Raw genomic sequence first — 144,179 nt, forward strand, 5'->3', positions numbered from 1 at the left:
TAGTTGTGTCATCGGATTTGCGGCCTCATGTTTTGGACACTCGGGTGAAGAGAGGGGCGGAGCTTTCTACCGATCACCACCTGGTGGTGAGTTGGCTGCGATAGTGGGGGAGGATGCCGGACAGACCTGGCAGGCCCAAACGCATTGTGAGGGTTTGCTGGGAACGTCTGGCAGAGTCTCCTGTCAGAGAGTTTCAATTCCCACCTCCGGAAGAACTTTGAACATGTCACGAGGGAGGTGCTGGACATTGAGTCCGAATGGACCATGTTTTGCGCCTGAATTGTCGAGGCGGCTGATTGGAGCTGTGGCCGCAAGGTAGTTGGTGCTTGTCGTGGCGGTAATCCTAGAACCCGTTGGTGGACACCGGCAGTGAGGGATGCCGTCAAGCTGAAGAAGGAGTCCTATCGGGTTCTTTTGGCTCATAGGACTCCTGAGGCAGCGGACAGGTACCGACAGGCCAAGCGGTGTGCGGCTTCAGCGGTCGCAGAGGCAAAAACTCGGACATGGGAGGAGTTCGGTGAGGCCATGGAAAACGACTTCCGGACGGCTTCGAAGCAATTCTGGACCACCATCCGCCGCCTCAGGAAGGGGAAACAGTGCACTATCAACACCGTGTATGGCGAGGATGGTGTTCTGCTGACCTCGACTGCGGATGTTGTGGATCGGTGGAGGGAATACTTCGAAGACCTCCTCAATGCCACCAACATGTCTTCCTATGAGGAAGCAGTGCCTGCGGAGTCTGTGGTGGGCTCTCCTATTTCTGGGGCTGAGGTTGCTGAGGTAGTTAAAAAGCTCCTCGGTGGCAAGGCCCCGGGGGTAGATGAGATCCGCCCGGAGTTCCTTAAGGCTCTGGATGCTGTGGGGCTGTCTTGGTTGACAAGACTCTGCAGCATCGCGTGGACATCGGGGGCGGTACCACTGGATTGGCAGACCGGGGTGGTGGTTCCTCTCTTTAAGAAAGGGAACCGGAGGGTGTGTTCTAACTATCGTGGGATCACACTCCTCAGCCTTCCCGGTAAGGTCTATTCAGGTGTACTGGAGAGGAGGCTACGCCGGATAGTCGAACCTCGGATTCAGGAGGAACAGTGTGGTTTTCGTCCTGGTCGTGGAACTGTGGACCAGTTCTATACTCTTGGCAGGGTCCTTGAGGGTGCATGGGAGTTTGCCCAACCAGTCTACATGTGTTTTGTGGACTTGGAGAAGGCATTCGACCGTGTCCCTCGGGAAGTCCTGTGGGTAGTGCTCAGAGAGTATGGGGTTTCGGACTGTCTGATTGTGGCAGTCCGCTCCCTGTATGATCAGTGCCAGAGCTTGGTCCGCATTGCCGGTAGTAAGTCGGACACGTTTCCAGTGAGGGTTGGACTCCGCCAAGGCTGCCCTTTGTCACCGATTCTGTTCATAACTTTTATGGACAGAATTTCTAGGGGCAGTCAAGGCGTTGAGGGGATCTGGTTTGGTGACTGCAGGATTAGGTCTCTGCTTTTTGCAGATGATGTGGTCCTGATGGCTTCATCTGGCCAGGATCTTCAGCTCTCACTGGATCGGTTCGCAGCCGAGTGTGAAGCGACTGGGATGAGAATCAGCACCTCCAAGTCCGAGTCCATGGTTCTCGCCCGGAAAAGGGTGGAGTGCCATCTCCGGGTTGGGGAGGAGACCTTGCCCCAAGTGGAGGAGTTCAAGTACCTCGGAGTCTTGTTCACGAGTGAGGGAAGAGTGAATCGTGAGATCGACAGGCGGATCGGTGCGGCGTCTTCAGTAATGCGGACGCTGTATCGGTCCGTTGTGGTGAAGAAGGAGCTGAGCCGGAAGGCAAAGCTCTCAATTTACCGGTCGATCTACGTTCCCATCCTCACCTATGGTCATGAGCTTTGGGTTATGACCGAAAGGACAAGATCACGGATACAAGCGGCCGAAATGAGTTTCCTCCGCCGGGTGGCGGGGCTCTCCCTTAGAGATAGGGTGAGAAGCTCTGCCATCCGGGAGGAGCTCAAAGTAAAGTCGCTGCTCCTCCATATCGAGAGGAGCCAGATGAGGTGGTTCGGGCATCTGGTCAGGATGCCACCCGAACGCCTCCCTAGGGAGGTGTTTAGGGCACGTCCGACCGGTAGGAGGCCGCGGGGAAGACCCAGGACACGTTGGGAAGACTATGTCTCCTGGCTGGCCTGGGAACGCCTCGGGGTCCCACAGGAAGAGCTGGACGAAGTGGCTGGGGAGAGGGAAGTCTGGGCTTCCCTGCTTAGGCTGCTGCCCCCGCGACCCGACCTCGGATAAGCGGAAGAAGATGGATGGATGGATGGATTACTTGTTTATACAAGAAAATGTTTTTAATTTATTTATCTTATTTAATAATTTTTTTTAAAAAGTACCTTATCTTCACCATACCTGGTTGTCCAAATTAGGCATAATAATGTGTTAATTCCACGGCTGCATATATCTGTTGATATCGGTATCGGTTGATATCGGTATCGGTAAAGAAAGAGTTGGACAATATCGGGATATCGGATATCGGCAAAAAGCCATTATCGGACATCCCTAATGTGTGTTCCTAATTCTGCAAACCAACAGGAGTGTGTTTTAATCATGGCAGACTTATGACTTTTGAACAAAAATGTGTAACGGTTGGGTCGCATGGTGATGCGCGGATTGCTCTACCAGCAGGAACTCCGGAATAATTTATTCGCATAAATCATGGGAAACAATACAAAACAAAGGTGTATATAGCACTGGAAGCTAACGGGATAGCTACCCAGGAAAAACTAAGGCAGAACTTAGCGCGAGAAACACAAGGAATACGTAACAGTTGCATGAGAGCAAACAAAAGCACCAGGATGAGTGAGGCAAAAAGGCAGGACTAAATAGCTCTCTGATTGGTGCCCGGCAGCAGGTGAGCGTGCCGAACACTAATCAGAGGCAGGTGAAAACAATCAGCACCCATGACAACCAAAACACACAAACTCAAGTGTGCTGAAAACAGAACTGAAACCACAAGTGAATCGCAACCTAAATGAACGTAACCAAACTATGATCCGGGCAACGGATCATAACAGTACCCCCCTCCTAAGGGACGGATTCTAGATGTCCCCAGAAAAAAAAAAAAAAACAGAAAAAGTCCAAAGTCACGGGAGGGCGGAGGGGGGACTTGGAGGGGAGTCGCCGGGCCAAATGTCCTTGAATTTACCGGGGACAAGTCAAGTGGTGGCGGCGAGTGGAATGCCGCTGCAGCAGGTGAAGCGGGCGACCACGGAACGGCCACATCATCCTAAATCCTGGCCGTCGCTGCTCTTGGCGCAAAAAGCGTCCACGAATAGACCACTGCGGGAGCCGCTTGCGGGCGCCTAATGGCTGCCTGAAGGCCCGTCAGGGACGAGGAAGATGGAGGCGGTGCCGTGGGAAGGCCTGTCAGAGACGAGGAAGATGGAAGCGGCGCCGTGGAAAGGCCCGTCAGAGACGATGACGTCGTTGTGAGATAAGTAGGAGGCGTGTCTGGAGGCGCCTCTGGAGCTTGAGCGGCAGACACATGAGCCAGCCGTGGTGCTGCCGCAGGAGCTAGCCGAAGTGATAGCCGAGGTGCTGGCACGGGGACCAGCCGGGGTGCTGGCGCAGGGACCAGCGATGGAGCAGGTGCTGGCACGGGGACCAGCCGGGGAGCAGGTGCTGGCGTGGGGGACTAGCCGTGGAACAGGTGCTGGCGCAGGGACCAGCTGTGGAGCAGGTGCTGCCACGGAGACCAGCCGGGGAGCAGGTGCTAGCCATGGTGCTGAAACTTGCGCTAGCCGTGGTGTTGGAGCAAGCGCTAGCCTTGGTGCTGGAGCAGGCGCTAGCCTTGGTGCTGGAGCAGGGGCTATCCGTGGTGCTGGAGCTGGCGCTAGCCTTGGTGCTGTGTGTTGTGCCACCTCCAGCAGTTCATCCTCTTGTTCCCTCAGGAGGGAGCCGATTATATCCAGGCTGTGGAGACAACTTCATGCATTGTCTTGCTGAAATAAGCAGGGGCGTCCATGATAACGTTGCTTGGATGGCAACGTCTGTTGCTCCAAAACCTGTATGTACCTTTCAGCATTAATGGTGCCTTCACAGATGTATAAGTTACCCATGCCTTGGGAACTAATACACCCCCATACCATCGTAGATGCTGGCTTTTGAACTTTGTGCCTTTAACAATCCGGATGGTTCTTTTCCTCTTTGGTCTGGAGGACACAACGTCCACAGTTTCCAAAAACACTTTGAAATGTGGACTCATCAGACCACAGAACACTTTTCCACTTTGTATCAGTCCATCTTAGATGAGCTCGGGCCCAGCGAAGCCGCGTTTCTGGGTGTTGTTGCACCCGTGACCCGCTTGTACCCGTGATCTTGTCCTTTCGGTCATAACCCAAAGCTCATGACCATAGGTGAGGATGGGAACGTAGATCGACCGGTAAATTGAGAGCTTTGCCTTCCGGCTCAGCTCCTTCTTCACCACAACGGATCGATACAGCGTCCGCATTACTGAAGATGCCGCACCGATCCGCCTGTCGATTTCATGATGTATGTGAAATCTAAATCTAAATGTTAAATCTAAATCTTAAATCCAAATCTTTACCTAATTGTCAGTGCTAAATTTCTGCTGAAATGTAAAGATGAATATTTTTAGAAATGCCAATTTTCCACCTATCCGAGGCCTCTCAGCCGCAAAGCCGCACCCATATCTCTGCTTGTCAGTGCACGACACTCCTCCAATTTTTTTTTTTTTTACTGTAGAACAAGGAAACCAGACGGATGATGAATGATAAATTAATGTTAATAAAGTTACAAAAAATGTGTGAGTCGGCATGGTGTGTTCATAAAGAAATGGTTGAAAACATGACGCTCAAACAGCTGATTGCTTCATTTCAACTTTCTTATCTCTTCACTATTAGTATAATTTTGCATTTTCCGGGAAACCAGTGTCCTCTACAGTGGACTTTTGATTTTGGTCTATTTTTTTTTTGTCAGAGTTATAGGAGCGCTATGCTGTTTTTAAGGACTTTTGCCAAAAAAGCTAATCAAAGATCATCTCTATAACAACACTCTAGCAGTAGTGTCAAACTCGTTTTCATTGAGGGCCCCTTTGCATTTATGGCTACCCTAAGATGACCACTTGTAACAGTAAATCAATATGATATTTAATGTATAATCACGTCATAATATTATGACACAATTGCCTATATATTATATATATAGGCAATATATATATATATATATATATATATATATATATATATATATATATATATATATATATATATATATATATTCAAATTGATGGTTAACTTGCTTTGAAATCATTAGTCAGGGTGACAAGCAGATATTTAAGTATTTATTTGTATTTTTTCCCAAAACATTTTTGCAATATAGGTTAATATTATCTGTTGGAATAATTGTTTGTAAGTTATCACAAAAGAAACGTTGTATTATGAATGCTGTCTTTCGAGGCCTAACAAGAGGAAGAATGCTCGTGAAACGCCACTGTGATTTCAACACAGACAGATGGCAGGATCTGCTCAACTTCCAGAGGAACTCTCTTTGAAGTGTTAAACGAACTCTCTCTGAAGTATTTCACAAACTGTCTTCCAACTATTTGTTAACCGAGGTCAACGCTATTTACGACCCGCTGCCCTCTTGAAGTCCCTGTGGTCAGGAGACGGGAGGGGTTATCCATTGTCCTCCAACACCTGCCCCAGCTGGATCCAGGAAGAGCCCAAGCCCGAGAAATCCTCTTCTTGGTCTTCAAAGCGACCAAAAACAATGACTGTTTTACATACTTCCCATTCCTGCTGTGACATGTGTTGGTGCGTGAACATTGAACATCTGAATAAATGAGGAGACGAAAACCTTCTTCGTCAGAGCGTGGTGCAGGACTGTACAGAGAGTGCAGTGGCCATGTCTCTCCTCAATATTGAGTCCAAATTGAAATCTGTCTCTGTTTGATTCCTTGCCTTTTGTCTTGTTTAATAGATGTCCTCAGTGTTTGAACGTGACATCATATTGGTCCTTTGAGCTGGATTCCAACACGTCTGACGATTCCAGCAAGAATGCGTGAAACCAGAAAGACCATGGCATCCAAATCCTGATTGAGGAACTGCTTGTTCTTCATTTCGGGCTGGAATTGGAAAGACTGACGGAAAATCCGAGGACAACAGGAAGGAAGGTAGAGAGCAGTGAGTACGTTTTAAATTGACGAAGAAAGAAACGACTAAGAAAAAGCGTGTGACGAGGGTTACGACGCATAGACAAACCCTGTAAATCCTAGGCTCTAACAGGTAAAAAGGCCAAATTACTGCAGGACGTCGGTGTCCGCGAAAACTGAAATACCCGAAATAAGCTAAAAACTAACATTCTAAAACTGCCCCCTGGTAGGGTCTCCCAAGACAAACAGGTCCTAGGTGAGGGATCAGACAAAGAGCAGCTCGAAGACTTCTATGGAAATGCAAGAACCGAGACTCAGATTTCCCTCGCCCGGACGCGGGTCACCGGGGCCCCCCTCCGGAGCCAGGCCTGGAGTTGGGGCACGATGGCGAGCGCCTGTAGGCCGGGCCTGTCCCCATGGGGCCCGGCCGGGCACAGCCCGAAGAGGCAACGTGGGTCCCCCCTCCAATGGGCTCACCACCCATAGCAGGGGCCATAGAGGTCGGGTGCAATGTGAGCTGGGCGGTAGCCGAAGGCAGGGCACTTGGCGGTCCGATCCTCGGCTACAGAAGCTAGCTCTTGGGACGTGGAACGTCACCTCGCTGGGGGGGAAGGAGCCTGAGCTAGTGCGCGAGGTAGAGAAGTTCCGGTTGGATATAGTCGGACTCACCTCGACGCACAGCAAGGGCTCTGGAACCAGTTCTCTCGAGAGGGGCTGGACTCTCTTCCACTCTGGCGTTGCCAGCAGTGAGAGGCGACGGGCTGGGGTGGCAATTCTTGTTGCCCCCCGGCTCAGAGCCTGCATGTTGGAGTTCAACCCGGTGGACGAGAGGGTAGCTTCCCTCCGCCTTCGGGTGGGGGGACGGGTCCTGACTGTTGTTTGCGCTTACGCGCCAAACAGCAGCTCAGAGTACCCACCCTTTTTGGATTCACTCGAGGGAGTACTTGAGAATGCTCCCCCGGGTGATTCCCTCGTTCTACTGGGGGTCTTCAACGCTCATATTGGCAACGACAGTGAAACCTGGAGAGGCGTGATTGGTAAGAATGGCCGCCCGGATCTGAACCCAAGTGGTGTTTTGTTATTGGACTTTTGTGCCCGTCACGGATTGTCCATAACGAACACCATGTTCAAGCATAAGGGTGTCCATATGTGCACTTGGCACCAGGACACCCTAGGCCGCAGTTCTATGATCGACTTTGTAGTTGTGTCATCGGATTTGCGGCCTCATGTTTTGGACACTCGGGTGAAGAGAGGGGCGGAGCTTTCTACCGATCACCACCTGGTGGTGAGTTGGCTGCGATGGTGGGGGAGGATGCCGGACAGACCTGGCAGGCCCAAACGCATTGTGAGGGTTTGCTGGGAACGTCTGGCAGAGTCTCCTGTCAGAGAGAGTTTCAATTCCCACCTCCGGAAGAACTTTGAACATGTCACGAGGGAGGTGCTGGACATTGAGTCCGAGTGGACCATGTTCCGCACCTCTATTGTCGAGGCGGCTGATTGGAGCTGTGGCCGCAAGGTAGTTGGTGCCTGTCGTGGCGGTAATCCTAGAACCCGTTGGTGGACACCGGCGGTGAGGGATGCCGTCAAGATGAAGAAGGAGTCCTATCGGGTTCTTTTGGCTCATGGGACTCCTGAGGCAGCGGACAGGTACCGACAGGCCAAGCGGTGTTCGGCTTCAGCGGTCGCGGAGGCAAAAACTCGGACATGGGAGGAGTTCGGGGAAGCCATGGAAAACGACTTCCGGACGGCTTCGAAGCGATTCTGGACCACCATCCGCCGCCTCAGGAAGGGGAAGCAGTGTACTACCAACACCGTGTATGGTGCGGATGGTGTTCTGCTGACCTCGACTGCGGAAGTTGTGGATCGGTGGAGGGAATACTTCGAAGACCTCCTCAATCCCACCAACACGTCTTCCTATGAGGAAGCAGTGCCTGGGGAGTCTGTGGTGGGCTCTCCTATTTCTGGGGCTGAGGTTGCTGAGGTAGTTAAAAAGCTCCTTGGTGGCAAGGCCCCGGGGATAGATGAGATCCGCCCGGAGTTCCTTAAGGCTCTGGATGCTGTAGGGCTGTCTTGGTTGACAAGACTCTGCAGCATCGCGTGGACATCGGGGGCAGTACCTCTGGATTGGCAGACCGGGGTGGTGGTTCCTCTCTTTAAAAAGGGGAACCGGAGGGTGTGTTCTAACTATCGTGGGATCACACTCCTCAGCCTTCCCGGTAAGGTCTATTCAGGTGTACTGGAGAGGAGGCTACGCCGGATAGTCGAACCTCGGATTCAGGAGGAACAGTGTGGTTTTCGTCCTGGTCGTGGAAGAGGCCAATATACTGCAGGTAAACGGAACCGCGAAAACTGAAATCCGTAATATCCGTAAACAAATATACTAGGGGGAGGCGGAGCCCACAATAATTTGAAATATCCGTAAGCCATTATCCTGGGGACGACGGCGTCCAATGCAGACCTAAAATGGTCTATTCAGAATAAAAACTGAATTTTGTCCGTAAAAAACAATAACCTGGAGAGCGACGGGGTCCTCATGAAACATTGACATTTCCGTAGATCAATATACTGAAAGGTGTGAATGTGAGAGTGTGTGGGAGTAATCGCCATTAGGCTATCACTCCATATTAAAGTTGTGAGAAGTAAATAGTGGGTTATTGTGGATGCTCTAGGCAAGACACCTCCACTGGGGAACCATCTCCAGTAGAAGCGACGTGTACCACAATAATAAGTTAAACCACTATCTTACAACAAAGACAAAAGTAATCCTTATAAGTTCGGCTCTGTAGGGGACGACAGATTACTCCAAATTCTCAAAATGGAAAGAGGAACCCAAAGAAACGCAGATCTAATATGGTCTACTACAATCTATTTCAACCAAAATAGGAGACGCCGTGTTGGCGTTGTGGCAAAGAGGGGCATTTTGCAAGAAACTGTCCTGAGAAAAAAAAAAGAAAAAAAATTAACAATCAAAGTAACTCAGCATGACTGTTAAAAGACGACACCAATTAGTCATGTTGTCAGCGTATGCCATTGGTGGTAAGATCGCTGCAAACTTGTTTGTTTGTTTGTTTGTTTGTTAGTGTGTGTTTAAGTGTGTATCTTTCCAGGTACAAATTGTGTAAAAACCCCGGAGGTTCAAATAAAAATAAAAATAGGTTAAAAGAAAAAGCAAATTGGAGAAAATCTCAAAGTGCTAAAGTGAGAGAAAAGTAAAAATAAATGAAGAAATGGGGAAAAATCAATAAGAAGAATTAATGCAAAATGGAATAAACTAATGTGTACGACAGAGATAATGGGGTTATTGAAATAAGAGATGAAGAAAAGGTAGACTGAAGATATACATGTATGTTTGGATATATAAAGAGCGCTTTTATATATACAAATATATATATGTATAATTAAATAATGGAACAAATAAAAACCTAGATTAATAACTATAATAAGAGTTGAGAGGTATAGTATGATAAAATGATAAAGTGGGTTACATGTTTATTAGCTGAGGAAAGAAGAGAGAAAAAAGAAAAAAGAAGAGAAATCTCTTCAAGTGTTGCTGACCTTTGCCCTTAAGAGTGCACTCACGCACTTACACACCACCGTGTGTGTGTGCGTGGCGCAGTGGGTAAGGTGTGGAAGTGAATTTATTACATGTAAGTTTAAAGTAGGTTTATCTTTGAAGTGTAGTATAACATTCTTAGGTTAGATTATGTTTTAGACATTTGCAACACCATACATCTGAGTGTTGAGCTAAGATTAGACAATGACATAACATAAAATAAATAAGGAGGTATGGCAATCAGGAAAACTATCAGCTAGCGATAGACAACTGTTTGCTTTGAATATTGTTGAATAATAATTGCAAATAAAAAATATAAACAATGGGAAGAATGTAAATTCAGAGTTTAAAAGTATAGATTAAGTGACGTATAGACAGTTAAGTGAGTTTAAAACATTACTTAAAAATACATAAAGTAATATGTATAACATTTGAATTAGGAGAAAAAATAACATGAGCGTTATTAAATCATCTACATAGTGAAAGACACAAAATAAGCAAAATAAAAGTACAATTATGCAAAAGAGAAGTAAAGAATCTAGGACGTTCTCTAAACAAAAATGGACGCACTATTGTGGAAAATAGAAAAACTAAGTACGACAAGTACAAAAACCACAAATAAAGAAGCAAATGAGGTAATTTCTAGGATTAACGAATTATTGTAGAAGTTGAATACCAAATTATGCTGAAATAGTAGCTCCTTTAAGTAAATTAATGAAAAAATGAAATCATCTGTAGAGTGGAATTCAGAAGCTAGAGCAGCATTCTGTGAAATAAAAATAGAACAGAATGTGCGATTGTTACAGTAACGAAAATTTTTAAAGCTATCAAATGACCATCAAATTGCTCAATGCAAGCGGCAGAACTAGAAGCACTAATAGAAGCATGTAAAGTAATGAAAGATCAAAAGGTCACAATATATATAAAGATAGCCAAAATATAGGAATGATAAAGTCAACAGGAAAATCTGTAACACATTGGAGAACTTATAAAAAAAAAAAAAGAGAGAGAAAAATTAGTAGAAGCAGTACAGTTACCAGCTAAAATAGAAATATGCAAATGTACGACACACACCAAAGGAACAGATACAGTATCAATAGGAAATGTGTTTGCTGACAAAACAGCAAAACAAGCAACAGAAAAGGAAATACATATTTCAAACTACAAACTAGCGCATGATATACTAAAAGACATGCAACAACAAAGTACTCCAAAAGAAAAAAATAAATGGATTTAAAAAACGGAGTCACGTTGAACAAAGAAGACATCTATGTATGTCCAGACAATAAACTAATCTTACAAAGAAAAATCGGTATAAGTGAGCAGCAATATTGAGCCATGGTTGAACTCATGGCTCAACAGGAGGGATATGAATACCCTTATACAGAAGTACTATACTTCCTATAGTTTAATTCTTATAAAAAATGTTTTGTATAAAACATCTATGCAATTAACTAAATAAGAGTGAAGGAAAACATTATTGTCTGGTCATAGTAGATGCATTTTCAAAGTAGATAGAAATATTTCCTAAGGGAAAAGCAGATGTGCTGACAGTAGCAAAAGCATTATGCAAATATTTAGTAAAAATGTACATTAACATTACAAGTACAACAGGACTAACACCATTTGAAAGATAGTGGAAAGACCAAGCTGAGTACACTTAGCACATAGTAAAAAGTCATATATTGGAAAAAAGTATTTGGGATTGTATTTAAAAAGGTCATATAATGGGAAAAAAGCATTTGGAATTGTATTTGTGTTATCAAAGGGACATGTTAACTAGCACACTACAAATTCCACTGTCACAGTTGTAAGCATACCATTTGATGGTGTGTCAAAGTTTGATAATAATTGGTTCCTGTTTTGGTAATTAATTTGTTCCTTATGGCGGAGCAAGTGGGAAAGGCTACAAAAACTGATTGTGTTGTATGTACAATTACTCAAGATGAGTCAAAAAAAAGTTGAATTGAAGTAATGAGCAAAACAAAATTGACCCTGTAGCTAAAGAGACAAAATAGAAACCAATATTTGATAAATATGTAAAAAAAAAAAGCTAATTATACCTGCATTAACATGCAAGGCTCTGTACAACAGTTAGGAAACGTATCATCAGATAACTGCTTACACATAGTAAATGTATCAATATTTGTACAAGAGTTGTTAACACGCCTGAACAGTTTGATATCTGAACATTGGAAAATAACTAGACATGATGTTAACTGGCAAAGTGTTGTAGATCCAACTTATATTGATGGGTGTCCAAAGAAGTATATCTGACGACTATAAATTGGTAAATCAAGTTGCAGCTGGATTTCAATCATACGTCTACTGGTGGTGTACGATTAACAAGAATGTTGACAGAATAAACTACGTCCACTACAATGTACAGAGATTGGAAAATTACACAGGCCAAGACTTGAAGCCGTAGCTAATCAACTCGCCACCGCCACCTTCTTTATGGCTTTTCAAAACCATATGACGCAAAAAAGGGGGCGTGTGCGCAATATTTGGTGAACAGTGTTGCATGTTCGTACCAAACTGCACTGATGCAGAAAGTAGCCTGACCAAAGCACTGGTAGGCCTGCACGACCTTAACGGTAAACTGAAAGAGCATTCAGGCATAGATACATCTATGTGGGAGGGGTGGTTGGACGTGTTTGGCAAATACAAGTCTTTGGTATCTGGTATCTATGGCCGTGTTCAGCAATACTGACGTTGTGTGGATGTTGTTGTATTCCCTGTCTGTTCTCTGTTTAACCGTCTGATTACCACAGCGATTAGCCCAGCAGATGATAAAGCTGTTCAGATGTACTTCCTGGTGGACGACAAGGAAGATGAATCTGAAGACGAGGATACCTGCCAGGATGGCGTTCCTGATTTATTTTCAGAAATATGAGGAAAAATGTATGTTCAGTTCTGTGTGTAAACATAACTCTGTCGTAAGGAAATTAACCATTAACTAAAAATTGCAAGAAGAAGTTATTAGGGATAAGGAGATTATGGGAACGTTTTTGCGATAAACAGGAGGGAATTGTTGCAATAATTGTTTTTAAGTTATCACAAAAGAAACGTTGTATTATGAATGCTGTCTTTCGAGGCCTAACAAGAGGAAGAAGGCTCGTGAAACGCCACTGTGATTTCAACACAGACAGATGGCAGGATCTGCTCAACTTCCAGAGGAAATCTCTTTGAAGTGTTAAACGAACTCTCTCTGAAGTATTTCACAAACTCTCTTCCAACTATTTGGTAACCGAGGTCAACGCTATTTACGACCCGCTGCCCTCTTGAAGTCCCTGTGGTCAGGAGACGGGAGGGGTTATCCATTGTCCTCCAACACCTGCCCCAGCTGGATCCAGGAAGAGCCCAAGCCCGAGAAATCCTCTTCTTGGTCTTCAAAGCGACCGAAAACAATGACTGTTTTACATACTTCCCATTCCTGCTGTGACATGTGTTGGTGCGTGAACATTGAACATCTGAATAAATGAGGAGACGAAAACCTTCTTCGTCAGAGCGTGGTGCAGGACTGTACAGAGAGTGCAGTGGCCATGTCTCTCCTCAATATTGAGTCCAAATTGAAATCTGTCTTTATTTGTCTTGTTTAATAGATGTCCTCTGTGTTTGAACGTGACATTATCTTTAAAAGATATGCAATTGTATGCAGTGTATGCAATTTTTCATTTGAAATTTAAAGAATGATTAAGTGCTTCATTGATGCACATTATTTGCAGGCTTTTGCAGGCCACCGACAACTGTGTGGCGTACCAGATCTAGACCCCAGGCTTTGAGTTTGACATCTGTGGTCTTGTGTTTTTAAGAATCTGCTGCAAAAATGTGAGTACCTCACAAGTTTTAAAACTGAACTCGCAGGCCCAAATGATGAAAAAAAGTGGATCTAAAGTAGAACCTTGAGGAACACTACTAGTATGTTTGAAATAAACTGAAACTGAACTAAAGTATAAATAAAAAAGTTGTACAAACGACAACTGACTGCATTTGAAGAAAATCTATAGTAACAACTTAGTGATATAAATCATATTACATAAAAAATGTGTACCTGCCAAAAAAGAGATGATTTAAAGTGGTGCTTTGAGGAAGGCCTCGGTTATGTAAAGCACAAGTTTGGACCCCAGAGCTGTGGTTCAATTTTTTTTCTTTCAAACACACTACTGAAACACTCTTGTACACACTACTGAAATCCTCTTAAACACACTACTGAAATGATTTCTCTCACACACACTATTGAAATTCACTCACACACACACACTACTGAGACACTCTCACATTAACAACTGAAAACATATTCTCACACACTAGTGGGCATGCAAGGATTTCAGTAATGTGTTTGAGAGGATTTCAGTAGTGTATGTAAGAGGTATTTCTGAATATTATCCCTAACAGCCCCTCATACATCCGTACATCGTATGTAAACACAAGAGTTGTTTCAAACATTATTCTATACTTTAACTAAATGTTAATTATTGTGTAGAACTATACTTACCATAGTGAGGTGTCTAGCAACAGTTCTCAGGAAGGATTCAATTTCTTTTGTCAGCTTAATTTGCAATTCATATTGTTTTGGGTGTGACCTTGTGTGCGTCTGTGTGTGCGTGTGTGTGTGTGTGTGTGTGTGTCTGTGTTTGCGTGTGTGTGTCCCCAGCAACGACGCTTCATTACAGTGCTTTGTTCAATCAGTGGAGATAGCAGTAGAGTGTTATCTCCATGTTCACATAAATTACAGTCTTGCCAACATTGTTTCAAGAACAATGAACAAGAAAAGGTACTTTTTGGACATCCCGGTGGTCAAAGATTACATGGTTAAAGGAGAAAGGTTCACCAAGTGGTCAGAGGTGAGTGCATATTTCAAGAAAATCTGACACATTTTTGTAATTTTTCAAAACGTTTAGATGTTATTAATTGTACTGTAGAGTTTCTACAGTGTGTGCTTACAAAAACAATCACACATGTTTAGATATTGCCATTTACTTCAACATTTAAAATGACTTGCAAAACTATGCACAATTATTGGAGTGTATGTATCACTTCACTTATTTATATTTATCCATCCATCCATCCATCCATCCATCTTCTTCCGCTTATCCGAGGTCGGGTCGCGGGGGCAGCAGCTTAAGCAGGGAAGCCCAGACTTCCCTCTCCCCAGCCACTTCGTCCAGCTCCTCCCGGGGGATCCCGAGGCGTTCCCAGGCCAGCCGGGAGAGATAGTCTTCCCAGCGTGTCCTGGGTCTTCCCCGTGGCCTCCTACCGGTCGGACGTGCCCGAAACACCTTCCTAGGGAGGCGTTCGGGTGGCATTCTGACCAGATGCCCAAACCACCTCATCTGGCTCCTCTCGATGTGGAGGAGCAGCGGTTTTACTTTGAGCTCCCCCCGAATGACAGAGCTTCTCACCCTATCTCTACGGGAGAGCCCTGCCACCCGGCGGAGGAAACTCATTTCGGCCGCTTGTACCCGTGATCTTGTCCTTTCGGTCATGACCCAAAGCTCATGATCATAGGTGAGGATGGGAACGTAGATCGACCGGTAAATCGAGAGCTTTGCCTTCCGGCTCAGCTCCTTCTTCACCACAACGGATCGATACAGCGTCCGCATTACTGAAGATGCCGCACCGATCCGCCTGTCGATCTCACGATCCACTCTTCCCCCACTCGTGAACAAGTGGGGGAAGTCTATTTATTTATGTTTATTTATATTTAAGGACTGTCAAAATTAACAACTTAACTCATGTGATCATTCACTACAAATCATCGCATTAATCATGTACACATTGGGATTAAGCATGCAATTTATTTTGACCTACAAGCTCCTATACCTTAACCACTATACAGTCATTGATCAGAGCAATGCATACGTCAGTACAACAATGATTTAGGAGCCTCCAACAGGTGTGCTTACTGGCAAATTTCAGTACAAAATACAGCCTGAAAGAACTTAAGATAAAACTGTTACCTGGTTTTGTGCAAGTAAAATGTTTAAAAATGTTCCTGGTTGACATTCTGACCATAAAATTACATTTGTGTACAAATATTGGGCTTTTCCTAAGCAAAATTTAGTCAAGCAAGCAAGTAATGACTTGTGATTATTCATGATTAATCCAAATTCCAAAATGTGATTAATCTGAAAATATTAATTATTTGACTAATATATTTTACTTACTGGCTATGAGTAATCACATGTTCTATACCTCTATAATAAGGGTGCATTTTAAAGGGGATTAATTATGCAAAACCAACTTTTCTTACCTTTTGGTACCTGTTTTTGTGTATTTAGGATCTGCATGAAATCTGCATACAATTTTCAAATCAAGCCATAAGAGTAGTCATTTATAAAACAATCTTGATCTTCATACTTCCTCCAAACGAGTCGTTCGGAATTCGCCCCAATTTGCGAAGATTTTCCCAGTTGTGACGTCATAGGATATATCCATATATGGTACAAAATGTACTCAAAGTGCTTTGTGCAAGTCCGCCGTTGTAGTCCGAGCTGTAGTCAATAAGCTCCTTCTTTTTCTCTATCCTCTTGTTGTGGGGCAGATATGCTCGTACAAGCACATGCAACTTCTGATGTTGCCATTTCTAAAACAAAGTATAGCGTATAGGTCTAACTTATATCTGTCAGTAGACTCTGTATGGAAGCGCTTAAAACTACAACATTGCTGACGAGGAGAAGTGGAGCCATGTAAATAAGACAGTCCACAAAATGCCGCATTCTGAAGAGACGGTCAGATAGCAGCTTGAAAACAGTCTGTAAAACATAATCTATGCAAAATGTTGACCAAGGAACCACCATTACATGTTATTTCGCCACAAGGAAGTGTTTTTAATGTAGAAAAACAAACATCAGAATACCTCTTTTTTAAGGTTTCCATTGACAAGACCGAACAAGATTCCTTGATATTATTATAATTGTCAAAATGTCTCCACCAAGGACTCCACCAAAACTGTTCCTGTCACTATGAAGATGGACATGAAAGGATTTTACCTTTACTGGACAAATCAAAGCAAGGTAAGACATGTGGAAAGCGTACAATAGGATATCTGCTGCCATTGGAGCAGAATGTAATAAACTAGCTTTTAGTGCATGTTTTTGATGCAACAACCAATATATGAGAGCGGTGCTCATGTGAGCTGCATTGCATCGTGCGGTGCCAGCTGCTTGTGGGGGTTATTGATTGCCGCTGATTCGGGCCCGACGTCCTGCTCGCACGATGAAACTCAGCTGCGATGCACTCGATGGAGAGGACTATTTGTCTTTGTTGATCTCGCTCGCTTCCTCTCCCTCTGTTGCAGCCGTACTTGAGTTTGTTTGCCACATCATAAATCCAGTGAGGCCCACATCAAACGCATGCCCACCTCATGGCTCAAAGCTGCAGCCATGCTAGGATGCTTTTGTGTGAAACAGCAGCACAATCCTATTGTATATGAAAAAGCCTGAAATATTATTTCTCAAACTAAGTTTTGTCCACATCGTCTGTCCATATATGGATTTGCGCCTAGGTGCTGAATAACAGATGACTGTCTGCTTCTTGTTTCTAGGAGACAACATTCTTGGATGTTGCTACAATCAGAGATACCAGAACAGGAAGATATGCTAAACTTCCCAAAGTAAGTATTGATTACAGCGAGGGTTCTTAACCTTTTTGACCTCAGGGCCCAACTTTTCCTCTAAATAGGGCCATGGACCCCACTCTAATCAACTTACGTACATTTTACAACATTGTCAAATAATATGAACCCATGTGTTAATCACAAATACTATCTATTTAACACATAAACCTTAAAGGCCTACTGAAACCCACTACGACCGACCACGCAGTCTGATAGTTTATATATCAATGATGAAATCTTAACATTGCAACACATGCCAATACGGCCGGGTTAGCTTACTAAAGTGCAATTTTAAATTCCACGCAAAATATCTTGCTGAAAACGTCTCGGTATGATGACGTCAGCGCGTGACGTCACGGATTGTGGAGGACATTTTGGGACAGCATGGTGGCCAGCTATTAAGTCATCTGTTTTCATCGCAAAATTCCACAGTATTCTGGACATCTGTGTTGGTGAATCTTTTGCAATTTGTTCAATGAACAATGGAGACAGCAAAGAAGAAAGCTGTAGGTGGGAAGCGGTGTATTGCGGGCGGCTGCAGCAACACAAATACAGCCGGTGTTTCATTGTTTTCATTCCCGAAAGATGACAGTCAAGCTTTACCATTGGCCTGTGGAGAACTGGGACAACAGAGACTATTACCAGGAGGACTTTGAGTTGGATGCGCAGACGCGGTACCGTGAGTACGCATGCAGCTGCGGCTTCCAAACATTTGATCGCTTGCCCGTACGTGCGTGCCGCTATGTACATGTCACGTACGCACCTTTGGGGACTTTGGGGAAATATATGTGCTGTATGAACTTTGGGGAGGTGAACGATACTTTGGGCTGTAGGATTGAGTGTGTTGTGCAGGTGTTTGAGTTGTATTGGCGGGTTATATGGACGGGAGGGGGGAGGTGTTTGTTATGCGGAATTAATTTGTGGCATAATAAATATAAGCCTGGTTGTGTTGTGGCTAATAGAGTATATATATGTATTGTGTTTATTTACTGTTTTAGTCATTCCCAGCTGAATATCAGGTCCCACCCGCCTCTCACAGCATCTTCCCTATCTGAATCGCTCCCACTTCCCTCTAGTCCTTCACTCTCACTTTCCTCATCCACGAATCTTTCATCCTCGCTCAAGTTAATGGGGAAATCGTCGCTTTCTCGGTCTGAATCGCTCTCGCTGCTGGTGGCCATGATTGTAAACAATGTGCAGATGTGAGGAGCTCCACAACCTGTGACGTCACGCTACTCGTCTGCTACTTCCGGTACAGGCAAGGCTTTTTTTATCAGCGACCAAAAGTTGCGAACTTTATCGTCGATATTCTCTACTAAATCCTTTCAGCAAAAATATGGCAATATCGCGAAATGATCAAGTATGACACATAGAATGGACCTGCTATCCCCGTTTAAATAAGAAAATCACATTTCAGTAGGCCTTTAAGCTTAGATCAGGCTGATTAGAAAAATAAGTACATACCAAATATACTGTGTAAATAGGGACTCATAAATAAACACATTTACATACAATTATGTAGTGCTAAAATAAAAACAAAATATCAACGAATATTTGTCTTAATTACGCTGTGAATAAAATTGAAGTGCATATGAAAATGCAGCTTCACCACTTTGGTCACAATTTTCTGCGCCTAAGAAACTTCTCTATGACCTTAGCACCAAACTTCTTCTGTTGCTTTGATACAGAGTCGAGAGTATGGCCAAATAAACAACAGGCGCCATTACTGCTACCAAGGACGTGTGCGGCTGTGCCCGGATGCATGCAATTGCTGTAGTTAGATGAAAGTAATACGGATTAATATAGTTCTAAACATACTCTAGCTCATAAACTTAAAATAAAACATGCTTTTATTTTGTGGAAGTATAATTTTGTTGCCCTATTTGGGCTATTGCTGCTACATTCCTGTAGTGTTTAGTGACCAGCAGGTTCTCCAACACGCACTCCACGGCGCAATAAATGTAAAAACAAATACACCGAAGGAAACCATTTTTGGGGGGGGTGAAAATCTTTATTAGCTTTGGACCAACAATCGCTGACAAATGATGACTTTTGTGTGAAGTATGTCAACTGTGGTGGCTGCCTCCAATGTGCTTTTGTACGTTTGTAGTTGTTTCCACATATTTCTGCACAATAACTCAGATTTTTGGTCCAGAACATATTTTGCTTTATTCATTATTGACATTGCCACATATACAACATCTTTATGTTATATATTTTTTACATGAGATTTCCAGTAAATTTTCTCATTTATTACTACACCCAAAATGTGGTTTATTTTACTCTTTCAATGTCTAATTGTATTTGACGTTCTCCTCTAATGTTATCGAATTGCATTATTTTAGTTTTACTGAGATTCAAAGAGAGTCTGTTTTTGTCAAAGCATTTCATAGATTGAATAATTTCTCCTGTTTTTATTTGTATTAGCTACTGTGTGTTCTCTTCTGAACAAAACACAGTGGTTGTGTTTTGGGGGAGGGTCCCCACATCTGCGGTCCCCTCCAAGGTTTCTCATTGTCCCATTGGGGTGAGTTTTTCATTGCCCTGATGTGGGATCTGAGCCAAGGATGTCGTTGGGGTTAGGGCTATATAAATAAACATTGATTGATTGATTGATTGTGTCGTGTGTTGACCTGACACAAGACATTGTAGTTGGTTACTCTCCAGTCTTGACCACAAACCTTCACTTCCGGTACTTGTCTTCTTTCCGGGCTTTGGGGCAAGCGATGTAAAAGCTGTCAACAATTCTCACGGGTGGAGCAGCCTCATGTTGCACAACAGGGCATTTTTACATGTCGAAAAACTAACAAGGAAGCGCTGCAGACACGTAGCATCAGCTCAGAGTTTTAGCAGTCATGGCGCTCGTTGAGGGGGTCGCCTGAAACGGTGTTGGCCATATTCACTTTCGACTCTGGTTTGATATTGTCATTACTGCCACACGTGGTGGAAAAGTGTATTACAACTCAACTCAGTGTCGCTGCGGCCAATAGAGACCATCCATTTTCTACCGCTTGTCCCGTTCGGGGTCGCGGAGGGTGCTAGAGCCTATCTCAGCTGCAATCAGGCGGAAGGCGGGGTACACCCTGGACAAGTCGCCACCTCATCACAGGGCCAACACAGATACACAGACAACATTCACACTCACATTCACACACTAGGGCCAATATAGTGTTGCCAATCAACCTATCCCCAGGTGCATGTCTTTGGAGGTGGGAGGAAGCCGGAGTACCCGGAGAGAACCCACGCAGTCACGGGGAGAACATGCAAACTCCACACAGAAAGATCCCGAGCCCGGGATTGAACCCAGGACTACTCAGGACCTACAGCTGAGAAACAGATTTTTTTTGGCGCCTCTCTCGGGGGCGCTGGTGGCCCAATAGGTTAAGGTTAAGCCCTGAGGTTAAGAAACACTTGATTACAGTAAAGTCCAACATGTGATTCATTATGTAAGAATCTCTTCATGCATGCAAATATTCACCTCAAGCCTCTTTAGTATGAGAAACATATTTGCATTGCAAATTCAGCAATGGGCAAACGAAGCAGCACCCCCTCAGTCGATAAACAGGTGCACACACACACACACACACACACACACACACACACACACACACACACACACACACACACACACACACACACAAACAGCTCAAGCTGAGTCATCCTTTAGAGACGCTTTACAGTGTCAGCATCTTTTTCCCCTCTCATCAACAGCAAAGGGTTTGTGTTCTTAGTTCTTAGTTGTAGCTGTTTATATGTGGTGGAGCAGTGAGCAGTCATCTTCATCTCTCTTTGAGGGTTCACTGAAAGGTGAAATCTGAGTGTTGGGTGGGTGGGTGGGTTAGTGAAAACAACACTTCTTTTATCTTGAGCCATCTTGGGATGCTTTGTAGATGATGTCATCACTGCATATAAATCAGTGGTTCTTAACATTGTTGGAGGTACCGAACCCCACCAGTTTCATATGCGCATTCACCGAACCCTTCTTTAGTGAAAAATAAAATGTTGGGTTTTTTTCAAATTCAAGACAAAGTTACCGTATTTTTCGGACTATACGTCGCAGTTTTTTTCATAGTTTGGCCGGGGGTGCGACTTATACTCAGGAGCGACTTATGTGTGAAATTATTAACACATTACCGTAAAATATCAAATAATATTATTTAGCTCATTCACGTAAGAGACTAGACGTATAAGATTTCATGGGATTTAGCGATTAGGAGTGACAGATTGTTTGGTAAACGTATAGCATGTTCTATATGTTATAGTTATTTGAATGACTCTTACCATAATATGTTACGTTAACATACCAGGCACGTTCTCAGTTGGTTATTTATGCCTCATATAGCGTACACTTATTCAGCCTGTTGTTCACTATTCTTTATTTATTTTAAATTGCCTGTTTTATTTTTTTAATTTGCCTATTTTAAATTGCCTTTCAAATGTCTATTCTTGGTGTTGGGTTTTATCAAATACATTTCCCCAAAAAATGCGACTTACACCAGTGCGACTTGACTTGATTTTTTCCTTCTTTATTATGCATTTTTGGCAGGTGCGACTTATACTCGAAAAATACGGTATATGTTTTGGTAACACTTTAGTATGGGGAACATATTCTAAGTAACAAAGACTTAATTTAGAGTTTTTGGACACTAGGGGAACATATTCTAAGTAACAAAGACTTAATTTAGAGTTATTTGGTTAGGGTTGGGGTTAGAGGATCAGGGCCATGGTTAGAGGGTTAGGGTTATAATAAGGCCATGCCGAATAAAGCATTAATAAGTACTTAATAATGACTAGTTAAGAGCCAATATGTTACTAATTTGCATGTTAATAAGCAACTAATTAATGGTGAATATGTTCCCCATACTAAAGTGTTACCATGTTTTATTACTGGTGCACAAAATGAACCGTGCATGAACGTTAACTTGTTCAAAGAACAAAACCAACACAGTGCATAAACTCACAACAAATTACACACCTGCAAATCAGTCTGACTTCTGCTGTTGCCGTATCCGTAATACGCCGATAGGGAGAAGTTTTTATTTACACGATGAGTCGGGTGTGTCTTGACCTCCGCCGAACCCCTTAGCCCGACTCACCGAACCCCTAGGGTTCGATCGAACCCAGGTTAAGAACCACTGATATAAATACTGTTCCGCCCGAATGCAGCTGGGATAGGCTCCAGCTACCCCCACAACCCTGGGAGGGATAAGCGGTAGAACATGGATGGATGGAATCAGTGTTGGGTGTGTGTGTGAGTGTGTGTGTGTGTGTGTGTGTGTGTGTGTGTGTGTGTGTGTGTGTGTGTGTGTGTGTGTGTGTGTGTGTGTGTGTGTGTGTGAGTGTGTGTGTGTGTGTGTGTGTGTGTGTGTGTGTGTGTGTGTGTGTGTGTGTGTGCGCCTGCGTGCGTGTATGTCTATCCTGTTTGCATGTCCAGGTCATCAGATTTGCATGTTGAGAATTATTTTGCACACAGGTGTTCAATCCCTGCAAACGATTCACAATAAAACCATCTCTGAGTAGTTTAGGGTATTTAAAACATTTCTTCCACAGTATATAATAGAAGTAGACAGCATGGTGGAGCTGTGTTTAGCGCTTGTGCCTCACAGCAAGAAGGTCCTGCATTCTATTGCTGTTGCTTGGGGTCTTTCTGTGTGGAGTTTGCATGTTCTTCCCGTGACTGCGTGGGTTCCCTCCGGGTACTCCGGCTTCCTCCCACCTCCAAAGACATGCACCTGGGGATAGGTTGATTGACAACACTAAATTGGCCCTAGTGTGTGAATGTGAGTGTGAATGTTGTCTGTCTATCTGTGTTGGCCCTGTGATGAGGTGGAGACTTGTCCAGGGTGTACCCCGCCTTCCGCCCGATTGTAGCTGAGATAGGCTCCAGCACCTCCCTCATCAGTTCATGCTTAAAGACAGTTCTCATTTCTACTGAGACTAGAGCTTTCCTATGTAGTCTTTTTCACCATTGAGGGTTAGTCTGAGTAGATTCTCTACTCTCGTCTGATTAGTGACTAAAGCTGTCCTATGCAGTCTTTGAGCATAATGAAAAAAAGACCAGATAGGACAGCAATAGTTTCTTCTCAGATTATAGTACAGACAACTCAGACTAAAGCTGTCCGATCTAGTAGTTGAGCATGCATAGCAACCAGAGCTGTCCTATCTAGTCTTTTTTACCAGTTTGTATAAAAAAGTTTATTCTCACACTCAAGCTGTTTTATCTCATCATTTGCACAGGTTAGGGTTAGGGTATGACTATAGCTGTCCCATCTAGTCTTTGAGCAAAAAATGATGAAAAATCACGAGATATGCGAGCTCTTGTCAGAGTAGAGTCTCTACTCTAGTCTGAGTAGAGACTATAGCTTTCCTATTCAGTCTTTTTTCATGCTGAAGGACTAGATATGAGAGCTCTAGTTGCTACCCATGCTCAAATACTAGATAAGACAGCCTTAGTCTAAATAGTCTCTATTCTGACAAGAGACTAGAGTTGTCCTATCTAGTATTTTTTCATCATGTTCAAATATTACATTGAACAGCTCTTGTCTGAGTAAAGTCTCTGCTCTGAGAATAAACTATGGCTGTCCTATCTCTCATTGAAGTCTAAGTAGAGATTGGACAGTGTTAGGGTTAGACTTGAGCCTTTCCAACTCGTCTCTGAGCATATACTAATGAAAAAAGACCAGATATGACAGCTTTTGTCTGAGAAAAGACACTAATCTAGTCTATGGATATACTATAGTTGTCCTATCTAGTCTTTTTTAACCACTGTAAGATGAAAGACAAGATAGGACAGCTCTTGAGCACAAGTTGCTTCTAATGCTCAAATACTAGATAGGACATCTTTAGTGTGAGTAGTCTCGACTTTAATTTGAGACAAGACTAGAGTTGTCCTATTTAGTCTTTTTTCCTTATGTTCAAAGACTAAATGTAGCTGTAAATGGTACAGCTATATTCTTTACTCATGTTCAAATACTAAATAGGACAGCTATAGTCTATACCCAGACAAGAGTTGAGTTGAGTCTAAGTATAGTCTCTACTGTAGCCTGTGTATAGACAATAGCTGTCCTATCTAGTCTTTAAGCATTAGTAGAAGCCCAGGCTGTCCCATATGGCATTTGAGCATTAACTGTTGGAAAAAAAACTAGATAGGACAGCTCTTGTCCGAGTACTACATATGCTAGTCTGAGAAATGACTGTCCAATCCAGTCTTTGAGCATGATGAAAAAATACTAGATAATGATAATAATAATAGTAATAAAGATGATAATAATAATAATAGTAATAATAGTAATAATATATTACTGTATAATCACTGGACATACAGCAATAGATGATATCTGCCTATTACCGGACACCTTCAATGTCAGCTACTTCTCTTTGTTTATAATGTCTTTTTTCTATTTTCTGCTGGATCTACTCTCTATTTTATGCTGCTTCTGTCACATATATTATAATATTGTACATGGTAATTTTTATATATTGTATATATGTTATAGACATAATATAATATATCTGTATATATAATATACTGTACACATATTATGTATATATTCATATATATTCATATATATGTTATATTTTATATCGCTATATTTAGTCTATTTATACCTGCATTGTCCTTTCCATCCTTACACTTTCCATCATTGTAACTGAGCTACTGTGTAGTAATAATATATTACTGTATAATCACTGGCCATACAGCAATAGATGATATCTGCCTAGTACCTGACACCTTCAATGTCAGCTACTTCTCTTTGTTTTTAATGTCTATTTTCTATTTTCTGCTGGATCTACTCTCTATTTTATGCTGCTGCTGTCACATATATTATAATATTGTACATGGTAATTGTTATATATTGTATATATGTTATAGACATAATATAATATATCTGTATATATAATATACTGTACACATATTATGTATATATTCCTATATATTCGTATATATGTTATATTTTATATCGCTATATTTAGTCTATTTATACCTGCATTGTCCTTTCCATCCTTACACTTTCCATCATTGTAACTGAGCTACTGTGTTGAACAATTTCCCTTGTGGATCAATAAAGTTTGTCTAAGTCTAAGTCTAATAACATTAATAATACATAAGTCAAAACAAGCTGTCCTAGTTTATCGGAAACCTTACAACACAAGTCTTATTTCACTACTGGAATTACAGTAGCAGGTGTTAATTTTGTGTAAAACAACAAGCCAGTCTTTAGAACGCCTCTTTGAAAGAAACAGTTCCTCAAGGTCCATAGAGCCATGAATCATATCTCTTCATGATCCAATGTTTTCCTTTACTGCCACTTGTTGCTTATATTTATTAGTTTCACAAACAGTAGTCGCACGTTGCTAATTTTCATTTGTTAATAATTTTCATTCATTTGTATTATTATTGATATTTTTCACAGCACCCTAAGGTCCGCGATGTGTTCAACCTGGATTTTCCGGACAGCAATTACCTGTCCAAAACGCTGACTGTTGTCTCGGGTCCTGATTGTGTCAATCTGACCTATCATAACTTCTTTGCCTCCAAAGATAAAGTGACACAGGTAATAAAGCACATACTGTTTTATTAACACCGCCTGCTTGAAACATCCAATATCCAGCTTTCTTTTTTAGCAGCAACAATACAATTACTGTTGGTATTTGGTCAAACTGACCTCAATTGTTATCATTATGCCATTGCCCTCTAGTGGTATGTTGCTGTCTTTCACATGCCATCAATGCTGCTTTTAAGAGTGATGACTTTGCAAACAGAGCTGATGTTCTTATTCAATGTGCACCAGAATTGGGCGGATGACATTCTTGCAGTGGCCTACAATGCTGCAAGAATTAACGCCTGCAGGCAAGTCTTCCTGGACAAAATGTAAGTGGTAATTTAAGTCTCTTCTTGAGCTTTTTGTTTGCTGAGAGTTCAGTTTAAAGTTGTTGTCCTACATCTTAGATATGTACGGATTTGTCTTCATACCAACAAGGACGGCAAGATCCCGGTGAAAAAGTAGGTTGCAACAACTGTGAAAGTGTGTGTTCAAAGTTTTTCATGTTGTCAAAATTGTTTTTGTCAGTATTTACAAAATGTTCCCTGCTGATAAGAAGAGAGTGGAAGGTGCCCTGGTATCTGCACATCTCCCCAAAGGAAAGGTTAAAAATATATATATATATCTATAAATAGTCTTGCTAAAATGTCACTACATCACCTGCTACAAAGATTTTGTAACAACCTGTTAAGATCTTTCTGTTGCTTTTTTATGCGCTGTCAATATGTATTATTTTTACAGTATGAGAGCATGAAGCCTGATGTCTTCACTGAATCAGCCTTTAAGAATTTCTTGGCATATCTGTGTCCTCGCCCCGAAATCTATGAGATCTTCACTTGCTAGTAAGTCAAACCACAGCGAATACAAATCATCTCAACATCCTCTCAAACGTTTAACTTTTGTGATTGCACTTCACGTATCAACTGGGAGTTCTATTTCCAAATTCAAAGCTTAACACTAGCGGTGTCCTGATCTGATAATGATATGAGATAATAGGCCAATATCAGCAAAAAAACGTATGTCAGCTTGTTTCTAAAATCTCCGATATAAGCTCTGATACAAGCTGTCCTGTAGCATGTAAACATCTAAATCAGGGGTCACCAACCTTTTTGAAACCAAGAGCTACTTCTTGGGTACTGATTAATGCGAAGGGCTACCAGTTTGATACACACTTAAATAAATTACCAGAAATAGCCAATTTGCTCAATTTACCTTTAACTCTATGTTTATTATTAATAATTAATGATATTTATATTTGTGGAAACACTGATCATCTTAATGATTTCTCACAATAAATATATATAGAAACAGATAAAAATCAATATGCAGCACTTTATTTTTATATTTTCTCTAAGAGCACATTTTTCAAATTGAACATTTTCAGATGATCACTTCTAAGACAGTCTTGTGAAATCACAATATCCCATTTTAACTAGCTAGCCACTAACATTTTTTAACAAATCATGAATTACTTTGCACCATGTTTGTACAAATAATAACTCATGTAAAATACAAAAGTCAGCTCTCAAATGTTTAAATAATTCATGTCACACTTTGAACTGGACACCAAATCTGTTATCTGTTTCTTTGTCAGTTAGTGAACCAAGTCTTTAAAATATTTTCTTGGATTTTCAAATTCTATTTGAGTTTTGTCTCTCTTAGAATTAAAAATGTCGAGCAAAGCGAGACCAGCTTGCTAGTAAATAAATACAATTTAAAAAATAGAGGCAGCTCATTGGTAAGTGCTGCTATTTGAGCTATTTTTAGAACAGGTCAGCGGGCTACTCATCTGGTCCTTACGGGCGACCTGGTGCCCACGGGCATCGCGTTGGTGACCCCTGATCTAAATGTTCTCCAATAAGAACACACATTTTTTTCCTGCATTTTAGTAAAAGTCATTAACAAAGGGTTAACTTGGTAGGTTATAAGCTCCCAGGAGCTAGGATCTACTGTACACAACTGCGAGGCACACAATAGCACACAAGCTAGACATACATAATAGGTGTCCTTAATTGAACCTGCAGTCTAAAACACGACATTTGTCAATATAAACATGTATCAAATATTTTTAGTTGCATATTACTTAAATATACAAAGTTTCCAAGGCAGAATCGTACTAGAAAGCAGTGGTGATTGCTCTAAAACTACAAGGGAAGCTAAGCTTCCCCTAATATGTCAAAAAATAAGTGGTCAAGTTGGTACTTTTGTGTTCACATGTCATTGACAATGTATGCCAATACATTGTCAATGTATGGCATACATTGGCGTTCAACTTTTTTTTTAGAATCAGCTACTTTTGCGACAGCTGATGTGACTTTCTTCTCATTTTTTGTGCGTCACAGTGCATTAAACATTGTTAAAGCTGAGTGTCCATTGACTTCAATGAAGGAGCATAGCGTAGGTTGTACACCGCAGCCAAACTAAACAGTCATTGGATAAATACTCGGCTTAGTCCCGCCCATCGTAAACTGAACGTCTATGGAAGTGTCACGATCAGCTTTTGCCAGCGTAGGAGCCAAAGCAGACAAGAAATAATAAAAATAATACACGAAATGCACACTCAAAGTGAGGAAAAACAACTAAGGATGCACACAAAAGATGTGGAGAAAGAGAAAACGCACACAATAGCTGCGTTATTCATCTTAGTGCGTCAAGAGCTTAAATTAAAAAGGGGTCATATTATGATTTTCTTTTTCTATTTTAAAACACTTCATTTTGGTCTACATAATATGTAATGATGGTTCTTTGGTGAAAACGTTGCATTGAATTTGTTTTACAGACCTCTTTGTAAGTCAAATTTTTGCTTCTTTTGAAAATAAGACGTTTTGAGAGGCGTTTTTGTAAGATGCAAATTAATTTCTCCTTACCATACCCCTTCACGCTGAGTCAGCATTCTCCCCCGCCCGGCAGAAATGGCTTGTAGTTGTTTTGTTTTCTTGCTTTCATTGTGCACTTTGGACATTGAAGACCAGCCATCTGTTTTGAGGGACTTTCACCACAACACAACATCCCAGACGATATAGCAAGATCAACGGGATCATGGTGTTTTATTGTCGCTGCGATAAGGAGACTATGCGGGTGGACGAGAAAAATGAATCAGGCGCCAGGCTGCAGATCTGTGACTATACACTAATGTTAAACTTCTAAAAAGTCTCTATCTCCCCATTGCTAAATCCTGGACATATCCACATGTATATTGACAGTAAATGTTTTTTCTATTATATATCATGTTAATTGCCACCCGAACGCCTCCCTAGGAAGGTGTTTAGGGCACGTCCGACCGGTAGGAGGCCACGGAGAAGACCCAGGACACGTTGGGAAGACTATGTCTCCCGGCTGGCCTGGGAACGCCTCGGTATCCCCCGGGAAGAGCTGGACAAAGTGGCTTAGGAGAGGGAAGTCTGGGCTTCCCTGCTTAGGCTGCTGCCCCCGCGACCCGACCTCGGATAAGCGGAAGAAGATGGATGGATGGATATCATGTTAATACTTTCAATGCTGCTGCTTTGAACACTTGTAAACAGTGGAGGCCCAAGTTGGCAGCAGTAAACTATGCTACAAGCAACATCGCAAACATAATAGCAGATTATAATACTAACTGGTCCATTGCCAAATACAGTAAGCACTGATCCAATAAAAAGTGTTTTTAAGATAATCATTCTTTATTTTGCCGGTGGACAGTGATGCTATTGTCTTACATAACATTAGAAGGCTAAACTAGCTACACAACTCGAGCTAACATTGCTTATGTATTGTCTACACATTTCAAACCTACTGTTAATATTTAGTGTGTAACTGTCTCCTCCATTCCCATAAATAGTAGTCACCGAGCCCTACATATGTTTTTTATTTTTTTGGAAAGTCTATCTTATTGTAAATGTCTGTAGTTGAAGTAGTGTTAGTCTTTGCACACACTCGAAGCGACTTCTTCACGGATGAAGGTACATTGCCACAAATCACAAAAGTTAAAATAAGACACTTTTTGCTTCAGATGAGGCTGAAAGTTAGTGTAGTGACTTGTGCTGGTTAAACCAAACAAACAAGAGAGCATTGTTCTTCATTGGGTTTCATCATCGACAAGATGTTGTATTGTAGCACAGCCAGTTCCACATACATTTAAATTGGCCAACTCACGGAAAGATGTTTGGGTAAATGTTTACCACATATGGATAATTCGCTGACATCACACTTGAACAAAATTCCAAATGGACCGTTTGGAATAAGTAAGAAGAAAGGCAAGATTCTTTTAAAAATATCTCTGCAATGCCTCCATGGTTTGATAACACATTTTCGGGACTCATGCAGATTCCAAATACACACAAGCAGGTACCAATATGTAAGAAAAGTTGGTTTTGCATAATAGGTCCCCATCCATCCATCCATTTTCTACCGCTTGTCCCTTTTGGGGTCGCGGGGGGTTCTGGAGCCTATCTCAGCTGCATTCGGGCGGAAGGCGGAGTACACCCTGGACAAGTCGCCACCTCATCGCAGGGCCAACACAGATAGACAGACAACATTCACACTCACATTCACACACCAGGGCCAATTTTTAGTGTTGTCAATCAACCTATCCCCAGGTGCATGTCTTTGGAGGTGGGAGGAAGCCGGAGTACCCGGAGGGAACCCACACAGTCACGGAGAGAACATGCAAACTCCACACAGAAAGACTCAGGACTCAGGACTACTCAGGACCTTTGTATTGTGAGGCACATGCACTAACCCCTGTACCACCGTGCTGCCCCATAATAGCTCCCATTTAATGAATTATTGTGGCCTCTAGGTGTTGCAAAAAAAAAAAATACAATTCCACTTCAACTTAAAGACAGAATAAGTCCACTCAAGACAGTTAACAATAAATAGTTTAGCGTTTTTAATGCCTACAATTGTTCTCAGCTTCTCTGACATTCCACACTACAAAATAATACAAGTATGTACTATGATTAGTGCAGATATTGTATCCGATCAATATTGGTATCAGCCAATACTCAATGTTTTGATATCGATATCGTATCAGAAGGGAAAAAAAATTGTATTGGGACACCCCTAGTGAAAACACGTCCTATTTATGTATGGCTATCCAGATGCGGAATTATCAGTTGATGTATAAAGGAACAGCTTTGCGTTGTATCTGAGTCGGCTTTCCTGTTCCCTCCAGCTCCAACAAACCCACCATGACCAAAGAGCACTTCACCAAGTTCCTCAATGAGATGCAGAGGGACTGTCGCCTCAATGAGGAACTGTTTCCACGACTGCGGCAGGACCAGATTCGAGCTTTGATGGTCAAATACGAACCCTGCAACACCAACTGTAACAGAGGTAGTAATGTTCTTCTTTTTTTTTTCCAGAGGCAAAGTTTTTTGAATTTTCTTCTTCATCAACAGGTCTGATTACTCCAGAAGGTCTTTTGTCCTTCCTCATGGGTCCAGAGACTTCCGTGGTCTTGCAAGACAAGCTGGCCAATTGTCAGGACATGACTCAGCCATTACCTCATTACTTCATCAAGTCCTCGCACAACACGTACCTAACAGGTCACACTCTCCTAAACTTGAATATCTAGTCACCGAGCGATTCTCACAGTACTCTCTCACAGCTGGTCAATTTTCTGGTGTTTCCTCTCCGGAGATGTACCGCCAGTGTCTGCTGTCCGGGTGCCGGTGTCTGGAACTGGACTGCTGGAAAGGGAAACCGCCAGAGGAGGAGCCTATCATTACACACGGCTTCACAATGACCACTGAGATCCTGTTTAAGGTCATTCATGTTACAGAACACTGTTATATTTATTTGGTTGGAGACGTAATATTTATGTCATTAATAGACAATGCAACTCAGAATTGTAGAAGGTAACTCGGCAGGTGGAAGTGTCAGGTATATATTAAAGGGGAACTGAACTTTTTGGGGAATTTTGTCCATCATCCACAAACCCTATGTGAGACAAGAACACAACTGTCCTTTCCCTTTTCTGTGGATTCAAAATAGTAAAAAACTGCTTGTAAAAGACTGATAGCAATGCAGGTAATGGGTTAGGGTTAGACAGAGACAGCCAGAAGCACCTCAGCTTCACTGGGATATTTCTATTAGGCTGATATCGGCAAATACGTTAACATTTTTAACGCCAAGCTTGACAGCACAATGGGACAGGCAGGATGGTTATTACTCAAAACACTAACCTCACTCACAGTACCAACAGGATGGCAGCACAACACGTAGCAGGTGAGTAAAACACACTCAGGACTACTTCAAGTACCACTAGTACTACTAGGAGTGTCCCGATACGATTATGATATCAGTCATATATCAGCAAAAAAACAAACAAAAAAAACAAGTATTGGATGATATCGAACATCTAAAATCTCAAATTTAAGCTCTAATACAAGCAACGCAAAGCTCAAGAGCCAGTTAACATCTAAATGCCATCCAATTTGCAAAAACATTGTTTTCTCTTGTATTTCACTGACGCCATTTACAAAAGATAACCATGGTAGGTCATAGGCTATGAGGAGCTAGCAGCTATACAAAAACAAAGCACATATTAGCACACAAGCTAGACATACATAATAACTGTCCTTGATTGAACAATTCTATATTTGTCAATATAAAAAAGTACAAACCCTGTTTCCATATGAGTTGGGAAATTGTGTTAGATGTAAATATAAACGGAATACAATGATTTGCAAATCATTTTCAACCCATATTCAGTTGAATATGCTACAAAGACAACATATTTGATGTTCAAACTCATAAACTTTTTTTTTTTTGCAAATAATAATTAACTTAGAATTTCATGGCTGCAACACGTGCCAAAGTAGTTGGGAAATGGCATGTTCACCACTGTGTTACATGGCCTTTCCTTTTAACAACACTCAGTAAACGTTTGGGAACTGAGGAGACACATTTTTTAAGCTTCTCAGGTGGAATTCTTTCCCATTCTTGATGTACATCTTAAGTTGTTCAACAGTCCGGGGGTCTACGTTGTGGTATTTTAGGCTTCATAATGCGCCACACATATTCAATGGGAGACAGGCCTGGACTACAGGCAGGCCAGTCTAGTACCCGCACTCTTTTACTATGAAGCCAAGTTGATGTAACACGTGGCTTGGCATTGTCTTGCTGAAATAAGCGTCCATGGTAACGTTGCTCCAAAACCTGTATGTACCTTTCAGCATTAATGGCGCCTTCACAGATGTGTAAGTTACCCATGCTTTGGGCACTAATACACCCCCATACCATCACAGATGCTGGCTTTTCAACTTTGCGCCTATAACAACCCGGATGGTTCTTTTCCTCTTTGGTCCGGAGGACACAACGTCCACAGTTTCCAAAAACAATTTGAAATGTAGACTCGTTAGACCACAGAACACTTTTCCACTTTGTATCAGTCCATCTTAGATGAGCTCAGGTCCAGCGAAGCCGACGGCGTTTTTGGATGTTGTTGATAAACGGTTTTCGCCTTGCATAGTAGACCAACTGTAGTTACTGACAGTGGGTTTCTGAAGTGTTCCTGAGCCCATGTGGTGATATCCTTTATACACTGATGTCGCTTGTTGATGCAGTACAGCCTGAGGGATTGAAGGTCACGGGCTTAGCTGCTTACGTGCAGTGATTTCTCCAGATTCTCTGAACCCTTTGATGATATTACGGACCATAGATGGTGAAATCCCTAAATTCCTTGCAATAGCTGGTTGAGAAAGGTTTTTCTTAAACTGTTCAACAATTTGCTGACGCATTTGTTGACAAAGTGGTGACCCTCACCCCATCCTTGTTTGTGAATGACTGAGCATTTCATGGAATCTACTTTTATACCCAATCATGGCACCCACCTGTTCCCAATTTGCCTGTTCACCTGTGGGATGTTCCAAATAAGTGTTTGATGAGCATTCCTCAACTTTATCAGTATTTATTGCCACCTTTCCCAACTTCTTTGTCACGTGTTGCTGGCATCAAATTCTAAAGTTAATGATTATTTACAAAAAAAAATGTTTATGAGTTTGAACATCAAATATGTTGTCTTTGTAGCATATTCAACTGAATATGGGTTGAAAATGATTTGCAAATCATTGTATTCCGTTTATATTTACATCTAACACAATTTCCCAACTCATATAGAAACGGGGTTTGTATAAAACAATTATAGTTGCATTACTTACATATACAATGTCTCCAAGACAAAAGCGTATTAGAAAATATCCAGGATCAAATGTGTCTGCATTATTTAATGTACTGCATCATAAGCTTAAAGGGGAACTGCATTTTTATTTTTTATTTTGCCTATCGTTTATAATCATTATTAGACAAGAGGACAAAATGTTTTTTGTTTTTTTTGCTTTCTAACATATAAAAAAAAGCAATGCAGCACATGGTAACAATCAATTCTACCTCTAAGTCACTTTAAAAATGTGTTCAAAAACCGTCAGCAATACTTAATTTATGTTCTGTAACCCGTATGATAACCAAGATGTAGCAACATTGTTATTGTAAGCGCTAACACAGAGGAACTATTTATCTATCGTAGTAACACACCGGCGTGCTTCGGTGTTATCCGTAAAAGATAACTACGGCAATAGATAAGCTAGCTTCTACAACAACACGAAACGCGTTTGTAATGCAGAACACAATGCCATAGGACACCAATTTATACTAACCGAAAAACATGAACAATTATATTACAGTATCTGTATTAGCCAACATTTCATGTTTTGTTTGTACACAGCTAGCTAGACAGCACATGTACTGTAGTTGTACTAACACAAATGTTGTGCTGCGTGTATCATGATCAATATTAAAGTTACTCACTCGATGGACAGTTGTTCGTCTGGTCCAGCTTCCCTGGGGATGTTTCCTGTTGATTTTGGGTAAGCAACCCATTTATGTCAAAATAGCGTGTCTCCAAGTTCCATATTTATAGCGTCAAAAACACTTTCACCTCACTCTCTCAGCTTCCATCTGTGCCAACGTGTCACTCTTCCTTCATGCTCGCTTCTATAAGTAGCAGTATATTTAGCTGCAAAAGTACAAGGTTGTTAATCCTCTTTTGTCCAAAAATAGTCGTCTTCTTTGTCTGTTACCAAGTCTGCCATGATTAGAAAACACAATCGTGTTTAATTCCAGAAGTAGGAACACACATTGTTGCTAGAAATCAGACACGCGCTGCTATGGAAACAGAACTCAAACAAATAAATCATTTCCGGAAATGATTAAAATTATAAAAATACGGTAAATATTGAATATATGACATGTTGTTACGATCGTGTCTGTTACTACATTATATATAGACTTGCAGTGTGTATATAAAACATTGCTGGAGGGTTTTAAAGTTGTTTTAGAGGGTTTTAAAGGCTACAACGGTGACATCCATTAGCCACATCTTTCAAGCGTTTATTATCTTTAAAATCGTAAAAAAAAAAGACGCGTTCTTGTCTCTCATAATGATTGTGAACGATAGGCAAAATTCCCCAAAAAACTGTAGTTCCCCTTTAACTGGGGACGGCGTGGCGCGGTTGGGAGAGTGGCTGTGCCAGCAACCTGAGGGCTCCTAGTTCAATCCCCACCTTCTACCATCCTAGTCACGTCTGTTGTGTCCTTGAGCAAGACACTTCACCCTTGCTCCTGATGGGTCCTGGTTAGCGCCTTGCATGGCAGCTCCCGCCATCAGTGTGTGAATGTGTGTGTGAATGGGTGGATGTGGAAATAGTGTCAAAGCGCTTTGAGTTCCTTAAAAAAGTAGAAAAGCGCTATACAAGTATAACCCATTTACCAACTTCATGATTTTTTGTGATCACTAGGTGTTGCCAAAAAAACTAATGGTAACACTTTATATGGGGAACATATTCTAAGTAACAAAGACTTAATTTAGACTTATTTGGACACTCGGGGAACATATAAGTGTTAGGGTTACTAATAAGCAAAAATTCTGAGGTTATTGAGGGAAGACTCTTAGTTAATGGCTTACTGGTTGTATAATAAGGCCATGCAGAATAAGGCATTAATAAGTACTTAATAATGACTAATTAAGAGCCAATATGTTACTAATTTGCATGTAAATAAGCAACTAATTAATGGTGAATATGTTCCCCATACTAAAGTGTTACCAAACTAATTAATAAAGCATAAATATGTCATATCAGTATCGGCTAATACTCAAAGGTCTAATATCGGTTGTATTGAGACACCACTGACTACTACCACTAATACTACTACTGGGGAATTAAAAAAAAACAACAACAAAAAAACTTAATGGTACAACAAACACGTGAACTCTTAAAGAGTTACAAAAGTTGTGCAAGGCATGATGGGAAGACAATATCCCAGTACCTTTTTACCATATCATGAAGTCATGTTTGTGTACATTTGAAAATAATTATATCTATTAATGCTTCCCAGACATCCTACACACCACCACACACAAATACACACACAACCACATATTCCCGCACCCAAGAAGACACCTGCTCAAGTCAGGGCATCTATTTTAGGGCTCCACATGCTCTCCACACATAAATGTAGTTGTATGTTTCAGATGCCCTACATCAGTTATTTTATCATTCTCTACTATTATGGGTTGAGTGCAAAACAAATATGTCTTTGTCTTTTTTGTGATGCTCAACAGGATGTGATTGAGGCCATTGCTGAAAGTGCCTTCAAAACCTCACAGTATCCTGTTATACTTTCCTTTGAGAACCACGTTGACTCGTAAGAGCATTTCCATAAAGTGCATTGTTACATTTAATTGATCCCAATAGAAACATAAAGTCAGTGTCTGAGGATGTTGGCTAAGTAAACATTTTTGTGTTATGTTCTAGAGTGAAACAGCAGGAGAAGATGGCCAACCACTGCACAACCATATTTGGTAATGCCCTGCTGACAGAGCCTCTGGACAAATACCCAGTGAGTGCTTTAGTGCAGGAACACACATACCGCTGTTAACACAATACAATACAACACACAGCTGCAGAAACAAGTTGGCGCTGTACAGCAGCTGTTGTATATTAGTTGAGCATAAGTTTTATGGCGTGCTATTGTTTTTTTTTAATTATTTGTGGTGCATTAAGTTATAAACCAGCTCTCTATCATGCATCTCAGCTGTGCATTCCTTGTCAATCAATCGATCAATCAATGTTTATTTATATAGCCCTAAATCACAAGTGTCTCAAAGGGCTGCACAAGCCACAACGACATCCTCGGTACAGAGCCCACATAAGGGCAAGGAAAAACTCACTATGAGAAACCTTGGAGAGGACCGCATATGTGGGTAACACCCCCCCTCTAGGGGAGACCGAATGCAGTGGATGTCGAGTGGGTCTGACATAATATTTTGAGAGTCCAGTCCATAGTGGATCCAACATAATAGTAAGCGCAGAGATGTTCCCAACCGATACACAGGCGAGCGGTCCACCCCGGGTCCCGACTCTGGACAGCCAGCACTTCATCCATGACCTGTGTGTCTCCCCCTCCACAAGGGATAGGGGGAGCAGAGGAGAAAAGAAAAGAAACGGCAGATCAACTGGTCTAAAAAAAAGGGGCTATTTAAAGGCTAGAGTATACAAATGAGTTTTAAGATGGGACTTAAATGCTTCTACTGAGGTAGCATCTCTAACTGTTACCGAGAGGGCATTCCATAGTACTGGAGCCCGAATAGAAAACGCTCTATAGCCCGCAGACTTTTTTTGGGCTCTGGGAATCACTAATAAGCCAGAGTTCTTTGAACGCAGATTTCTTGCCGGGACATGTGTAAATGTCCCGGCACTGTACATGTGTATTTTTTATCACACCAGATGTGTCAAGACGTTGAATCAGGCGAGTGTCAGTCGTCTATCAGTTTTCCGTTATCACTAGTGTATCCACTGTTGGACAGCACTTTGGATTGACAATTGGACACCAGCTAATTTAATTTTTTAATGAATTGCACAGCAGTTTATACCAGGAGTGCAATGGTTGTGAACCTTTGGTATCATCAGTTGTAGTGATGTGCACAAGCTACAACCTGCATCAATATATCTGGCAGCAATATTTGATAATTCCTTCAAATTCTACACGGAATTATGTGAATTTGGAATGAAAATCCTAACAAATCACATTCTACACAATATAACATTTCCTCCAGGCTTCTGTAGATGCCGTCAGTAGGCTGATACAGGGCCGCCAAATTTTAAAGCTAAAACTGGGCATTCCAAAATAGGATGAAACTCCTTAGGAAAGAAGTCTATTGTGTCTATTTTGAGGGGACATTTAGACATAATTTTTAGGTCCAGATCTATGAAATAAGTGCCAATGTTGTCAGCATTAAAAGGGTTCTTTAATCTTTGCATTACTTTTTTAGCTGAAGCCAGGTCAGCAGATCCCGAGTCCATCTGAGCTAATGGGCAAGATCCTGATCAAGAACAAGAAGGGCAGCCATGAGAAGACAAACCCGACGTTGAAGAAGGGCAGCGCGGCAGCCAGTGACCAGGTGGCAACCACAGCTTTACCCGCACAAAACATTGGCACACTCTACCAAGAGCCTGTCAACCAGACAAGCAGCGATATGGAGAACCAAGGTGAATGAGACGGATCTTAAATGAAACCAAGTCACGCTCCAAAAATAAGCTTGCATGCGTGGATGCTAATTGTGATGCTTCATCAGAGGCGGACGTGACAGGGGAGGACAATGAAGAGCAGGAGGACACAGGGGAACAGGACGAGGAAAAAATGAAGACATGTGACGAGGTACACAATGCCATAACAATATATGTATATATTAGAGATGCGCGGATAGGCAATTATTTCATCCGCAACCGCATCAGAAAGTCGTCAACCATCCGCAATCCACCCGATCTAACATTTGAACAGAACCGCATCCGCCCGCCATCCGCCCGCACCCGCCCGTTGTTATATATCTAATATAGACGATGCAAGGCATTAGTGAGGTTATAAAGCTTTTGCCTGTTAAAGAAAGGAGACTGATCCAATGCAGCACAGACATTCGCGTGCCACGCTGTCACGACCCAGACGCACACCAGTGCGCAATCATATGGGAGCCGCGCTGAGCGCACCTCCAAGCGCGTCTCGCTGCCGGCGACGGCCGGGTATATGGGCCTGACGCTCCAGCGCCATCCATTTTCAGGGCTAGTTGATTCGGCAGGTGGGTTGTTACACACTCCTTAGCGGGTTCCAACTTCCATGGCCACCGTCCTAGCTGCTGTCTATATCAACCAGGGTGAGCCCCACCCCTTTCGTGAGCGCACTGCGCGCGGAGTGACCCCTGTTACGCGCCCCCGGCAACAGGGGTGGCGGGCAGGTAAGCTGCGCGGGCGGAGCGCGCGGAGTGACCCCTGTTACGAGCCCCCGGCCACGGGGGTGGCGGGCAGGTAAGCTGCTTACCTGCTGCGCATGACGCCGGCCGCGGCGAAGGCGGACGAGGCGGGGTGTCGGTGCGGTGGGCGCGGTGGTGACCCTGGACGTGCGTCGGGCCCTTCTCGCGGATCGCCTCAGCTACGGCTCCCGGTGGGGCCCTCTCGGGGGAAGGGGCCTCGGTCCCAGACCCCGGCGAGGCGTCGGGGGCCTTCTCCGCTCCGTAAAAGTGTCCATCTCTTTTTCTTTTTTTTCTTCTGTTGTGGCATATGCTGCAGGTGCCTGCTCGTTTTTCGTATGTGGGTAACAACATTTAACTATGTTTATATATTTCCCAATTGGTTTAACTGCCACCCGCCTGAATCTATTTAAAATCTAATTTTTTTTTATTTCAATCGCCCGACCCGACCCAACCCGACCCGCGGATAAAATCTAATTTTTTTTAAATTTCATCCGCCCGATCCGCGGATAATCCGCGGACTCCGCGGTTGTGCCCGCAAACCGCGCATCTCTAGTATATATATATATATATATATGTGTGTATGTATATATATATATATATACATATATAGTCCAACTGGGACATTTCACAAATCATCCTATCTTCCTGTCAATTCTTCACAGGGCACAGCTGGACAGGAAGTGACAGCGTACGAGGCGATGTCATCTCTGGTTAACTACATCCAGCCAAACAAATTCATCTGTTTTGACAACGCCAGGAGTATGTTGTTTTTCTGGAAGACGAACATATTGCAAAATATATTTCACTGGCACAGGTAAACAAACTTATAGCTCAACAACTTTACTATTGACCTTTTGTTTTTTATGAAGAAAAAAACAAGAGTTACGTCATCTCATCTTTTGTGGAGACCAAAGGGGAGGCTATGATCGCCAAGACTGCTGTGGAATTTGTGGAGTATCCTTTAAGATTGTACTAAAATGCATGCACAACAATGTCAAACGATGCAATTGTTCCTAAACAATCACTATCAGGTATAATAAAAGGCAGATGAGCAGGATTTACCCCAAAGGAACAAGAATGGACTCTTCCAATTTCAACCCACAGCCTTTTTGGACTGTAGGCTGCCAGATGGTGGCGCTAAACTATCAGACAATGGGTAAGAATAATCACATTCATTCCAGGCTTAGAAATCACTAATACAGCAAAGAACACAAGCATTAGTAGGCAGAGTTTCTCGTTTCCACCACAGCAGGTCAGTGTTGTACCTTTACATCACTCTAATTTGCCTCCACTCCCAAACTGCTCCTGGTGCTGAGGAGAGTGTGTCTCTTTTCAGACTTCCCCATGCAGCTGAACATGGCTCTGTTCGAATACAATGGGAGGACAGGCTACATCCTCAAGCACGATGTCCTGCGACGCGGAGACAAGAAATTTAACCCGTTTTGCGAGAGGATTGACACAGTTGTGGCGATCACGCTGACTATTAAGGCAGGTTCACAAGCTCAGCAGCTTAAAATCTGAGCATTCCAATTTTCCTAAAAGAGTGTAACAAATACACAAGTACGGTACCTGAACTTACGAGCTTAATTTGTTCTCTTAATTTAAAACACTTGTATCTCAAATCAATGTCTCCAAATCAAGTAAATTGGTGCTTGGTTTCTACCAAACTACCACCATTTAAACATGTCACATGCCTAAACAAAGGTTTAGATAGGAAATATTGGATGGAAACAATACAATAGAATGAACTACTGACAACTGCAGTAGTTTTATGACGTAATGGAATAATAAGTACAGTATTTACCTTGGAGAGTGGACTTCTATGGTATCTCCTTCCAGTTGCCTCTACGTCAAACACACCATCAGCAGCTTTTCCGTATTTTCATGGATGAATATCCGCCATTTTGATATTATTTTCTGAGACCCATTTTGCTTCAATATGGTACAGACTAGCAGTGATACACCTAATTGATTCATACAGTTAGCTACAAGCGCGGACATGTTTTTGATGATTTCTTTCTTTAATTCAATGGCGATCATCCACTTATTCTTCTCAGCACTGTTCTTCAAACTCACTTTCTTCCTTACCGTGGTTATAAAAAGCAAGGTTATGTCCATCTCTAGCTAAAAGCTAATGCTAACGAGTAAAACCGGATGTTTTGGGCGGATCTTTTTTCTTCACTGGCATTTTCTACACCAACTAATGGCGGGGATGCTTGTAACTCAAGTTTTTGCTTGGAACTCAAAGCTTAACAATTAGCCAAGAGAAAGCTCTTATCACAAAACACTCTTACGTTGGTTCACTTTTGCGAAGACAGCGAAGGCGAAAGGGGGAGGAACACCTTCATACTTGACTGTGGGTTATTTCTTAGATCTTTTTTGTTTCTCACCTTCTTTATCAAAGTGCTGGCACTTGCAACTTTCTTTGGCCCCATGTTTGTTAAGACTGGTACGGGGTAAGGAGACGGCACAACAGCAGAAGCTCAAACTCAACATATTTATTGAGTGATTAATGTATACATAGAGTGTGTATGCTACTATGTGTTTGAATGTAAAGCTATGTGCAGGAATTAACATATGTAAATACAGTAGGGAGTGTTGTAGTGCGTGTTGAATGGTGGCGTCCAATTCAAGACGGAAGAGGCAAGGAAGTCCGAGGTCCAAGCGGTGACGTGAGGCAGGAGAGAGACGTCCAAAGTCCAAGCAGGGTGTCGGTGGATCAGGGAGGCAATCTGGATCCAGGGCGAAAACAGCAGCGGAAGTGCGCAGCAGAAGCTGAATACACGGGACTGTGGGGGAAATGAGAGGCGACAAAGGATCAGGACGAGACACGAGGAAAACAAGCAAACAAGAGAGCGCAGGTGGGAAGTCAGAGACGTGAGGCTTACTGTGAACAGGGCTACGTTCCGACAAGGAGAAGTCAGCGGCGAGGCTCTTTATCCTATCGTCTGTAATCACTGTCAGGTGCGTTGACTGAAGATGCAGCAGCATGTGGGCGCGGTCTGCGCAGCAAGCGCGGGGGCGTGTCTGGAGGAGCTCACAGTGGAACAACTAGGTGCTCCCGCAAAAGAGGGAGAAACAGACTGCGCGTGCGCGGTAACATGACCCCCCCCCCCCCCCCCCCCCCCCCCTTATGCGAGGCCCCCGACGAGCGCAGAAGAGCTCCTGGATTGGACCGATAGAATTCCTCCGGAAGAGATGGGTCAGCAAGGTAGGAGGCAGGAATCCAAGACCTATCCTCAGGCCCATAACCCTCCCAATCAACTAAATAAACTAACCCACTACCTTGCGGACAGACCCCGAGGATTTCCTTAACTGTCCACACAGGGTCACCGTTGTCCAAAATCCTGGGAGGGGGGGCAGGGGGGAGAGGGTTGTGAGAAGAGAGTGGAGAGCTAACAACAGGCTTAATTTGAGAAACATGGACCACCGGGGGTCGTTTAACTGAGGGGGGAGAGAAAGTTTTACTGCTACTGGATTCATTATGGCCTCTATAGTGTATGGACCTACAAACCGGGGTGTGAGTTTACGGGATGGTACCTCAAGTTGAAGATCCTTGGCCCGTAGTAGAACCTGTTGACCCGGATAGTATGCAGGGGCCGGAATGCGTCGCTGGTTAGCACTGCGGCACATCCTCTCGGAAGCCTTAAGCAGTGAAGCCAGGGCGTTTTCCAGACTTGATGGCATCTTTTGATGTGTTTACGGGAAGAGGGAACCACAGCTTCAATCTCCTGTTGGGGAAACATAGGTGGCTGGTGTCCTAAGGAACATTCGAAAGGTGACAACCCGGTAGCCGAACTCTTCAAGGAATTATAGGCAAACTCGACCCATAGCAGAAACTTGCTCCACGAGGATGGTTGTCTGGCGGATATACAACGCAGCATGGTTTCGACACTTTGGTTGGCTCTTTCTGCTTGACCGTTGCTTTGAGGATGGTAACCAGAGGTAAGACTGACCGTGGCCCCGATTCCCTTGCAGAAGTTCCGCCACACCCGGGATGTGAACTGAGGGCCACGGTCCGAGACGACGTCCACAGGAATGCCATGTTGTCTGACTATGTGGGTAGTGAGAACATCAGCAGTCTCGGAAGAAGATGGAAGTTTTGGTAGAGGGATGAAGTGTGCTGCTTTGGAAAAACGGTCAATTATGGTGAGTATAAAGTTAAAGTTAAAGTACCAATGATTGTCACACACACACACTAAGTGTGGCAATATTATTCTCTGCATTTGACCCATCACCCTTGATCACCCCCTGGGAGGTGAGGGGAGCAGTGGGCAGCAGCGGTGGCCGCGCCCGGGAATTATTTTTGGTGATTTAACCCCCAATTTCAACCCTTGATGCTGAGTGCCAAGCAGGGAGGTCATGGGTCCCATTTTTATAGTCTTTGGTATGACTCGGCCGGGGTTTGAACTCACAACCTACCGTTCTCAGGGCGATATATAGTGGTGTTACCTTGGGAAGGGGGAAAACCAGTGATGAAGTCCAGAGAGATGTGTGGCCAAGGGCGACTGGGAACTGGAAGAGGACACATCAATCCTGCCGGCGATCTGTGGGACGGCTTATTACAGGCACGAGTATCATTGGCCATTGATGGCCACCAGAACTGCCGGCAGATAAAGGAAAGGGTACGCTGAAATCCCGGATGGCAGGTGAAGACACTGGAATGTCCCCAGTCCAGAACCCGAGGTCGTAGCTCGCGAGGAACGAAGAGTCTGTTGGCAGGTCCCTCCTTGGGTCCCGGACTAACCTTCAGGGCCTCCTTGACCAAACCCTCAACTTCCCATGTGACCATGCCGATAATTCTAGAGGGAGGAAGGATAGTCTCCTCCGGGGTGTCGCAGGTAGTCTCCACCAAGAACTGACGGGAGAGGGCATCAGCCTTGGTATTACGTGAGCCAGGTCTGAAAGAGAGGATATAGTAAAAATGACTAAAAAACTGGGACCCTCGGGCCTGTCTGTCATTGAGTCTCTTGGCCGACCGAACATGCAGAAGATTACAATGGTCCGTGAGGACCTGAAACTGGTTGGTTGGTTCTGCACCAGTCAACCAGATGTTTCACCTCCTCCCTGTAGTCCATGTCATTGTTGTCACGGATGAGGCCCACTACTGTCGTGTCGTCCGCATACTTCACAATGTGGTTAGTAGTGGACCTGGCGCAGCAGTCACGAGTCATCAACGTGAACAGCAGCGGACTCAGGACGCAGCCCTGGGGGGAGCCGGTGCTCAGGGAGATGGCACTGGAGGTGTTGTTGCCCACTCTCACAGATTGGGGTCTGTCTGTGAGGAAGTCAAGCAGCCAGTTGCAAAGGGGGGTACTGAATCCAAGGGGGGCCAGTTTGCTCACCAAGTGCTGCGGGATGATGGTGTTGAATGCTGAGCTGAAGTCCAGGAACAACATCCGCACGTGTGTGTCCTTTCCTTCCAGATGTTCTAAGCTCAGTTGGAGTGCAGAGGAGATGGCGTTCTCTGTGGAGCGGTTAGGGCAATAAGCAAACTGGTATGGGTCGAATGTGGGGGGAAGTTTGGAGACAATGTATTCCTTTACCAGCCTCTCGAAGCACTTCATTATGATGGGGGTGAGTGCAACGGGGCGGTAATCATTGAGGGGGGAGATTGTGGGTTTTTTTGGCACTGGGATGATTGTGGCCGTCTTAAAACATGATGATACCACAGCCCGGGCCAGCGAGATGTTGAAGATGTCTGTAAGAATCCCAGCCAGCTGGTTTGCACATCCCTTGAGCACCTTGCCCGGAATGTCATCAGGTCCCGGTGCTTTCCGGGGGTTCACTCTCCTCAGGGTTTTTTGGACATCCGCTATATCCAGGTTGAGCGGCTGCTCATCAGGGCGAGGGATGGAATTTCTCGCCGGAGTGGTGTTAAGTGCCTCAAACCTTGCAAAGTAGTTGTTAAGGTCATCTAGGAAGCTGATACTGTTGTCACAGGGACAGGGGGCAGCTTTATAGTCCGTGATGACCTGTATGCCCTGCCACATTCGTCTAGTGTTTGTGGGGTTGTCGAATAAGTCCTGCACTTTCTGACTGTAAGCACGCTTTGCAACCTTAATGGCATGGTTCAGGTTAGCTCTGGCTGATTTTAATGCCACCATGTCGCCAGACTTAAAAGCCTTGTTCCGAGCCTTCAGCATTGCACGTACCTCACTGTTCATCCAGGGTTTCTCGTTGGCCCGTGTGGGGATGTTGTTGATCACACTGACATCCTCCATGCACTTCTGAATGTATGCGGACACAGACTCTGCATACTCCTCCACACATGGGTGGTGATTTTCGGTGGCGGCTGCTTTAAACATGTCCCAGTCTGCAGTTTCGAAGCAGTCTTGTAATGCTGACATTGCTCCCTCTGGCCAGGTCCTCACCTGCGCCACTGTAGCTTTCTTCCTCATCAGCAGGAGCTTGTATGCAGGAATTAGCATCACAGATAGATGGTCTGAGGAGCCAAGGTGGGGGCGTGGTGCAGCTTTATACGCCTGTTTAATATTACTATAAACCAAGTCCAATCTGCTTCCACTCCTTGTTGCAAAATTCACATATTGATGGAAATTAGGGAAAACTGTTTTCATGTTAGCTTGATTAAAATCCCCTGCCACGATGAAAACTCCCTCTGGATGTGTAGTTTGCAGTTCATTGATGAAGCAGTACAAAGCATTCAAAACTTCTTTGGTGTTAGCACTGGGGGGAATGTACACTACTGTGAAGATCATAACACTGAATTCCCTGGGTAAATAAAATGGCCTGCATTTTATAGTTAATAATTCAACATCAGGAGAGCAGTGACGTGATACTATCTTACAATTATTGCAAACGTTATTATTGACGTATATGCAAACACCACCACCTTGTAAGTAAGCGTTGTAGGACGAGACAGACGTGTTTTTGATGTTCCTGTGGATCTTTGGAGAAGATCAGAATGTCGTCCAGGTAAACAACTACAAAACGATCAATCACGTCTCTGAAGATGTCGTTAACGAGGACCTGGAAAACTGTGGGAGCATTGGTCAGTCCAAAAGGCATTACCCTATATTCAAAATGGCCCAGGTGAGTATTGAATGCAGTTTTCCATTCGTCTCCCTCTCTGATGCGTACCAGATGATAGGCGTTGCGTAGATCTAGTTTGGTGAAGATGGTGGCAGGAGTGAGAGGTTCGAAGGAGGAATTGAGTAGGGGTAAAGGATACTTATTCTTGATGGTGATGCAGTTGAGTTGACGGTAATCGATACAGGGCCGGAGGGATCCATCCTTCTTGCTGACAAAAAAAAACAGCGGCCACAGGAGATTTGGATGGTCTGATTATACCCGAGGCAAGGGACTCTGGGATGTAGTCCATCATGGTTTGCTTCTCAGGAAGGGATAGGTTATATAAACGGCTGGACGGAAGGACTGCGTTGGGGATTAGGTTGATAGCGCAATCGTATGGGCTGTGAGGAGGTAGAGACATAGCTTGTTCCTTACTGAAAACTGCGGCCAAGTCATGATACATCTTCGGAACTAGGGAGAGGTCAACTGGGGGTGTAACTGGTCTAAGCTTTTCAGGGTGTACCACTGCTGACCGGAGACAGTTAACATGGCAGTGGTTGCTCCAGGCCAGTATCTTGCCAGTAGACCAGGAAATCTGGGGGTCATGTTGACTCAACCAAGATCGGCCGAGGACGAGAGGGGCTACCGGGGCGTCTAGAACCCAGAAGCTAATGGTCTCTGAATGATGACCAGATAGGGTAAGTGATAAGGGTTTGGTGCGATGTTTGATGGGCCCTAAAGGGTGGCCATCTAAAGCTTGGGCCGAGACAAATGTCTCTAAGGCAGTGGTTCTTAACCTGCGTTCGATCAAACCCTAGGTGTTCGGTGAGTAGGCCTCAGGGGTTCGGCGGAGGTCACACACCCAACTCATCGTGTAAATAAAAACTTCTCCCTATCGGCGTATTATGGATACGGCAACAGCAGAAGTCACACTGATTTGCAGGTGTGTCATTTGTTGTGAGTTCATGCACTTTGTTGGTTTTGTTCTTTGAACGAGGTGATGTTCATGCACGCTTCATTTTGTGCACCAGTAAAAAAAACATATAACTTTGTCTTGAATTTTTTTTAAAACTAAACATTTTATTTTTCACTAAAGAAGGGTTCGGTGAGTGCGTATTTGAAACTGGTGGAGTTCGGTACCTCCAACAAGGTTAAGAACCACTGCTCTAAGGGAATTAACGGAATACCAGTTTCCTTGGCATACCTTAGGTCGATGAAATTTTCGTCGGCTCCGGAGTCCAAATAGGCATCCACCGATAGTGTCCTATCTTCCCAAGTCAAAGTTGCAGGGAAAAGAATACTCGGGTCCCTCCTGGAAAGAGTTGTGGGGATTGTAGTATGGCTCACCAGGCTCCCCTTGACTGGTGAGCCATTGCGGTGAGCAATTGCGGATATGATGGTCCGCCAGACCACAGTATAGGCAGAGATGGTGTTGGAATCTCCGCTCTCGTTCCTCGAAGGTGAGTTGGGATCTGCCTATCTGCATTGGTTCTGGTGGATGGATAGGAACCGAATAAACTGTGCCTGTCTGTCTCGTGAGGGTTCGGTTGGCAGGGCGAGGTGGTCTTGCCGCAGCCGTGCTGCAAAGGTCACTCTCTCTCTCAGCTTCATGCTCCGAAAGTCGCTGATCAAAAGGAAGGGCTAGCTCAATGAGCTCATGACAAGAAGATAGCCTGTCTCGCATCAATCCATCCTTAGTCGTTTCATTAAGGCCTCTTCTGTAGGCGCTCAGAAGAGCCCTGTCATCCCATCCACTGTCAGCCGCCAAAGTGCGGAACTCCAGAGTGTAATTGGCCACGGATCGGGGGCCCTGTCAGAGCGAATTAAGTCTGGAGGCAGCGTCTCTACCATCAGCAGGATAATCAAAAACGGCCAAAAATTATTTGCGGGATGCCGCATAATTAGAATTCAACCCCAAAGTTTTGCTAAGGGCGGAGGTGGCCCACTTTAGAGCAGGTCCCGAAAATAGGGAAAACATAAAGGCTATCTTGGCCCCATCGTTAGCATAGCGAGACGGTTAGGGTTGAAAAATAAACTCTCATTGGACCAGGAAGCCACGACAAAGTTCAAAATCCCCCTCAAAAATTTTAGGACTGGCTATCTTGAGTTCACGAAGGGGAGAGGGTCCTCCGGTGGCTAGTGTTTCTGGCGTGCTCAAGACGGCCGTGGGAGGTGTCTCCTGACCAGGACTGAGGGTGTCTAACCTTGACAATAGATTAGCGAAAGCGAAGTCCAGTTTGCCCTCCAGGGTGGAAAATCGGGTCTGATGTTGTCGAAGTACAGACTGGATGGCAGACAAGTCAGTAGGAGGGGAAGTACGGGCTAGAGGACCGGCTGGGACTTTGTTGTGTCGTCTGGTTCCATCTTGGTCGGTACGTACTGTTAAGACTGGTACGGGGGAAGGAGACGGCACAACAGCAGATGCTCACACTCAACGTATTTATTGAGTGCTTAATGTATACGTAGGGTGTGTATGCTACTAAGTGTTTGAATGTAAAGCTATGTGCAGGAATTAACATATGTAAATACCGTAGGGAGTGTTGTAGTGCGTGTTGAATGGTGGCGTCCAATTCAAGATGGAAGCTGCAAGGAAGTCCGAGGTCCAAGCGGTGTCGTGAGGCAGGAGAGAGACGTCCAAAGTCTAAGCAGGGTGTCGGTGGATCAGGGGAGGCAATCTTGGTCCAGGGGGAAAACAGCAGTGGAGGTGCGCAGCAGAAGCTGAATACACGGGACTATGGGGGAAATGAGAGCCGGCAAAGGATCAGGACAAGACACGGGGAAAATAGGCAAACAAGAGAGCGCAGGTGGGAAGTCAGAGACGTGAGGCTTACTGTGAACAGGGCTACATTCCGATGAGGAGAAGTCAGCGGCGAGGCTCTTTATCCTGTTGTCTGTAATCACTGTCAGGTGCGTTGATTGAAGATTGCCTCCGGCTGCGGCGGCATTCAAGATTCAAGAGATTCAAGATTGTTTGTTGTCATATGCACAGTTAAACAGAGAGTTTGCCGTACAATGAAAATCTTACTTTGCTAGTCCACCCTTCAACAAGTCACGCGATACTTAGCTAAAAATAAAAATAAAAATGTATATACAAGGCACAGTAAGTAGCATTACATTATTGCACATTCTGATTGACAGTCAACAGTATAAATACGGAGGTGACCTTGGGTCACAGCAGCAGTTAAAGTGTCTTTAGTGATCAAAGGTGAAAAATGTCTACAGTGATGGTTCACAGTTCGGGGGTGGTCATGGTAGCTGTCTTTTGTTCAAAAAGATAAAAGTAAAATGGGGGAGGGGGGGGGGCTAGCATTCACAAGTTAGCATTCACAAGCCTGATGACCTGTGAGTAGAAACTGTTTGTCAGTCTCGTAGTGCTGGATTTCAGGCTCCTGTATCGTCTACCTGATGGTAGGAGGCTGAAGAGACTGTGCTGGGGGTGTGTACTGTCCTTTATGATGGTGGCCCTGGTAGAGTACATGTCCTGTAGTGAGGGGAAGGCTGCTCCTGATATGTACTGAGCAGTTTTAATCACCCGCTGGAGTGCCTTCCTGTCCTTGGCAGCGCAGTTTCCATACCAGACCGTGATTGAGCTGGTAAGGACACTCTCAACCGTACTTCTATAGAAGTTGCTGAGAATTTTGGGTGGCATGCCAAATTTTCTCAGCCTTCTTAGGAAGTACAGTCGCTGCTGGGCTTTCTTTATTGTTTTTTGGGTGTTGTGATCCCAGGTGAGGTCCTCGCTGATGTGGGTCCCGAGGAATTTAAAGGTTTTCACCTTGTCCACCTTGGTCCCCCCTATGTACAGAGGTGTGTTCTGTGCACTCCTTCTCTGTGGGTCAATAATCATCTCCTTGGTCTTGTCTGTGTTCAAGGAGAGATTATTATCCTGACACCAGGCCACCAGTTCCGCTACCTCCCTATTGTACGCTGCCTCAGCTCCCCCGGTGATCAGTCCAACGACCGTAGTATCATCTGCAAACTTGATGATACTGGTGTTGTTCTGGGAGGCCACACAGTCGTGTCTGAAGATGGTGTACAATAGGGGGCTCAGCACGCAGCCTTGGGGGGTCCCTGTGCTTAGAACCTTTGTGCCTGATGTCTGGTTGCCGATTCTGACAGACTGGGGCCGGTTTGTGAGAAATTTCAGGACCCAATCACAGAGAGCCGGTGTCAGACATACTTGCCAACCCTCCCGGATTTTCCGGGAGACTCCCGAAATTCAGCGCCTCTCCCGAAAACCTCCCGAGACAAATCTCAGGCGGAGCTGGAGGCCACGCCCCCTCCAGCTCCAATATAAACAGCGTGCCTGCCCAAAAACGTTATAATTGTAGAATGATCGAGGGCGAGTTCTTGGTTTCTTATGTGGGTTTATTGTTAGGCAGTTTCATTAACGTCCTCCCAGCGCGGTAACAACACACAACAACAGCAGTCACGTTTTCATCTACCGTAAAGCAGTTCGTCTGCCGTAAACAGCAATGTTGTGACACCCTTAAACAGGGCAATACTGCCATCTACTGTACATGCATATGTGACAATAACATCTACGGCTTTTAGAGAGTGCAGTGCACAACTGCGCACACAACAAGGAGATGAAGCAGAAGAATGAGGAAGATACAGTCGTGGCGACGCAGACGACGAGTAAGATGAAGAAATACGCTTGTAAGTTCCAAGCCGCAGCTGCGATTGGACCTGGATAGCCTTTCGGGAAGAAGTAATGGACTACTAAGTGCTTGGCAGTGAAGATCTTCCTCAGTAAGCAAAGATTGACCGGTTTTGGGCCATGCTAGGGAGAGATGGAAGATTCCAGACTCTAGTGCATTTGATGAAAGCACAGCAATGCATCATCAGAGAGGGTGTTCATTCAGCATGGTTAGAAAAATAGTGACAGAGAATAGAACAAGAATGGATAATTCAACCCTTAACTCAACAATGAGTAGATGAGTGTTATGTGTGTGTATATGTGTAAATAAATGAACACTGAAATTCAAGTATTTCTTTTATTTATATATATATATAAATATATATATATATATATATATATATATATATATATATATATATATATATATATATATATATATATATATATATATATGAAATACTTGACTTGGTGAATTCTAGCTGTAAATATGCTCCTCCCCTCTTAACCACGCCCCCAACCACGCCCCCCGTCCCACCCCGACCACGCCCCCCCCACCTCCCGAAATCGGAGGTCTCAAGGTTGGCAAGTATGGTATCAGACCAACAGTGAGGAGTTTAGCAGTGAGTTTTTGTGGGATGACCGTGTTAAAAGCAGAGCTGTAGTCGATGAATAATAGCCTGGCATAGGTGTCCTTGTCCTCTAAGTGGGTGCGGGTGGTGTGGATGACGATGTTGACTGCATCCTCAGTGGACCGGTTCTGCCGGTAGGCAAACTGTAGAGGGTCCAGTGTGTCTGGGATGGTCATCTTGATGTGTGACATGACTATCCTCTCGAAGCACTTCATCACTATTGGGGTGCAACAGGGCGATAGTCATTCAGACAGGTCACAGTGTTTTTCTTTGGCAGGGGCACGATGGTGGTGGTCTTGAAGCAGGTGGGCACAACAGCTTGTGCTAGTGACAAGTTGTATATGTCAGCAAGTACGTCAGCCAGCTCTGATGAACACACGCTGAGGGCCTGGTCAGGGATGTTGTCTGGGCTGGCTGCCTTCCGTGGGTTTGTTCTCCTCAGAACTGTACGTACCTCTGCTGTTGTCACGGTGAGTGGTGGGTCCTGCGTGCGCTCCGTGGTCAGAACCCCTCTCTGTTGGTTGGTGTTGAGGACCTCAAAGCGGGCGTAGAACTCATTCAGCTCATCTGGCAGTGAGCGTTGGCTGTTTGTGACCCCCCTGCTCCCCTGCTTGTAGTCTGTGATGTGTTGCAGGCCTTGCCACATGCGTCGGGAATCTGTGGTGGAGTAGAATCCCTCCAGCTTTAGTCTGTATTGTCCCTTGACCTCGCTGATGGATTTACGCAGGTCATATCTGGCCTTCTTGTAGTCTTCAGTGTTGCCTGAGACAAATGCAGTGGAGCGGGCATACTCTGAGCAGCAGTTTGGAACATGTCCCAGTCTGTACTCCCAAAGCAGTCCTGAAGCACTAGTTCAGTGTCTTCATTCCACACTTTAACAGTTTTTCTCACTGGGGGGGCTTGCTTGAGGCGCTGTCTGTACGCTGGATATAGAAAAGCTGAGATGTGATCAGATAGTCTAAAGTGTGGTCTGGGTACAACCTTGTAGGCTCCCCTCATGCTGCAGTCTACTTGGTCCAGAATGTTTTTTTCCCTCGTAGGAAAGTTCACAAACTGATGGTATTTTGGGAGGACACTCTTTAGGTTGCGGTGGTTAAAATCCCCAGCTACCGTGAACGCAGCATCGGGGTGTGCGGTCCCTTGTTTACTGATGACGTCATGCAGCATTTTTAGCGCTGTAGTGGAATCCGCCCGCGGCGGGATGTAAACAGACAGTATAAACACTGCACTGAACTCCCTTGGCAGGTAAAAAGGTCTGCATTTCACCATCAAAAATTCAATGTTGTCCGAGCAGTGTCTTTCAACCACCTGTACGTCCGAGCACCAGCTGTTACTCACGTAAACACAGACGCCGCCGCCTCTCGCCTTTCTTGAAGCCTTTGTCCGGTCTCCACGGTAGACTGAGTGCGTTGCTAGCTGGATAGCAGAGTCTGGGATGCTGTTTGAAAGCCAGGTTTCCGTGAAAATAAGAGCACAGCATTCTCTCAGTTCACGCTGGCATGTAATTCTGGTTCTCAGCTCATCCAGCTTGTTGTCGAGCGAGCGCACGTTACCTAGCAGCAGGCTAGGTAGTGTAGCCCCGCATGTAGCATGTAGCCCCGCTCTCTTGCCCCGCCGCCTAGTTGTTGTTGCTTTGTTCTGGCTGTGGTTAGCTGGGTCTCGTCGTAGCAGAAAGTTGAAGTTCGTCAGACTATAAGTGAGCTCATGGTGACCTTTTCCGATGTCCAGAAGTGCATCTCTGTTATATCTCACTGTTGCGTGCAAAAACTTTGCATTTAGGATGCAAATTAGTACTATAATAAATAAAAAACGTAGTTGTTGTCGGGAGGACGACGCAAAGACGTCAGCCACGGGGGGCGCCATCTTGTGGGCGCGGTATGCGCAGCGAGCGCGGGGGCGTGTCTGGAGGAGCTTACAGTGGAACAACTAGGTGCTCCTGCAGAAGAGGGAGAAACAGACTACGCGTGCGCCGTAACAACGTTGGCTCAATTTGCAGTTGTACTCGATAAGGAAAGCGTAAAGACTGAGTTAGCTATGCATGGGATTCTCTTTGGCAAACAGACTAATTTGTTATGCTCAATGTTTGGCTGCACAATTACTGAGGCAGTATGCAAAAACTAGACAAAACAAACCCCCCAAAAAGTGGGGCCTATGAAAACTGAGGTATCGCTCTATAATAAACAAACAATAGACTTGTATAGAACCAAGTCGAGTGCAGACATCCACCAAGGTTAAACTGTAACAAAAGGTCTAAAAACACAGAGTGGCAAACATTAATTTTTGCAATCAGCAGCATGCGCTCTGACTAGAAGGAGGCAGTATGTGCCATTGAAAGAGCTATATTGTGAAGCCACACAGAAACGTAAAAGACTGCAAGAAAAGACAGTGATTGTTTTCATGCTAAGAGTCAGTAAAGTCCTTATGTAACATACAATTGTGTTGTTTAGGTTGACACTGTTAGATCAGTACACATTTTTAAATGTTTGGTCACAATCGTATCTTCGTACCAGCTGTTGCACAGTTTAACGCGTATGCATAACATCAACACCTGGTTGGACTATGTTTGTGACATACTGCACGCAGGGCAAAAGATTCCATTAAACACCCAATTGTAGAAAATAAATTTTTCCAATTGCATTTGGCATCTTGCAAAGAAAGGAAAAACTCCTACACCTGCTCACAAACAAACAATCACAAAAAAGTATCGTGTCTCATCACCAGATCTATTCAGGACAGTTTCTGTCGGACAAGAACGTGAGAACAGGAGTTGAGGTGGAGGTCATCGGGCTGCCAGGAGATCCCAAGAAGAAATATCGCACCAAGTGGTCCACAACACCTAACTCCATTAACCCAGTGTGGAATGAGGAGCCTTTTGTCTTTGAAAAGGTGCGTGTTTGACCTCCAAAAATGTTATTGCATGCAAAAAAATGTATTGTTACTGTTGCTAAAATGTTTTTGGGATAGATTCTCCTCCCAGAAAAGGCCAGTCTGAGAATGGTAGTAAATGATGAAAATTGCAAATTCATTGGACACAGAATCATTCCACTTGATGCCATTCAGTCAGGTTTGTTAAAAAAAAAAAAGATGTGGAAACATAAATCCTCATTCTAATTTATATAACTGAAAACAGGAATGGAGTGTTTAATGTTAACTTGCTGAGGTGTGTGCCCTGCAGGCTTCCATCACATCTGTCTGCGTAGTGAGAGCAACATGCCGCTCACAATGCCCACCCTTTTTGTGTACATTGAGGTCAAGGACTACATCCCTGCTGCTTTTGCAGGTATGTGGCTTTTTTAGTGTCCTTTGTGATGGATGTGCTTGGTACTAGACCTGCAAAAGTACTATTTAAATAGAATTGCTAAATATTGATGAGTATTTTTTAACTTTACCCACAGAGCTGCATCATAAACAAACACTTCTATTTTACATAAGGAGGCACTGTGCACTCTTGTTAGTTAGCATGACATCAACGGCCAACACTTCCTCCTGCACTCTCCCTGTTACCCAGCAGCCTCACTGGCCAGTGCAGCCGAGCCAACTTGCCCTGGGCGGTGCACTGGCAATCATTATCAGCTGGCAGGAGAAGCGCTTGCATGAATTAATCGGCTTTTCTTTTAAATTATCTTTATTACGTGCACAAATTTAGGAGTGAGTGAGTATGTTTTTGACTTCATGGATTATAATTGTCCCCCCACGTTCTTCTGGGACCTTTCATGAAAAACGACAGAAAGACCTTTAGAAGTTTGAAACAACTAAGAGCCTAGTTATAATAATCAAATAATATGAATAATAATAGTAAGAATAAACAGTGTAATGTCTTTAAAACAAAAACATGCGTGTCTGTGTGTGTGTGCGTGTGTGCGTGTATGCGTGTGTGTGTGTGTTTTAGTGGGCGCCCCCAAAATGGACATAAGGAAGTATGTGTGTGTGTGTGTGTGTGTGTGCGTGTGTGTGTGTGTGTGCGCGCACAAAGTCTCACAATCTAAATTTTAAGCAAGAAAATCTTATCCGCATCCTTTACTTTAGCCATTGAAAGCCCATCTTGAAATTCATGTGTATTTGTGTTTTAGATTTCACAGATGCTTTATTCAATCCAACAAAGGGCGCAGAAAAGACTTCAAGGATGCTGAAAGAGGTAAAAAAAAATTAAATGTGCACTTAAAATTAATTACTGACCCTAACTGTATAGCATAATTGCATTTTTAAAGTAATGATTTATCCTGGTGAAAATAAAGCAACATTATATACATATATATATATATATATATATATATATATATATATATATATATACTGTATAAATAATAATTATTATTATTTATATATATATATATATATATATATATATATATATATATATATATATATATATATATATATATTTATAATAGTTATTATATATATAATTAATTATACACTAATTAGGTGTGATGGTGAAATATTCTTTATAATTGTGTTTTTGTGTATTCGTGTCCATTTACGTTTTGTAATTGTGTCCCTTTAATTGATGTAATTGTATTCCTTTACTTTTTGTAATTGTGTATCTTTCCTTTTTTTAATAGTGTTCCTTTACTTTTTGTCATTGTGTTCCTTTGCTTCATGTAACTCTGTCCCTTAAGTTATCTTTACTTTTTGCGATTGTGTCTCTTTACTTTTTTTAAAAGCGTTCCTTTACTTTTTGTAATTGTGTTTCTTTACTTTTTGTAATTGTGTTGCTTTACTTTTAGTAATGATATCCTTTTACTTTTTGGAAGTGTCTTACTTTACTTTTTGTCATAATGTCCTTTTGCTTTTTGTAATTGTGTTATTTTACTTTTTGTGCCCATGCAGTCCTCCACAGACTACATCTCTCCTTATGAGTTGCCTTTTGTTGCCCAAACTAAAGTGACGAGTGCAAGAGAATCAACATGTAAACAATTAAATATTGTAGTTTCCTATATTAGTAGTAGGCCCTGACTGCTTGCTGATGTTTTGAATGCATATCCCTCAGTTGAAATTCCGCTCTCTGAACCAAACACACCCATTGAAGAGAGTTACCCACCATCCCATGATGATGCTCCAGCTGAGGTGAATGTCGAAGACACTGCAGAAGACTGCATGCCAGACACTCCCCAACCTGAAGATCTTCCTCCAGTTGTTACACCTGAACCAGGGAGTGTCACAAATGAGACACTTCCAGGTGCTCCTGCAGAGGTTGCTGTTGAGGAGGAGCCTGAGGACACCACCAAAGACCGAGAGGAGTCAAGCTCTAACTCAGACGATATACCAGTTGAAAAGGAGGTTCAAGGAGAGTCTACTGTGTTAAGTCTGTCAGGTTAGTCAAATAAATCATCTTTAGCATGAAGCAAAGATAACTGCTTTAAATTCAGCAACCCAGTCTCTTCCCAGCAAGAGTTCAACTAATGTCTTATTTCGTTGAATACATTCATTCTAATGTGCCTTCTGACCTTATGCTGCAGAATGTTCCACTGTGACCACAGCAGAACTAACACAGCACAGGAGCTACTTGAAGATCATCAAGCGTCAGGAGAAAGAGATGAAAGAAATAGAAAAGAAGTACAAGAGAAAAGTGGAAGATCTGACCCAGAAATACTCGGATGCTTTCAAGGCTTGCAAGAAAAAGTCCTCGCTGAAAAAAAAAGAGTGAGCGGATTCATTATTTGTCTGCCTCGTACTCCCAGACGCTGTCCTTCAGGTCATAGTGGAATTTGACAGCCTTGTTAGAAGAGTGGCCGGCTTATCTCTGTTAATGTGTTTTTCTAGCTCAGGGATACAATAAATTAAATATGCCGCTGCGCTGATTTGTGTTTTCTCGGTAAAAGAAAAAGTGTGTGTATTGCTTGGTAGAGGGTTTCCTGTAAGTACATGACTTAATGAACATTTCTGTATATTGGCTGATGTGTTCTGTGCAGAACTTGCCTGGTTGGAGGAAGCACGACGGACTACGGCACAAAGACGGTGCAGGAACACAAGCAAAACATACAATCTGAGCTGCACACTTTGTGGATGGAACATTGCGATCAGCTGAGAAGAAAGAAAGAGCAAAGTGCAACACAGGTTGGTTTGAATAGGAAAATGACATCAACTGTTGACTGCAGTCACTCAAGCACTTAAAGGCTGATTTCAAACTTGTGGCTCTAGACCAGTGGTTCTTAACCTGGGTTTGATTGAACCCTAGGGGTTCGGTGAGTCGGCCTCAGGGGTTCTGTAAATAAAAACGTCTCCCTGTCGGCATATTATGGATACTCCCGAAGAATGTTCCCTCTAATTTTCCATCTGATTTGCAGGTGTGTAATTTGTTGTGAGTTCATGCACTGTGTTGGTTTTGTTCTTTGAACAAGGTTCATTTTGTGCACCAGTAAAAAAAACATATAACTTTGTCTTGAATTTGAAAAAAATACATTTTATTTTTCACTAAAGAAAGGAACTGGTGGAGTTCGGTACCTCCAACAAGGTTAAGAACCACTGCTCTAGAACAACAATGAAACAATATACTTTTGCTTAGCTGGTATTTTTTTTTTGGTCAGATCAAGTCCAACCCGTTGGACCAATCTAGACTAGATCTGACCAGTCGAAGTCTAAGAGCACGAACTGATAAAGCATACTCGGATGAGCGGCGAAACGTCTTCCAAGACAAACCAAGCAGTTCAGTTGTGAACGATTGAACGCCCTGAGATGACATCGACCTGGATGAATGAGAACCTTCATAGGTCTGTTCAGTATCGTTGCCACTGATGGGCTCAGCCTCAGGCAGCATTACTATATTGGATTAAAATAGTGTAAACGTGACAAAAGTGTGTTATTTCATGTCTAGAGGGCTCCCGTAAAGCTAAAAAAAAACACATTTTGAAGGTCGTAAACAGTTTTTTATCCTCTAGTAATGAAAATATTTGATTTGTAATTATTGATTCTTACCTTGCGGAAATTCATGAATCGTGGTCATGTGCAGAAACAATTAACAGCAATAAACAAGGGCCGGCTGTAAAACGTATAAACACAACAGGAATAAAAATCAAGACAACCAAAGTGTGAATATAAAAGTGTTCTACCCAACCTGATAGTATAGTACATATGAGAATAATGAAACAGAAAAGTGAATCCGAATAAGAGTACATAAATATAATTTAAATTTATAAAATAAAAACATACAAATACATACAAATATATATACACACACACACACATATATATATACATATAATCTGTCATGATGGGGATACTGTCATGATCTGGCAGCTCTGCTCCCGTCTATCTTCTTTTTATTGCAGTGCCTGGTTTCTAGGTCTACGTGGCGTGGCTTCCTGCACACACACCTGATTCCCATTTCCTCCTGACTACTCAAGCTCTCCAGTTCCTTCACTCAGGGCCAGTAGATTTCCTGATGTTTCACCATTCCAGTCGTGTACATCTCTGCTTTGGCTCCACTCACACTTCTCGTTCCCTGTGCCTCAGTCTCGGCATTGTAGTTGTAGTGTTTATTGTTATTCTCTACACCTTCGGTGTGTGCCATATCCGTTTCTCACACCTTAAGTGTGCATCATTAGTTTTTTTTCCTCACCCCTTTTTCAGTGCTTTTTTGTTATTTTTCTTTATTTATTTTTTCTGCTCTGCGTTGGGATCAAACTCCGGCTAAGCCAATTGTGACAGAATCAGTTCCTAGTCCAGTCGTCAGTTGGGTGGCACACACGTTGTATCTGCATGTGCATAAAAAAACAAACGAAAGACTGACAACAAGGAATCTACTCTCATAGTTCCTTAAAAAAGCCGTTAAAAAGACTTGATTCGTTTGCAAATGTCACATCTCTAACATATACATGAAGGAAGGAATGGATCAGGTAGATTTTGTAACCTAACTTAAATATTAGAACCAGAGTGGCGTCTGCTGCCACATATAAGTGTTTATATTCTGCCATATTAGCCATCTTAAATTTCACGAAAAGCTTCTAAAATATACTGCTAAAGAGCGCTGTTGTGTCACTCATAGTAGGAACAAGCAGAGCAGAGAGCCTTCCAACACAAAATTGCAATGCAAAATTTTCACAGAATCATACAAAAAGTGGGGTGTACGAAAACTGAGGTACCACTGTAATAGAAATGTGGTCTGACCCCATCCCCCTCATGATTAAGGGGGAGCCTTAAAAGTGATATACTACATCGCTAAAAAAGACTCATGCTCCAGTGGCGAGAGCTCATAGTTTACGTTGCTAAATCACACTAAAATCCCTTTCTAATATTTAGGTTGACATATTGGGCGACATGAGTGCAGCAGGTGTACCTAAAGTAATGACGTTATCTAGTTTAACCCCCACTATGATGACTTGTTGTGTTGTCACAGAGACTGGCTAAACTGATGGAGATGGCCTCTGAGAGACACAGCATTGAACTGAAGACTTTGGGAAGGTGCGTCCTCAACTGCAGTACATTTGGGGCATGCTGAGTTGAATTGTTTGTTAGGATTAAAGACCGCCCGTGTAGTTTTGTGTGTTGAATAGAGGTAGGATGAGATGTACCGCCTGACATTTACCTGTTATAATGACTGAATCTCAATGGGGTTCCCTGAATAGCCTCCCGGGAGCTTATTGCATCGCATTGTGAGTGTGTTGTGTGTGCGGGTCCTCAGCTGGCATATGGTTATCTTAGGACAACTATTATCCTCAGTGTGTTTAAACAGCTGCACTCTTCTGCTGTCCACACTGACAATATTACAGCACACTGAAGCTTTTCTTTCACTCAGAAGAAAAGGTCGGGTCAGCAACACATAGCCTTGCCACAGTGGCTTGAAGGCAAAAGGTTGTTTATGGGGTCATTTTTCATTTAAAAAAAGTAATCCTTTCTCCTTGGCTTGTTTGCAGTGAAATCAAAAAGAAGACAAAATCAGACAAGGCCAAGTGAGTTCAGTCTTTTTCTTACTTCCATCATCAGTGTCTTGTCCAGAATGGAAATAGAAATTGGTGTATATATATTAAACTGTAACTTTGAACATGTGACAATCATTGTCCTTTTAGGCTTAAAAAAGCAACAGATATGGAGCTGTTGGATGGATCTGATACGTCGGAACGTGTGGTAAGTGAAAGTAGATGTAACTACTGGATTTATAAACATTTCACAGTTCTAGAAAATAACACATTTCCACACCAATCATTTAGTCACTCAACTGCAGAAAGCGCTAGGTACAAATGGAAACGCAATTTGCCGGGCATTCCACTTAATTGGTGCCATTTGCATCCCTAAGAAATCTAATGTATAAATATGTTTCACTGCAGAGAATGATCAGCCAATTTTTGTGATAACTGCAAAACAAGAAAATATAGATTAACAGGAGCAGATTCAGGCTTGTATTCTTCTTATCACGAAATGTGTTCTTCTTTTACAGTAATACAATGCGTACAAAAATACACAATACAACGGTACCGTAAAAGAAATATTACAACAGCACTAGAACAATTATGATTGTAACAACAAAATTATTTAGCTATATTTGTACAGTGTAGCTATATCATTTACAGAATCACAGTATACCTTTTACTTTATGAGCAAATGCAGAAATTGTGTGTTATATTGCTTGTAGCTATTCTTTATCATTACTGATGTATTTGATCTACAAACCCCATTTCCATATGAGTTGGGAAATTGTGTTAGATGTAAATATAAACGGAATACAATGATTTGCAAATCCTTTTCAACCCATATTCAATTGAATGCACTACAAAGACAAGATATTTGATGTTCAAACTCATAAACTTTTTTTTTTTTGCAAATAATAATTAACTTAGAATTTCATGGCTGCAACACGTGCCAAAGAAGTTGGGAAAGCGCATGTTCACCACTGTGTTACATGGCCTTTCCTTTTAACAACACTCAGTAACCGTTTGGGAACTAAGGAGACACATTTTTAAGCTTCTCAGGTGAAATTATTTCCCATTCTCGCTTGATGTACAGCTTAAAGGGGAACATTATCACAATTTCAGAATTGCTAAAACCATTAAAAATCAGTTCCCAGTGGCTTATTATATTTTTCGAAGTTTTTTTCAAAATTTTACCCATCACGCGATATCCCTAAAAAAAGCTTCAAAGTGCCTGATTTTAACCATCGTTATAAACACCCGTCCATTTTCCTGTGACGTCACATAGTGAAGCCAACACAAACAAACATGGCGGAAAGAACAGCAAGCTATAGCGACATTAGCTCGGATTCAGACTCGGATTTCAGCGGTTTAAGCGATTCAACAGATTAGGAATGTATTGAAACGGATGGTTGTAGTGTGGAGGCAGGTAGCGAAAACGAAATTGAAGAAGAAACTGAAGCTATTGAGCCATATCGGTTTGAACCGTATGCAAGCGAAACCGACGAAAACGACACGAGAGCCAGCGACACGGGAGAAAGCGAGGACGAATTCTGCGATCGCCTTCTAACCAACGATTGGTATGTGTTTGTTTGGCATTAAAGGAAACTAACAACTATGAACTAGGTTTACAGCATATGAAATACATTTGGCAACAACATGCACTTTGAGAGTGCAGACAGCCCAATTTTCATCAATTAATATATTCTGTAGACATACCCTCATCCGCGCTCTTTTCCTGAAAGCTGATCTGTCCAGTTTTGGAGTTGATGTCAGCAGGCCAGGGAAGCTAGGGTCGATAGGGGGTTTAGCTCGCTCGTCTGCGGGAACAAACTGCTGCCATTGCTTACCGTGCTACCGAGGTCCTTTGTCCCTGAATTGCTCACACACTCCGGTAGATTCAATGGGGGTCTGGCGGCAGATTTCTTTGACTTTATCGTTGGAAATGCATCTGCTTTGAGTGTCGCAGGATATCCACACATTCTTGCCATCTCTGTTGTAGCATAGCTTTCGTCGGTAAAGTGTGCGGAACAAACGTCCAATTTTTTGCCACTTTCGCATCTTTGGGCCACTGGTGCAACTTGAATTCATCCCTGTTCGTGTTGTTACACCCTCCGACAACACACCGACGAGGCATGATGTCTCCAAGGTACGGAAAACAGTCGAAAAAACGGAAAATAACAGAGCTGATTTGACTCGGTGTTTGAGAAAATGGCGGATTGCTTCCCGATGTGACGCCACGTTGTGACGTCATCGCTCCGAGAGCGAATATTAGAAAGGCGTTTAATTCGCCAAAATTCACCCATTTAGAGTTCGGAAATCGGTTAAAAAAATATATGGTCTTTTTTCTGCAACATCAAGGTATATATTGACGCTTACATAGGTCTGGTGATAATGTTCCCCTTTAAGTTGTGGTATTTTAGGCTTCACAATGCGCCACACATTTTCAATAGGAGACAGGTCTGGATTACGGGCAGGCCAGTCTAGTACCCGCACTCTTTTACTATTAAGCCACATCGATGTAACATGTGGCTTGGCATTGTCTTGCTGAAATAAGCAGGGGCGTCCATGGTAACGTTGCTTGGATGGCAACATATGTTGCTCCAAAACCTGTATGTACCTTTCAGCATTAATGGCGCCTTCACAGATGTGTAAGTTACCCATGCTTTGGGCACTAATACACCCCCATACCATCACAGATGCTGGCTTTTCACCTTTGCGCCTATAACAATCCGGATGGTTCTTTTCCTCTTTGGTCCGGAGGACACGACGTCCACAGTTTCCAAAAACAATTTGAAATGTGGACTAGTCAGACCACAGAACACTTTTCCACTTTGTATCAGTCCATCTTAGTTGAGCTCAGGCCCAGCGAAGCCGACGGCGTTTCTGGGTGTTGTTGATAAACGGTTTTCGCCTTGCATAGGAGAGTTTTAACTTGCACTTACAGATGTAGCGACCAACTGTAGTTACTGACAGTGGGTTTCTGAAGTGTTCCCGAGCCCATGTGGTGATATCCTTTACACACTGATGTCGCTTGTTGATGTAGTACAGCCTGAGGGATCAAAGGTCACGGGTTTAGATGCTTACGTGCAGTGATTTCTGCAAATTCTCTGAACCCTTTGATGATATTACTGCCGTAGATGGTGAAATCCCTAAATTCCTTGCAATAGCTGCTTGAGAAAGATTTTTTTAAACTTTTCAACAATTTGCTCACGCATTTGTTGACAAAGTGGTGACCCTCGCCCCATCCTTGTTTGTGAATGACTGAGCATTTCATGGAATCTACTTTTATACCCAATCATGGCACCCACCTGTTCCCAATTTGCCTGTTCACCTGTGTGATGTTCCAAATAAGTGTTTGATGAGCATTCCTCAACTTTCTCAGTATTTATTGCCACCTTTACCAACTTCTTTGTCACGTGTTGCTGGCATCAAATTCTAAAGTTAATGATTTATTTATCAGTTTGAACATCAAATATGTTGTCTTTGTAGCATATTCAACTGAATAGGGGTTGAAAATTATTTGCAAATCATTGTATTCCGTTTATATTTACATCTAACACCATTTCCCAACTCATATGGAAACGGGGTTTGTATTATTGTTGTATCTTATTTATTATAGTATATATATATATATATATATATATATATATATATATATATATATATATATATATATATTTATTTTTTATTTTTTATTTTTTTAAATATATATATATATATATATATATATATATATATATATATAACTACTGTGCCGTACCATATTTAAGCCACACCCACCAAATTTTTGAAAAAATATACATTTTCACATATATTAGACGCACCGGACCATAAGCCGCAGATATACCTGCACAAAGGAGTTTGTAAATGTTTATTTAGATACCTTAATTGATTCCAAATCGTGCCTGTCACATAGCAGTAAAACAGCTGATCAAACAAAAAAGAAGTCAGCGTCATGGACCCACTAGCTGCGGAAGCTAGCTCTGCAATTAGCTAAACACACTCAGTAACTCCACGGTGACATATTGGTTAATATACGAAACTGAAACAATCCAAAAAAAATGCCATTGTGAATTAACAATACTACCACAGACACTTGTAAATGTTTTAGCATATTTGATAATGCTGACGACGCTAGCTTGATTACATTACAAATATGCATGAAAACACTCCTACAGATATCACACATGGGACGGTTTAGTAAAAAAATGCTTGAAGTAATAATTGACGAATCCTTTCGAACAGAATCATTATAGACAAATAGTAGACAAAGCAAGATATTTTCCGGCTCAAGGTACGAAACTGGAACTTCATTTTCAACCCGCAGAACCTGCAGTGAGCAAACTCGTCCAAAAGATGACACCGTAGCACAAACAATAACACACTTTTTTAATGTCTTTGTCGTTGAAAACCAGTAAAAGTAGAAAGAAAGAAAATCATTAAATCTCTGCATTAATGTCAGCTAGGGATGTATTAATAAATGTTAATTATAACCGTGATAACACTTTTGACGTTAGTATTACCGTTTTAGATTAAAAAAACTTGTGGTTGATAACTGCACTTTTTTATACTTGCGGACTGACTGGTGCCAGCTTGCTATCTTATATGATAATATGAAAACAAGAGTCATGAACGTATTTCTCCATCAATAAAACGACATACCCCAATCTAAACTTATATAAACACATTGCTGTCTTAGCAAAAAGATATTGTGCACATTGAACTTACAAGCTGTGCAGAGTGATTGTACTATACTCGAATTCGAGACTGTAATGTTGTGAAAATGGCCACGGCTCCTTTAAGGGACTGAGTTCTCGAGTCACTCACGTGTTCCCGGATGTTGGATGTTGATAGCACAGAGAGCGGTAGCGATGCCGGTAAAGAGTACAGCTGAGTATGATTGATGTTTGAAGGTGTTCATTAAACACAGTTCTATAAAGCAAGAGTGGACATCATGTTTCTACATTGGCGATGAGAATACGGAGCACAAGCTGTGAAAGAACCCATCGATTTTCCCCTCCAGGACCGTCTGCCCCATTCACTGCACGGAGCAGTATCATGACACGCTACGAAGCTGATCGGCCGTAAGTGAAAACCATTGAATCAATCATGCATGCTACTCCACTGCGAGCCAGCACTACAGACGGGACGAAAAAGAGATTAAAAAACAAAACAAAAAAAAAACAAGCTCGATGGCGGCATTAGCTCGGCTCCCGCAATTCCCACACTTTGATATCAGCATTGAACCCGCCTCCCTCTCCTCAAAATGGAAGAAGTGGATGTTGCGTTTTGAAACGTTTCTCAATGCAGCAGCCATAATGGATGCAACACGTAAAAGGGCTATGCTACTGTATAATGCTGGGGAACCAGTGCAAGATATTTTTGAGACTTTTACTGAAAAAGGAGAGGCAAAGGACTATGATAAATCAGTTGAGCTACTCACTGCATACTTTAGCCCAAGTCGCAATGTGGAGTTTGAAATCTACACATTTAGACAAGCAAGACAAAACGAGGGAGAAACAATGGATACATTCCATACTAGACTCAGGAAACTGGCCCAAAACTGTGAATTCAGTGACGAAAATAAAGAAATAAAATCACAAATCATACTCAGCTGCATGTCGTCACGGCTCAGGAGGAGAGCACTAAGAGACCCTAGGATAACTCTCAAAGACCTACTGGATCTTGCCAGGGCATTCGAAACATCTAAATTTCAAGCTTCTGACATGGAAAACAAAAATAACACAGGAGAGATTGCAGCCATAGCTAGCACAAGCAACAAAAGATGGACAGGCTCGCTGCCCTACAGATCAAAGATGAACAGTGCACAACAACAACAGCAATCAAAAACAACATGCAGGAATTGTGGGGGCACATTTCCTCACCAGGGAGGACAATCAGCATGCCCGGCAAAAGGCGTCTCGTGCAATGCATGCGGGAAACTCAATCATTATGCTCGTTGCTGTCTCTCATAACAGACAACCAAACAAACACACAGCATGTACAAAACAACAGCACGTAACTATAAACAAGTCAGATCACTTCAGACTGATGTAGACGAACTACCTCACACCTCTGTCAGCCATGTAGCTGCACAAGACTCAAGCACAGATGATGAGTACTTATTTGTCACAAGCACAGCTGGTGGCGCACTACCACCAGTGCGGCAGCTTGTGATAGCTGGTGAAAACATGAACGTTCTGGTTGATTCAGGTGCTTCAGCCAACATTCTTGATGAGACAGCCTTCGGCACAATACAGTCAAATGTAAAGTTCGAACAACCTAGAAAGAAAATATTTCCCTACGGTTCAAACACCCCACTCCCACTCAGAGGAAAAGTAAACACAACAGTCTCGGCAAATGGCAAAACTGTCCTAGCAACTTTCTATGTGGCTGAAAGAGCTCATGGCTCCCTACTGGGCCACACAACAGGAACTGAACTAGGCCTACTGCACGTAGTGTGTTGCACGCAGACCAAGAAGCAGGACATGTCCAAGGCTCAACAGCTACTCCTGCAATATCCAAATCTCACCACTAGCATAGGGAAACTAAAGAATTTCCAAGTCAAGCTACACAGCGACGACAGCGTACGGCTTGTAGTCCAACCACATCGTCGCATTCCTTTCCACATGCGAAAGAAAGTAGAGCAGGAACTGCAACACCTAGAGGACCAGGGCATCATTGAGAAAGTCCATGGCCCAACGCAATGGGTGTCCCCCATCGTAGCGACTCCAAAACCCAGAAATCCAGAAAAAATCTGTCTCTGCATTGACATGCGCCTGCCCAACACAGCTGTCCAGAGAGAAAGGCACATATCACCTACAGTGGATGACATCATACACGATCTCAACGGTGCAACTATCTTCTCAAAGCTGGACCTCAACGCAGGATACCATCAACTGGAATTAGCACAAGAATCGAGATACATCACCACATTTTCGACACATGTGGGACTCAGGAGATATACGAGGCTCATCTTTGGAATATCGTCGGCAGCAGAAGTTTTCCAGCACACAATTCAAAACGTGCTACACGGAACACCAGGGGTCAGAAATTTCAGTGACGATATTATCATATTTGGGGCCACACCTGCAGATCACGATCGTTCCCTGGAGGCAGTCTTCAAGAGACTCGCTGAGAACAACCTCACAATCAATGAGCAAAAATGTGAGTTTAACAAACAGTCTTTGGAATTCTATGGCTATGTCTTTTCAAAAGATGGTGTCTCACCTGACCCTAAGAAGATCCAGGCCATCACACACATGCCGCTGCCTCAGAACCAGAGTGAAGTCCGCAGTCTACTTGGAATGGCCAACTACAGTGCTCGCTTCATTCCAGACTTCTCATCAATCACCCAGCCAATTTGTGAACTTACAAAAAAAGATGCGGCCTGGCACTAGACAGAAAAACATACAAATGCCCTGACTCAGCTAATAGACAGACTAATCAGCCACCCAGTCATGAGTTACATCCATCCAGGAAGAAAGACAACAGTCATTGTGGATGCAAGCCCGGTTGGTCTCGGCGCCATCCTTGCACAAACAGACAAAACAAACAAAAAAACGCACATTGTGGCCTACGCCAGCAGAGCCCTGACTCCAGTGGAACAAAGGCACTCCCAGACTGAGCGGGAAGCACTTGCAATAGTCTGGAGTTGCGAACACTTCCACCTGTACCTATATGGATCGGATTTTGTCATGGTCACAGACCACAAACCACTGGAACTGATTTTCAACAATCCGAAGTCCAAACCCCCAGCACGCATAGAAAGATGGGCTCTCAGACTCCAACCCTACAAGTTCAAAGTGGTTCACAAAGCGGGGAAATCCAATTCAGCAGACTATATGTCACGCCACCCACAAACTCTCCACAAGTGTGTGACAACTGATGACATTGACACTGAGATCCATGTCAGGTTCATCGCAGAACATGCAATACCCAAAGCAATGACTCTCCAAGAAGTGAAACAAGAGACAGTCAAGGATCCAGTGCTGCCACACCTGAAAAAAGTGAATCACTCTGGCGACTGGACCCACCTGTATGACCGCCCGTCGGAATTTGATCGCTCAATGTTAAAAGCCTTCCACAACGTCAGGGAAGAGCTCACAGTCTTGGATGACGGCAGCCTCATCCTTAGAGGCAACAGACTGGTACTGCCACAGACGCTACAAACTAGAGCTCTAGCTCTCGCTCATGAAGGACATCAAGGCGTAGTTAAGACCAAGCAGCTTCTCAGAGAAAAGGTCTGGTTCCCGGGAATAGACAAGCAAGCAGAAGAACTAGTGTCTCAGTGCATCCCATGTCAGTCATCAGTACCGAGAATGGAACACCAGCCACTACAAATGTCTGAACTCCCAAATGGTCCCTGGAAAAATGTCTCCGTGGACTATTGTGGTCCCCTACCCTCCGGTGATTACCTGTTTGTTATGCTGGACGAATACTCAAGATTCCCCTACGTCGAGATCACATCCTCAACCTCAGCACACACAATAATCCCTGTCATGGATAAAATATTTTCCTTGGTGGGCACGCCAGAACTCGTCAAGAGTGACAACGGGCCCCCATTCTCAGGCAATATATTCTGTGACTTTGCTCACTACCTTGGTTTCCACCACAGGAAAATCACACCATACTGGCCACAGGCCAATGCCGTAGTTGAAAGATTCAACAGACTTTGATCAAGGCTGTGCACACTGCCATGGTTGAAGGTATGCCATGGAAGCAAGAATTGTACAAGTTTCTTCGCAACTATCGCGCCACTCCTCACCACACCACCAACCGGTCTCCAGCAGAATTATTCTTTGGTCGACCCATGTCAATAAAACTGCCCTCCATCTCTCACCCCACCGACGACAATGACCTTAGGCAAACTGATGCACTAAGGAAGACGAAAATGAAACTATATGCGGATGGAAGGAGGAATGCCATGCACTCACAGTTGAAACAGGGTGATGTTGTCCTGATACGTCAGAGGAGAACTGGGAAAATGGTCACACCATTCAACCCCAAGCCATACAAGGTAATCTCAGTGAAAGGAACAATGGTCACCGCAAAAAGACAGGGACATGAAGTCACCAGGCACAGGTCCCTGTCTAAGCTTCTCAAACACCAACCATTTGTCCCACTGAATTGTGACAGTGACAGCAGTAAGGAGGATGATGATGAGGACAGTACCGGTGATCAGATTCATGACAACGACAACAACAAGGATCAAGACCAGAGGAAATACCCTGTCAGAGCAGACAGACGACTCCCAAGGAGACTCTTGGACTGAATTAACCTTTCACTTTCTATTTGCTCCTGTATGCTAATGTCAGGAGGCATGTTATCCATTTAAAATATTTGTATTGTATTGTCATTGTGAAAGTTTGAACTGGCAAAATCTTTAGTATGACTTAAGTTAAGTGTCATCATACAGTTTTGTTAAGCAGAAACAAGGACATTTAATTTGAAAGAAAATGAGGGATGTAATGTTGTGAAAATGGGCACGGCCCCTTTAAGAGATTGAGTTCTCGAGTCTTTCACGTGTTCCTGGAAGTTGGATGTTGATAGCACAAAGAGATAGAGAGCGGTAGCGATGCCGGTAAAGAGTACAGCGGAGTATGATTGATGTTTGAAGGTGTTCATTAAACACAGTTCTATAAAGCAAGAGTGGACATCACGTTTCTACAGAGACTAAGGTGTGTTCAGGGACCACTGAACAGAGACGGACGCCACAATGCTCACCAGAAATAATGGATTTTACTTGGTAAGCACTCTTCAATTCAGTACCTCTTTAAGTGCTACTGTACAAACCAATATTTAAAAACATAAAAGTCTGGCCATTAAAACTAATAAAATGCTAACACAAAAACCCTATTGACAAAGCATAAACACAAAACATGCAAATCTGTCCAAATGCTTGTGAAAGTATGGAGCTGAAATGTGTAACTGGGTCACTTTTCAATGTTATTAGTTATTCTTAGCTATCCCCTCCATTACAATGTGTTCTATATATTTAAAATAGTTTTAATATTCATTGTCATTCATCAATCGAGATTTTACCTGTGCTTCTTCACGCAAAACAGGGGCCACTACGGATCGCAGGGCCCAATGCACAGCGTGTGCATATGATCTGAGTATTGCTGGTATTCCAACACGTGACTACTTCCCTGGTGAAAACCAGTGGTGGTCAACCAAGCCAAGATGGCTGTTGTACAGCATGCAGCGTGCAAACTATCTGAGTACAAAATAGGCTTACATCTTCCTGCAAAAAGCAGATACAAGCAAAAAAAAATCTAACTATGCAATGGAATCAATCCCAATACTTTGTAGAAAAAAAATATCTGTCGAGTGATATCAAGGATTACGTCTGTCGCGTTCTCAGACATATCGAACTGTTGTGCTCCAGACTCCATTCTACACTACAAAACAGATGAAAACTTGAAAAAGCATGGAGGTCTACAACTACTTTGTGTGTGACTGGGTCAAGGAAATTGGTATCAAGACTCTCCCGGAAATATATGCATAGTTTTTGCTCGGGTAAGGTTGCATTTCATGATTTAACCTCGCTTCTAAGACGTTTACGAGTAGAGTGCTTTTCAAAAATAAAAGTATAGATATCAACATTGTGTATGTCCTGAAAGCTTCATTTATGATTGCTGCCTTTGGTAAAAGCTTAACTCTTTTAAATTTTGCTCACATTTGCCTTCTTTTATTTAGACTTGCCATCTTGGTGCTTTTCGAAACACTTATAGCAAACGTGTTTAAAAAATATAAGTAATGTCAAGATAGTACTTAAAAGGGAAATAATAACCGTTAAAAGTATATTAAACAAACCTTTCACAAAGTGACAACTGCCAACTCATACATTTTTGACTCTGCTCCCTCGGACTGTAGTGTGTGCTGCTTTGCTCGTCGTTTCGTAAAATCTTGCACAGTTCCTACCTTTTTAATAACCTCTTGCGGAACTCTGAAGAAACATTTATCCTTTCCGCAATTTGAACAGTTCATACAGCTGAAAACAACACAAGCATAGGGCATTTCTTCGAGAAAGTCTTAATGGCGCCTAATATCCATTGAAAACAGAGCTAGCTTGACCATTCAGTGGGCGGGACGTGAGGCGGACGTTTTAGTTTTTGTATTATTATTTCTTCGGTCAGTGGTCAACAAAATAAACAAACAGTTTTACATGTACAAACAGTTGTACATTCATAAATTGAAAATGTTGCAGACCAAAAGGGTTTAGGCTGAAGTTGAGCACTTATTGCGCCTAACCCTATAAACAATGTCAAATACAAGATGAGCTTCCTAAAAATATGAAATTTCCTTTTGACAACATATTATAAATACACCTTGTACACAACATAAACACTGTTCAATTATATACACAGTAAAGACATGTGAAATATCCTTGTACACGTGTTAGTTAAACCTTTGTACCAATTATATACTATGTTTGTATATACAAACAATTATACTTCCATTATTATTTATATCCCACATTTAGTTTGTAATTAACATCGATCATAGTATTAACTACTTTGTTGATTCAAAAGTGATATAGTTTTCCAAGACATTGGTCTTAAAGTGTTTTTTAAATGTGTGAATGGAACTGGAACATTTTAAGGAATCATCCAAACTGTTACACGGATGAACCCTTCTGACAGAAACACATCTACTTTTTAAGCTTGTTCTTATGTTTGCTTTCTGAAAGACAGCTGTACCTCTGAGGTCATGGGTACTCTACCTAGGTTTGAACCTCTCCTGTAGAAACCCAGGCAGCATGTGGTTATAAGCTTTATACGTCACAATAGCAGTGTTGAGGTCAATAAGATCGTGCAGTCAGGCAGACGTGACGTCAGTAACATCCCAGCGTGAATGATTAGTCAATATTATTGGACATCCTGTATATACCAATATCGATATTTCTTATCGATACTAGTATTCATCGGTACTCTTATTAGTACTGTGTGTGATTGGTTTAAATAAAGATATGGAAACAAATGTATTTTTACAAACCCCGTTTCCATATGAGTTGGGAAATTGTGTTAGATGTAAATATAAACGGAATACAATGATTTACAAATCATTTTCAACCCATATTCAGTTGAATATGCTACAAAGACAACATATTTGATGTTCAAACTGATAAACACTTTTTTTTTTGCAAATAATCATTAACTTTAGAATTTGATGCCAGCAACACGTGACAAAGAAGTTGGGAAAGGTGGCAATAAATACTGATAAAGTTGAGGAATGCTCATCAAACACTTATTTGGAACATCCCACAGGTGTGCAGGCTAATTGGGAACAGCTGGGTGCCATGACTGGGTATGAAAACAGCTTCCCAAAAAATGCTCAGTCTTTCACAAGAAAAGATGGGGCGAGGTACACCCCTTTGTCCACAGCTGCGTGAGCAAATAGTCAAACAGTTAAAGAACAACGTTTCTCAAAGTGCAATTGCAAGAAATTTAGGGATTTCAACATCTACGGTCCATAATATCATCAAAAGGTTCGGAGAATCTGGAGAAATTACTCCACGTAAGCGGCATGGCCGGAAACCAACATTGAATGACCGTGACCTTCGATCCCTCAGACGGCACTGTATCAAAAACCGACATCAATCTCTAAAGAATATCACCACATGGGCTCAGGAACACTTCAGAAAACCACTGTCACTAAATACAGTTCGTCGCTACATCTGTAAGTGCAAGTTAAAGCTCTACTATGAAAAGCGAAAGCCATTTATCAACAACATCCAGAAACGCCGCCGGCTTCTCTGGGCCCGAGATCATCTAAGATGGACTGATGAAAAGTGGAAAAGTGTTCTGTGGTCTGACGAGTCCACATTTCAAATTGTTTTTGGAAATATTCGACATCGTGTCATCCGGACCAAAGGGGAAGCGAACCATCCAGACTGTTATCGACGCAAAGGTCAAAATCCAGCATCTGTGATGGTATGGGGGTGCATTAGTGCCCAAGGCATGGGTAACTTACACATCGGTGAAGGCACCATTAATGCTGAAAGGTACATACAGGTTTTGGAACAACATATGCTGCCATCTAAGTGCCGTCTTTTTGATGGACGCCCCTGCTTATTTCAGCAAGACAATGCCAAGCACGTGTTACAACAGCGTGGCTTCGTTAAAAAAAAAGGCGGGTACTTTCCTGGCCCGCCTGCAGTCCAGACCTGTCTCCCATCGAAAATGTGTGGCGCATTATGAAGCGCAAAATACGACAGCGGAGACCCTGGACTGTTGAACGACTGAAGCTCTACATAAAACAAGAATGGGAAAGAATTCCATTTTCAAAGCTTCAACAATTAGTTTCCTCAGTTCCCAATCGTTTACTGAGTATTGTTAAAAGAAAAGGTGATGTGACACAGTGGTGAACATGCCCTTTCCCAACTACTTTGGCACGTGTTTCAGCCATGAAATTCTAAGTTAATTATTATTTGCAAAGAAAAATAAAGTTTATGAGTTTGAACATCAAATATGTTGTCTTTGTAGTGCATTCAATTGAATATGGGTTGAAAAGGATTTGCAAATCATTGTATTCCGTTTATATTTACATCTAACACAATTTCCCAACTCATATGGAAACGGGGTTTGTATTACCATTTCTGTTAGCACAAGCGGTTGTACACCAACATCATGTAACATCTCACAGCAGGGAAGTATTTTATCAACACCTGCTTTACTAAAGGTTTTGTCACACTGCAGTGAGGGAAGTCCTGTTTTGGGGTTGTCTGGCAAACTTCCTGTTTTATGTTGAAAATCTAATCCTTCTCTCGTTTCAGGCCACTTTTTTTTCCTCCTGTGTCACTGGTCTGATGTCTCTCCTGATTGCCTGATTGTGCCCACCTGTGTCACCCTCCCTCATGTGTAAATAGTCCTCGTCTTCCCCTGTCTTGTTGCCAGAGTATATCATCTTGTCGTGTACTTCCAGCCGTCTTCCACAGTCTTGTCAAAGTCGCTAAGTATTGCCTTGATTTATTCTTTGATGTCTCTGTACCCTCTGAAGAAGAGTGATTTTGATTTGCTAAAGTTTTTGGTCAGTTTTTGTTTGAGCTAATTTCATAGTACTGTGCCTTCTTTTTTCCCTCCTCTTGGAGCACTTTAATTTGTAGACTTGACCAAAGACATGCACCTGGGGATAAGTTGATTGGCAACACTAAATTGGCCCTAGTGTGTGGATGTGAGTGTGAATGTTGTCTGTCTATCTGTGTTGGCCCTGCGATGAGGTGGCGACTTGTCCAGGGTGTACCCCGCCTTCCGCCCGATTGTAGCTGAGATAGGCTCCAGCGCCCCCCGCGACCCCAAAGGGAATAAGCGGTAGAAAATGGATGGATGGATGGACTTAACTCTTTATAGAGTAGTTTCTGTTTACGGTGTTTTGTCTCTTCCTCTTCCTGAGCGATTTTCCTTTTGTGTAGCTTATCATAGATCGTTGTTTTTGTTATTAGATCAGTGTAAATTTTGCTATTGTCTTTTTTCCTCCCTCTGGAGTGATTTTCTGTTTATTGTTTTACGCCCTGTGCTACGTTTCCTTTTGACTCTAGTGTATCAAGTATAGAGTTTGTAGCCATTTGTTTATTCACTCTGTCTGAAGAGAGTTCCTAGAAAACAGCAGAATAAAAGCCGGCATCAATCGTTTCCCGTCTGCAACTGAGTCCTCATTCTTGCCAAGTCCTAACAGGTTTGCGTTTACTAAAACATGTGCAAACCTGATAGCACACGCAAAGCTGATCTACTAACATGTGCAAAGTGGATTCCGTCTGTAAAATGAACAGAATTAGGCGTGTAATCCATTTTGCGTTTCTGTCTTCATTAATATGCAAGAAATATATGCTAAACATCACAACGCCCACAAATTGGGAGGAGAAAATGCAAATATAATTAAGTACGTGTAATGTAATTCATCAACACTCATCACCGTTTTGGGAGCACTGTTTTGCGTTTATTTTCCACGTGTCAGAAGGAAGTGCTATCTGAGACAGACGCACACGGCTGTGAGAGAGGACGTGCTCGCACTGCAGAGAGAGAATCCTCTGTCCTACGTGTGTCTTTCAACATTTTTCGCTCGACAGAAATACAAATTATTAGACATATAGTCTAGATAGCAATTTCCTTTTATAATTTTATTACTGCTGAATGACTTAAAGGGCCTATTAAAATGAATTGAATTGATGCGTTTTGGTGTGTGTTGGCGTTTTATTTTAAATGCTGTTAGTTTTTTTTTAAATTTAGGAAATATATTTCTATAATATATCTCTTACATATATTATATTATCATTATGCATTGTCTTGTGTTCGCGTTATTCCAGACCATACAAATGCGTTGGTGACGCGGTCCACATGCAGCCTTGCACACAGATTTAAGCATCAGTGTGCATATGTTTGCTTGTCTGTTCTGCTGCTGGTTCAACACATCGCACACACATGCACATACACAGGTAAGAACATAACATGAATATGCAAAAAAATGATCAAATGTCTCAGTGGTAAAAGCCCTGTATGCACGCAAAATACTCATTTAAATAAGGCCGACTGCACTCCTTTTCAATTGCACACGCAGTGTTAGTAGATGACACGCAACATGCCCACTCATAATGCATGCCGTTTTATTTTTTGCACACGTCTGGCGTGAAGATTTGGATCTTAGTAAATCAGGCCTAGTCAGGGTAGTGCTCGATCGTCCAGTTTGTGAGTCAAGGGACATAACGAACTAAACACATTAGGTGTGTTTTGATGCCACGCTAACACGGCGCGATGGAGTGATGTTAGACGGTGATGTGAGACCTGTCAGTGGGTGCTTTCTTGTGTCAAAGCAATGTCATGAATTAACATTTAAACATTTTCACTTCTTTCAATTAATCAATCAATCATCAATCAATCAATCAAAGTTTATTTATATAGCTCTTAATTACAAGTGCCTCAAATGTCTGTTTTTGAACGGACTAATATTGGCCGGTGGATTATTGGATTACTAGGATGACAGTTGATGAAGTGCGATAACTGCAGTCGTGAGTTAAGTGCATTCACTTGGGGCGGTATAGCTCGGTTGGTAGAGTGGCCGTGCCAGCAACGTCATCCTAGTCACTGCCGTTGTGTCCTTGGGCAAGACACTTTACCCACCTGCTCCCAGTGCCACCCACACTGGTTTAAATGTAACTTAGATATTGGGTTTCACAATGTAAAGCGCTTTGAGTCACTTGAGAAAAAGCGCTATATAAATATAATTCACTTCACTTCAAACTGACAGTAACTCTTATTAGTGTGCTTGACATTGAGGGACTTTTGATCAACAAATGTTGTTGTGTTACAAACTTTTGTGTGGTGTTGCTTCTTTATTTGTGATTATTCCAAACTGATTATCATATCCTATCCATGTCTTTTCTTTTCATGCATAGCAGTGGCACTTGAAGTGAATATGACAGCGTGTCATAATTAGGACAGTCAGCTGGATAAAGAATGGAACAATAGCGGTATCATTTGTCCAGAACTGACCCAATTAGGACCTGGTGCCAAATCATACCGCTACTTGGTCTACATCCCTACCTAAGAGGAAATCACAATTCATAACTACAGAGGTCGCATTTTGTGTGCGTGTTAGGGACTGTGTGTGTAACATACATCGTTATCCATCTCTGACAATCGTAACTATGGTAACAACAAGACAGTGAGTCCTGTGATTTGAAGAAAACATTAAAAAAAAACACCCTTGGCATGTCATCCTGACACACATCTGCAAACATGTTCTCAGGCACCCACGTGTTGCTCAGTGACACACACACAAACACACACACACACACACACACACACACACACACACACACACACACACACACACACACACACACACACACACACACACACACACTCTGGCTTTTTGATGATTGGCCAGGCTGGTCCATGACTCAGAGGCTGTTTACTGGAAGAGGGCTGATCCACGTGTGGTCTATGACTCACCCAGCTCTCCTCTGTTGGCTGATTAACATTCAGACCTGTAGTATTCCAGGTAAAGACTGAGCAGCTCTTCCGTCTTTATTTTTTTGGTATTCTGTGCCTCTCCCATCCACTCCAGTCATCCTCACTTACGCTCATTAGGGCCACGCAGCAGCTGATTTTGTCCCACTGAATCATTAATTACACCAATAACATGTTTAATCAGCTGTTGTCTTGCTGTGTGCAATTAGGACTACTACGCCTCGGTTTTAGAAAGACAGAAGCTCACTCTGTGTATTGATTGTCATGTTCTGGTTTCATCCCACGGGCACACTCCTGTCCAGATGACACACTCATATATAGAGTGAAACAGTTACATGAGAAGATGAACTGCTTGGAAGCTAAAAGTCGATGGTGTTTTTGACATGTTGTGTTGTCTTTAACAGCCTTGCGATTACAGCACCCAGCAAGAGACTCTGATGGCGAAACAGGCGGCGACACTGGAGGAGATCAAGGCTCTGACGACTCAGGTACGCCAGGGATAGTCAACTAAATTGTTTTAGGGGCCACATTTGCAGAAAGCTAAGTACCGGTCGAGCGGACTTCTCCCTTCACTTTTAGTCTTATTTTGTATATTCCGGAGAACTGGCGTCCTCTCCTGTAGACATTTGATTTTGGTCTATTCATTATGTCGGAGTTACAGGAGCGCTCTCCTGATTTTAAGGATCTCCTGCAAACATGTGAGTCAGTTACACGTTTTTTTCAACTAAACTCGTGGGTCACAAAAATGATGAAAAAGAGAGGACCTAAGATGGAACCTTGAGGAACACTATTATCCCTCCATCCATCCATTTTCTACCGCTTGTCCCTTTTGGGGTAATATAACCAAATAAGTTGAACAAATGACTACTGACTGCATCCTAAGTAAATAAGCTACAGCAACACCTTACTTACATAAATTATAGTATGTAACTGCACCAATAGAGAGGACTTAAAAGGTGCCTTGAAGAACGCCACAAGTTTGGACCCGAGTGTTCAGTGTTTGTTAGTGTTCAGATCTCCCCTTCTAAAAGACGAAGTCCTCCCTGGTGTTTCTGTTCTACTGGCTTGTCTGAATAAGCCAACCAAACTAGAATTTATGAATGTATTCTACAAATGAAGTACAAGCAATAGCAATACTAGTGCTGGAGAGAAGACTTTGCTATACAAAGTCTGGCGCGTTCTCTCTCGATTGTCTCTTTCACCATATGCTTTTGTCCTCTTTGCTGCCTCTTTTGCAGAGTTGTTTGAGTTTTGTCCAATGAAACCAAAAGTTAACCTGAGCGTGTGTTTTGGACACACGCATGTGTCCACTCTGGCTTCATCTCGTTCCTGGCACCTTGTCTCACCATTTTTTCATTTTTATTTTTATTTTCATTTATTTATTTCAGGAAATAACATAAAAAAATAATAATAAAAAAAAAAAGGTACAAAGTTGACAACACATAATAATATAAATTAATATAATGCAAAAAGTGATGTCCGATAATGGCGTTTTGCCGATATCCGATATTCCGATTTTGTCCAACTCTTTAATTACCGATACCGATATCAACCGATACCGATATCAACCGATACCGATATCAACCGATATATGCAGTTGTGGAATTAACACATTATTATGCCTAATTTGGACAACCAGGTATGGTGAAGATTAGGTACTTTAAAAAAAATAAAATAAAATAAAATAAGATCAATAAATTAAACATTTTCTTGAATAAAAAAGAAAGTAAAACAATATAAAACAGTTACATAGAAACTAGTAATTAATGAAAATGAGTCAAATTAACTGTTAAAGGTTAGTACCACTAGTGGACCAGCAGCACGCACAATCATGTGTGCTTACGGACTGTATCCCTTGCAGACTGTATTGATATATATTGATATATAATGTAGGAACTAGAATATTAATAACAGAAAGAAACAACCCTTTTGTGTGAATGAGTGTAAATGGAGGAGGGAGGTTTTTTGGGTTGGTAATATCGGCCTGCCGATATTATCGGCCGATAAATGCGTTAAAATGTAATATCGGAAATTATCGGTATCGGTTTTTGTATTATCGGTATCGGTATCGGTTTTATTTTATTTTATTTTTTATTAAATCAACATAAAAAACACATGATACACTTACAATTAGTGCACCAACCTAAAAAACATCCCTCCCCCATTCACATTCATTCACACAAAAGGGTTGTTTCTTTCTGTTATTAATATTCTGGTTCCTACATTATATATCAATATATATCAATACAGTCTGCAAGGGATACAGTCCGTAAGCACACATGATTGTGCGTGCTGCTGGTCCACTAATAGTATCAATCAATCAATCACTGTTTACTCTATTAGTATGTAATGCATGATTGTCCAGTTTTGCCTGAAATGGAGTGGGAAGAAGATCACAAAAACAAATAAGATGCTATGGGCCTGATTTACTCAAATCCAAACAACACGCGCTAAACAGTGTGTGCAATCCATAAAATAGCGTGTACTATGGTGGGCGTGTTGCGTTTGTTTTACTAACACTGCGTGCACAATTACAAGTGCAGACCGCCTTCTTTAAATGAGGATTTTGTGTGTACCTGCCGCGTTTTGCTATATTTTCAAACATGCAGGAGATATGTACCACTTGATATGGCTATTTTTGAAGCATTGACACCACTTTTATTTTTTCCGCCCGAAGGTGCACTCATAGGGAGGGTGGCTGCCGCTGAAGACGCAAAACAAATTCACACTCAAAGTTACGTTTTTTCTTTTATGGAAGAAATCTTTTAATGATATATATTATACGTGGGGGAAAAAAGAACGAACATCATTAAAAATATACAAGAGGACACCAAAACGCATCAATCAAATTTATTTTAATCTGCCCCTTAGATCCTGTTGCAGCTACAAAATTATAAAATGATGTTGCTGAATAGACAATATTTGCAAGATTTTTTTATTTCTGACCATCCAAAGTGTTGACACACACACACAGAGGATTTTTCCTCTGTCGGTCGTTTTGTCCACTCGTTCACGCTGGTGAGCACTGATCCTGCAGCCGTGTGTGGGACTGTCAGTTTGCACGTCCTTCTGACACGTGCTAAATAAAACACAAAATAGTGATCGCAAAATAGTGAGATGTGTTGATAAGTTAAAGTTAAAGTACCAATGATTGTCACACACACTAGGTGTGGTGAAATGTGTCCTCTGCATTTGACCCATCCCCTTGTTCCACCCCCTGGGAGGTGAGGGGAGCAGTGGGCAGCAGCAGTGGCCGCGCCCGGGAATCATTTTTTGGTGATTTGTGATGAATCACGCTGCGCATGCTAAATAATTATGTTTGCATCTTCTCCTCCCATTATTGTGGGTGTTTTGATGATCAGCATATATATTTAGCATTTTAATAAAGACAGACACAAAATGGATTGTACGCCTTATTCTGCTCACTTAACAGACACAATCCACTCTGCACACGTTTAGTAGATCAGATTTGTGTGTACTATCAAGTTTGCACATGTTTTAGTACACGTAAACCTTTAGTACAGTAAATCAGGCCCTATCTGTGTGTATTTGAAACAAAGTGAATAGAGGGTGAGACTCCCTGTGCATTCCACTTTGCTTTAAGGTGGAAAATATTCCCCTAACTATATCAAGGTTAAAATGTCAATGCAAGGATCTATCAATGTGTTTACAGTGGTCCAGGTTTCTCTATATAACAGGAGCACTCTAGTGTTTTTTAGAAATTTGCTGCAAAATATTTGTATGGTGTTATTCCAAGCCTGCCATTTGAATAGCTCTGAGGTACACGCTGACCCGCTTTTGCCTTTTTTCGCACAGCATTTCGAAATGTTGCATTTTTCTTCACACAATAAAAAGCCCACACATCTAAAACCACATTACGTGGGGCGGCTTTTTCCTATTCCAACGACACTGTGAGATTTGAACTCTCACAATGCAACCCACTGACATAAATGCCTATTCACAATATAAACTAGGCCATCAATTACAAGTGGGGTGATGTGGGGTCATGTGTGTGGTTGCTGCAATGTGACGCATCGGGTTTGAGTGATTGAGAAAGTTTAGGCGTGAACGATGTCAGAGCTTTGTTTTGAATTGTGTATCTTTTGTTAAACAGCAAGCATTGGGTGGTTTTAGACAATGAGGTGTGAAGGCCAGATGGACACTTGTACTGGTTTAGAACAATTCAAATGAGACTGAAGAGATAAACTGCACAAATAGTAATCCTAAGGGTATACCGTATTCTACACTTATACAGTGTATAAGTTGTACCTCATAGAGCTAAATATTAGATACCATGTTTATATTGAACGCAGGATTAATGAAACGCTTTTCTGATTCAGATGAGATTAGATTAGATCGGAGGCGGTCCTGGCTAGATCTAGGCCGTGGGCGAGTATTTCTTTTCACCCTGTTTACAACTGGCAATTATCATTAACAACAGGTGTGAAGTGCAATCTAAAACTTGACTTGTCTAGCATTCTTTGATGCAAAATCATCAATTATATCGTTATACGAAATCTGTTGTGGCACAGGGGTTAGTGCATATGTCTCACAATACGAAGGTGCTGAGTTCAATCCCGGGCTCGGGATCTTTCTGTGTGGGGTTTGCATGTTCTCCCCGTGACTGCCTGGGTTCCCTCTAGGTACTCCGGCTTCCTCCCACCTCCAAAAACATGCACCTGGGGATAGGTTGATTGGCAACACTAAATTGGCCCTAGTGTGTGAATGTGAGTGTGAATGTTGTCTGTCTATCTGTGTTGGCCCTGTGATGAGATGGCGACTTGTCCAGGGTGTACCCCGCCTTCCGCCCGAATGCAGCTGAGATAGGCTCCAGCACCCCCCGCAACCCCGAAAGGGACAAGCGGTAGAAAATGCATGGATGGAACTGTATGATTGATGCTGATGATGCTGATGATGGCAAGTCCAGAGAGATGCTCCTCGGACATCGTGGCCCTCAAGCTTCAGCTTGGAAAAAACCCTCTCTGCTTCAGCTACTGTCACTGGAAGGGTCAAACCAATTCTGAGTGCAGTCCACAGATTGGGGTAGATTTCTGCAAGCTCTTTGTCATGAATGAAAGTCAGCAGCTCAGGCACAGTCATGGACTTCGAGGGGAGGTCAGGGAAGTTGGAAGAGAAGCTATAATATATTTAGCTTACAGAATGCCATGTCAATGTATATTAGAAGTTATTTAAAGTTAAAGTTAAAGTACCAATGATTGTCACACACACACTAGGTGTGGCGAGATTATTCTCTGCATTTGACCCATCATATAGAGTATAGCAATAAAACAATTCCACAATCCGGAAGTCTATGTGAATTTGCGCGTGGGTTACAAACACATGGATCTGGACTAGGTTGTCTACGGGTGAAATTAGTTGCATGACATGATTAATTCTTAATATATTTGCTCATTCAGCAAAACTAAAAATCAAATACAGTCGTCTTCTGTGGCTAATAGCAACAAAATAGCATGATTCTAATTAAAAGCCTATAGCCTTCAGTCACTCATAGAAATCTGCATACCTTTTATCTTTTGCCCGTTTCTCCTTTCTTCTTTTCTTCTTTTTCTAAACTTGAAAACTGCTTCTTTGGTCTTTTGACCCATGATGAAGGACTTGACATCATTTACTTTTTCATTTTGCCAACACCGTCCATTCCAGTCACGTGAACCATGTAGATGACTGCACAGACTCTTTTTTTTTTTTAAGTTATTTGGAAGCAGTTTATGTTGTGTTGCCTCACTGGCCTGGGATTACTCTATCACTGCCTCCCTCCCCCTTGCCTCTTCTGACACACACAACCTGTGTCACTATAAGCAGTACATTGAGATCTCAGTAGCCGTTTTAATACAGAGCACCAGGCAGCCAATTTGCTCGTACTTTTGGCAGCTTGGTTATCGTTTTTATACAGAGGGCCGCAAATTGTAGGTCTGTTCTGGCGCGCCGATTTTCCGCCTTGGATTCTATATAAAATCGAGGAGAAAATGTGCTGGCCCATGGGTGAGATGGGCGAAGGTGTTAATGACCTGCACCAGAGGTGACTTTTTGAAAAGGAGGGCTTTTACGCCTCTGTTTTTGAAAGACGGGCCGGCAAATTGCCACCCTTACTTTGGAGAAAATGTGTCGCCTTCTCTATACAAAAAGGCGGTAGTCTAGAAAACTGGCCAGTTTTGTTTTTATTTATTCTTTTTTTGTGTGCATGCGCCTTCACATAGATTGCCCCAGAGGCAGTCGCCCACATTGCCCATAGCAAAAACCGGCTCTGGGTTAGATATAACTTTATTGACCTGGGGAACTAAGGTCCAAATAGCAGCAACATTACATGCAGGATAAAGAGGATCCTGGCAAGTACACAAACTTGTAGAAGTACACAAACATCATATTAAATAGGAAAGAGTAGACTTTCGATTATTTTCTGCTGTTAGGATTCATTGTTGTATGAAGCACACTGCAAAAACCGAAATCAAAGCAAGATTGACATGTTAAATATCACTAAGGCTGCATGGTGCCCTAGTAGTTAGCATGGCAGTTTTAAAGTTAGGAGATCACAGGTTTGAATCTCTGCTGGAGCTTCCCTGTGTTCAGTTGCAGTTTATTTCGAACATGCATACGATACAATGTAATGCATCACATATTTCCAGTTGTTTCATTACAGCACGTCCGAAAAGGAGTAGAAAGAAGCAGAGCTTATTTAATCCTACCCCTTTTCTTATCATAGCAATTGTATCCCATTTCCTTGTTCTTTGTTTGTAACAGAACAGGTAATAAATAAATAATATACCATAGTAAGTAAACAAATAGTACATAAATAATCATTATCTAAAAAAAAAAAAAAAGGTTCAAGATGTTCATATTTGTTCTTCTTTGTACTTTGTGAACACTTGTAGTTTGAACAGTCTCTTAAACTGAATCATGTTGGTGCTAGTGAGCAGTAGAGAATATGAAGTGATTTTTGGTCCAGAACATATTTTGCTTTATTCATTATTGACGTGTTTCTTGCTACTTTATGTTGTATATTTTTACATGAGATTTCCAGTTCATTTTATCATCTATTATTACACCCAAAAATGTATTTTCTTTTACCCTTTCAATATCTACTCCGTCTACCTGTAATTGTGTTTGACTTTCCCTTCTACTGTTACCAAATAGCTATATTTTAGTTTTACTGAGATTCAATTCAGTCTGTTTTTGTCAAACCATCTTTTTAATTTGTTAATTTCTTTTTTTATTATTTGTATTATCTTTTGTGTGTTTTCTCCTGAACCAAACACAGTTTTATCATCTGCAAATAATACAAACTTACTAACTAAGTCCTTTGTAACTTTACAAATGTTTGAAAATATTAAACAATTTTGGTCCAAGTATTAATCCTTGAGGTACGCCACAAAATATTTTCAGCTCTGTAGATGTGTGTTTGCCTAGCTTCACGTATTGCTTCCTGTTGGTTAAGTAGCTTCTTACCCAGTTCAAGACCAACCCTTTGATTCCATACGTTTCTAATTTGTTTATTAAGATATAGTGATTGCTTTTGTCAGAGGCACAAGCAATCATTATTTTGTTAAATCCATAAACACTGCAGCAGCACATGTTTTGCTATCTATTGCATTGGTGATTTCTTCCGTTATTTCGATTAATGCCATTGACGTTGAGATGTTAGCTCTGTATCCGTATTTATTGTCTGTGAGTGTTTCATTTTTATTTATGAATTTGTCCGATCTGTTGTTAAACAGTTTTTCAATAATTTTAGAAAATTGTAGCAGTGGAGAAACAGGTCTGTAATTTGTAAACTGGTGTTTGTCACCAGTCTTATAAACTGGTACGACTTTTACTATTATCATTTTATCTGGGAATGTGCCTGTTTGAAATGATAGGTTGCTGATAAATGTTAAAGGTTCTGAAATCTCTTCAATACCCTTTTTTATCGTTTCCATATCAATTGCGTTACAATCAGTTGAGGTCTTGTATTCACATTTTTTCACATTATAAATTATTTCCTCATTTGTCACACCTTCAAAGAACGTAGAGTTGGGATTTCTGTCTATAATGTCATTCAAGTCCTCAACTGACTCGAGATCTGGAATCTTTTCCTCCAGATTTGGTCCAATGTCCACAAAATACTTATTGAAGATTTCAACTACTTTGTTCATATTGTCATTTTGTACATTTCCATCTGAGAAGAATTAGGGTAATCCTTCTTAGCACCATTTTTAATAATGATATTTAGGATGCTCCATGTTGCTCTCATATTGTTTTTGTTCCAGTCCAATAATTGACTGTAATATTCTTTCCTCCATGTTCGTAGTATGCCAGTTAGCTTGTTCTTAAAAGGTTTTGTACTTGTTTTCTACCTCTGTAGATCGTTGTGTTATAAATGTTTTATATGTATTCTTCTTGTTGCCACCATTTTTTAATCCTTTTGTCATCCATGGTTCCATCCATCCATTTTCTACCGCTTATTCCCTTTGGGGTCGCGGGGGGGCGCTGGAGCCTATCTCAGCTACAATCGGGCGGAAGGCGGTGTATACCCTGGACAAGTCGCCACCTCATCGCAGGGCCAACACAGACAGACAACATTCACTCTCACATTCACACACTAGGGACCATTTAGTGTTGCTAATCAACCTATCCCCAGGTGCATGTCTTTGGAAGTAGGAGGAAGCCGGAGTTGATACTGTTTATTTTGCTTCTTACTAAGTTGTTTCAATGGACAGTGTTTGTCATAAAGCATCTCGAAGGTATTAAAAAGAAATACAATATCCATCATCTATATAATTTTCACTGTATACATTGTCCCAACTTTGATCTCCAGATCATTCTTGAAAGCTGTCATACTTTTTTCTAGTTGTTACCACTTTGTAGTTTAAGTTCTTCATCACGTACACAGCTACTCCCCCTCCGTTCTTGTTGGTTATGTTGATATAATATAATTCACATCCTTCCAGGTCAAAATCCATTCCTTATTCAGCACCCATTTATGTTTCTGAAATAGCGATAACTTTGAAGGGTTTGTTGAATTTTTCCAAAAAATGCTTCACGTTGTTGTAGTTTGCATACAAACTTCTGCTGTTTAAAGGCCTACTGAAATGCGATTTTCTTATTTAAACGGGGATAGCAGGTCCATTCTATGTGTCATACTTGATCATTTCGCGATATTGCCATATTTTTGCTGAAAGGATATAGTAGAGAACATTGACGATAAAGTTTGCAACTTTTGGTCGCTGATAAAAAAGCCTTGCCTGTACCGGAAGTAGCAGACGAGTAGCGTGACGTCACAGGTTGTGGAGCTCCTCACATCTGCACATTGTTTACAATCATGGCCACCAGCAGCGAGAGCGATTCAGACCGAGAAAGCGACGATTTCCCCATTAATTTGAGCGAGAATGAAAGATTTGTGGATGAGGAAAGTGAGAGTGAAGGACTAGAGGGCAGTGGGAGCGATTCAGATAGGGAAGATGCTGTGAGAGGCGGGTGGGACCTGATATTCAGCTGGGAATGACTAAAACAGTAAATAAACACAAGACATGTATATACTCTATTAGCCACAACACAACCAGGCTTATATTTAATATGCCACAAATTAATCCCTCAAAACAAACACCTCCCCCCTCCTGTCCATATAACCCGCCAATACAACTCAAACACCTGCACAACACACTTAATCCCACAGCCCAAAGTACTGTTCACCTCCCCAAAGTTCATACAGCACATATATTTCCCCAAAGTTACGTACGTGACATGCACATAGCGGCACGCACGTACGGGCAAGCGATCAAATGTTTGGAAGCCGCATGCGTACTCACGGTACCGAGTCTGCGTATCCAACTCAAAGTCCTCCTGGTAAGAGTCTCTGTTGTCCCAGTTCTCCACAGGCCAATGGTAAAGCTTGACTGTCATCTTCCGGGAATGTAAACAATGAAACACGGGCTGTGTTATCCGGCACAACAGTCAGGGGGTGCATTCTACGGCGGGGGTGCGTTATCCGGCACAACACCTGCCGCAATACACCGCTTCCCACCTACAGCTTTCTTCTTTGCTGTCTCCATTGTTCATTGAACAAATTGCAAAAGATTCACCAACACAGATGTCCAGAATACTGTGGAATTTTGCGATGAAAACAGACGACTTAATAGCTGGCCACCATGCTGTCCCAAAATGTCCTTTACAATCCGTGACGTCACGCGCAGGCGTCATCATACCGAGACGTTTTCAGCAGGATATTTTGCGCGAAATATAAAATTGCACTTTAGTTAGCTAACCCGGCCGTATTGGTATGTGTTGCAATGTTAAGATTTCATCATTGATGTATAAACTATCAGACTGCGTGGTCGGTAGTAGTGGGTTTCAGTAGGCCTTTAATTGAATAATCAACACTTTGATGTCTATTTTAATGTTTGCGTTATATTGTTAATCTGTATAATAAAAACAATAATTCCTGTTGTTAAAGAAAAACATTGTATCTGGACCTATATCTATATGTGGAGTCTCCTTGTGCTTGTATAAAGGTTTGGTAGTCTGGCTTACTCCCACATTGCAAAAACATAAAACAACATGTTAATTGGAGTTCATAAATTGTCTATACGAGTGAATCTAAGTGTGAATTGTTGTGTGATTGGCTGGCGACTAGTACAGGTCAGAACATGACGTCAGCTGGTATTGGCTCAAGCCCACCCATCTCCCTAATGAGGACAAACAGTATCAAAAACATACAAAAGTATTTATCAAACCATCTTCTTCTGCTTATCCGAGGTCTTGTTGCGGGAGCAGCAGCTTTAGCAAAGAAACCAAGACTTCCACCAGTTACTTTGTCCAGCTCCTCCCGGGGGATCCCAAGATGTTCCCAAGCTCAGCTATTAGACATAGGGCCCGATCTATTAAGACCCAAATACCACATGCTAAACAGTGTGTGCAAACAATTAAATAATTATAAAATGTGTGTACTATTATAGTGAGCGTCTTGCGTGTAATCTACTAAGCATGCGTGTAAACTGCCCTATTTAAAAGGGATCTGCACTTTTTCCCCCTATCATTCACAATCCTTATGTGAGACAAGAACACCTGTTTATAATTTTTTTATGCATTCTAACTCATGAATACATGCTAGCAAAAGTCAGCTCACAATGGAGCCAATGAGAGTCGCTCTATTACGCCTATAAAGCGCTGTAAAGAACATCCACAAGTCTCCATCATCGTTTTATATACACACTGTACGTATATATGTAATGTAGTACCAGGCAGATTCATCATTACATGTAATCTTTACATATTTTGCTAATTTTAAGCATACGGTGGCATATTAGTTTCACAGACGTATCACAGCACTCGTGGTGGCATTGATGTCTGCTTTCAGTACATCAGGTGGGATGTTATCCTTCTCTGGTGCCCTGCCCAGCTTCAGTTTTTTGCTGGCTCACTTTATTTCCTCCTTTGTTATCCTACCTCTCTGGCTCACAAATGTATCATAATTTCTCCTTGCAGAGCTGAAAGCTTCTCCGAGATGTTATCCTGCATGCAAGTGCGAAAGCATGTCGAAAGACGTTTTTTCACATAGGAGATATGCTATAATAATATATTTCTTAAATGAGAAAACAAACAGTATTTTTTAAAAAGCCAGCAGACACCAAAAGGCATCAAGTGAATTTGAACTAATCAACCCCTTAAGTCATCGAGCAACTATAAAATTATTCAATTATATTTGTTTCCCCGTTTCCCCAAGATGCAGATGGAAGTCTGGAAGCAGTGTGTAGGTAGGAACAAATGATTTATTCCCATAAATCAGGCAAGAATACAAAAACAGAAAAGTGTGCCGATTGCAGGGTAAGCTATGGCAAAGGCTAAACAAAAGAGCAAGAAGCAAGTTCAGTCAACGTAACTGTTGCATGTCGCAATTAAAACAGCCAGACACAGTGTGGCGAGAGGCAGGAATAATTAGCTCTCTGATTAGTGACCGGGAGCAGGTGAGCGTCCCAACCACCCATCAGAGGCAGGTGACAATAATCAGCATCCATGGCAACATGGATGTGTGACACAGAACTAAATCAACAACTAAGGAAATACTAAACTAAGCAAAACATGATCCGGGCAACGGATCATCACATAAATTGTTGACTATATATATGTCTAATATTTTTATTTTTGACAGTCTAAATATGTGGACAAACACACGTGAATGAAAGATTATCTGTTCATTGTCTGTCTTTCCAGTGCACATTTCTCAGAGCCGTGGGATTTCAGATGTGTTGAATAAAGACGCAGAGCAGTTTCAGCCATTATAGATCACATTACGCGTGCTGAATAATTAGTTTTTCATCTTCTCCTTGTGGATGTTCTGATATGAGCATATATTTTGTATATACATGAAGACAGACATGCTAAATGCATTGCACTCCTTGCACTCTGCTCACTGTAGAGAAACAGTTCTAAGCGAACAAGTTCAGTAGATCAGCTTTGCATGCACTATAAAGTTTGCACGTGTTTTAGTACACGCAAGGCCCATAGTCTTTCCAACGTGTCTTTGGTATTCCCTGAGACATGCCCTGGGAGGCGTGTGCCACCTCGTCTGGTATATACTGCTCTCTGAGCCACCACCTTACCCCCAATATCCTTAGAAACTAGCTCAGGTTTTATGGTCTTGGTAGGGTCTCCCAAAACAGATTAGTCTTTGGTGTGTGGCTTAAAAGACCCAGATGATGAAAGAAAGACAGATCCAGGTTTCCTTCTGCGGGACGCTGTTCACCTACACTTATGGGCCCTGGCCAGGCACACCCCAAAGAGGCAACATTTGTTTCCTCTCCAATCCATGATTGTCCATATTGTATTTTGTTCTCTTAGGGCAATGGTTGAGCTGGAGCTTATCCCAACTTCAGGCGCAGGGCCAAAACAGGACACACATAGACAAACAACAATTTACACTCACATTATGGACACTGCAGAGTTTCCATTAAATTACCGTATTTTTCGGACAATAAGTCGCAGTTTTTTTCATAGTTTGGCTGGGCTCCAGTGCGACTTATATGTTTTTTTCTTTCTTTATTATGCATTTTCAGCAGGTGCGACTTATACTCTGGTGCGACTTATACTCCGAAAAATACGGTACATGTTTTTGGAACCTGGCTCCAACAAACTGTGAGGCCAACATGCAAACAACTGGTCCACCATGCGACCTTTTTCTTAAGTAACATGCGCTAAAATCTCAGATACCGTAAAAAAAGATCGTATTTTTGGCCTTGATTTTCAGGTGTTTATTATTGCTTAGATTTCAGTGTGTCATGATCTCACGTGACAGTTATTATTCATTTTTTGAATTGTATTTTATTTTCTGTCCAGCGCTTTTATTTTGTTTCTACTTCCTGTTTTCCTTTATTTTGCCACCATTTGTTTACTCTGGCACCCTCACCTCCTTCTTATGCCAGCCTTGTAATATTAATAATATTTCTTTATGTTACCATGACCTGGACCCCGAATAGACCTTTAGCTGAGAGTGCTTGAAAATACTTAACTTGATGACGTGTCAAACAATCCTGTAAAGAAACTAGCACATTGTCAGCCTGCCCTTTTGTTTAACATTCAACCTTCATTTGTGTGCCTGCAGCTTAATCAGGAGGCTCTGAAGGAGCATGAAGATAAAATGAGGTGCCTGTCAGCTGAAGTAAGGAAAGGTGTTAACGCCTGTGTCGGCCTTCACTTTCCTGAACTCATCGACCAGGCGGCCAACGATAAAGCAGAGGGTGCCAATTTCTATGGAGATGTCTTTTTGGGCTAGATTCTTCTTCAAGCTGACCATTTTCTTTGGTTGAGCTCAAAAGTCAACATGTTTGTGGTGCCGTATATTTTGTCTGTATTAGGAGTTAATATGATGTGTTTCAGGTTTAGCATCACACATAGAGTTGGTCCTCATGACACACTTGCACTATTGTACTCTTAAAACATGCATGTACACAACAATATTTTGTGAATTGACTTGTGTAACAAACCAAACCTCTTTTTAGTTAACCCTCATATTGTATATTGGGGACTTTTTTGTCCTTTCAGGTACATTTGTGCTTTATTTTTGGCCATAACATTTGTTGTGTTTCTCCAATTGGAACTACTTTTTCCCAAGGTTTTTTTCATGTTCCAGTTAATGGTTTCATTTTGATTTCTTTCGGGTATTAACGGTACACTAAGAAATAATTTAAGCCAAGGTAAATCCCGCCAGGATGAAAAAGTCCTCAGGAAGTTAAGAATATATGAAAATCATTTGGATTCATAATTTTTTTTCCAAAATTAAACCCTGAATTAAGAAAATGCACGATTAAAGTGTGTACAGTTGTCCCTTGTTTACCGATGTTAATTGGTTCCAAACATGATCGCGATAAATTAATTTCCGCAAAGTAGAACTTGTAAATATAAGTCTTATATTTGCATAGATTTCAACATTATGAGAGCCCTCTTGATATGAAACAACACCTTTTTAGTCACCTTCACATTATTTCCACATATTCTTACATGGTAATGCTGTCTGAGGCTGAGTCAATCAGTGGCCACGAAAGTGAACAGTGCGCTCTGATTGGCTTGGTCTCCTCTAGTGGCCAATACTATTGATATTGTTTGTTTATTTAGCCAATTTTGACGACTGTAATGATTGTGCAGTTAAACAAATTGTAGTTGTAATGGTAGTCAATGGGGACTTTTTTGGCCCATCATACTAAACTGCTATTAGGTTTGGAGTCTGACACAGAAAAAATAACAATAAAACTACGCATCAAAATTTGTTTTATTACTAATCTTATGTATGTTCAGGCCTAATATTTACCCCAGTACCCTTGCAATTTAACATTTATATGGATGATAACTCATTTTATGCACATTTATCAACAACAAAAATACATAATTGGTTCAAATGGGCAATCAAAGGGCTAAAATAAAAATGAAAACATGACATTGTATTTAGGACTGAGGTTGATGATGATGATGATGATGATGATAGGAATATGATGTAAATCCAAATATTTTTATGTACTCGTAATTCCCAGAGGGCTTTACTGTCCTGGCGTCACTTATGTCCCAGAGGGTTAAGTTACCCTAAAAAGTGTATGATTTACAATTACCGTATTTTTCGGACTATAAGTCGCTCCGGAGTATAAGTCGCGCCGGCCGAAAATGCACAATAAAGAAGAAAAAAAACATATATACGTCGCACTGGAGTATAAGTCGCATTTTTGGGGGAAATTTATTTGATAAAATCCAACACAAAGAATAGACATTTGAAAGGCAATTTAAAATAAATAAAGAATAGTGTACAACAGGCTGAATAAGTGTACGTTTTATGAGGCATAAATAACCAACTGAAAAAGTGCCTGGTATGTTAACGCAACACATCATGGCAAGAGTCATTCAAATAACTATAACATATAGAACATGCTAAACGTTTACCAAACAATCTGTCACTCCTAATCGCTAAATCCCATGAAATCTTCCTCCACCGTGTCGCTCCTGGTATGCGCCGCTAGCGTCCATTCTTTCTGCTGCTCGATCGCCGTTTTCTGGTGCATATTTCACTACGTCCAGCTTGTAATATGCAGTATATGATTTCCTTTTCGGTGCCATTTTAGTTCAGTCCTTCTCAGTTTTTATAAGTTACCGCCAATGTTACTGTGATCTATTTTAATAGCTCCGGCAGTAGCGTATAGCATATAGTTAGCATTCCAAAACCCACAATGCACTTCTGCCATGACCCGCCCCCGCCGAATTCTTATTGGTTGGCGTGTGAGTGACGATTGCTGACGTGTGTGTGACGATAGCGGACATTTTCTTCGTCGCTCACGCGAATGAGATAAATAATATTATTTGATATTTTACGGTAATGTGTTAATAATTTCACATATAAGTCGCTCCGGAGTATACGTCGCACCCCCGGCCAAACTATGAAAAAAACCTCGACTTATAGTCCGAAAAATACGGTACTGATTTACAGCAGATAGTAAAAATGTTGCGAATATTTGGGTGTCTGAATGCAGAACCACGACTAAGCGGGGACCTATTATATGCTGAGGGCCAATAAAATAGAGGCCCTCGGACATCCCTGATTCAAACAACGCATTGTGATAAAATATGTTATTGATTGCTGAAATATGTTGTCAAAATAATCAGTGTGTTGACCTGAGGCTAACCCAATGATAAAAACTGATTCACATCTTTGACTATCTCATTACAACCACTGAGATTACACATCTCTCAAGTGACACATGGCCAAATGAGAGAAAAATGTCAGAGATGAGTCACTTTAGCTATCTTGAAGTGTCATCAAATTCATATTTTTCTACTTGACATTTTCAAATCATGAGTGTACACGAGAGAATGAAATGCAGTTTCTCACTAGAACTGCAGTGGAATAAACATAATAAACAAATAAAGATTATAGAACATTTATATAATTTTAATAACAAATATTAGGTCAATTTTACAGCTGCCTTACCCCTGAGGTGTAGCTCCCTCTTAAAAAAGGTAATGATCCTTCAGCAGGTTAAATTACAGGAACTTTGTCACAACATTCACCTCCTCTGTTTAGTCAAGTTGGATATCCTTTTGGTGCCGCACCAGAGTAGACCTCGCAAACTGTGGATTAGACTTTTTCTGAGGTGGAAAAAATTGCAAGTGAGATCTTTGTTTTGTTCACCTTAATAAAAGACTGCATGTATTCCTTTCATAAGTAACTTCACTTAACTTTGGAATATTCAGGATAGGGTAGGATAGCTCTTTATTGTCATTGTACTTAAAAAGTAGAGCAACATATTTTCAGCACAGACCTGTTCATGAGCAGAACTAATGTGACAGAACAGGAACACTGATGAGTGGCCACTAGGGTGGCGCCTCGTAAAAGGTGGGAACAGGTGAACAGGGGCAATGGAGGATGAGGAAAAAAAAAAGTTGATCCCAGACTAACCCCCTATTGGGGGTGGGCTGAGTGTGGGGCAAGGGAAAAAACCTGATAGCCACGATGAGCACATTGCGAGCCAATTAATCAATTCCATTGTCTAGATTTTGGAGAGCAGTGCAAAAAGAGACTACAAGAAAGTTAAGACAAGACAAAACAAATACGTGAGCAGGAGAGATAAGGGAGAGGAAAAATAAAAGTGTCTGCTGTGGATGAGTGCCAGTGCAAGAGCATATCCAACAACTAACACAAACACAGAATTATTGCAACTATTCACAGAATCCCACAAGCCATGCTGGGAAGCAGCCCCAGCTGCAGAAAAACATTGAAGGGGGCATTACATTTTATCAGAGAGGCCCTGCCAAAGATTGATTCCCGCCAAGTGAGCGCGCACGCTTGTTAAAGCTGCACTGCTGAGGCTTCTTCTTGATATTATTTAAGCCTTTATCGTGTCCGAAAAATGAAAGTGTCTCACATTTCTATGGCATTAATGAGATTGTTAAAAACTCTTGTTGATCCAATGTTGATGTGCTAAAACCTCTTTCTTGTTTAAAAGCTACATACAACATTAACTGTTCCTTCTTCATACACATACTACATATTAATAAAGCGTTTGGATGTATTCATTAAGTCACTGTACTCTTGGATGCCAAAAAGGGATTCAAAGTACTATTTTCATATTGACACATCTCAAAAAGAGACTGAGACTACAATATGAAGCTGACATAAACAACTACAGACTTTGGGACCAAAAACTGAATGGAGAACTTTTGGAGCAAGATGGGCAGACTGAGGTGAGGCGTGATGGGTTCATGTCTACTCTGACTCATCTGATGCAAAGGATGACACTGAAGTTGATCGTAGGCTTTGTTCACACGACCTATGTAGTGTGAAAGGAAGGATTGAAGGATTTGAATATTTTTAAGCCAACCACAAATATTTCTAGCATACTCGTACACCACGTCCTGGGTATGATGTTAAAGTGCATCCGGCAGTGGAGGCTCCTCTATGGGGTCTTGGGGCACTAGGAGGTTAACCCCTTTACTACTGTTACCCCAAGTGGCCCTTTGCAAAGGCCTAGTACCTGACTGCCCCCTAGCCAGGGATACGGTGAAGACCTCAACGGGGCAGCAGGCGGAAGACAGTAGATTTAAGAACTACCACAACGGCTGCGATGGCGGGAGAAGGCTGCAGCAGAAAAGGGTCCCCAGTTGTCTTGGACTCCATGCTACTGGACCCTGACCCGATTCTGTCAAGGATCGTGTGGTGACTGGCCTTGCACCAGTCTCCCCACGTAAAACAAAGTCACGCACAGGCATCCTCCATCAAGGGGTACACCCCTACCAGGAGGCTCGTCATACTCTTTCCAGTGACCGCCGATAATAACACGTACACCTAATACAATTTGTATATTGATCTTCCCATCATATTTCTGCATGCTAACTACCATATACAGTAGGTATTATAGTGTATAACTAGGTATTACTGTGAATGGTTAGTTTTAAAACTATATACATATACAGGCATGAAATGAGGGTGTGAGGTATTTGCGAGCAGCCATAATTATCAAGATAAGCCTGCGGAGGAGCAGTTATTATGAAAACCGGATTCAGATGGGACATTGACAACCCAACCTCCATTTGGAAAAGTTTATTAGACTTTTTGAAGAAGGAGAAGACAGACATTTTGCCTCGAGCCAGAGTAAGCAGGATGTCTCCCTTTCCCTGTGTGTGGCAATGAGGAAATTCTATTTATTTCCTTCAAACAATCACTTTGTAAATATAAATATAAAATAATGAATCTGAAAATTGATATTGGCTTTGTGAGCTTTATTAGAGATTAAATGAACACGCATTGGAAAAGAAGTTCTCCTCCCTTCAGCGGGCATGGCCCCACCCAGGCCCGCCCATGAAGCCAGAACCGCTGGTAAGTCCGGCATCAACATCACGTGTGAATAAGCTGTAATTACATTAAAACCATTCATCGCTTGTCCCTTTTGGGGTCGCGGGGGGTGCTGTAGCCTATCTCAGCTGCATTCGGGCCGAAGGCGGGGTACACCCTGGACAAGTCGCTACCTCATGGCAGGGCCAACACAGATAGACAGACAACATTCACACTCACATTCACACATTAAAACCAGAAAAGCACAAATGTACTTTTTAGACAAGTGCGATGAGATTTAGACACAATTACAAATGAAATTCTAAACATTTCACGGCACAAACAAACAGCAGTGGTGTTTTAGTGTTTTCAGTGACAAGAGGACTTCACATAGGTTATGTCAATAACATTTTTTAAATTATTTGTCAATAATAGATTGCACATTGTTATTCCAATATGCAGATAGATTTAATGTCTTCTTGCTATTTACATGTTCCACCAATCACAACGATTCATGGAAAATGGTTCTGTCCTTGTGTATTCCTGCTAAGTAGCCAACACCCAAAGCAACTAACAGGGATGAAAACAATACCTCTTGCTGTCACTTGTGATTTGTTCTCAGCAGATCCCAGCGCCACACATGGTACATTGAATTACAGTAACCCACCAATGTCCTCGCCAATGAGAGCCACGTACTTCTTCAAGCGCTGACACACACACCAGAATGGGTTTTTGCAATGAACACAGCTTTTTCTTTGACTCAACAACCCAAGCAATCTGGAGTGTTCCCTTACTTCCTGTTGTTCTCTTTCATTGGTACAATCTTCCTCTCGATCCACTGACTTGACTGACATTCAAAATTTGATCAAAGCTGTGGACAGCCTCGTGTGGGAGACACAGCTTGTCCCCGAGAGTGCCGCCACCTCTTGCACAACACAGATGAACCGTGAAGTCCTCGAGCGTTGAAACGGTGAATCATTGGGCTCCTCATTTTACAGAAGGAAGCTCCCCGATAACTCGTCTCATACCAGCTGGTGGGAGGTGGCACAAGAAGGGGTTCGGACCAGTCAACAAGTGACCACACGCTGACACTGGAAAGCAAGCCAATTAGAGGAGGAAGCACATTTTTACACATGGATTGTTGTGCAGCCAGGAAAACAGCATGCAAATGTTGGGAAAAGATAGACTGAACTGTATGATTGAAGAACCCATAGCGTCCGAATGACCAAAATGTCCGTAACCATTTCTATTTATGTATTTAAATCACCCAGTCATTTCCCGTAATATCAATTAGTTTTTGAGTAATCTGTAGTTAAATAACTGTACTTGGAACGCGGCCATTTCCATTCCCAGACTCTAAATGCCGCCTGCTTTTAGTATGACGTCATCTACAGAACTGGGGCCCATTTCCCTGCATAGAATGTGTGGATAAAGGAAGGTAAAACTATTATTTTGATCATCCAATTGCATGTTTTTGTAGCCCTGTTCCGTGATTACTTCAAAACTGATGTGGTTAACATCAGCAAATAGAGAAACATAAAAGACTCACCATATCTGGACTTCCCTGCATATCCATCTGCTCTTCCATAGACACCATAGCCTGTGTTATTTCAGTATTTCCTCAAGCATCTTGAGGAAAACATCAGTGGAAGAGGACACAAAATAGAAGCGGCTACCTTGTTTTTGTCTATGGTGTTTAAACGTTGGTTCTGCTCTTGTTTTTCCATTTTTCCACAGGTTCTGACATAGTCTGTCTCCCCTCAAAAGTGCTCCTGATTTAAGGGATCACATTTGGCTTGAGTCTTTCAAATGTTTTCCATCCAAATTCCGACCAAAATTGTTTTACTTCAAAGTCAGAATTATTAAAAATATGGCTGCAAATTATACTTGCTCGAGTCAGGCTGACATCTTCTTTAGTTGTATTGATAAAACCCGCAACTATGCGTCTGACAGCCACATTTGCTTATTCCTTCAAATGTTTTCGAATATATATAAAAACACATACTACAAAACATTAATGACGATTTTACCTGTAAATATCATTTTTAGGTCCGCAGCTGGGAAATAAATTCCAATGATGTCAGTATTAGAGGGGCCCTTTATCAAGAAGGTAGCAAAAAAAAGGATGACTCATTTTAATACACGAACACAACCATACAACAAGCACAACATATGTTTTGGAGCATGTCGAACTCAAGTGCAATAATCAGAACAACATTTATGTCTAATTTACGCAACTCAAAAACAACAAAATTGGGGTAAAAAAAGAGTTTAGATCCTGGAATGTCTATAAAAACCAGAACACTTTTTTGCACTTTGAATGAATGACACAACAGGAAACAGGTGGAAAGGTTAAGAGCTCATTGATTGGAAGAAAAAAAAGATGGCTGACATGGCACAGGTGTAAAAACAGAAGGAATTGGGAAACATTAGGAATGTAAATCTCTTTGTGATTGACGATTCGCAATACATGCGTTACGATGTGATTTGAAAACGATTCATTTAAAAAACAGAACGATTTGCTGCGATTCGATTGAGTGTATGAACGATTCGATACGATTTGTTTTAGTGTATGAATGATTCATTTAGATTCAATTCTATGTATGAATAATTTAATTCTATGGTTAACATTTGTTGATAGATTGTTTTTTACACCATAAAAGAACATAAGCATTTCGTCCTGTGCGTACACTCCTCATGTTAGAGAATAAATAGTTAGGACTTTGGCACCAAACACTCAGACTTAATCTGTCCAAGCTAAGTCTATGAGCATGAACTGATGAAAACTACTTGGATGAGAGGCCAAATGTCTTCGAAGACAGTTTATCAGTGGAATGCCATGAGAATAACAATAACCTGATGAATGAGAACATCCAAAGGCCCATTCATCTTCAAATATAAAAAAAAAAATCACAATCTATAAATGTGACATGCTTCCAGTATTTGTCCTTTCTTAAAACAATATATATCCTCAAATATATTAAATAAAGTCAAAAGGCAAACATGTCACATGTCAAATATATTTATTTTCCACGAGTCACGTCAATTCAGTGTATTCACAGACGCCTACGAGTTCGAGACATCGGCTCGACTAGGCAGGACTTATGGGACAAGGATAAAAAGTGACGTGTTTTGTAGAGTTGAAAGGTCGTTTGAATGGTGCCAGTAAAGAGACGTGGACATGGAGATTGAACTCGTTCTTTGAGAATGTTGCATGTTGTGAAATAAAGAAAGACAAACTTGGAATCTGTCACGACTTACTTGGGATGTTACAGTATTGCCTGATGGCACAACACTGTGACGGTCCGTGGTGTTGACATTACGTATTTTGTGGGTAATAAATTGGCGGGCGGCCGTGACTCTCGCTGTGTTTTAAAGATATATCCAGTTCATCTATCTACGTCTATTCTCTCTCCAGTTATGTAAGTAACGTAACAAGCGCGTGACTCTTTTCACGGACAACCGTGGGTCTTGTGTCGTTTTAAAGGCAAAAAACATTGGGGCGATAACCGGTTTGTGTCTACACTCTATTAACCTAAGGATTCACAGATGAATCTCGATTGAGGGGGCTGTAACTGGCATAGGTCACTTCTCAAACACTAGGAAACAGTATGCAAATTTGAGAGGAAAACTAAAATGACTCTGAACAATCTTTCTTTTCAGTAGTTATCAGTACCAAATTGGGTACTATGGTACCAAAACTTACAAATAAAACCGGCACGTGCACATTTTTTAGTAATTTTTCCTAAAAGAAATAACATCAATCCAGGCAGCCAAAATGATTAACACAATACAGTACATACAAATAATAACGTAAATGCATCACTTTTACCTTCTTGCTGAGATGGCGAGGAACCTTCTTTCTTGAGCTCAGTAGTGTTTCTCGCTTTCTTTGTCAAAGTGTTGTTTTGTTGCGCACTGCATGACGTGGTCCGTCTTTTCTGTGCTCTTATTTTGCCCTTTTCCAGTTTTGTGTTGAATGAATTCGCTTTACTTCCGTATGAGGAGGCTGCAGTGTGCAGCTGTTTGTAATCTCCAATCAGGGCGTCCTTAAGCACGACGTTGGTTGATTAATTTAGCATTTTGAGTGTATCTTGTATGTCAGATGCACTACTTTTGCATTTCTTGTTGCCTTTTTCCAGTTTCCTGGGGCCTCATATAACTAAGTTGCATGGCGTTTGTCATGATCTGCTGCTTGGATCATGTTTTGTTTAGTTTAGTATTTCCTTAGATGTTGATTTAGTTCTGTTTCAGCACCCTTGTTTGTTTTCTTTGTTGCCATGGGTGCTAATTATTGTCACCTGCCTCTGATTATCAATCAATCAATCAATGTTTATTTATATAGCCCTAAATCACAAGTGTCTCAAAGGGCTGATTAGTAGTCGGGAAGCTCACCTGCTCCCGGTCACTAATCAGTGAGCTATTTATTCCTGCCTCTCGCCACACTCTGTCTGGCAGTTTTATTTGCAACACGTGACGATTGGCTCTATTTGCTTCTTGTTCCTGTTAAGGCTAGTCTTTTGCTAAGATTTACCGTAGCTTCCCATGCCATAGGCACCGTTTTGTATTTTGGATTGTTAATGGAAATAAATCATATATCTTACCTGCACACTGCTTCCGGACGTCCATCTGCATCTTGGGGAAACGTCCAGCGCATAAACATGCGACGTAACAGAATTCCTACTAAAAATAGACTTATATTTTTAAATCCAGAAAAGTGTGCATGCACAAAGCCAAGCAGATTTCTTTGTTACATTGCATTCAACATGGAATTAATATCAGGAGTTGACTTGACATGACATGCCCAGACCACAATCAGTTTACGTCCCCTTTTAAATATGCAAATCATATTGAAAGTAGCAATGTGCTTAAGCGCTTAAGCGCCAATCACCAGCTAGTGGGAGGTGCTTCTTACTAGTATTTGGAGCGATCACCAGCGGGTTAAAATTTCTGTGTGCTATGGGAACTGCAGGCTGAAATAAAAAAGAAAAGGTTGGGCATCATGAAGAAGGTGAGGAAAAAGATGGATGTACATCACCAAAACAGACAAATGTTTAAAGGGGAACATTATCACAATTTCAGAAGGGTTAAAACCATTAAAAATCAGTTCCTAGTGGCTTATTTTATTTTTCGAAGTTTTTTTCAAAATGTTACCCATCACGCAATACCCCTATAAAAAGCTTCAAAGTGCCTGATTTTAACCATCGTTATATACACCCGTCCATTTTCCTGTGACGTCACACAGTGATGCCAATACGAAAAAACATGGCGGATAGAACAGAAAGATATAGCGACATTAGCTCGGTTTTAGACTCGGATTTCAGGGGCTTAAGCGATTCAACAGATTACGCATGTATTGAAACGGATGGCTGTAGTGTGGAGGCAGGTAGCGAAAACGAAATTGAAGAAGAAACTGAAGCTATTGAGCCATATCGGTTTGAACCGTTTGCAAGCGAAACCGACGAAAACGACACGACAGCCAGCGACACGGGAGAAAGCGAGGACGAATTCGGCGATCGCCTTCTAACCAACGATTGGTATGTGTTTGTTTGGCATTAAAAGAAACTAACAACTATGAACTAGGTTTACAGCATATGAAATACATTTGGCAACAACATGCACTTTGAGAGTGCAGACAGTCCAGTTTTCATCAATTAATATATTCTGTAGACATACCCTCATCCGCTCTCTTTTCCTGGGGGGCTGGCGGCAGATTTCTTTGACTTTATCGTTGGAAATGCATCTGTTTGAGTGTCGCATGATATCCACACATTCTTGCCATCTCTGTCGTAGCATAGCTTTCGTCGGTAAAGTGTGCGGAACAAACGTCCAATTTCTTGCCACTTTCGCATCTTTGGGCCACTGGTGCAACTTGAATCCGTCCCTGTTCGTGTTGTTACACCCTCCGACAACACACCGACGAGGCATGATGTCTCCAAGGTACGGAAAACAGTCGAAAAAAAGGAAAATAACAGAGCTGATTTGACTCGGTGTTTGTAATGTGTTTGAGAAAATGGCAGATTGCTTCCCGATGTGACGTCATGTTGTGACGTCATCGCTCCGAGAGCGAATAATAGAAAGACGTTTAATTCGCCAAAATTCACCCATTTAGAGTTCGGAAATCGGTTAAAAAAATATATGGTCTTTTTTCTGCAACATCAAGGTATATATTGACGCTTACATAGGTCTGGTGATAATGTTCCCCTTTAAAGCACAGCACTCAGTGCTAGCAGACAAAGTTATGTACTCTTGCAATTTTTTAAAGGTAAACATGCCAGCATATCACAAAGGACACAAAATACCTTGACTTTTGTTTAATTACTCAATATATTATTACAACCCAGGAAAGCAGCCGTATACATGACATCCACCAGTGCCAGTGTGCAGAGACCACCCGGTGTTGCTTTGTGCCTGACATTGCCAAAGAGTCACAGGAACATGTTTTGACAGCAATAGGAGCCTTGCCTCAATCTTTTTTACATTGTTAAAAAAATTGCTGGCAAAGCCGGAACAACCAACTCTGTGTGTTGCCAAAGTATCCACAGCCTGTAGAAATGTGCGCACGTCAGCCATGAAGTTTATGTGAGGCAGCGCACATTTCTACGCCAACATCAGTCTTGATGCATCTCATCTTTGCTGTGAAAAAAGGACGTAAACCAGGTTTTTGTGCGTAATTAAGCTTGTTACATGAGGCCCCTGGTGTTTTGTTTTTTCGCATTTGTATTTTGCAATTGGATTCCTTTCAGGGTGACCAGTATTAAAGTTCCTTTTTCCTGCACATTGCCTTTGTCTCTGCGCCCTGTAGGTTCAGTCCTAACAGATCATGACATTTTTGGTCATAAAAAATGAAGAAATTGTCTAAAAAAAATCAAACAAAGTGACCAAGTATTTTGTGCATGATCCCACAAGCAAACAGCTAAGATAATTTTAAACTTAAAATTACAAACCTACAAAAAAAAGCTAAAGTATCAATACAATCAAAAATAAACTGTAACTATAGACAATACAAGTTAAACACAATGCATTCAGACTCAATTGGTTATGATAATTATAGGTCTAAATGCCAATAATGAAACAAAATAGAAAACAAATAATGTCGAAGGATGGGAATTATTTCAAGATGTTAAGCAGTGCCTGTTTGAAATTACATAACAAACCTTTACTCTCATTTGGAACACAGAAAAGTGTTAATAGTAGCATCAGTAATATCGGTTCAATTCTACACAAAATATTTCCAAGGAAGCTGCAGCTTGGGTCTTTTGTATCTTATGGATATATTGTACACTTGATGTTTCCTACACCTGCTTTAAATCATCCAAACTCCTCTCCACTCATTTTACCTATATAATTTAGAGTTATACTGGTCTGACAAACGACATTTCTTGGTTACATAATCTCTCATATGACAGGAATGTAAAGTAGCAGAGTGTTTGTTCCTCGTGTGTTTTGTGTGAAGCCACAGGAGGTGGAGGTGTCATGCTCTTGAGTCCATCTTGCCATGAAGAGGATGCCATCTTGGATGAATACTAAGCAGCGCCCACACCTCCCACACATCCTCCGCCTGCTCAAGATCTCCTGTTGCAAGCTGTGTATGTGTGTGAGTGTGTTGTGTTTCGAAATGTATTTGCGTGAGTGTGTTTGTGTGTGTGTGTGTGTGTGTGTGTGTGTGTGTGTGTGTGTGTGTGTGTGTGTGTGTGTGTGTGTGTGTGTGTGTGTGGATGATTCTGCATACACCACCATGCACCTAAAAGCTCCTGGGAGGACTCTTGAAGAAACACTTTACGAGTAGTCTTCCAGTACGCTTTTATTGTGTAGCAGGAAGTTTAATACCTGAGGAGGCCATTAAGATGAGTTCACTGCAGTCTGCACCTTATCACAGATGTAAATAATATATTTCCTCCATGTATTCAGGATACTTAGAAATATTCACCCACATAAACCTGGGCCAGAGAGCACTTTTAAGGATTTCTTCACATTCATCGCTGGCTCAGTTGATAAAAGTCATTTATCCTGCTCTTATACTTTAATTTTGGGTGAGCAAATACCAATACTTTTTATTACGTATTTTAAAGTTAAAGCTCATTGAATTATGTTTTTAGTGCCGTCAAATGATTCATTGGTTGATCAGATTAATCACATTTTTGAATTTGGATAATTCCTGAAAATGTTACAAATCACACACCCACCGCCTCTCATTCTGCTGTGTGCACCTCTGGACACGCCCACGGCCGTTCCTCTCCGGCTGCAGTCACGCCTCCGCGCAGCTGCAGCCGCTCTGCAATCAACACACCTGACGCTGATGAGAGTCCTGCCTTCATAAGACAGCGTGTCTTGCGTTCCAGTGCAAGAACATAACTACTTGTACACATACTTGCCAACCCTCCCGGATTTTCCGGGAGACTCCCGAAATTCAGCGCCTCTCCCGAAAACCTCCCGGGACAAATTTTCTCCCGAAAATCTCCCGAAATTCAGGCCGAGCTGGAGGCCACGCCCCCTCCAGCTCCATGCGGCCCTGACCTGTTTTCACGTCCGCTTTCCCACAATATAAACAGCGTGCCTGCCCAATCACGTTATAACTGTAGAATGATGGAGGGCGAGTTGTTGGTTTCTTATGTGGGTTTATTGTTAGGCAGTTTCATTAACGTTCTCCCAGCGCGGTAACAACACACAACAACAGCAGTCACGTTTTCGTCTACCGTAAAGCAGTTTGTCTGCCGTAAACAGCAATGTTGTGACACTCTTAAACAGGACAATACTGCCATCTACTGTACATGCATATGTGACAATAACATCTGGGGCTTTTAGAGAGTGCAGTGCACAACTGCGCACACAACAAGGAGACGAAGCAGAAGAACGAGGAAGATACAGCCGTGGCGACGCCGGCGACGAGTAAGATGAAGAAATACGCTTGTAAGTTCCAAGACGCAGCTGCGATTGGACCTGGATAGCCTCCGGGAAGAAGTAGTGGACTACCAAGTGCTTGGCAGTGAAGATCTTCCTCAGGAAGCAAAGATTGACCGGTTTTGGGCCATGCTAGGGAGAGATGGAAGATTCCAGACTCGATTTGATGAAAGCACTTTTGTGCGTGCCACACAGCAATGCATCATTCAACCCTTAACTCAACAATGAGTAGATGAGTGTTATGTGTGTGTGTATATGTGTAAATAAATGAACACTGAAATTCAAGTATTTCTTATATATATATATATATATATATATATATATATATATATAAAATAAAATATATATATATATATATATATATATATATATGTCTTAATAAGGTTATCCAAAAAATAGTGCTCGATACCGTAGTAGAGCGCAATCGTCAGGAGATTGAGGGTACCCCCCTCATGAAACAGGCCTGTAGAGATGAAATAGTCTTGTGATTTTTTTCCCCACACATACATATATATATATATATATATATATATATATATATATATATATATATATATATAGCTAGAATTCACTGAAAGTCAAGTATTTCTTATATATATATGAAATACCTGACTTGGTGAATTCTAGCTGTAAATATACACCTCCCCTCTTAACCACGCCCCCTCCCCCAACCACGCCCCCGCCCCCACCTCCCGAAATCGGAGGTCTCAAGGTTGGCAAGTATGCTTGTACATGTACAGTAAGCCTAATACATATCCAGCTTTCCTTGCCTATGTGCTTCCTCGCTCTTTGTGTTTTTCCTCCGTTGTGCTCACTGTGTCTCGTTTTGTGTCATCATCCAGCAACCCGTCATCCTCCCCTGGTTTCGAGCTGTGTGTGTCGTCTCCCCGGATCCCCTCTGGACTCTCTGCTGCCTCCCTGGATCTCGACTTCCCGCCTGCCCTTTGACCACGACGCCTTGCTACAGCCCTTGACCTCCTGCCTGTCTCTGGACCTTCGAGCCTGCCTTGCCTTATTTGGACTTTCGCCTCGATCTCAACACGCACCTTCAACACCACCTGGTAACACCCCTCAGATACTTACTACACATAGTCACACCTTATTGCTTTGGATTAAGTACACACTTCACATACATACGTTTATTTAAATAAACACGCTGCAAGCTCACGACGTCACTGTCTTTGTGCCGTCTCCTTCTCCCACTGTACCGTTACAGTACTTTCTGGCCATGACAGAACCAGACGGCAGTGAAAAGGCGTGACCCACGCTCTCTTCCCAAGCCCCCATGAGCCCCGACATCCAGGCCATGCACACGGTACTCCAGCAGCACCAAGATCGTTTTTGTTCACTGGAGGACAAGCTCGAGGCTGCATTCGCCAACCTGTTGGCTCGATTGGACACCATTTCCACCGGCGCTCAAAACGAGCCACTTCCGCAGCCGCCGCCCCTTGGCATTCCCCTCAATCTCGTGAACCGAAGATTGCAAGCCCCAGGCATTTTGAAGGGGATTTTGGACTTTGTCGTGGCTTCCTGGTCAAATGCGACATGGTGTTCCAACACCAGCCCTCCCGCTACACATCTGACGGGGTCAAGATCGCTTTAATTTTTTCGCTCTTGACCGGAAGAGTGCTACAATGGGCCACAGCGGCGGTCGACCGCAACCACGGTCTGGGCACAGACTACCCCTCTTTTCGCTCTGAGTTCCGGGTCGTCTTTCATCACCCCGTGGATGGGGGGGGACGCCGCTTCGCGCCTCCACTCCATCCAGCAGTACCCCCGCTCGGTCGCGGACTACACCTTGGAGTTCCGTACCCTCGCAGCAGACAGTGGGTGGGACAACAAGGCCCTTTTGAGTGCATACCGTCGTGGACTCAGCAAGGAAGTCAAGGACGGCTTGTTACGAGACCAGCCAGCTTCCTCATCAAGCTGGCCTTAGTCATGGACCAGAGGCTCAATGAACGAGCATTTCATATGGTGACATAAGTAAGATTATCTAAAAAAATGGAAGAATGAAATACATTCAGAATGTTTATCATGGTTCTTCTTCTTTGTACTTTATAAACACTTGAAGTTTGAAGAGTTTCTTGAAGTGGATTATATTAGTACATTGTTTGATTGCTTTGCTTAATCCATTCCATAATTAAATTCCACATACTGATATACTGAAGGTCTTAAGTGTTGTATGTGCGTACAAATGTTTTAAATTGCACTTTTCTCTAAGATTATATCTCTCCTCTTTTGTTGAGAAGAATTGTTGTATATTCTTGGGTAGCAGATTGTAGTTTGCTTTGTGCACAATTTTAGCTCTTTGCAAATTCACTATGTCGTGGAATTTCAGTATTTTCGATTCAATAAATAAAGGGTTTGTATGTTCTCTATATCCAACATTATGTATTATTCTAACTGATCTTTTTTGTAACACCGTTAATGAATGACATGTACTTTTGTAGTTATTTCCCCATATTTCTAGTGAATAACTCAGATATGGTAACACTAGCGAGCAGTAGAGAATATGGAGAGATTTTTGGTCTGGAACATGTTTTGCTTTATTTATTATTGACATGTTTCTTGCTACTTTACGTTGTATATTTTTACATAAGATTTTCAGTTCATTTTATCATCAATCATTACACCTAGAAATGTGGTTTCATTTACTCTTTCAATTTCTATTCCGTCTATTTGTATTTGTGTTTGACTTTCCCTTCTACTGTTACCGAATAGCATTATTTTAGTTTTACTAAGGTTTAAGGATGTTCATTTCTTATGAGGGAAGTTGACATATGATTGCTGTTTCTCGTGCGCACGAGATATGTATCACGTTCGCACGAGAAAGCATTGGATGCGTGCGGATGGTTTGAGGTGTGTGTGAAAATGCCAGTTCAGGAGTTAATTCGGCTGTATTTCCAATTAGGACTTTCCCCCATGTCCCTCTGTGTGTGTGGTGGCAAAATGTGAATGCCTGCCAAAAATGTATTTCCTTCGCGGGGGCGCACAGCGCTCACTGAACCTGCATTTTTGGCTTGGTGTGTCCACAGCGGATCACTAGGTGTGAGACAAACACTTTATCTTCCTGGTTATTGTATCGCTACGTGTTTGACATTATTTAAGACTTTATCGTGACAGACAAATGGTACATAGCTCCCCATGCTTGTGCTGAGAGGAAAAAAATGTGTTATATTTTTGTAATGTTTTTATATATATAAATATATACAGTATACATATATACACACAAACACTCAATTTGACATACAAAATAACTACCGTATTTTCCGCACTATAAGGCGCACCTAAAAACCACAAATTTTCTCAAAAGCTGACAGTGCGCCTTATAACCCGGTGCGCTTTATATATGGATTAATATTAAGATTCATTTTCATAAAGTTTCGGTCTCGCAACTACGGTAAACAGCCGCCATCTTTTTTCCCCGTAGAAGAGGAAGTGCTTCTTTTTCTACGCAAGCAACCGCCAAGGTAAGCACCCGCCCCCATAGAACAGGAAGCGCTTCTTCTTCTACTGTAAGCAACCACCCGCCCGCGTAGAAGAAGAAGAAGCGCGCGGATAATACCGTACGTTTCATTTCCTTTGTGTGTTTACATCTGTAAAGACCACAAAATGGCTCCTACTAAGCGACAGGGTTCCACTGACTTTTGATATTCCTGTGAACCGCACTGTGGATACAACGGGAGCACGTACGGTGAATATTCGCACCACAGGGAATGAGAAGTCATCCTTCACTGTGGTTCTAGCTTGCCATGCTAATGGCCAGAAACTTCCACCCATGGTGATATTCAAAAGGAAGACCTTGCCAAAAGAGACCTTTCCAGCCGGCGTCATCATAAAAGCTAACTCGAAGGGATGGATGAAGAAAAGATGAGCGAGTGGTTAAGGTAAGTTTACGCGAAGAGGCCGGGTGGCTTTTTTCACGCAGCTCCGTCCATGTTGATATACGACTCCGTGCGCGCCCACATCACGCTGGTTTTTAATATATTATTAAAGTTTGACTGACCTATCTGACTGTTTTTTTGACATTCCTTTAGCGCAGTTAGATGCGGCTTATAACACGGGGCGTCTTATAGGTGGACAAAGTTTTGAAATATGCCGTTCATTGAAGGCGCGGCTTATAACCCAGGGCGCCTTATGGTGCGGAAAATACGGTACTATTTTTAAGAACAAGTTACAGTAATATATATATATGTATATATATATATATATATATATATATATATATATATATATATATATATATACATGCTTATACATATGTATATTATATATATATATATATATATATATATATATATATATATATATATATATATATATATATATATATTATATTATATATACACATAAATTATATGGGTAGATATTTGCTCCAAAAAGGGTATTTCAATAAGTTAACAGTACAGTAGGTACTTGATTTTGATATATTTAATGCTCATAAAGGTATTCTAGAAAAATTTACAGAGATGAAATGTGTCAATATCAAAATATTACCTGAAATAAATTTTTGGCAGCAACAATGTGGCCATTTGGGTAGATATTTGTTCTAAAAAGGGTATTTCAACGAGTAAACAGTACCGTAGGTATTTGATTTTGATATATGTAATGCGCATAAAGGTATTCTAGTCAGATACGCGTGTGCAAATATGGGATGTGTAAATATCCGGGAGACTCCTGAATTTCAGTGCCCCTCCCGAAAAATCTCCCGGGGCAACCATTCTCACAAATTTCTCCCGATTTTCACCCGGACAACATTATTAAGGGCGTGCCATGATGGCACTGCCTTTAACGCCCTCTACAACCTGTCGACGCGTCCGATTTTTCACAATACAAACAGCATGCCAGTCCAGTCACATGTTGTATGCGGCTTCTGCATACACACGAAAGTGACTGCAAGACATACTTGATCAACAACCATACATGTCACACTGAGGGTGGCCGTATAAACAACTTTAACACTGTTACAAATATGTGCCACACTGTGAACTCACACCAAACAAGAATGACAAACACATTTTGGTAGAACATCCGCACCGTAACACAACATAAACACAACAGAACAAATACCCAGAATCCCTTGCATCCCTAACTCTTCCGGGCTACAATATACACCCCCGCTACCACCAAACCCCGCCCCCCCAACCCCGCCCACCTCAACCCGGCCTCCCACACCTCAACCCCCCCTCCCCTCCAATCTCTCGAATTCGAAGGTCTCAAGGTTGGCAAGTATGTATTACATTTAATGACAATTTTACATAAATGAATACATCCAAAACACGTTGTATATATTTATTATGTGCAGGAAGAAGTAACAATTACAATTGTGTGTGTATCTTCCAAACAAGAAAGAAGTTTTATCACATCAACATCGGACTAACACTAGACCTTTAAATCTCATTAATCCCACAGAACAGGCAAACTGTCCTTTTCCGGGCACGATAAAGTCTTAAATAATGTCAAACACGTAGCGATACAATAACCAGGAAGATACAGTGTTTGTCTTACACCTAGTAATCCGCTGTGGACACACCAAGCCAAAAATGCAGGTTCAGCGAGCGCTGCGCGTCCCCGCGAAGGAAATAAATTTTTGGCAGGCATTCAAATTTTGCCACCACACACCTAAAGGGACATGGGGGAAAGTCCTAGTTGGAAATACAGCAGAATTAACTCCTAAACTGGAATTTTCACACACACCTCAAACCATCCGCACGCATCCAATGCTTTCTCGTGCGCACGTGATACATATCTCATGTGCACAAGATAGTTTCTCGTGCGCACTACAACATTTTGCGTGCGCACGAGATACATATCCAAATAAAAAAAATTATAAAAAAAATGTCCCCATGTCCCTTTAGGGGTTCCGTACTAAGGAACATTTTTAAGGGATTTTTTTTAACAAGTAGCTTGTTTTTTTATTGGTTCTCAACATATCGTAATAAAACAAGTTCATTATCCATGTGATAAATGACTAAACATTACAATAATTTGCCATCCATAACACAAAGTTAACATGCAAATGCTTTGTTCAGTTAGCTTGGTATAAATTGGCTTGGTTTTAGCATTTTTAATGCACAAAATGTATCGAAATGGCCCTCGCATTTTTTTATGTATGGGGCCCTCGCAGGTGTTTGGACACCCTGATCTAAAAGACTGTCTATCGAAATGTTTGGATTTGTCTTTGATTTTTCTGTTAAAATGTTTGTGATGACACAAGAAAAGGACATAGATCATCAGAACAGAAAATTGACATCATTACAACTTTATAGCAGTAGTGTGTACTATGTCCCTGTCCTGGCTGCTCAGTATAAACTGGCTAATGCAAATCATGTAAAAGGAGAGGAAGAGAATGTACTCTGAAAAGTCAGTTGAGTTTAGTGTGTCTTAATAGGAAGAGACAAGCCTCATAGGTACATGCTGTTGGTATATTATTGGTAGCGTTGTGGTCCATGTCACTCAGTTTTGCGCAACTGGTGGTGCCCAGTGGGATATATTGTGGTCATCTACAAACAATTCTACTGTGCAGTAATGTTAAACCTTTCACTCATGCACACTTTTTTCTCTGTGACGCGGCAGATGACAGGTGGGTGTGAGATGGCTCATCTCCCAAGTCATGACAACATGCATTAAGTTATGCACTTGAGCACAATGAGTCATCTCTCGCCAGTAAAGTCTTACACAGAAACGTATGCTCTCACAGAGCTGCATTTACTGTGCCCCGAGAGAAGCTTCGGAGGATGTGAGTGTGTGCATGGAGGCTGAATATGATGATGTGTGGGAGAGAATAGATAAATGTGGGCCTCAGGGCCGTTTGTTTATTTTAAAAAGATGTGAACTTCCCGCTGGAAGCGTAGCGGAGGTTTGTGTCCTCGGGTGAGTTTTGACTGATGTGATCTTTCTCTTCTGTTTGCATCTTTTCTTATTTTATCATTCTGACTAGAGGAAGTATGAAATTAAAGAAAGCAGTTTGCATGTAAGTGTTGACATTCATAGTTGTATATTATTAAATTCATCCATTCATTTTATACCACTTATCTTTAAGGGTCACGGGTGGTCTGGAGCCTATCCTAGCTGAAATAGTTCTATTTTTTTCAGCATATTCTACAATTTTTTTTGGTCCTAAATGAAGCTGTGGGGCAGCTTCATTTGGGGACAGTGTCCTGACATCCTGCTTGGCTTTGTGATTTTAGGATATAAATTGATGCTATACATTGTATCAATGAAGTCATCAATGGACTTTTGCTTATTAGGGTTCAATAGGTCAATATAAGAAAAATACTTTTTGACTGATGTCAGTAAAAATTTGCTTTGATCCAGTCTTCAAACGTATCATGTTTGACCTAGGTCATGGGTGTCAAACTATGGCCTGCGGGCCAAAATTGGCCCGCCGTGTAATTTCACTTGGCCCGTGAGGCGATATCAAATTAACACTAGAGCTGGCCCGCCGATCATATACAGTTGCGGTGCCGCAGTACACCGCTAATTCTCATACTTGCCAAACCTCCCGGGAGACTACCAAATTTCAGTGCCCCTCCCGAGAATTGTAACGTACCCTTTTCGTCCAGTCCAACAAGTGCTGGCTCAGTTACATAATATGTGCGGCTTTAGAATGCACACAGAAGTGAATGCAACGCATACTTGATCTTCAGCGATACAGGTTACACTGAGGGTGCCAGTATAAAAAAACTTTAACATTGTTAGAAATATACGCCACATTGTGAACCCACACCAAACAAGAATGACAAACACATTTTGGGAGAACATCCGCACAGTAACACAACATAAACACAATAGAACAAATACCCGGAACCCTTTGCTGCACTAACTCTTCCAGGACGCTACAAGGTGTGTGTGTGGGGGGGCGCCGGGGTTTGGAGGTAGCGAGGGTGTATATTGTAGCGTCCAGGTGTTGTGCCGGATAATGCACCCCCGGCGTAGAATGCACCCCCTGATGGGAGTGTTATATCAACTAAAGCCCACACTTAAAGTTTCCACGTGCAAGATTGAATCTATTTAAAAAAGTTATGTAATAAGAAGCCAAAAGTGCAAAAACAATCATGTTCGTGTTGGAGGAGTTGTGAATGAATGAAATATGAAATCCGTGCTGCAGTCTGCAGGTGTACCTAATGCTGTGGCTCAGCAGCAACTGCAGCACGGATTTCATATTTCATTCATTCACAACTCCTCCAACACGAACATTATTGTTTTTGCACTTTTGGCTTCTTATTAAATAACTTTTTTAAATAGATTCAATCTTGCACGTGGAATCTTTAAGTGTGTGCTTTATTTGATATAACACTCCCATCAGGGGGTGCATTCTACGCCGGGGTGCATTATCCGGCACAACACCTAGTGCTGCAAAGGGTTCTGGGTATTTGTTATGTTGTGTTTATGTTGTTTTACTGTGCGTATGTTCTCCCAAAATGTGTTTGTCATTCTTGTTTGGTGTGGGTTCACAGTGTGGCGTATATTTCTAACAATGTTAAAGTTGCTTATAGGGTCACTCTCAGTGTAAACTGTATCGCTGTTGATGAAGTATGCTTTGCATTTGCGTGTGTGTGCGTACAGAAGCCGCTCATATCTTGTGACTGGGCAGGCACGTTGTTAGGAAGGATGAACAGCGGACGTGACGTCAGCTCGTAGAGGACGTCAAAAGCAGTGCCTGTAAGGCACGCCCCCAGGACTGTGGAATACGAGATATTATGACTGATGAACACCTTTGTTCCATAATGAAGGTTGCCTCAGCTCAAAGCCTGAGCCCCGACATTAATGAACTAGCATCCAAGAAAAGATGCCAGGTATCTGGCTTGGGCACATCAGATTAGATCAGTGTGTTGCAAACTGAGCAGTTTAAAGTCCTGAATGGTTGGTTTATTCATTATTTTATTTTCAAATGTATTAGCCTGTGGAAAAAGTTAATGTTGATATTTACCTCAGAAGGCTGCAAATAGAAAAGAGGCATTCAATTTTTATTTAAATTGTATTTGATATGCCATTGATATTTTTGAATTATTATTATTATTATTTGAAACTCGATTTTGCATGTCACTATAAAGTTATATAAGCCTTGCTTGTTCAATATTCAATGCAAAATTTGTTTGGGTCCCTATTAAAAGGTTAATTTGTTCAACCTTGGCCCGCGGCTTTGTTCAGTTTTAAATTTTGGCCCACTCTGTATTTGAGTTTGACACCCCTGACCGAGGTGATCTATATATCCCTTGTGTGGTGTTCATATTGTTGTTACTCAGGGTCTGATGGACCCGTTGCATTTTGTGGCTTTTAATGCCTCACAATCAAACACTTTTATGTTAAAATACTGAACAGATGTTTATCTTATCCCAAAAAACATCTGTAATGAAGTGCTTTGAGAGGCTGGTAAAGGAATACATTGTATCCAGACTTCCCCCCACATTCGACCCATACCAGTTTGCTTATCGCCCTAACCGCTCCACAGAGAACGCCATCTCCTCTGCACTCCACCTGAGCTTAGAACATCTGGAATGAAAGGACACACGTGCGGATGTTGTTTCTAGGCTTCATCACAATCATCCCGAAGCACCTGGTGAGCAAACTGGCCCCCCTTGGATTCAGTACCCTCCTATGCAACTGGCTGCTTGACTTCCTCACAGACAAGACCCCAGTCTGTGAGAGTGGGCGACAACACCTCCAGTGCCATCTCCCTGAGCACCGGCTCCCCCCTAGGACTGCGTCCTGAGTCCGCTGCTGTTCACGTTGATGACCCATGACTGCTGCGCCAGGTCCACTACTAACCACATTGTGAAGTATGCGGACGACACGACAGTAGTGGGCCTCATCCGTGACAACAATGACATGGACTACAGGGAGGAGCTGAAACATCTGGTTGACTGGTGCAGAACCAACAACCTGGTCCTGAGCGTCGACAAGACCAAGGAAATCACCGTCTACTTCAGGAAGCACCAGTCCAGCCACGCTCCACTCTTCATCAACGGCACAGCGGTGGAGATGGTAAACAGCACCAAGTTCCTGGGGGTGCAGATAACTGACATAATGACCTGGTCCCTACACACCGGAGCTCTTGTAAAAAGAGCTCAGCAGCGCATGCACTTTTTGCGTCGGATGAAAAGAGCACAGCTCCCTCCCCTCATTCTCACCACATTCTACAGAGGCACTATAGAGAGCCTACTGACCAACTGTATCTCTGTCTGGACTGGAGCCTGCAGTGCCTCAGACTGGAAGTCTCTGCAGAGAGTGGTGAGGACGGCGGAAAAGATCATCAGGACTCCTCTTCCTCCTATCCAGGAGATTGCAAAAAGCCGCTGCCTGACCAGGGCTCAGAAAATCTGCAAAGACTCCTCCCACCCCCACCAAGGACTGTTTTCACTGCTGGACTCTAGAAAGAAGTTCCGCAGCCTCCGAAGCAGAACCTCCAGGTTCTGTAACAGCTTCTTCTCTCAGGGCGTAAGACGCTTGAACGCATCATAATAATCCCCTCAATTCCCCCCAAAAATGGAAATGTCGTTCTTATCTGTACTGTAAAGTTCAAATTTGAATGACGATAAAAAGGAAGTCTAAGTCTAAGACCCACAAACACTGGCTGAGTAACAACAATATGAAAGTTGCATGGAAATTTATCTGCCAGTTTCTGCATCCCACAGGGATTCTTCTTTTGTGTTTCTGCACCTGCGGTTCCCACACAAGGTTGCAACATTGTTTGTCAACACTGTCTGCTCTCATTTTCTCGCACATTTGACCCTCTGATGTTCTGTGTACCTACACTCTGTCCTCCCCATGTCTAGGCCTGCTGTGTGTGTGTGTGTGTGTGTGTGTGTGTGTGTGTGTGTGTGTGTGTGTGTGTGTGTGTGTGTGTGTGTGTGTGTGTGTGGGTGGGTGTGTGTGGGTGGGTGGGGGGGTACGTGAACATCAATTTCCACACTTCTATTAGCCCCGGGTCCAGTGGACCCAGACATCTTATATGTAATATAAATGTGTAGGGGGAGTGCATGGTGAGTGTTCATTAAATATGTATTCTGATATATGTTCTTCACAGAAAATTAGCCAAAGCCAGTGAGTCTCAGTTTGAAAAATTAGTAAATTGTATAATTTTTCTTTAAAAAATTTTTTAAAACGGGTCCCAAAGACCCGAACACCACACAAGGGATATACAACTGATTAGTATGTTTTTGCTTTTTCCCTGACATTTCAGTGGTTATGCATTCTAAGATATTACCAATAGCATATTAAATGTTTTTTACCACTTTGTAGTTCAGGTTTGTCATCACATACACCCCTACTCCTACTCCTTTCTTGTTGGTTCTGTTTATGTAATTTGATTGTTATACTTCAAGATCAAAATCTATGCCATTTTTGCCATGAATCCATGTTTCTGTAAAAGCAATCACTTTGAAGTGTTCGTGGAATTGTTCTTTTGTTGATCATGATTATAATCACAATAAAATACAGGCGGAGAATTTAGGCAAACTCATTTTTGAGCAATTTGATGTATAAAATATAACAAAATAAGACATATTTTCTATATCTACCCTTTATTACATCCACTTGTTAGAGATAATGCAAATTAAAAGTGAAAAATAAAACAAAAAATACATTTATAATACAAAAATATAATAAGCTACTATTGGGTTTTATTCAAATCAGGGAAAAAAAAAGATAGATCAGATCAAGCTTGTATCAATACCATCCTTGGTAGCAAAACTACCAATGTTGGATGCATCCACCCATCCATACTGTCAGTATCTACTGTTTTTATAATTTTTAAAGGGGAACATTATCACCAGACCTATGTAAGCGTCAATATATACCTTGATGTTGCAGAAAAAAGACCATATTTTTTTTTAACCGATTTCCGAACTCTAAATGGGTGAATTTTGGCGAATTAAACGCCTTTCTATTATTCGTTCTTGGAGCGATGACATCACAGCGTGACGTCACATCGGGAAGCAATCCACCATTTTCTCAAACACATTACAAACACCGAGTCAAATCAGCTCTGTTATTTTCCGTTTTTTCGACTGTTTTCCGTACCTTGGAGACATCATGCCTCGTCGGTGTGTTGTCGGAGGGTGTAACAACACGAACAGGGACGGATTCAAGTTGCACCAGTGGCCCAAAAATGCGAAAGTGGCAAGAAATTGGACGTTTGTTCCGCACACTTTACCGACGAAAGCTATGCTACGACAGAGATGGCAAGAATGTGTGGATATCCTGCGACACTCAAAGCAGATGCATTTCCAACCATAAAGTCAAAGAAATCTGCCGCCAGACCCCCATTGAATCTGCCGGAGTGTGTGAGCAATTCAGGGACAAAGGACCTCGGTAGCACGGCAAGCAATGGCGGCAGTTTGTTCCCGCAGACGAGCGAGCTAAACCCCCTGGATGTCTTGGCTCACACCGTCCCTTATGCCACCGAAGATGATCAAGAGAAGAATATCGACCCTAGCTTCCCTGGCCTGCTGACATCAACTCCAAAACTGGACAGATCAGCTTTCAGGAAAAGAGCGTGGATGAGGGTATGTCTACAGAATATATTAATTGATGAAAATTGGGCTGTCTGCACTCTCAAAGTGCATGTTGTTGCCAAATGTATTTCATATGCTGTAAACCTAGTTCATAGTTGTTAGTTTCCTTTAATGCCAAACAAACACATACCAATCGTTGTTTAGAAGGCGATCGCCGAATTCGTCCTCGCTTTCTCCTGTGTCGCTGGCTGTCGTGTCGTTTTTGTCGATTTCGCTTGCATACGGTTCAAACTGATATGGCTCAATAGCTTCAGTTTCTTCTTCAATTTCGTTTTCGCTACCTGCCTCCACACTACAACCATCCATTTCAATACATGTGTAATCCGTTGAATCGCTTAAGCCGCTGAAATCCGAGTCTGAATCCGAGCTAATGTCGCTATAGCTTGCTGTTCTATGCGCCATGTTTGTTTGAGTTGGCATCACTATGTGACGTCACAGGAAAATGGACGGGTGTATATAACAATGGTTAAAATCAGGCACTTTGAAGCTTTTTTTAGGGATATTGCGTGATGGGTAAAATTTTGAAAAAAACTTCAAAAAATAAAATAAGCCACTGGGAACTGATTTTTAACCCTTCTGAAATTGTGATAATGTTCCCCTTTAATGTGTCTCAATCAGTTTTCTCTTATGTTATCCCGATTATATTGATAGCCTATAATGACACATATTTGCATTTTGCATGAGGATTGCTATTATAATCTGTAGTACAAAAATAAGTAATAGTCCTCTATTAATTTCTGCCTTGGCATTTCTGCTTGGCAACAGTCCAATTTGTAGCAAATAAATGTTTGTTTTGTTCAACTTTTCACTTGAGTGCTTTATTTTCTGGATGTGACTGTGCAGCAGACTTTTCCTCCATGTCTGCTCAGTGTGGCCATAAAACAAATATATTTGCTCCCCATTTTTACAATTTATTGAGCTGTCAGAGGTGAGCGGGCCTCCTAGGCCACAAATAGGCTCTGTCAGCTGGGAGATGGAGAGGAAGCTCCCCGGACCTTCCATCTACTTCGCATCATTGCAGGAAAGAAATTTCCATCAGGCCAGGCAGATTAAAGAGGAAGGTACACAGGTGGTGCATGGGGAACAACACCAAGGCACAGCCAGGCGAAAAAAGCTTTCCGGCTGATAGCCTCTTGTTAGACAGAAAACCAGGAATAGGTTATGTTGTCTATTTTCTACTCCACAATGAGTTTTTCCCTGAAGGTTTGTGTGGCCAATAGAATATTGTCATTATTTGTTATGAAACACTTAAAGCCGACATTTTTAAGGAGATAGATTCACCACACAAAAGGCTTGATCTACTAAGATCTAAATAACATGTGCTAAATAATGGGAAAACTATAAAATTGTGTGTATTATTTATTAGTGGCCGTGTTGCAGGTAAACTAAGACTGCATAAAAAATTGATAACAAGTGCAAAATTGTTGCAGACCGCCTTTTTGTGATCATTTTGGGGGGTTTTCCGGTTTTTGTACTGTATTTTATTGTGATTATATTGATGATGAACAAATTAAAAGCAACATCACAATATTATTCAACTATCTTGGTAAATATGTCAAGTAAAAAGTATTGTTTTCAGTATCAGTAGCAATATTGGTAATACTGGTTCTGTATTGACAGTCGTCCCTTGTTTATACCTGTTAAATCAATCATTAATTATAAATCAAACATTTTCATAGTTAAAGCATAAAAAACTATTTACGACCTTCTAAATATGTACAAACCCCATTTCCATATGAGTTGGGAAATTGTGTTAAATGTAAATATAAACGGAATATAATGATTTGCAAATCCTTTTCAACCCACATTCAATTGAATGCATTACAAAGACAAGATATTTGATGTTCAATATCATAATTTTTTTTTTTTTTGCAAATAATAATTAACTTAGAATTTTATGGCTGCAACACGTGCCAAAGTAGTTGGGAAAGGGCATGTTCACCACTGTGTTACATGGCCTTTCCTTTTAACAACACTCAGTAAACGTTTGGGAACTGAGGAGACACATTTTTTAAGCTTCTCAGGTGGAATTCTTTCCCATTCTTGCTTGATGTACAGCTTAAGTTGTTCAACAGTCCGGGGGTCTCCGTTGTGGTATTTTAGGCTTCATAATGCGCCACACATTTTCAATGGGAGACAGGTCTGGACTACAGGCAGGCCAGTCTAGTAACCGCACTCTTTTACTATTAAGCCACGTTGATGTAACACGTGGCTTGGCATTGTCTTGCTGAAATAAGCAGGGGCGTCCATGGTAACGTTGCTTGGATGGCAACATATGTTGCTCCAAAATCTGTATGTACCTTTCAGCATTAATGGCGCCTTCACAGATGTGTAAGTTACCTATGTCTTGGGCACTAATACACCCCCATACCATCACAAATGCTGGCTTTTCAACTTTGTGCCTATAACAATCCGGATGGTTCTTTTCCTCTTTGGTCCGGAGGACACGACGTCCACAGTTTCCAAAAACAATTTGAAATGTGGACTCGTCAGACCACAGAACACTTTTCCACTTTGTATCAGTCCATCTTAGATGAGCTCTGGCCCAGCGAAGCCGACGGCGTTTCTGGGTGTTGTTGATAAATGGTTTTTGCCTTGCATAGGAGAGTTTTAACTTGCACTTACAGATGTAGCGACCAACTGTAGTTACTGACAGTGGGTTTCTGAAGTGTTCCTGAGCCCATGTGTTGATATCCTTTACACACTGATGTCGCTTGTTGATGCAGTACAGCCTGAGGGATCGAAGGTCACGGGCTTAGCTGCATAATTGCAGTGATTTCTCCAGATTCTCTGAACCCTTTGATGATATTTTGGACCGTAGATGGTGAAATCCCTAAATTCCTTGCAATAGCTGGTTGAGAAAGGTTTTTCTTAAACTGTACAACAATTTGCTCACGCATTTGTTGACAAAGTGGTGACCCTCGCACCATCCGTGTTTGTGAATGACTGAGCATTTCATGGAATCTACTTTTATACCCAATCATGGCACCCACCTCTTCCCAATTTGCATAGATTCAGTTGGCAATAAATATCAGTATTTATTGCCACCTTTCCCAACGTCTTTGTCACGTGTTGCTGGCATCAAATTCTAAAGTTAATGATCATTTGCAAAAAAAAAATGTTTATCAGTTTGAACATCAAATATGTTGTCTTTGTAGCATATTCAACTGAATATGGGTTGAAAATGATTTGCAAATCATTGTATTCCGTTTATATTTACATCTAATACAATTTCCCAACTCATATGGAAACAAGGTTTGTATGTAATGTTATCAGAGCCGCACCGATCCACCTGTCGATGTCACGATCCACTCTTCCCTAACTCGTGAACAAGACCTCGAGGTATTTGAACTCCTCCACTCGGAGGAGATCAAGATCAACTCCCCAACCCGAAGATGGCACTCCACGCTTTTCTGGGCAAGGACCATGGGTGGGGATGTGCTGATATTCATCCCAGTTGCTTTACACTCAGATGAGAAGCAATCTAGTGTGAGCTGAAGATCCTGGCCAGATGAAACCAGCAGGACCACATCATCCGCAAAAATCAGAGACCTAATCCTGTAGCCACCAAACCGGAATCCCTCAACGCCCTGACTGCGTCTACAAATTCTGTCCTAAAAATTCTGGAAAAAATCTGTGACAAAGTGCAGGCCTGCCGAAGTCCAACCCTCACTGGAAACTGATCCGACTTACTGCCGGTAATACGGACCAAGCTCTACCACCGATCATACAGGGAGAGAACTGATACCGCATACTCTCTGAGCACTCACCACAGGACTTCCCGAGGGACACGGTCGAATGCCTTCTCCAAGTCAACAAAGCACATGTAGACTGGTTGGGCAAACTCCCATGCACCTTCAAGAACACTGCCGAGACTATAGAGCTGGTCCACAATACCACGACCAGGGCGAAAACCATTGTCTTTTAGTCTGTTACAGAAAATATTAAAAGTGCTCCAGTTTGCCATATTAAAAAAAAAAAAAAAATCCTTATTTATATTGTAAACATTTTATGACCGACTTGATACTAAAAAAAAATATGGATTTAAGGACACATACATTGAGCACATTTTGTAGTGCACAGCTTTTCGAAGCGGGGTTTGAAGCATGGAGTAGAAGGATAGACTTTATCTATCCCACAATAGGGAAAATATGAGGTTGCAGTGCAGATGCAAAAAGTCCACAAAAAATAAGCAAAAATAGGGCTGTCAACATTAACGCGTTAACGCATGTGATTAATAAAAACTAATTAAAGCTTAACCCAAAAAGACGACCACATTGTTACACGGTCTGTGTTCTCAATGACAGGTGGCCAATATCACTTCAAAACAGAACTTTGTATAAAACTGAGGTAACTTTTTAGTATTGCAGCGACAAACTTTGTTATCATCGGCGCACATCAAGTTTAAAATACCACCCAAAAGCAAAAGTCGTACTCGAGGGCACAGAGCATGAATGCCACATTGACAACAAGCAGAGGAGATCACTACGCTGGCAGTTTACCTGCATCAATGTTGTCAACAAAAGCACCACAGTTGAGTTAAACAATGGCTTTGCTAAACGGACAGCCACCAGATGTAAACCACTTAATATCTGTGAAGACCAAGTCCTGCAATAAGATGTAATTAAGATCACCACAGCTGGCCTGTCGTACAATACCTTGGAGAGGCACAAAACAACAGGGATAAACCAAATGTACTACAGAAACAAGAGCAACAAGTTGCGAGAACTGGCAGAATGTGAATTACTTACTGGAGAATATTGGACATTTGTAAGTAATCTCAACAAGCTGGAGTCACATTGCCTCAAAAAAAAAAAGATCAGCATTGTCATCTGAAAAGGTAAATAGGCATGTTTGTTTAAACAACTGGTTAAACTTTGATTGATTGATTGATTGAAATGTGTATTAGTAGATTGCACAGTACAGTACATATTCCGTACAATTGACCACTAAATGGTCCATCCATCCATCCATCTTCTTCCGCTTATCCGAGGTCGGGTCGCGGGGGCAGCAGCCTAAGCAGGGAAGCCCAGACTTCCCTCTCCCCAGCCACTTCGTCCAGCTCCTCCCGGTGGATCCCGAGGCGTTCCCAGGCCAGCCGGGAGACATAGTCTTCCCAACGTGTCCTGGGTCTTCCCCGTGGCCTCCTACCGGTCGGACGTGCCCGAAACACCTCCCGAGGGAGGCGTTCGGGTGGCATCCTGACCAGATGCCCGAACCACCTCATCTGGCTCCTCTCGATATGGAGGAGCAGCGGCTTTACTTTGAGCTCCCCCCGGATGGCAGAGCTTCTCACCCTATCTCTAAGGGAGAGCCCCGCCACCCGGCGGAGGAAACTCATTTCGGCCGCTTGTACCCGTGATCTTGTCCTTTCGGTCATGACCCAAAGCTCATGACCATAGGTGAGGATGGGAACGTAGATCGACCGGTAAATCGAGAGCTTTGCCTTCTGGCTCAGCTCCTTCTTCACCACAACGGATCGATACAGCGTCCGCATTACTGAAGATGCCGCACCGATCCGCCTGTCGATCTCACGATCCACTCTTCCCTCACTCGTGAACAAGACTCCGAGGTACTTGAACTCCTCCACTTGGGGCAAGATCTCCTCCCCAACCCGGAGATGGCACTCCACCCTTTTCCGGGCGAGAACCATGGACTCGGATTTGGAGGTGCTGATTCTCATCCCAGTCGCTTCACACTCGGCTGCGAACCGATCCAGTGAGAGCTGAAGATCTTGGCCAGATGAAGCCATCAGGACCACATCATCTGCAAAAAGCAGAGACCTAATCCTGCAGCCACCAAACCAGATACCCTCAACGCCCTGACTGCGCCTAGAAATTCTGTCCATAAAGGTTATGAACAGAATCGGTGACAAAGGGCAGCCCTGGCGGAGTCCAACCCTCACTGGAAACGTGTCCGACTTACTGCCGGCAATGCGGACCAAGCTCTGACACCGATTATACAGGGAGCGAACCGCCACAATAAGACAGTCCGTTACCCCATACTCTCTGAGCACTCCCCACAGGACTTCCCGGGGTACACGGTCGAATGCCTTCTCCAAGTCCACAAAGCACATGTAGACTGGTTGGGCAAACTCCCATGCACCCTCAAGGACCCTGCCGAGAGTATAGAGCTGGTCCACAGTTCCACGACCAGGACGAAAACCACACTGTTCCTCCTGAATCCGAGGTTCGACTATCCGGCGTAGCCTCCTCTCCAGTACACCTGAATAGACCTTACCGGGAAGGCTGAGGAGTGTGATCCCACGATAGTTGGAACACACCCTCCGGTTCCCCTTCTTAAAGAGAGGAACCACCACCCCGGTCTGCCAATCCAGAGGTACCGTCCCCGATGTCCACGCGATGTTGCAGAGTCTTGTCAACCAAGACAGCCCCACAACATCCAGAGCTTTAAGGAACTCCGGGCGGATCTCATCCACCCCCGGGGCCTTGCCACCGAGGAGCTTTTTAACTACCTCGGCAACCTCAGCCCCAGAAATAGGAGAGCCCACCACAGATTCCCCAGGCCCTGCTTCCTCATAGGAAGACGTGCTGGTAGGATTGAGGAGGTCTTCGAAGTATTCTCTCCACCGATCCACAACATCCGCAGTCGAGGTCAACAGAGCACCATCCCCACCATACACGGTGTTGACACTGCACTGCTTCCCCTTCCTGAGGCGGCGGATGGTGGTCCAGAATTGCTTCGAAGCCGTCCGGAAGTCTTTTTCCATGGCCTCACCGAACTCCTCCCATGTCCGAGTTTTTGCCTCCGCGACCGCTGAAGCCGCACACCGCTTGGCCTGTCGGTACCTGTCTGCTGCCTCAGGAGTCCCATGAGCCAAAAGAACCCGATAGGACTCCTTCTTCAGCTTGACGGCATCCCTCACCGCCGGTGTCCACCAACGGGTTCTAGGATTACCGCCACGACAGGCACCAACTACCCTGCGGCCACAGCTCCAATCGGCCGCCCCGACAACAGAGGTACGGAACATCGTCCACTCGGACTCAATGTCCAGCGCCTCCCTCGTGACATGTTCAAAGTTCTTCCGGAGGTGGGAATTGAAACTCTCTCTGACAGGAGACTCTGCTAGACGTTCCCAGCAAACCCTCACAATGCGTTTGGGCCTGCCAGGTCTGTCCGGCATCCTCCCCCACCATCGCAGCCAACTCACCACCAGGTGGTGATCGGTAGAAAGCTCCGCCCCTCTCTTCACCCGAGTGTCCAAAACATGAGGCCGCAAATCCGATGACACAACTACAAAGTCGATCATGGAACTGCGGCCTAGGGTGTCCTGGTGCCAAGTGCACATATGGACACCCTTATGTTTGAACATGGTGTTTGTTATTGACAATCCGTGACGAGCACAAAAGTCCAATAACAAAACACCACTCGGGTTCAGATCCGGGCGGCCATTCTTCCCAATCACGCCTCTCCAGGTTTCACTGTCGTTGCCAACATGAGCGTTGAAGTCCCCCAGTAGAACGAGGGAATCACCCGGGGGAGCACTCTCCAGTACTCCCTCGAGTGAATCCAAAAAGGGTGGGTAATCTGAACTGCCGTTGGGCGCGTAAGCGCAAACAACAGTCAGGACCCGTCCCCCCACCCGAAGGCGGAGGGAGGCTACCCTCTCGTCCACCGGGTTGAACTCCAACGTGCAGGCTTTGAGCCGAGGGGAAACAAGAATTGCCACCCCAGCCCGTCGCCTCTCATTGCTGGCAACGCCAGAGTGGAAGAGAGTCCAGCCCCTGTCAAGAGAACTGGTTCCAGAGCCCTTGCTGTGCGTCGAAGTGAGTCCGACTATATCTAGCCGGAACTTCTCCACCTCACGCACTAGCTCAGGCTCCTTCCCCCCCAGCGAGGTGACGTTCCACGTCCCAAGAGCTAGCTTCTGTAGCCGAGGATCGGACCGCCAAGTGCCCTGCCTTCGGCTTCCGCCCAGCTCACATCGCACCCGACCTCTATGACCCCTGCTATGGGTGGTGAGCCCATTGGAGGGGGGACCCACGTTGCCTCTTCGGGCTGTGCCCGGCCGGGCCCCATGGGGACAGGCCCGGCCACCAGGCGCTCGCCATCGTGCCACACCTCCGGGCCTGGCTCCAGAGGAGGGCCCCGGTGACCCGCGTCCGGGCGAGGGAAATCTGGGTTCCTTGTTCGTGTTCTTCATAGAGGTCTTCGAGAGGGTGTTACCACTAAATGGTAACACCCGAATAAGTTTTTCAACTTGTAAAGATTAAATGCAGATTTAAAGGGTGCACTATGTTAAGTTGTATATGTGTGTGTTTACTACATTATCTCTTAGTGCAGTGGTCCCCAACCACCGGGCCCCGACCCGGCACCGATCCGTGGATCGATTGGTACCGGGCCGCACAAGAAAATTAATATTAATTAATAAACATAAATGCAACACTATTGTTTTTGCTCCCATTTTTCATGAGTTGAACTCAGAGATCTAAAACTTTTACCATATGTACAAAAAACCTATTCCTCTCAAATAGTTTTCACAAATCGGCCTATATCTGTGTTAGTGAGCATTTCTTCTTTGCCAAGATAATCCATCCACCTCACAGGTGTAGCATATCAAGATTCTGATTAAACAGCATGATTATTGCACATGTGTGCCTTTGGCTGCTCACGATAAAAGGCCAGTCTCAAATGTGCAGTTTTATCACACAGCACAATGCCACAGATGTCGCAAGTTTTGAGGGGGCGTTCAGTTGGCGTGTTGACTGCAGGAATGTCCACCAGAGCTGCTGCCCTTGAATTGAATGTTCATTTCTCTACCATAAACCGTCTCTATAGGTGTTTCAGAGAATTTGGCAGTACATCCAACCGGCCTCACAACAGCAAACAACGTGTAACCACACCAGCCCAGGACCTCCACTTCCAACATGTGTACCTCCCAGTGACGTGCGGTGAGGTTGATGGCTGGTGAGGCACTGACTTCATCACAGTCAGATTTACAAACATATGAACCCTAAAGAGTATCGTATTCACCATTTGATTGGCAGCAGTTAACGAGTTATGTTTAAAAGCTCATACCAGCATTCTTCCCTGCTTGGCCCTCAGCATCAAGGGTTGGAATTGGGGGTTAAATCACCAAAAATGATTCCCGGGCGCGGCGCCGCTGCTGCCCAATGCTCCCTTCACCTCCCAGGGGGTGAACAAGGGGATGGATGAAATGCAGACGACAAATTTCATTACACCTAGTGTGTGTGTGACAATCATTGGTACTTTAACTTAACTTTAACTTTACACATACAAACTGTAGCACACAAAAAAGCACATTTAATAAAAAAAAACGTTATTATGGTCTTATCCTTTACTTATAAATGAAGTACACAACTAAAGCCCTCACTTAAACTTTCCACGTGCAAGATTGAATCTATTTAAAAAAGTGTAACCGAGGGTTTATAAATGTCGCCTATACTGTATGAAACTACAAAATAACAAACACGGAGGCTCCAGTTTACACGAGGACCACTTTATTTACATTCTTTCAAAAACCTACGCTCCACTCCGTGTCATCACTTCCGCTCTTAGCGCCTTCAAAATAAGAGCTCAAGGCATATACTGTATAACAGCGCATAACAGGAACTTAGCATCACAAAGAGAAAAGCCCATGAAAATAGGTTATAAAAGTTATTTAATAAGAAGCCAAAATGTGCAAAAACAATAATGTTCGTGTTGGAGGAGTTGTGAATTAGCTAAACCTTCTGCAGGTGTACCTAATGTTGTGGCCCTGCAGTCATTCACAACTCCTCCAACACGAACATTATTGTTTTTGCACTTTTTGGCTTCTTATGAAATAACTTTTTTAAATAGATTCAATCTTGCACGTGGAAAGTTTAAGTGTGGGCTTTAGTTGATATAACAATTCTACGGCGGGGGGGCAGGATGCGGGATTACTGGAGCCTCAGCCAGTGCGTCTTTTGCAGCTGTTTTATGATCGCTCAGCACAAGAAATACGTCACACATACAGCTGTTGACAAAATACACTGTACATTATATACCTCACCTAACTAAACTATGGAAATGTATAATATAGTTCATATAGCAATACGGTCTCACTGCACAGCAGGCCAGCAGTTAGCCGAGTCCGGAATCCATGTTGAGGCACTGAGTGACGTGCTTCAACTGGCTGCTGTTCACCGCACCGTCTCTTCTCAGTATTTGAACGGCAAATGTGAAAATTCAGCGATTTTGAATAACAATAATCTAAAACTGGTGAAGTTAAATGGAAAATAACTTTATAGTATAATCACTGGATACATATAACAATTTAATCATTTTTTTTTCTTTTTACATTTTTTTTCTTTCCATGATGGCAGGTGAGGCCCCGCCTCACCTGCCTCTAGTGACTGCACGTCACTGGTACCTCCATGATCGTCTGAGACCAGCCACCGGGACAGCTTCTGCAACAATTGGTTTGCATAACCAAATAATTTCTGCACAAACTGTGACACCGTCTCAGTCAAGCTAATCTGTATGCTTGTTGTCCTAATCGGGGTCTTGACCTGACTGCTGTTTGTTGTTGTAACCAATTTAAGTGGGAAAATGCTCACAATTGATGGCGTCTGGCACGTTGGAGAGGTGTTCTCTACACAGATGAATCCCGGTTTTCACTGTTCAGGGCAGATGGCAGACAGAGTGTGAGGGGTCTTGTGGGAGAGCGGTTTCCTGATGTCAACGTTGTGAATCGAGTGGCCCAAGGTGGGGGTGGGGTTATGGTATGGGCAGGCGTATGTTATGGACAACGAGCACAACTGCATTTTATTGATGGCATTTTGAATGCACAGAGATATCGTGACGAGATCCTGAGGCCCATTTTTGTGCCATTCACTCGAGACCATCATCTCATGTGGCAGCATGACAATGCACGGCCCCATGTTGCGAGGATCTGCAACATGGTCCCAGACTCCCCAACATCTGAGTACCAGACTCCCCAAAAAGCAAAACTGCACATTTCAGAGTGGCCTTTTATCATGGGCAGCCGAAGACACACCTGAACAATAATCAAGATGCTGATTAAATAGCATGATATGCCACACTTGTGAGGTGTGATTGATTATCTTGGCAAATAAGAAATGCTCAATAACACAGGTTTAGACAGATTTTTGAACAATATTTGAGCGGAATAGGTCTTTTGTGTATATATTTAATCTAATGAAAATTGGGAGCGAAAACAAAAGTGTTGCGTTTATATTTTTGTTCAGTATATTTTCACACTTCAGTGTGAGGTCCAAGTGTCCATGCACTTTCTCTAATGTCACTATTGGTCATACGCCGTGTGCCTCCCGTACATTGGGGGGCGCTCTATTCCTTTTAGTGCAGATAAATACAGTATATAGATTTTACGGTTGACCTATGACACTGGCCTCTGTGACTCCTTACAAGTTACCAGCTATATTGACACAGGTTACAAGTATTACGTCTCTAATGGCTATGCTGATGTTAAATAGCAGACAGCATCAAGAAATGATCTTTAATTGTGCTACGAACATGACGCTACCAATAATGTATTTGACCGGATGCAAAGAAAAAACGGCTGCAGTTTTTTTTAAGGAATTTTCGGTCGGAGAATCTTGGAAACAAAACTTTTAATTGTTTTGGAGTTCATTCATTAGACTATGTGGATTGATGGAAGGAGTTTTAAATCCAAAGGAAAAGACTATTCGTGCCACAGCCGATACTGTTCCAGATGAAGGTTGCTGTTGTTGCGGACTATCTTGCCAGTTGTACGGAAAGTTAATCAGTTTGGAGTGCACAAATGCAGCGTGAAGAGGTTTGTGTATGCTTTGTTATTTGTCTTGTAATATATATATATATACCTGCTTCATTCTCTTCCATCTCATTCGTATTTCTTTCAGGTGTGCGAATTAAGACGGCATTCTCCATTTCTTTAGGTACCTTCTTCCATAAATGTATGTTTCGTTTTTTGACCATCGATGCACTTGAAAATGTTATGTTCTTTTCATCCATCCATCCATCCATTTTCTACCGCTTATTCCCTTTTGGGGTCGCGGGGGGCGCTGGAGCCTATCTCAGCTACAATCGGGCGGAAGGCGGGGTACACCCTGGACAAGTCGCCATTTGTGAAGCAAATAAACAGTCACTCTTCATTACAATTGTTGCCTATACTTTTTTATTGAATGGTATCTGCTTCCGGGTTATATCCCACGCTTTGAGACTGCGCAAGCGAGGATTCCCCCTTGCGCACACATTCTCTCCAGAGATATGATTTCCAATTACAAAATCCAGGTGGCTTAGTCCGACTTTTCAAAAACCGAACACAATCAGATTAAGGTGTTTTCATGGGCTGTAGAATAATTATTTAGAGCCGAACTATTTCAGAAATCCTACTAATTTAGTGCATGGGCACCATACTTGCCAACCTTGAGACCTCCGATTTCAGGAGGTGGAGGGGGGGGGTGTGGTTAAGAGGGGAGGAGTATATTTACAGCTAGAATTCACCAAGTCAAGTATTTCATATATATATATATATATATATATATATATATATATATATATATATATATATGAAATACTTGACTTGGTGAATTCACCAAGTCAAGTATTTCATATATATATATATATATATATATATATATATATATATATATATATATATATATATATGAAATACTTGACTTGGTGAATTCTAGCTATATATATATATATATATATATATATATATATATATATATATATATATATATATATATATATATATATATATATATATATATATATATATATATATTTATTTTATTATATATATGCATATATATATATATATATATATATATATATAAATAAGAGAAATACTTGAATTTCAGTGTTCATTTATTTACACATATACACACACATAACACTCATCTACTCATTGTTGAGTTAAGGGTTGAATTGTCCATCCTTGTTCTATTCTCTGTCACTATGTTTCTAACCATGCTGAACACCCTCTCTGATGATGCATTCTGATTCGTCTCCTTGTTGTGTGCGCAGTTGTGCACTCTTTAAAAGCCGTAGATGTTATTGGCAGAGGTGGGACCAAGTCATTGTTTTGCAAGTCACAAGTAAGTCTCAAGTCTTTGCCCTCAAGTCCGAGTCAAGTCCCGAGTCAAGACAGGCAAGCCCCGAGTCAAGTCCAAAGTCAAGACTGGAAAGTCTCAAGTCAAGTCCTAAGTCCTGCATTTTGAGTTTCGAGTCCTTTCAAGTCCTTTTAACCACAGACTAATATATTAACACAGATTGTGTATGCTTTTCAAACGCTGTATTTATTTATTAAAACAAGTGCATTTTAAATTGCAGGAAAGAAAATTGTGCTGACATTGCACTTTATAATAGCACTATTAACCAGTCATTTTAAACATTAACTCATTCCTTTACAGAACAAACACATTGAAAAATAAAGTGCAAATGTACTTATTTGTACAAAAGTGTTAACATTGAAAAAACATGACATATACGTGAACATAACAAAAAAGTTGTACTTTTTATATGTCAGGGCCCTATGCTGCATTGCATCTGCAAAAGACCAAATTAGCCAAGAGTCTGTCATTTGTGCACGATGGGGGCGTAGTATGATGCCACCATGGCTGAAAACTCGCTCCACTGGAGCACTGGAGGCAGGCACTGCCAAGACTCTCATGGCCACTCGGAACAGTGAAGGAAGAGTCTTCATGTTCAATGCCCAGAACAAAAGGGGGGAGAGAGTTGTTTTGGGTTGGTGCACTACTTGTAAGTGTATCTTGTGTTTTTTATGTTGATTTAATTAAAAAAAGAAAAGAAAAAAATTATTTCTTGTGCGGCCCGATACCAATCGATCCACGGACCAGTACCGGGCCGCGGCCCGGTGGTTGGGGACCACTGAGGTAAACAACCAACAGTATGTCAGAAAGCTAGCTAAAACGGTACACATATTCATAATATAGTATACATTTTAACTGACCTTTATTTGACTATTTTTGTCTTTTTTTAGGTGGCTAAAATACGCGGTGCTGCTGACCGCCGTCTAACGTTACGTGTGATATATTGACTAACGTAACCCTGCTTAAAAAAAATCACTGAACAAAAAGTATGAATAAGGTAGTGAACTGCAACAGATTCCCGTGTTTGCAATAACGTTATAACGTTAGCAGTGAGTTTACAGCCTCTCTGATTTAACTACACAGCAAATAAAAGTCACGTTACTTAGCCAATAAACGTTATCTTACATTCAAAACTTACCCTTCTTTGTGCAACTTCAAATGCCGGACGAAGTTGGAAGTTGTTTCCTCTCCATCAGTAATTTTCGAACCGCATGTGTTGCATACTGCAAACCGTTTTGTGTTGACCACCTCGTAATTTTTATACCCAAACGAAATTATTTTAGGTATCATTTTTTGTTCACTGGCGTGTGGTTTGGACATGTCTTCTTCGTTGGTTGTCCTGCAATTTGATTGGATGAATGCTGTGTGATGAAAACAAAGTAGATCTAATTTGATTGGCTGTTGTACTGAGAGCACACCAGCTGACACACGCAACGCTGATAGACAAGTACACAATGAAAAATACGGAGCGCTCCCGAATAACTTTTTCATCTTTGGGTTTTGGGGAAAGTAGCAAGTCATGTCAAGTCATGTCAATTCAAAAGGCTCAAGTCCAAGTGAAGTCACAAGTCATTGATGTTAAAGTCTAAGTCGAGTTGCAAGTCTTTTTACATTTTGTCAAGTCGAGTCTAAAGTCATCAAATTCATGACTCGAGTCTGACTCGAGTCCAAGTCATGTGACTCGAGTCCACACCTCTGGTTATTGGCACATATGCATGTACAGTAGATGGCAGTATTGCCCTGTTTAAGAGTGTCACAACATTGCTGTTTACGGCAGACGAACTGCTTTACGGTAGACGAAAACGTGACTGCTGTTGTTGTGTGTTGTTGCCGCGCTGGGAGGACGTTAATGAAACTGCCTAACAATAAACCCACATAAGAAACCAAGAACTCGCCCTCCATCATTCTACAGTTATAACGTCATTGGGCAGGCACGCTGTTTTATTGTGGGAAAGCGGACGTGAAAATTTCGGGAATTTCGGGAGATTTTCGGGAGAAAATTTGTCCCGGGACGTTTTCGGAAGAGGCGCTGAATTTCGGGAGTCTCCCGGAAAATCCGAGAGGGTTGGCAAGTATGATGGGCACGTACTGAATGACTTGCAGTTCTGTAAGACATTTGAAAACGTCTTGTATGACATTCTGTATATCTTATTCATGCAAGCCAATAACAGTAACCTGGGATTCAAGAGTGTGATTAATCTGATTAAAAAATGCATCAGTTGACAGTCCTAGTAAAACCACATACCGTAAAAACAAGAGGGAAACTTTAAAGAACATAAAAAGAGCACAGAGCTGATACTGCATGATCCTGATACCTCCACCCCTGGCATCACATTTCCCCGGCATCTCACCCCCCACTGTGTTATACTAGCGGATATCATTTGTGGTCATCGGTTTATGATGTTATGATGTTTAGAGTGGTTACGAAACCCACTCCCATAAATTAATTAAACAATTAATGTGGGTCGAGAAAGTAATTTTTCAACAATTTGCTTGATAACTAGTCACAGCTTTCCTTAGAGGTGGCTGCCATGCCGATGTATTAAGTCTCACACGCGAAGCATCTGTTGGTTGTTTTTTTTATTTCTATGATATCGCAGCATTTTCCTCGAAATAATCCGACTCACAATGAGTCAATGCAATGACTTTCTGACCCTTCACACTTTTCCTATAAGTCAGTTGCAAAAATTAGGTTGTCTGCCCTTGGATTTTCCAATGTTTGTGACAGTTTTACTTACCACCCACATACTATATTGAAACATTTCAGGCAAAGGAAGAAAAAGTTAGCTGCTTTGAAGTAAACCTATGGCTTACATCAAGCTCAGTGTTGGGTTAGTTACTGCAGAGCAGTAACTAGTTACAGTTACTAGTTACTTCATTTCAAAAGTAACTCAGTTACTAACTCAGTTACTTACACCAAAAAGTAATGCGTTACTGTGAAAAGTAAATATTTAGTTACTTCTTTTTTTTTCTTTTTTTTTTAAAGCTCCCATTAATGCCCTTTTAGCCTTCATTTCAGTACTGTTATTGCACTGGAGAATAATACAATCTGTTGATCAACTTGACATGCATTTGCATCACTCAACTCTGCTAAGCAATGTGCTCTACATACAACACACAAAGACAAAGATATGTTACAAAGGCCAATTTGTTTCTGGCCAGAACAAATTGACAAAACTATTTTAAATAGCTGCAACATAACGTACATAAGTAACAAACAGCATAATAACAGCATAGATGTAAACCAAGAAAGGCACACACTACATACACAAAGCCTAACCAGGCATTTTCTTTACTGAGCAAAACTCTTTATTGTCGGCCATAAACACATCACCAAAACATTAGTAAAAAAAATGATATCTAGCAAAAGTGGTCATTTTCTGCAGTACAAACCAGACCAAAAGCAACTTTGTTATATCAACAGCAGCCACTCGCTCTTTCTCACGTGTGCCAACACTTGCACATATGGCACTTAGCCAGTGATGCGTTTACAGCCACACAAAAAGTCAGACAACTCCAACACCACACATAAAGTGTAATTCCAGGTCGTTACTCTATGATTTACCAATCAAATGTGTGCTTATTCTAGTGTCATTTATTAGGAATCTTAATTTATAAATATTAATTATTAAATGCTGTTAGTATAATAAATAAATACTAATAAAAATATATTTTTTACAAACAGGAAGTTGCAGGAATGTACACATGATCCCCTGCTTACATCTCATTGTGCAACATGTGAATGTTTTAATGGGAACTAAATGAAAGGGGTACAAACTATTTCCAAAGCAGGACCTCCACCCAGACAAACAATACAAGTACACAGTTCATGAAAAACAATATTTGTTGTTATTGTCATTGTAAGTGGGCCTAAACACTTATATTAGAAATGGAAATGACTGCTGTCATTTGATTATAATAATAAGAGAATGTTGTCTGTGTATCTGTGTTGGCCCTGTGATGAGTGGGGGATTTGTCCAGGGTGTACCCTGCCTTCCGCCCGAATGCAGCTGAGATAGGCTCCTGCCACCCCGAAAGAGACAAGCGGTAGAAAATGGATGGATGGATGGAGATTGAACTTGTTATTTAGTCAGGTTTGGGACAGGTGTGCTGCTGGTGTAGCCACAGTGTGCACGTCTAAAGTTGCTCACATGGGCTCCACTCATGCTCAGGGAGTTTTTGCGTTTGCTCACACACATGAACAATTAGAAGGAACATTGATTGACAGAGTGTGTACCTTCAGCGGTGAATAATGAGAAGAGGCAAAGTTAATCCTTAAATGGTGGAGGTGAAGTGGCATCAGAGTCTCTGTCTCTCTTTACTAGCTTCGTCGAAGCATGTTGCTTATGTAGCTTGTTTCAGCAGATTTGAATTGCTGTTTTGGGCAGTAGATGGCATCTTTGATCCAAAGCACAATTTACATTTAACTAAAATGTTCTTTTCTTTGTGCTGGACAAAAGAGAAGTAGTGAAAATATCTCCATGTTAGCAAACTCGACTTCTGGCTCCGCCATGATCAGACACGCCCCCCTCCCCTCCCCTCCCCTCCCCACACACCCACACAGAGCGCACGTCTCTCTTCTCCGGCTTGTGAGACAAGAATAATCAGAACGACAGCAGTGCTCCGATAAAACACACTTTATACTACATAAAAAGTAACGCAAAATAACGCAGTAACGCATCATGTAGTAACGGTAACTGAGTTACTGAATATAAAAAAATAACGCGTTAGATTACTAGTTACCACCGAAACTAACGGCGTTACAAAGTAACGCGTTAGTCCCAACACTGATCAAGCTTGCCTAAAGTTTGACTTAGGGGCCATTTGTGACATGCAACTTGTTTATAATTGGCTTATAGCGTACACCAAAAATAAAACTAACATTACAAAAAAGGACTAAAAGATTATGATGGAAAAGGTGGAATGTTACATAATCTGGCATGAATACTAATAACTATTAGTTTGCCATTTTTTAACCCGAACACAAAGCTGAAATGTAGGTTTCTTTCTTTGTTGCATTGAATTGTTAAATTCCTTTATAACTAGTTTTGGGGCTTGGCGTCGTGCATGTGTTACATCGACACTAAATGTTTATCTCTGTTGATTTACCAGATTTCAGATTATTATTTTTAGCAGCGTATTTGGTGCTGATTTCTGCATGCAATCATCGAGCTGATTCAACCAACTGTGCTGTGATATTAAACAAATCTATTTTTGCTGACAAGTTAAATCCTGACATTTGTTTGTCTCTGAAGCTTTTAACCTCAGTGACCGTGGCATTAGAGCACATTCAGCTGGCAGCTAATTCTCTCTTGTCTACGATCTCGCCTTCTGAGGACTGATATTAAAGCCCCCACACTGTGGCAGATGCGGGGAGCAGCCTGCTGTTTAGCATCTGCTTGCCACAGTCTGTGACGAGTAGATAATTGATTAGTGCAGAGGCAGCAGGACCACTTTTGGCTACGCCTCGTGTGTTACGTACGGCGGGGGAAGGAGATGACACAGCGACAGTGATAAGTTCAACAGGTTTATTGAATTTGATTATGTATTGGAGTGTGTATGCTACTAAGAGTTTTTGGTGCAAGACTATGTGAAGAATTAATCATGTAAATGTTAACAGAGGGTGTTGTTTGTGCGTGTTGGATGAATAGTCCACAAGTCCAGAGGGGCAAGACAAGAAGGAAGCCCGTGAGCAAGCGAGAGGTCAGGGTCTGGAAATAAGTGTCGAGATCCGTGTCCGAGCGAGGGTCGAGGATCGAGGGAAGCAGTCCAAAGTCCGGAGGGAAATCCAAGGGAACGAGGCGCACAGCTCAATCACTGGATACGGAGGGAAAACTGCAGGGAACACAGAGGCCATATAAGACACGGGTAGAGGGAAAGCACAGAGAGCAGGTACGAGGAGGGAAGCCAGAGACGGGTTACTTACTACGGAGAGTGAACTACGTTCCGGCACTGGATCTTTGGGTCCGCTGGTCTTTATACTGTCTGCCCTCACCAGACCCAGGAGCGCTGATTGTTGATTTCCTGCAGCCGTGCAGGCGCGTGGCCGCGATGCGGGAAGAGCGAGCAGGGGCGTGTCCCGCCGCTTGCTGCAGATGGCATGAGGGATTGCGCATGCGCCGTGACATTGTGCCCACTAATATTTTAGTAATGTGAGTTGCAAAAATAGTGTCCTTTTACCATTTAGTCGTAAATATTTCTTCACTTAATCACCAAATCAGCAGTTATTTTCCTGAGGGAGTAACGACAACTCCCGTTGATGATTTATTTAATTATCTTCCTGTGTAGTATGGATGGAGTGCTTTATGAATAAAATAAAGGCCTCCACACATGCACGGTTCTGAGGATATGTGTCGTTCCGATCAAATCTTTTTTTTTTTTTTGTTTGATTATTTAGTTTGGAGCATGTGTGCGGATTGGGATGGTTTTGTGTGTATATAAAATATCATAGCTTTTGCCCAAAGCAACAACTATAACCGCCTCTTTTGCCAAGTCTGCATCCGGACTTGACGTCATGTGCAACAAAGGTATCGAACTATAACACTGCTTGATTTTACATGAATCAGAATCTTTATTGATGGCCAGACATAGAATTGGTGGAATTCACAATTGGTACAGCTTTGACAGCTCACGTCTACTGTGCAGTTACAGTCAAATAAACATACACATACAACACACAACACACAACACACAACAACAACAGGAAGGCATTCTAGTTTATAGTGTAATTAGTCCGAAGTTTTATTGAGTGTCCATACGCCAGAGAGGCTAAAACTGATTGTGAATTTTGTAGACTTGGCTGGCAGTAATCAGTAGCGCCTCCCCGAGGGCATAAGCGTGAACAGCAGGTGTAGTGGATGTGTGGGGTCAGAGGTGATCTTATGGCCTCTTTGAGGGATGCTGTGATGATACAATGTGTCTATGGAAGGGAAAGGTTGACCTGTGATACAACTGGATTTATCCACGATGTGCTGTAGTTTTTTGCGTCAATGTGAATCCAAATGACCAAACCAAACAGTTATTGAGAAGGTGAGTATGCTTTGGATGATTGAGGTGTAGAACTGTCGGAGGAGGTTGGGCTGACTCTGAATTTTCTGAGCTGGCGAAGAAAAAATAGCTGTTGATTTGCTTTTTTGTAGATGTGATCTGAGTGGCGTTTCGGAGTCTGTGATGGAGATGGGTTCATAAGCGATGTACTGGGGGGATTTTAATGTGGGGTTACGGGTGAAGTTGACAATGATTTCCTGCGTTTTAGCTGTATTGAGTTGGAGTTTGTTGTCTTGGCACCAGTTTACTATTTGAGATGTTTGCTGAAGATAGTGTTGTTCGTTATTGTTTGTTATGAGTCCAATTATGGTGGTATCATCTTCATACTTGATCATGGAGACTGAGTTGTGGGTGGAGATAAGGTTATTTGTGTACAGATAAAAGAGCCATGGAGACAGAACATAGCCTTGGGGTTAAGGGTTAGAATTCCAAATAGGAGATCGCCCTTCCTGACTCTCTGTGACCTTGAGGAGAGAAAATTGTAAATCCAGTGGCATATGGTTGTTTGAATGTTCATTTCTAGCAGTGTGTTTCAGCGAATGGCTGGGTTGATTGTAATGAATGCGGAACTGAAATCAATAAACAGAATGTGGGCATATGTGTTGGGGTGCTCCAGGTGCTGCAGTATTGTATGATGCGCAAGGTTGACGGCATCTTCAACAGATCTATTGGCACGGTATGCAAACTGATAATTGTCCAATTTTTAAGTGGTCAGGTTTTTTAAGTATGTTTTCAAATGATTTCATTATCACAGATGTCAGTGCAATGGGTCTGTAGTCATTAAGGTACAATATTCTTTTTAAATTAGGAATGGGGATGATAATGGTGTCTTTAAATAATGTTGGTACCATACACTGAATGAGAGACTGGTTGAAAATGGAAGTGAAAATAGTGGCAATTTGAGCAGCACACAACATAATTTAGGAACATCAGTTGTCATTCCGTCAGGACAACCCTGACTTTCGTCAGGGTTGTGGTGGGAGGGGGTGAGGAGGGATGGTGGAGACAGATGACTGGTCAAATCTGGTGTAAAATTGGTTGAGTGTATCTGGGAGATCATTGTCAATATCCATTGTGGGTGGTGGGCTTTTTCGTAATTTGTAATACTTTAAACTTCCTCCAGGTGGCTCTGGAGTCGCTGGAAGCCATTTGCTGCTTCTGTCTGTGTGTGTGTATATGGATTGCGCTTTCCTGATAGCTGATCATAGTTCGTATTTTGCGCTTTTATATTGGTCCTTATTGCCTCAGAGGTAGGCGCAGTTTTTCTTTTTCTGTAACAAATGAATGTCCTTTGTGAACCAGGCTTTGTTATTGCCGTGCGTTTCTATTGTTTTGGTGGGCACGCACATATCCACACAAAAGTTAACATAAGACGGCACTGTGTCAGCCAGCTTGTCCAGGCTGCCAGCAGCTGCAATGAAGGTGTCCCGATCAGTACACTGTAGGCAGCCTTTCAGAGTTTTGATGGCATCGTTGACAAACATTTAACAGTTCTGCTTCTGTCTGTACTTCGGCACAAGAAGAAGCACCGCATGATCGGATGAACCCAGCGGAGCCCGCGGGAATGAACGGTAAGCGTCACTTATTGCCATATAGCAATGGTCCAGCGTGTTATCGCCCCTACTCGCGCTGGTGACCTGTTGGATGTAGCTGGGGAGATCCACAGGCTTGTGTGGTTAAAGTCGCCAAGAACGATGACATTCGCATTCGGGTTTGAATTTTCCACAGAGGATATATAGGCAGAGATTTCTGACATGGCTGTATTGGCGTTTGCTGGTGGTGGGATGCACACGCCGGTGAGAATAGCCGATATAAATTGTCTTGGGAGGCAGTAGGGTCTGCATTTATCACTGATGCATTCCAGGTAGGGAGAACAGAAACTCTGAAGAATTGTGGGGTTGTTGCACCATCGCTAGTTGACCATAAAGCAGATGGCTCAACCTTTATATTTATTTGACAGCTTCACTGACCTGTTGGCTTGATTAAGAAAGAAGCCGGGTGGCTTGATCAGGCACGGTATGGTCCAGCCAGGTCTCAGTAAGGCATATGGCGGAGCAGTCTGTGTAGTCTTTGTTGGTATTGGTGAGGAGGAAAAATTCATCATTTTCCTGCCCACTGCTCCCCTTACCTCCCAGGGGCTGAACAAGGGGATGGGTCAAATGCAGAGGACAAATTTCACCACACCTAGTGTGTGTGTGACAATCATTGATACTTTAACTTTAACTTTAACTTTAGATGGTGAAATCCCTAAATTCCTTGCAATAGCTCGTTGAGAAATGTTGTTCTTAAACTGTTGGACAATTTGCTCACGCATTTGTCCACAAAGTGGTGACCCTCGCCCCATCCTTGTTTGTGAATGACACTTGTGCCAGCTTTTTTTAAGCATGTTGCAGGCATCAAATTCCAAGTGAGCTAAAATTTGCAAAAAATACCAAAGTTTACCAGTTTGAACGTTAAGTATCTTGTCTTTGCAGTGTATTCAATTGAATATTGTCATGATCCGTGGCCCAGATCAAGTTTTTGTTATAGTCTGTTAGTTTTGGACTCCCTTAGTTCCTGTTTGTGTGCACCCTTGTTTGTTTTTAGTTACCATGGGTGCTTATTGTTTCCACCTGTCTCTGATTGGTGCTTGGGACGCTGACCTGTTTCCCGAGCACTAATCAGAGGGACTATTTAATCCTGCCTTTGCTGGTCAGTCGGCCTGGCTTCATTGTTTGCTTCATGCAACAGTTACGTTTTTAGTTCTTTTCTCCGAGTTTATGCTTCCTGCGCTAAGAGGTAACCTTGGCTTCCCGTGCGATCGGCACGTTTTCCTTCTGCTTGTTTTGTGTTTTTGGTATGTGTTTAATTTTGAAGATTCTCAGTTGCACGCTTTGTCCGGAGTGGTTCGTCTGCATCCCGGGGGAACGAACCCCGCATTAAGCTGCAACCCCCCCCCACCGTGACAGAATGAAGCCAGCCTTCAGTTCCCCCACAACGGACATCGAGGAGGCGGACGAAAATGGTACGTGGATGTTGTTGCGAGCGATGGAAGCGGAGACGGTATTCATCGAGGAGAGGTCAAATCTGATGTGAGGACCTGGAGGTTCACTTATCCCCGTCGACTCCCTCTGGCCCGAGAACATCGCCGCCACACAGCAGTACCGGACCACCTTCACTCCACCCACTTCCGATTATGTCACGGACCAGGATTTTATTTTTCTGCCTTCTGTTTCACTCTGTCAGCCGCCCCCTAAAGACTTTAATTCTATAATAAGATATTATCAGAATTTTTTTTTTAAGTTTAGGTCCAGTTAGTCCCAGCCACTTCCTAATTTTCAAGCTCTGCCCCCCAAGATTTAAGCCCCGCCCACGTCATCGACCTTTTCTTCTTGTCCTCCCACACCACCTCAGGTGGGGGATAGAAAGAGACATTTTGAACAATCTAAAGAGGAGGAGTCTACCCCCCTCCGGACCTCCCCCCACACACCCCTAAAGACTGTTCCAGACCGCAAGGAGCGTGTCTGGTATCCGCTTCTTGAGGGGGGGTCTAGCACCGGGAGCTGTGCTAGTGGGGTGGCACAGCTGCGCCCAGCCAGGCAGCAACCTCCAGTCCGTCGGCATGTCAAGCCGCAACCCCCAGCTAGGCCAACTCCGCCAAGGTCACGGCTAACCTCAGCCCAGGTGGGCCTGAAGACGCCATCCTCTCCAGCATCAGTCGCTGCTCCAAGGCTAGCACCAGTCGCTGCTCCTCGTCAAGCACCAGTTCCTGTTCCTGCTCCTCGTCAAGCACCAGTTCCTGTCGCTGCTCCTCATCAAGCACCAGTTCCTGTTCCTGCTCCTCGGCAAGCACCAGTTGCTGTTCCTGCACCGAGGCGAGCACCAGTTCCTGTTCCTGCACCGAGGCGAGCACTAGTTCCTGTTCCTGCACCGAGGTGAGCACCAGTTCCTGTTCCTGCACCGAGGCGAGCACCAGTTCCTGTACCTGCGCCGAGGCCAGCACCAGTTCCTGTACCTGCGCCGAGGCCAGCACCAGTTCCTGTACCTGCGCCAAGGCCAGCACCAGTTCCTGTACCTGTGCCGAGGCCGGCACCAGTTCCTGTACCTGCGGCAAGGCCAGCACCAGTTCCTGTACCTGCTCCACGGCTGCTTCCTTCCTCGTCTACGGCGTCCTTACCACGGCACTGCCACCCTCCTCTTCTCCGGCGGGCCTTCCCACGACGCCGCCACCCTCCTCGTCTCCAGCGGGACTTCCCACGGCGCCGCCACCCTCCTCGTCGCCAGCGTCGTTGCATGTGCGACCTCCGACTGGCCAGCTGCACAAGCGGCCATCAGACGCCAGCATGCGGCCCTCTCGAGGGCCAATTCATGGACGCCTCGGGCGCAGACAGCTGCGACGCCCGCGAATTGGGCATAAGACTCTTAGGCTGCTGAGGTTCTGGCGTCACTCACGCCCACCTCCTTGTCGGCCACTGATGTGGCCGTTCCGTGGTCGCCAGCCTCGCCAAGTGCAGCGGCGTTCAACGCGTCGCCGTCGCCTGACACTCCCTCGCTGTTTCCGGGGACACTTGGTCTGGCGACCCACCGCCAAGTCCTCCCTTCGCCCTCTCGTGACTCTTGTCTTGTCTTTGTTTTTTGTGGACATCTGGAATCTTTCCTTAAGGGGGAGACACTGTCATGATCCGTGGCCCGGATCATGTTTTTGTTCATTTTTGTTAGTTTTGGACTCACCTAGTTCCTGTTTTTGTGCACCCTTCTTTGGTTTTATTTACCATGTGTGCTTATTGTTTCCACATATCTCTGATTGGTGCTCGGGACGCACACCTCTTTCCCGAGCACTAATCAGAGGGACTATGTAATCCTGCCTTTGCCGGTCAGTCGGCCGGGCTTCATTGTTTGCTTCATGCAACAGTTACGTTTGTAGTTCTTGTCTCCGAGTTTATGCTTCTTGTGCTAAGAGGTAACCTTGGCTTCCCGTGCGATCGGCACCTGCACGCCTTGTCCGGAGTGGTCCGTCTGCATCCTGGGGGAACGAACCCCGCAGAAAGCTGCGAATCCCCCGCCGTGACAAATATAGGTTGAAAAGGCTTTGCAAATCATTGTATTCTGTTTTTATTTACGATTTACACAACGTGCCAACTTTACTGGTTTTGAGGTTTGTAAATTGGTACTAATAAAAGTACTGAATTCTGTAGTCATCCCAACCAAAAGCCCTTCTTTGTACAAGAACATATTCCCTCAATTTGTAAATGACAAAACACAATGTTATAAAACACACGACACAGAATTTTTGGTAAAAGTCCGGAAATAATAATAACAATAAAATTAAGCACTTCATGTTTTCTTGCCTCATGTATTTGTTCTTTAACTTTTGAGAGAAAAATGCACTACATTGAATTATATATCTTCTAAACTTGAATATTATCTGATCATGCAACAGAACATACAGTACATATATGTATATATTGTGACTACCTGTCACGTCATTTGTTTGCTGTCTGGCACTCCTATCTTAGTTCCTCTTCCTGTCTGTTTCCCTGAGCATTTTTCCCCCTCACCTGTCGCTGATTGGCAGTCTGGACACCTGGACGTGATTGCCAATCAGAATGCTATAAATGCCTGCCTCGCCCTCTCGCCAGGGCTTTAGGATTTACTTTGCATTTTGTGTGCATTACTGCACATCCTGTGTTATTATAGTTAAAATACTTGTCTTATTGGTCACAATTACTGCAACCATGCGAGTTTTTGACATATATTTGGGTATCAAATCAAATCAAATCAAATCAAAAATAAGTACATCTGCTTGTCACCTTGACTTATCAATTCAAAGCAAGCTCTCAATAATAATCACATGCATACGCAATTGTTTGATAACATGAGGCAATAATCATGAGGCAATTATACATTTATTTTGCTGGTAACAAGTGGCCCTCTGAGGTAAGCCATAACTGATATGGCCCTCAATGAAAACAACTTTTGATATACAATATGTTAACAATATGAAAAACTTGACAACAAAAACAGCTATTTCTGTAAATAAAGAGAACTGAAAGAACCACCATTGCAAACATGTTACACAACCAAGGGGAAACAACAATGTCATGTTTGGAGGGAATTCTACGAAGGAGACATTAGAACCTGATCTTGTTTATCGCATAATTAGGTTCAGGAAATGGAGAGGACACCTTAAACCTGACATGCAGGTTTTTCAATTAAGCACAACAAGTCTCTGGAGAGAGAGGGCATGTTGACTCATTTTGTAAGAGATTTCTAGTCGGAATGATTCAGGTCCCTCATGTACGCTATACAGTAAACTGAACCAACCTGGTGCCTTTGGTCTAATTTGGTCCCGGGTGTCAGTAACCGAGCAAGAGAGTGCCTTGTGGTGTTTTGTTTCCATTAGCAAGTTTTCTTTCCTTGAAGAACCTTGAGACATGTGTTGAGTTTGCAGCCCTGAGTGTGTGGTGTCCCCTGGCGACTCATTAAGGCACGATGAGCTGCACATAACACCTGAACTTGACACAGGCTTTAATTTCTAATCAAGAATTCAAAGTCGCCTGCTGCCTGCTTCAGATAGGCCATGAATGAGA

General features: G+C 42.4%; 1 protein-coding gene across 1 annotated transcript; it reads left to right on the top strand.

Annotated features, from left to right (window-relative positions):
* The first annotated feature begins 14,452 nt into the window (after positions 1-14,452).
* On the top strand, positions 14,453-93,591 carry plcb2 (phospholipase C, beta 2). Its single transcript, XM_061968684.2, has 32 exons — positions 14,453-14,545; positions 16,640-16,717; positions 17,248-17,316; positions 25,734-25,874; positions 26,112-26,191; positions 26,270-26,323; positions 26,391-26,466; positions 26,604-26,704; positions 31,015-31,175; positions 31,241-31,387; positions 31,450-31,607; positions 36,463-36,545; positions 36,656-36,740; positions 38,173-38,389; positions 38,476-38,558; positions 39,807-39,903; positions 40,014-40,098; positions 40,176-40,300; positions 40,481-40,632; positions 54,169-54,333; positions 54,412-54,511; positions 54,623-54,727; positions 55,518-55,582; positions 56,278-56,356; positions 56,438-56,761; positions 56,907-57,090; positions 57,360-57,504; positions 59,783-59,847; positions 60,300-60,335; positions 60,453-60,510; positions 77,668-77,751; positions 90,852-93,591. Exons 1-32 carry the CDS (start codon positions 14,462-14,464, stop codon positions 91,020-91,022), a joined length of 3,657 nt encoding a protein of 1,218 aa, XP_061824668.2. The 5' UTR covers positions 14,453-14,461; the 3' UTR covers positions 91,023-93,591.
* The last annotated feature ends 50,588 nt before the right edge of the window (positions 93,592-144,179 follow it).

The sequence above is a fragment of the Nerophis lumbriciformis genome, linkage group LG08 (assembly GCF_033978685.3).
Source record: "Nerophis lumbriciformis linkage group LG08, RoL_Nlum_v2.1, whole genome shotgun sequence".
NCBI classification, from domain to species: domain Eukaryota; kingdom Metazoa; phylum Chordata; class Actinopteri; order Syngnathiformes; family Syngnathidae; genus Nerophis; species Nerophis lumbriciformis.

Coding starts and splice junctions, on each gene's coding strand:
- plcb2 (XM_061968684.2), top strand. CDS start 14,462: ATGAACAAGAAAAGGTACTTTTTGGACATCCCGGTGGTCAAAGATTAC. Junction 16,718..17,247: donor ACTGGACAAATCAAAGCAAG/GTAAGACATGTG, acceptor TCTTGTTTCTAG/GAGACAACATTCTTGGATGT. Junction 26,705..31,014: donor TATGAGATCTTCACTTGCTA/GTAAGTCAAACC, acceptor TGTTCCCTCCAG/CTCCAACAAACCCACCATGA.